The sequence below is a fragment of the Melospiza melodia genome, chromosome W, assembly GCF_035770615.1.
Source record: "Melospiza melodia melodia isolate bMelMel2 chromosome W, bMelMel2.pri, whole genome shotgun sequence".
NCBI classification, from domain to species: Eukaryota; Metazoa; Chordata; class Aves; order Passeriformes; family Passerellidae; genus Melospiza; species Melospiza melodia.
In genome coordinates this window covers 3787906-3930884 of record NC_086225.1, presented here as the reverse complement: position 1 = coordinate 3930884, position 142979 = coordinate 3787906, and the positions used below count along the sequence as shown (strand labels likewise).

Here is a 142979-nt window from a genome sequence, read left to right as displayed (position 1 = left end):
AAGGCTGACATCCTACTGGGAGTCTGTTATTGTCCACCCAACCAGGAAGAAGACACGGAAAACTTATTCTGTAAGCAGCTGGAGAATGTTTGAGGATCACCAGCCCTTTTTCTTGTAGGTGACTAACGTACCAGACATCTGCTAGGAACTTAATACAGCAGAAAAAAGACAATCCGAGAAGTTTTTAGAGTATGTGGAGGACAACTTTTTGTCACAGCTGGTGGGTGAGCCCACCAGGGGAGGGACTACACTAGAACTGTTGTTTGCAAATAGAGATGGGCTAGTGGGAGATGTGGTAGTTGGAGGCCACTTGGGGCACAGTGATCATGAAATTAGAGTTCTCAGTATTTGGTGAAATGAGGAGGAACATCAATAAGACTTTTACATTGGACTTCCGGAGGGCAGACTTTGGCCTATTTAGGAGACTTATTCAGAGAGTTCCTTGGGAAGCAGCCCTTAAAAACAAAGGAATTCAGGAAAGATGGGTGTGCTTCAAATCAGAGATCCTGAGGGCACAGGAACAGACTGTCCCTGTGTGCCGAAAGATGAGTTGACGAGGCAAATGTCCAGCCTGGATGGGCAAGGAGGTTTTGAAGAAACTTAGGAATAAAAAGAGGATGTATCGTCTTTGGAAGGAGGGTCAGGTCAGGAAGTATTTAAGGGGGTTGTTAGGGCGTGTAGGAAAAAAATTAGAGGCCAAAGCTCAGTTAGAACTTAATTGGGCAACATTTGTAAAGGAAAATAAAAAATGTTCTTACAAATATATTAACAGCAAAAGGAAGGGTAAGAGCAACTGTTTTTCTCTACTGAATGCAGGAGGGAACTTAGTAACTGCAGATGGGGAGAAGGCAGAAGTGTTTAATGCCTTCTTTGCCTCAGTCTTTAGTGGCTTGTCCTCAGGAAAAGTGTCCTCCTGGGTTGGTAGATGGTGTCAGGGAGCAGAATGGTCCCCCTGTTATCCAGGAGGAGGCAATCAGAGAACTGCTGAGCCACTTGGATGTTCATAAATCTATGGGACCAGATAGAATCCATCCCAGGGTAATGAGGAAGCTGGCAGATGAGCTTGTGGTGCCATTCTCCCTCATGTGCCAACAGTCCTGACTCACTGGTGATGTTCCAGATGACTGGAAGCTGGGCAAGGTGATGCCCACTCACAAGAAGGGTGGGAAGGAGGATCCTGGTAATTATAGGCTAGTTAGTCTGACATCAGTACCCGATAAGGTAATGGAACAGTTTTAATTGAGTGTAATCACTTGGCACTTGCAGGATTAGCAGGGTATCAGACCCAGCCAGCATGGGTTTAGGAGGGGTAGGTTGTGTTTGTCCAACCTGATCTCCTTTTATGATCAGGTGACCCAACTGGTGGATGCGGGAAAGGCTGTAGATGTGGTCTATTTGAATTTCAGCAAGGCCTTTGACACTGTCTCCCACAGCATACTCCTGGAAAAGCTGGTACCCCATGGTTTGGACAGGTGCACTCTCTGCTGGGTTCAGAACTGGCTGGATGGCCAGGCCCAAAGGGTGGCAGTGAATGGTGCTGCATCCAGCTGGTGGCCAGTCCCTCGTGGTGTCCCTCAGGGGTCTGTGCTGGGGCCAGTTCTGTTCAATATTTTTATTGAAAACATGGATGATGATATTGAGTCTTTCATAAGTAAATTTGTGGACAACAATAAGCTGGGAGCGTGTGTTGATCTGTTGGAAGGTAGGAGGGGTCTGCAAAGAGACGTGGAATGGTTAGATGGATGGGCAGAGTCCAATAAGATGAAGTTTAATAAGTCCATGTGATGAGTCCTGCATTTTGGCCACAATAATCCTCCGCAACGCTCTAGGCTGGGGATGATGTGGCTGGACAGTGTCCAGGTAGAAAGGGACCTGTGGATACTGGTTGACAGCTGACTGAACATGAGCCAGCAGTTTTCCCTGGTGGCCAAGAAGGCCAAGGGCATCCTGGCCTGTATCAAGAATAGTGTGGCCAGCAGAAACAGGGAGGTCATTCTTCCCCTGTACTTGGCGCTAGTGAGGCTGCACCTTGAGTATTGTGTACAGTTCTGGGCTTCTCAGTTTAGGGAGGACATTGAGACACTTGAATGTGTCCAGAGGAGGGCAACGAGGCTGGTGAGGGGCTTGGAACACAAGCTCTATGAGGAACGACTAAGGGAGCAGGGTTTGTTTATCCTGGAGAAAAGGATACTCAGAGGTGACCTTATCACTCTTTACACTCTCTACAACTTCCTGAAAGGTGACTGTAGTTGGGTGGGGGTTGGTCTCTTCCTCCAAGCAGCAACTGACAGAACCAGAGGACACAGTCTTAAGCTGTGCCAAGGGAAATATAGGTTGGATATTAGGAAAAAGTTTTTAATGGAAAGAGTGATAAAGTACTGGAATGGTCTGCCCAGGGAGGTGGTGGAGTCACCTGTGGGATCTCAGCACCTCAGGATGAAGGTGCAGAATGACCGAGACCACCCTTGGGGGGCTCGGGAGTCCTGGAATGTTGCCAGAAGTGTCTGGTGGCAGGACTTTGATCCTACACAGGAGATGACACCTGTATGAGGACTGGGAGGATTTCACTGGGGTGAATGGTGAAGGGATAAGTTAATTAAGGTGTAGAACACAGGGTTTAGGATTTCTGTACAGGGGGGTCTAAAGAAGTAAGATGGAGGAATTGGGGCGTGTCCTGTCCTTCTTCTTCTTCTTCTTGGCCTCCATCTTCTGTGGTGATGGTGGCACTTTGGGATTGGTCTTTACTAGAAGTGCACCGGTTAATAAGAGTAGAAGGTATTGGAGAAAAATTATAAATATTGTAGACGTAACTTCGGGTATAAAGATAAGTGACCGCCCCAGGGGCTGGGGAGTGTGCCCATGGCTGACTTGCTGTGCAGACCTCTGTCGGGCTGAAAGAAAATCTTTTAGATAAACAATTAATAAACACTGAGACCGAAACAAGATCAGAAGTCTCTCCTCGTCCTTTGAAGCGCGGGCTGCCCAAGGCCACTCTGGGCCTTTCCAGGTCTTTGAAACAGCCGAGAAACCGAGCAAGTGGCATCCCTGAAAATCTCCGGACATAAATCAGCCAGCAGGAGAAACAGAAAACCAACAAGCATAAATCAACCTAAATCAAGGAAAGAGAAACACTGAAAATCTACAGTCACCCTCCTTGGATGTGTTTAAAAAAAGATTGGATGTGGCGCTTGGTGCCATGGTTTAGTTGAGGTGTTAGGGCATGGGTTGGACTCTATGATCTTGAAGGTCTCTTCCAACCTAGTGATTCTGTGAGAATATGGTCTTCACAGGCAAAACATTGTTAGCACTAGTAGAGAGTTGAAGACAAAAAAAGGAAGGATAAATTAAGGAGAAAAGAGAAATAGGTCTCTCTCATAAGAGTAAAGCTCAGTTCTGTATGGATCCAGTCAGGGGATTGATTAGGCAGTTTAAAACTATTTTTATGCTATTGGATGAATTCTAAGTCACAACCACATCACAGTTTTATTTCCAAGATGCCCGAATGAAAAAAATAATAAGGGGTATGTACTGAACTTCAGTTCCTGTTATGTTTCTATGGAGGTGTTGCCCTCTAGATCAAGGCAGGCGACCTGGTTCTGAGGTACAGCTCGACAGCCCTCTCTCTAGGGCCGTTCGGGCCAATGACATACGCAGACACCAATGTGGTGGACGGTCAAAAGGCGTTTATTACTTCTTCTCATGGGGTCTTATAGTCTTAGGGGTCTCTACGTCAAAAGGGGTTTGTCCTTCTTACCTATGGTTAGTAGGGAATGGAAAAGTACTGGGTAAGGAGTGGAAAGTTACTGGCTTCAGTGGGGCAACATTCCTATTGTTAGTGGGGCCACATTCCTATGTTAATTTCTTATCTATGAGTAACTGAGGGTCTTATCTATGGGGAACCGAGGGTCCTGGCTTTCCGTGACATCGCGAGATCTTCCGCAGCGCCTCTTCCCTAGCTACCACAGGAGGTAATATGGATGTGTGTTTCTACATTTCAATACATATAATATTAAATGAGCATTGAAATAACCTTGTGTGATTAGCTGATTGAATGCACCAGCTATTGAAGTAATGATAAGTGTATGAACCAAACTGTGGAAAAGGCTTTTTTTATTTTGAACTCTCATCTTAACATGCATTAAATCAATAGATATCTATTTCATAGCCTTAATGAGCCTTAATTGTTCTTATCCTAAGGCAAGCTATGACAGCTCCAGAGCTCAGCCCCCAAGGGGACTGAGTGTCAGAGGCCAGCTCGCCCAGACCAAGGTCGTGGGTCAGCTGTTGGAGAATTTTGCTCAGACATGGCTTATAGAGTTTTGTTCAGACATGCCATAATCATATACAGCTGATTGAAAAGTAAAAGGCAGCTGTAAGCGGCAAAGTCTCAAAGCCTGTTCCTGTAAACAACAAAATTCTCAGGCACGTTTCTGTAAACAGCAGAAGTTCTCAGGTTGTTTTTTAATAACAAGCAAATATCTTGTCCTTGGATAAGTATGGGAGAGCAAAGTGACAAACATGGAGACCTTGAGAACTGTTCATAAGAGAATAAGAAAAACAAGTCTTAGTCTCAATAAAAAAGCACAGGTATTGAAAACAAAAGGAGGGGTTGCTGTGTAATCTGTAACCAATGATGAGCTTGGGTTTTGCAATATGTATGAACTTAATTAACACGGTTATAAAATGTGTATGTTGGATCAATAAATCGGAGTTCGATGCTGATCAGAGGATGGGTCGTCTCCCTTCACTTCTACAGTCAGCCCCTAGCAAGCAGGGAGATATTCAGCTCTTAGTGATAAGCCAGCTCTTATGATTTCAGCTTTGCTTGCTAGGTAGGTTGCCCTTGGCTTGAGGCTCCAGCAGACAGATAGAGAGAGAAGGAGAAGACGCCGGCTGTTCCACGAATATGGCTTTATTGGAGGGGTCCGTGAAAGGTCTCAGCTCTTCTTCTAAGTTAGTAGGGGTACAGTATGCTACTTTCATAGCCTTGGCCCGATTCCAATCTTGACCAATGGCAAGGGTTAGAGGGACCATAAGTGACCAATAGTAGGGTTAACAAGATATTGCCTTACATGGTTATAGGGATAGGTTATTGGGTAGATGTCCCTGGAGTCAGGAAGCTTCTTTGCTGCTGTGTCAGCATTTCTATTATTCAGATTCTCCACGGGGCCCTTGCTAAACCTGTGGGTTTTACTACATAGCCTAGAATCCTTTTTTAACCAAAAAGTTCGCCTCAAATATTCCAAGCTTAGACATGAAAGGAGAATTATATATTTTAAGAGTTGTTGCTTGTTATGGACCAGGAGCGCTTGTTTTTCAAATCAGGAAGTTGTTTTTCAAATATGACTGTATTTATAACAACTTAATAGATTGAAGGTTAAATCATGTGAATTTTCATAAAAGAAAAAAAGAGATGCCAGTGTTCTTTGGGTAGGGAGAGAAAGGTTGTGTGGTTATATGCATATGTGTGAAAAGTGATGCTTTTCTGTTTTGTTTGTAGCAGTGTGGGGTTAAAATAACAGTTTTCAATAAGCAGAAAGACTGGACATATGGTCTCGGCTGAGTTTTATTCACAGTATGCATCTGGAGTGCGTCTTTGTGCATCCTGAGTCTCTTAGAGAACAACTGCATACAGTCCCATTTAATTTTTAGAACAAAAGGGAAAATAACCCAGAGATGTCACATAGTTCCCTTTGGGGAGAACACATAATTATTCACAAGGGAATGCTTAATTCACTTTCCCCAGGCCCAAGTGGGCTGGTATTCCACACCAGGGCCCACAGGGGAAAACATCACACTGCTGCGCCAGTCCAGCTCAGGGTTCTAAGCCTGATTAAGGCAACCCTCAGAGATTTAGCTAAAATGAAGAAGGGAAAAGTTTTGAAAGGAAAAAGGCAGGTGATATCATCATGGCGGTACTGGGCTCCCTCAAGGAGAGATGCTGCTTGTGGTCAGTCTATTTTCTGACTGCTAAATCAACAGCTCAGGGTGAAAGGCCATGTGAATCTTTATGTTCTCCCCATGCAGTTAAATATGAAGAGCAGGTTCCAGCGACCTGTTTTTTGCTTTCTTGGTCTCCTCACAGCAAACCTTGGGGATCAAGATGATGCTCCATGCATATAGGCATCCCCTGCCTGGACAGATGGTGGGGTCCAAGCATGCCTACCATCCCTTGACTTTATTAAGAGGCAAACCTTGTTCAAAGGTACATGACAAGAAAACTGTTAGGCCACTTGTTTCTTCCATGTTTTATGCTGATTGTCTGTACAGTGTGTGGACAGGGTCTTCACCTGGAGTTGGTAGGCAAGATGGAAACTTACTGTCTTAGTCTGGAAATATGGGCATTCTATTCTTATCTGTTAGAGGTGGCGTAGTTATCTTCTGTTAATTGGGTGGTTTTCTTTATCTCTTCCACAACCAATCCTCCCTCTGGGAAGATAGCTTCTGTTAATGGGCCATTGAGTCTCACTGCATGACTCATAAAAATTACATCATCCCATTGTGAGATGCTCCGCCCAGAGGGAGGAGCCAAGCATTCCTACCTGGATATAATCTGAGATTTCAAACACCACAAGCAGCTTTTTCCCACTGGATTCCCAGAGGAAGACCAGGCCCATCTACACCACCACTGGATCTCCAGAGGAAAACTTCACCCTTCTACAGGATCACTGCTTCAACAGAACGACATCTGCCACTCCAGGAGGACTGCAGCCACCATTTCAATTGGACTGCTACCAACACCCTGACTAACAGGGTGTCAGGTTGAGTTCTGACTCTGTCAGTGTTGTTTTGTATTACTGCACTGTTTATTTTAATTTTATTTGCTTCCTTAGTAAAGAACTGTTATTCCTATTCCCATATCTTTGCCTGAGAGTGCCCCTTAATTTCAAAATTATAACAATTTCGGAGGGAGAGGGTTGACATTTTCCATTTCTGTCTTCCTTAGCAACATCTGTCTTTTCAAACCAAGACATAAATATATAATATAACATTGGCTTTTTGCAAATATTAAAATGGATACTATATCTATAATATTAAAATAACTTTGCTATAAAGATATAGGTTTTATTTCTGCTATTAACTAAATTTAGACATAGTAGTGAAATAGCTGATATAGTCATGCTTTTGATAATTGATCTGCCTGCTTGGTTGGGATAACATTCAATGAACGTATGATGAAGACCCCTGCAACTGACATGCCAACTATCAGCACCTACCGTCTGTAGAAAGTATGGACCAAAGCCCAAGCTGGAGGTGATAATAAGAACAGACTAAAACTACAGACAAGAAATGTGCATGTTCTAAAAAAGTGGACCCGAGGAGGAGCCATGCTAAACAGTTCTTGGAACATGTAAACTAGTTTGGGGAAAAGTTTAAATATGCATAATTGTTTATGAATATGCAATAGGCTGATGCAATAGAAAAGGTATGTAAAGGGGGTCTCTGAAATAGCAGGTGTGCTCTTGACTGAATGCTAAGCACCTGGCCATTAAACTTTGCTTTATTTTTGTATCCTATTTGTCCTTTATTAAACTTTCAAATTTTACCAGGAGCTAGCCCTGTCACTGAGTATGGACAGTGGAAGAGGAGGCAAGGGCCTTACCTACTTTCAGCTGCTCCCTTTCTTGCAGTGTTTCTGGCAAGGGCAGCATGCATGGTCACCCCAAGGAAACAGTCCTGTGCAGGGGATCTGTTGGAAAGTGGGTTTGTTTTGGTGGCCTCTTGGCACAAACACCGCTCTGTATGTAATAATTTGTCTTACTTACAGTAACTACTTCACCGGTCCCTGATAATATTGTATTTGACAGAAATAACAGAACTTATTATCATGGTCAAACACTCCTTGCACTGGAACTTGCTAACCAAAGCAGATCATTTTCAGCTTATTACTAGTGGCTCCCCCATCTGCAGTGAGGGTTTGTCTGCTCCCTTTTCCCTAGTGCAAGAATGGGCTAAACAGGAAGTAATTCAATGAGTATTCCATACCCCATAGTACCCCAAATCAAATGGAATGATGGAAAGAGCTAATGGCTTATTGAAAAGGAACCTTAAGCCACATGAGGCTGTTACAAATGGAGATGAGAGCTTAGACAAGTCCTGCCTTTGAATCAGTTTTCTGGTAGTAGCTCTGTTTGAGGCAGCCTGCACCCCAAATGGTTCTTGCTCCCAAGTTCTTAAGAATGGCCAATTAGATCTGTTACAAAATTAATTACTTATTGAATAGACACACAACAGACATAAGACTTTAAACAGACTACTTACTGCACAGGATAAATAAAAAAGAACTACTACTAGATAAAAAATCTAGTGCACAATAAAAGGTACCTATATTACAGCTAGCAAAGAAATAGTATAAATTAGGAGTCAATGTAGCTCACCACCAAATTAGTGATGGAGTAAACATAGAGTCCTTTTACTCAATTTCTGGAAAAGTAACCACAAAGATGCATCCAAACTTCGGGGAGAAGTCCTACACATTTCCTGGGTGTGTGTAGGAGACTACTAACTTAGTGAATATTTGTGTAGCTTTTATAGTTTGTAAAGTGAAGTGTTTGTCAGTCAAATTCCAGCAGCTTATCTCTGTACATATTTTTCTCAAGACAAAATTTTTATTGGCAACTGGGAGTTCCACCTCTGACTCCAGACAGAGATATAACTCACTAGCTAGAGATAACTCACTACCGGACACATCTGGCCTGGATTATTGTGAGAGACGGTCTGGAGTTCCCCTCATTTGCCTCACGACCGTCTCAAGGACAGAGATCAGGACCCTGAGGAACCTGATCAGAATTCTGGCCTGCCAGTGGTGGATGAATGCCAAATAATCCTGAGGCCCCTGAGCAGAGTTCTGGCCTGCCAAGCGATTGTTCGCAGCTGTGTCTACAATGACTGCTTCTGGCAGGGCCTGCCAAGGGGGTGACACGCCCTATATGCTGGCACCTGTTTTGCAACAAGAGCTTAAGAATTTCCCCACCTCTTGGCCTGGTTGGAGTTTTCTAGGGTAACCTTTGGTGGTCTGTCGGTTTCTCGGCTGTTTAGGTGGCCTTGGACAGCCTGCGCTTCAAAGGATGAGAAGAGACTTCTGATCTTTTCTCGGTGTTTATTAATTGTTTATCTAAAAGATTTTCTCTTGGCCCGACAGAGGTCTGCCCAGCATGTCAGCCATGAGCACACTGAGAGCCCCCGGGGCGGTCACCTATCTTTATACTCGAAGTTACGTATACAATATTCATACTTTTTCCCCAGTACCTTTTACCCTTATTAACCAGTGCACTTTTAGTAATAACCAATCCCAAAGTGCCAACATCACCACAGAAGATGGAGGCCAAGAAGAAGAAGAAGAAGAAGAAGAAGAACAGGACACGCCCCAATTCCTCCATCTTACTTCTTTAGACCCCCCTGTACAGAAATCCTAAACCCTGTGTCTTACACTCTAATTAACTTATCCCTTCACCATTCACCCAGTGAAATCCTCCCATCCTCATACAGGTGTCGTCTCCTGTGTAGGATCAAAGTCCAGCCACCAGACACTTCTGGCAACATTCCAGGACTCCCGAGCCCCCCCAAGGGTGGTCTCGGCCACTCTGCACCTCCGTCCTGAGGTGCTGAGATCCCACAGTGGTCCTGCTTCACAGAAGAGCCATCATCTGCTTTTCAATCACTGTGACAGACTGAGATGGGAGAAACCTCTCCCTCAAGGACTGAGACATGAAACCCCTAACACGGGAGAGGTGTGTGGGGGAGCCGACCTGACCAAAAGCAAGATGTTTGCCTGCAGGTGTGGCCATTGGACCAAGAAGTCAATGGTTCTCACCTACTGCTGAGAACATGGACTGTCTGTACCTTCTTTTCCTCTCAGTGATTTCAATAGACTCATTCTTCATTGTATCTGTTCCCCCTCAGTGATTTGAAGACCTGTTGCCTCCTCAGTAATGGACTATAATGGAACCTTGAGTTAACCAGTACCTTCCGAGATCTCCCCGACGTGACGGGTGGATTCCTTTGGCTGGACTACAAAGGACTTTGTCTCTATGTTTGGTAGCTATATTCCTCTCTCTCTCTTTCTCTCCCCTCTTTTCTATTCTTTTCCTTTCCCTAATTCCTTTAATGCATTTGCTGTGGTCATTCAATAAAGGTGCATTTGTTTTGATTTATACTGCAATCCCCTTTCTGTGTTGGTTTTTTGCACTCCGAGATCAGTAAAATGAGCGATCACGACTCCCCGCTCATAGAGTGGATCGTGACAATTATCTCATCAATTCATGTGAGGAGGAGAATGCCCGGAACTATTGAACCAGCTGATGGACAGATAAGCTCTTCTGTGGTAGGGGGAAACGTCCTGCCATAGAGGCTCAGTGGGATACTCGACTCTCCAAAATATTTCACCAATTGAATAATTGGTATGGGTCCACTGGGAGCCCAGTGAGTAGAGCATTCTTTGCAAAAGCCAAACGCATTGCTCCACCTTCGGATGAAAAAGAAATCCAACCATATTACTGCCAGGACAACCCATTTTGGTAAATTTACCACAAATTAAAACTGTGCTTATGACTCTAATGAAACCCTGTGGTCCAGTTACTTGAGAAGCTACTGATAGCAGTGGGGCAAAACACAGAATTAGTGCATGGTGGACTTTTCCTTCTTCTTAATGGGGTAACTTGTCCCGAAAAACCCCATCGAGACCAGTCTGATTTACCTTTTTGTCTTGCAGCCTCCTTTAAGATGAAAGTGTAATATATCACCCTGCTGCTGTGGAAGATATTGGTAACACTTGCTTACCCACAAATACCCATATGTCTCAGTCTAATTGTCAATCAGGAAATCAGCTGTGATTGGGTCAATACAGATAAGACAGCTATCTTAATTTTAATCAACTCTGACAGAAATGGGCCTAGTGAAACATGACCACCTGTTGAAGGAGATATATATATATATATATATATATATATATATATATATATATATATATATATATGTTATGATTATTCACAACAATTCTTATGTACCATATAGGGCATGCCGTAATATAAATTGTTGCTCATTACATGACATAGTATAGGGAAATTATATTAAAATATCGTGCATATGGAACACTAAGGGAGAACAACATAATACTAGGAACAGTACCTCAGAATCACTAAAACTTTCACAATGGTGTCAGCACCCATTTTGAATACTCCCCCAGTTTTATTAAGAAGTCTGACTGGAGAAAACCTAGAGTGGCCATGGTTTCATGCTTGTATTAAATACATCAGAACAATGGTAGCAGACTCTTAAGAGAAAGAACTTGAATCTCGCCACTGTGGTCATGCATGGAACAAAAGCATGCTTAGAAAATGAATGAAGATGGGGTAGAAGTGAAAGATATTCTCATAAAGTTTTCCAAAGTTTAATAGTAATAAATGGTTATAAAAATAGTAAAAATAGTAATACAAATTAGACCAATAAGAATTTGGACAATTAGAGTTAGGACAATAAAGAACAACAAAAGCAAAGAATACAAAAGTTCGGATGCTTTCTAAAAAAAACATGGCTTGCTAACAAAGGATTAACCCTTAAAAGCAATAGCCTGTTGCATATTCATATATCTCATACATGATGCATACATTCCTTTCAAACAAGGGATTTCTCTGGTTATTGTCAACTTGCCCCCCTTCATCTTGTAAATCATGGTCAGTCTCCATGGAGTCTGCAAGGAGACTAGTTCTTCATTGTGACCATGGTCACAGGGGTTCTTGGATGAAGGGAGAGATGAGAATGTTGACTCCATGATTAGAAGGCTTGATTTATTATTTTATGATATATATATATTACATTATAACTATACTAAAAAGAAATAAAAGGAAAGCTTCTCAGAAGGCTAAGCTAAGAATAGAATAGAGAAGAATGATAACAAAGGCAGCTCTCTCCAACTCTGTCTGAGATAGCTCCATCTTGATTGGCCATTAATTATAAACATTCAAGATGGCCCAATCAAAAATCCACCTGTTGCATTCCACAGCAGCAGAAAACCATTGTTTACATTCTTTTTCTGGGGCCTCAGCTTCCCAGAAGTGAAAATCCTAAAGAAAGGATTTTTAGTGAAAAAGATGTCTGCGACACTTCATGATAAGGAGGCAATTATTCTTTCTCTTTGTGATTTTAGTGTTTTATTGATGTTATCTCTGTGCAAAGAATTTCTTGATTATCTCATCTCTTTCTTGAGCTAGCTAAAAAGTATCTTACATACCATAGTTTCTATTTTAACATTATGTTATAACCTAAAACTATATTTAACACACTACTTAAGAGAATTAATGGAGCATAACTTTCTAACATAACACATATAATATTCATTTTAATATTTGCAAAAAGCCAATAATAAAATATGCACGGTTCACATCTACTTATTCTGTGAAGAGAGCTTACTATCCCCTAATATGAAGCCTAGACTTACACACTAAAGCAGAATAGAATATGAAAAATATAACAGCTAAAACCTGAGGCATCAGGAAAAGGTGTTTTAAGGGCTTCTTTTACTTCTCATTATCCTCCTTGTTATGAACAAAAATTCGGTTAATGTTTTTTTTATGAGAAAAAGTTTCAAAAAGGCAGCCAGACCACTGGCCCTGCCCAAGTTCTGTGTGTTTTGTTATTGGAATCACGGGTCGTTGAGGCTAATCGCTCCTTTTGTATCAGCAGAGCCTTGCCCGAGGCTAAGTTGTACCTTTCTCATAGTGAAGACACCTGAGAAGGTGGGGGGGGGGTTATGCAAAGTGACTCCAAGACCAATGCAACATGGTCCTCTACTGTACTGAGAAGACCCCAAAAACAACGAGCCAAATAAGAGTTGAGAGACTGGAGTGATGTCTGGATGTGAGGAGCGGGGCGCTGGGCCTGCAGAGATGCGGGAAACCTTCGTCGTTCCTCACCCTGTCCTCGAGATCCCCCGGGCCAGGACTGGGAGGTCTGGGAGAGCCGGACCGAGGCACCATCTTATGGGATCAGGAGACCCTGAAGGCTCCCAAGAGGAACTGATCCCCAGCTCTGCCCCTGGTGGACAGAGCTGTGCATATCCTCCTCCTCTGAGTCGCCTTGGGAGAGACGACGGACGCTGCAGACCCGTTGAGCTGCCCAATCCTGAGCTGATCACTTTTAATAAAGGCATTAAAAAGGAGAAGAAGTCTCCTTGGCCCTGTTTATTTCACTCCTCTTCTCCTGTTAGTAATAAATTCACTTTGCCACCTTAAGTTGAGCCTGTTTTCCCCTTGAGGTCTTTTCTCCTGGTCCTTAACCCATGACGTCTATCTTTTTCCTTTCCTCTGCCCCTCTGTGGCAGGGGAGGGTGAGTGAGAGACTCTCGTGGGTGCCTGGCATTGGGCCAGTGTCAAACCACAACAGCATCCTAATTTTACTAATTTATATTATGCTTGCTACTGAACATTTTTCTGTATGTTAAAGTGTATGGAACAGCTAGACTAGTTCACAGTTTTGCATAAACCTCCTTGTATATATAATGTCACTCAATTGCATTTGTCTGTTATAAACCAAAAAATCTGCTATTTTTTTTTTGCGAGAAAAAGGTTACAAAAACTAGTCAGACCAGGGTTGCTGCTAAAGTTCTACTTGTTTGTTATGATAATTACAAGTCGTTGTCGTTAATGTTTTTTTTTTCTATCAGTAAAGGCCCTGGCTGGGGCTGTTGATGGGTCTTCTCCCGAGACAGTAAAGGGAGGGGACTTCCCCAGACAGTGAAGAGAAGGGGCAAGAGGTAGGAGGGGGGCCATGCAAAATAACTTCAGGACCAGCATGCCATGAGGGGCTACTACTCCAAACGTGCTGAAAAGACCCTCAAAACAACGAGCCAATATAGAGTTGAGAAATTGGAGTGATGTCTGAATGTGAGGAATAAAGTGCTGAGCCTGCAGAGATGCTGAAAACCTTCATGGTCCCTCACCCTGAGCATGAAACTCATCCCGAAACTGGGACCAGGAGAGGAAAGGGGCGGTCATCAACATCTGGGTCACCATGCCCAACCTGCTCCCACGAGGACTGGACCCCCAGCTCTGCCCCTAGTGGACAAAGCTGCGCATATCCTCCTCCTGCGAGTCACCCTGGGAGAGACGACAGAGACTGCAGACCCGTCGAGCTGCCCAATCTTGGGCTGATCTCTTTTAATAAAGGCATTAAAAGGAGAAAGTCTCCTGCCCTGTTTATTTCATTGTCAACATCAGAATAATTAGGTAACCTACCCAAAATTTTCCCTCAAAATCTCAAATTACAATTGGAACATGATATTACTCTGTTTATAAGCTGTTCTGGGTTTGGTTTTTTCAGTGAATTTTCCTCCTATCTGCTACCTGGAAGGGCAATGTGTTGTGAGGGTGTTGCCTGGAGGACAAATGGGGCAATTAGGAAACAAAAGATGTAGCTGGGTGTCACAACATTTCCAACATTTTATTGAAATAACCCTGGCTGGGGGGGGGGAGAAGGGAGGGGGTGGTGGTGGTGGTTGTGGGTGATACCGTGAGAAGAAAAGTGAGGGGGACTACCCGAGGCTTGAATGGGGTTTGCTTTTTCTTATTTCTGAGTTAGGGGGCGAAGGAGCTATTTTGTCTATTTGCCTACCACCTCGGTGCTTGGAGCTCAGAACCAGAGCGTGTGGTGCCAAAACATCAGGACCATCTCCTGCTGGATCCTCTGCCTGCGTCATATTGACATGGCTAATCCTGCGTGTTGGACTCGGAGATCCTGGTCTGCTGCGGATTCCTGCACTGCGTGTCTACTTAAAATTTTTTTTCTTCCTGGCCATTTGGGTGGCTCCGGGGCCAACGTGTACCTGTATGAGCCACCTCTCTCTCACCCGGCAATCATGACCAGTTTCCGCCTGTGATCTCCCATCTCAGCCAAGCAGCCATTAACCATGTGGAGAGGTCTTCGAGCTCTCCATGAAGTGCCCGCTGCAGCCATGGGGGAATTATGGCACCAGTGCCCCTGCTGATTGTTGTTGTAACTACACCAAAGGGGAAATTTGCTTAAGGGGCAACAAGAGGCTCTTGGTTTTTCTGTTTTCTTTGCTATTGCTGTTGTTGTTATTGTTTGTCCATCCTATTTTATATATATATATATATATATATATATATATATATATGTTATACACAGGTAATGCAATGGTTGGCTCTCAGTTAAGGGATGAATATTATGTGTATGTTAAGAGAAGTTTTACTGATGTATAGATATGTTATTGTGATTTGTTCTCCTCATAGTCCCCTTTCCCCTCCCTGTTGTATTGTTGTCACTGGACGGCCTTGTTAGTCAGGGCATTTGGGGGAGGGCAGGCTTGTTATTAGGAGGTGTGACATGACAAAACCTGGCCTCCAATCAAGTTGCAAAGAAGTAGCTTCCACCAATGGACAGTGTAGAAGAGTTTACCGGCGGACTTTGGGAGGGGCTAGGGTTATCTGATGCAACACCAGGGGGTATAAAAGGCAGAGCAGCCATTTTGTATGTGAGCATGTGGTGGTTTAGTTCCATGCTCCCAGTGCTGCTCTTTCTCCTTATTCAGTCCTTTGTTGTATTTTTTAAGGTTTAATAAACCTTTGCAATTTTAAAGTGAGAGGTCATTTTCTCACTATATATATATATATTCTAGTAAAGAACTGTTATTCCTTTCCCCATACCTTTGCCTGAAAGCCCTGTTATTTCAAAGTTATAATAACTTGGAGGGAGTGAGTGATCTTATCCATTCCAGGAATGTTCCCTCCTTCCTTGGCAGACACCTGCCTTTAAAACCAAGACAGGCACAGAGGCAAGAGATGACCACACTACCACTCTGGGAGAGAAAAATTGCTTGATTTTAGTCACAGGGTAGATTGTGGTGGTGCATCCCCCTTCTCCCCTTCATTCTTTCTTAGGTACTTTATGTCTTGGAGTTCCTGTTAGCCCCTGAACTTTGTGCAGAGTTGGGTGGTGAAGCATCCCTTGACCTGACCACAAATATTTGTATAGATAAAGTGAGAATGGCACTGTGGGGAGAAAAGGGTTAAAAATGGAAGATTGGCAAGGAGAAAGAGTTGTTTTTAGGATTGATTTTGCTCAAAGAACAACCTTGCACCAGGGAGATGCTAAAAATAGTGTGGAAATTTCACATATTTCTGTTTGCTTTGTTTTCTGTTTGCTGAAAGACATGGAATTCTCTCACCAAAGATAACAGGATGTTGTTAAAGACTTAAAAGCATTTTTCTCATAGGCTTGGGTCTCCTCATAAGGGGGGAAGGGATATAAGAAGCTTGGAGGTTGTAAAACACAGCCTTGTAAAGCATTGCACCTGTGCCAGGGCTTTTTTGATATGTGAGGCCAGGCACAGCCAGAGCACTTTCTGTTCCTGTGTGCTGGGTAACCCAAAATGTTATTGTATTCCACAGTGTGATAGATGATTGACTCTCACCATTAAAAGGCAAATATCATGTATATATGTGTTACCGGGCTTGCAAGGGTTGCAGGGTGAAGAGGGAGGCGAGAATCTTGACCTCATGTTCAGAAGGCTGGATTTATTATTCTATGATATATATTACATTAAGACTATACTAAAAGGAATAGAAAGAAAAGATCTCAGAATGCTAGCAAGCTAAGAATAGAATAGGAATGAATAAACAAAGGAGCTGTCTCTGATTCTGTCCCAGAGAGAGCTCGGCCTTTAATTGGCCCTTAATTGTAAACATCCAACATGGGCCAATCACAGGTGCACCCGTTGCATTCTACAGCAGCAGATAACCATTGTTTACATTCTTTTTCTGGGGCCTCAGCTTCCCAGAAGGAAAAATCCTAAAGAAAGGATTTTTCACAAAAGATGTCTGTGACATATATGTTAAGAAAACTTTTATGGATTAACAGTTATGTTTTCCCCCCTGCGTTGTTATCAGGAGACTGCTTGGGTTTGGGACATTTGGGAGGGTTGGCTTGTCACTATGGCAACACCTGACCTCCAATCAAGATTTGAGGAAGTAAACTCCACCACTGGACAGAGAAGAAGGAGTCGATGGACAGAACTTTGAGAGGGGCAAAAGGGTGTCCTGGGGTGACGTTATGATGCTTGTATTCCCATTCATATGTTCTGTGCCTTTAAGACTGTCTCTGAAGAGTGAAAGTTTTGTTTGGGTTTCTCTTATCAGGGACGCAGAGACGGGCAGTACATAGGGCTGCTTTCACTTTTTGCTTTTGGCTTTCTGCTTTGCTCTCTCTCTCTCTGCTCTCGCTTCTGCTTGCTTTTGCTTCTGCTTATTAGCTAGTTCTAGCTAAACAGTCCAAATTCCTTCCTGGACTGTTTCTCCTCTCCTTTTTCTTCGACCATCTCGAACCTGCTCCGGACTGGGACCTGGGAACACCGAGGGTTTGAACCGTTTGGCCTGCAGCAGCTGCTCCAGCGCCGGAGGGACTAACAGAGCAACCACCCCCGAAAGAGACTTTCTGATTTTGTCATCTTTTTCAGAGCAGTGAAAGAGTGATGTCATCTGGTATTGTTCATTTTGTGTGCTGGGGGGTGCTGTGCCTGTTAAATAAACAGGTTCTTTCCACTTCTCTCTGAGGAATTCTTCCCGAACCGGTTGGGGGGAGGGGCTGTGTGGGTTTGCTTTCTGGAGGGGCTCTCCTTTGGAGATTCTCTACCAAATTTGCCCTAAACCAGGACAAGGGTTAAAAGGCAAAATCTCAATTGTGTGGGCGAGCACATGGTAGGAAAAATCCTTTGCTCCTGGCACCATAATATTTTGTCTATTCAGTCTTCTGTTGTATTTTTGATAAGGTTTAATAAACCCTTCTAAATTTTTGGAAGTGAGTAGCATCTCTCACAATATGGGTACTCATCCAGGATGTGCTGGTTTGACCAGGAAGAAGTGGGAATTCTGGGATGCTGTGGTCAAACCAATGGATGCTCAGATTTTGATATTGGCACCTGATGTGGCCAGTGGGGTTTGGACACACCTCTGAGAACACACAGGGGTTAAAAGCAGAGCTTCATCCCTGAGAGTCTCTTTTGGGACTTTGAGGCAAAGAGGTCAGATCTCCCTCCCCAGTCCAGCTGCTGCTGCTGGGCGGGGGAGGGGAAGCCATGTGTAGGCCTGGGTTTGGACAGAGATGGGAGTGAAGAGGCCCTTGAGGATGGAAGGGTGGAAGAGCACCAAGAGACATCGGGCAGCCACACCCCCCCCCAGGAGAGAAAGAGGGAGAGCTGGAGACGGAATGTGATAGCAGCCGGCCGAGGAGGAGAAGGGGGGAAGTGCGGCGAGAAGGTGCCCAGCCAGGGCAGCGTGGGAGTGCCAGCGTGGGAGTGCCGGAGCTCTGGGACAGGCAGAGACTGAAATTTTTAACCCTTTCCTTACATGATTGAGACCTTGCAAAAATGCTGATCCTCGTGGAGCTGAATAAGAAGAGAGATAAGAGATGAGATAACAAGGACTAGGCCCGAGGGAAGTGGAGAAGACTGGCTGAGTGGGGGGAGAGATGACGGAGTGGCCTTTTGGCTGGACTTTTCTTGTGTGGCCATAGACTGAACCATTTTTATTCCTGTGACACAGAGACTGCATTTAGGGGAAGGCAGTGCCTCAGAACCGGGAGGGTTCAGTGTGGGTACCCCTCGGTCCCAGGGGGTGGAAAAAATGGGGGGGGACAGATGTACCGAAGGAGAGACTGTGCCTTTTTTGGAGTGAGACAAGGCATCCTTAAAAGACAACCCTAAAAGCAGCTCTGGTCCATGCACAGTGGTGAGAGCACTGGGCATGGAAGGAAGATGTCACGATAGCAAAAGGACTTTCCAGGCGGTGCTGAGTGACATGGAAGCACACAAGGTTTCAGCGTGTTTCCAGGGGAAGCCTATGGTGCAAGAAGGACTCCTCTCCTCTTCATGAACTGAAGACTGAGTATTCTAAAGGGTGGTGCCGGACTGAGAGTTGGTGATTTGGGGAAATGTATTGCATTGGGAAATTTGGTGGGGGGGAGGAGGAAAGTGCTTTTTGTAAGGTTTTCAATTTTTCCCTTATAGTTTTTTTCCTTCTTTTCTTGTAGTTTAGTTAGTAAGGTTTTCTTTATTTCTAAGCTAGAGCAAGTAATTTGAAAGTAAAAGGTACCTTATAGTTGTCTTGTTGTCTTTGAGAGTGAGTGAGAAAGAAAAAGTGAGTAAATGTAGATGAATGAAAGTATATGTAATGTAGATTGTTTATTTTAAGCTTCAGTCCTTGGAGGGACGTTTATTGTATTGAATTGTATTGCAAGTAAAAGGGTTTTTTTTTTGCTTGTGTAGTGGGAAGAAGGTGGTGTTCAGGTTGCTAGAGAAAGTGGGAAACAAAGGCAGGGGACAAATAGATAAGATCTTGAAAAATGGGACAGAAAACCAGTCAGCTGGGTACAGGAAAGAAAAAAGGGAGTAAAAGGGTACCAGCAGAGATACCCCAAGATAGCCCTTTGGGAGTTATGTTAGCTAACAGGGATACAAATCCTTGTACAAGGAGAAAGAACAAGGTAAAGATGATTCAATTTCGTATGATAGAATGGGCAAAAAAGGAAATAAGTTCTGACCACATTTATTGGCCTAGATACGGCTCTTTTGAAGTTCGGATTTGTCAGGCTCTGAATTTATTTGTAAATTCAAAAGAACCATTCAATACAGAAGAAAGAGAATATGCCACATACTGGACGAGAGATTGTAGGACAATAAAAGTCTTTAAAATATCAGAAGCCCCAGAGCCAAAGCAAGAAAAGAAAAAGGGGAAAGGGCTGGGAACAAGAGGAAAAAAAGAAAGAAAAAGATTGGGATCCTTTGCAATATTGCCTCCTCAGTTCCTGCTTGCACCCCCGCCATTCGCAGATGAGCCGCTACCCTGGTCCCTTTCCTGGCTCCGGTCTCGCCATTCACACTTGCACCGCCGGTCCCCATCTCCATCCCAGCTCCGGTCTCGCCGCTCGATTCGGCCCCTGTGCCAGCTCTGGCGCCGCCAGTGAATTTGTCTGCCCCGGTCCCAGTCGCCTGGCCCGCAGCAGCTCTGCTGGCCGTGAGGAGGGTCCCTCCTGCTGCGTGGTCTGTGGTTGCCGCGCCAACTATGCCGGGGTTCCCATTTGTTCTGGCCATCACATCCCCAACCACTTCTCCTGTGGCTGTCCCCACTGCCCCATCCCCAGCTGCTTTGCCCATGCCAACTGCACTGGGCACCACCACTGCTGCCGCCCTCACCCCGCCTTTTTTGTCTATGTCGGTAGCTTCCCACCCAGCCACCATGAACCATGTGCGGGCCATCCACGCTCCGGTTTGGTTCCCACCGGAAGACCCCCCCCGTTTGCTGGTTCCAGCAGCAGATCCTGCCTATGGCCTCCCCTTGGAGGACCAAGTCCTGGTGCGAATCCCTCCCTTCACCCCCCTTCCTCCAACACTTCCATCCATCCCTGCTCCGGGCTCCCTTCCCTGGGTAACAACAGCTCCTGCTGTTCAGGAAAACTTTCTCCCTGAAGAAGATGCACCTTATCGAAACACAAGAAGCTCAGTTAAAAGACAGCCCTCTCCTGATCTTTCCACAAAACATGGGAGAAAGGTCATAGAGGATAAAGAACAAAAAGAGTGGGATGAAGAGATCGGTTTATTCCAACTAAGAGAGGTTCCAATAGGAGGGGATGAAGGGGGGTTTGTAATGCCCCTTTGACTTCTTCTGAAGTCAGAATCTTTAAAAAGGAAATAAAAGGAATTTTGGAAGATCCCATAGGCACAGCTGAGCAATTAGACTAATTCTTGGGTCCAAACATTTATACTTGGGAAGAGATGCAATCTATAATGAAAATAGTTTTTTCTCAGGAAGAAAGGCAAATGATAAGGGAGGCTGGAATAAAAATCTGGCAAAGGGAAAACCAGTAGGAGATCAGAAAAGTCCAACAGCACCTCCTGATTGGAGTCAAAATGATGAGGAGGGGAGGAAACACATGAATGATTATCATAATTTGATAATCAAGGGAATAAAAGAGGCGGCACCCCAAGGGCAAAATGCTAAAAAGGCTTTTGAGAGACAGCAGGGGAAAGAAGAAACCCCAACTGAATGGTTAGACAGACTTAGGAGAAATATGAAACAATATTCCGTAATAGACCCTGAGACTATTGTGGGACAAACTCTGTTAAGAGTTAATTTTGTCACTAATGCCTGGCCAGATATTAGAAAAAAAAAATAGAAAAAATTGAAGATTGGCATAATAGATCATTAGATGATTTAGTAAAGGAGGCTCAAAAGATTTGAGAGATGAAGAAAAAACTAAACTGAAAGCAAAAATTATGGTAACCACTATGCGAGAAAGTAATTTCCAGAGGAATCTAAAACACCCAGGCACCACTCCTAGACATGAAGGTTGTAGAGATAGGGGAAAGGAAAATTACAGAACCCCAGTACAAACCAAATCTCAGGAGCATTCTAGAAATGTCTGTTTTTACTATGGGGTCGAAGGATATTATAGAAGAAATTGTCCTAATCAAATAAAAGATCTGAAAATCTTCCGAGAGATAGAGACAGAGGAGGAATAGGGAAGCCATAGGCTTTATTTTCTCAGGGACAAATACCATATGGAGCCTGTGATAACTTTAAAAGTGGGTCCCCAAGAAGAAGAATTAGAATTTGTGGTAGACACAGGAGCAGAAAGAACCTGCCGGTAAATATTCCAAAAGGTTATAGTGTAAGCAAAGACACTGTAAAAGTAACAGGAGCAAAAGGAGACAGTTTCACAGTTCCTGTCATTAAAGATGTGGTAATTGAGGGAGAAACTAGAATTTGGATGGAGGATGTCTTATTAGTCCCTGGGGCAGGTAGCAACTTATTAAGAAGAGACTTACAGGTGAAACTTGGAATAGGGGGTATACCAGAAGAAGGGAAAATGACAGCTAGAGTTTTAAAACTTGACCAAGACAATGAGGAAAAAATTAACAAGGAAGTTTGGACTGGGGAAGGAAATCGGGGAGGATTAGATATTGATCCCATAAGGGTCACAATTGAGAGGGAAGATTGTCCCATATGTGTAAGTCAGTATCCTATATCATTAGAAGGATGGGAAGGTTTAAAGCCAGTAATAGAAGGACTAACAAAGGATTAGACATTAGAACCTTGTATGTCTCCTTATAATACCCCTATTCTCCCAGTAAAGAAGCCCGATGGGAACTATAGATCAGTACAAGATTTACAGGAGGTTAACAAAAGAACTCGAACCGGCTACCCAGTGGTACCAAATCCTTACACTCTTCTAAGTAAGGTGCCACCCCCGCATCAGTGGTTTAGTGTAGTGGATCTTAAAGATGCTTTTTGGGCTTGTCCACTAGCCAAGGAGAGCCAAAATATCTTTGCCTTTGAATGGGAGGATCCAAAAAGTGGGAGAAAGCCGCAACTAAGATGGACAAAGTAACCACAGGGGTTTACTGAATCACCAAACTTATTTGGGCAAGCTTTAGAAACAATACCGCAAGCTTTCCCCACTCCTTCTGGAATACAAATTATCCAATATGTGGATGATCTTTTATTATCTGGGGAGGCTGAAGTTGAGGTTAGAGAGGCTACTATAAACTTTTGAAATTTATCGGGAAAAAAGGATTAAGGGCATCAAAAGGGAAACTGGATTTTGTAGAACCAGAGGTTAAATATCTTGGACACAATAATTAAGGGTAACCGGAAGCTCAACCCCGAGAGAATTGCAGGAATTTTATCTTTTCTCCCACCCTTTTCAAAGAGAGAAATCAGAAAACTACTCGGATTATTGGGATATTGAAGATTATGGATAGACAGGTACACACAGGCAGTAAAATTTTTGTATGGCCAATCCATATATTTTATTAACTTGTCTAACACCTGAGCTAACCTGGTTTACCGGTTTAGATCTAAAAGATGCCTTCTTTTGCCTCCCCATCCACGAAGCCAGCCAGAAAATTTTTGCATTCGAATGGGAAAGCCCTAAAAGTGGGTGCAAAACCCAGCTCACATGGTCCAGATTGCCTCAGGGCTTCAAAAATTCCCCCACTCTGTTTGGGGAGAAACTTGCAAAAGATCTGGAGTCCTGGGAAGTTCCACAGGAAGAAGGAAGGCTTTTGCAGTATGTGGATGATCCTCTAGTGGCCACTCGGACGAGGGAAGCATGCATGGCCTGGACAGTAAGCCTTTTGAATTTCCTAGGACTCCAGGGATACAGAGTATCAAAGATAAAGGCACGGGTAGTGAAACAGAAAGTTATCTACCTGGGGTACGAGCTGAGTGCTGGGCAACGGACTTTAGGGCAGGCTCGCAAGGAAGCCATATGCCAAACCCCAAAACCCCAGACAATAAAAGAACTCCGAACCTTCTTAGGCATGGCAGGATGGTGCCAGCTGTGGGTTTATAATTATGGACTGCTCGTCAGACCCCTCTATGCTCTTATTGCTGATGGAAGCAGAGATCTCCAGTGGACAAAAGAAGCCACACAGGCCTTTCACCAGCTAAAGAATGCTCTCATGTTAGCTCCAGCTTTGGGACTTCCAGATGTAAGTAAACCATTCTTCCTATTTTCCCATGAAAGACAGGGAATTGCCCTGGGAATACTGTCTCAGGACTTGGGTCCATACCGAAGGGCAGTTGCTTACTTCTCTAAGCAACTAGATGCAACAGCCAAAGGATGGCCAGGTTGCCTCAGAGCTGTAGCAGCAGTCATGCTGAATATTCAAGAGGCACGCAAGTTTACCCTGGGACAAAAAATGACTGTGCTAGTGTCCCACACAGTGTCCGCAGCACTGGAAGTAAAGGGTGGCCACTGGCTTTCACCACAGAGGTTTCTGAAATACCAGGCCATCATGGTAGAGCAAGATGATGTAGAGATAGTGGTGACTAATATTGTCAATCCAGCTTCCTTTCTCAGTGGAAATCAAGGAGAAGCAGTACACCATGATTGCCTAGAGACCATTGAAGCTACCTACTCCAGCCGTCCAGACTTAAAGGACACTCCTTTGGACGATGCAGAGACCTGGTTCACTGACGGGAGCAGCTACGTTGCCAATGGGTAGCAGCATGCTGAGTATGCAGTGACCACCTGCAGAGAAGTAATAGAATCCGGACCCTTACCAACAGGTACCTCTGCGCAGAAGGCTGAGATAATTGCCCTGACCCATGCCTTGGAAATGCCAAAAGGAAAGAGAATAAACATCTACACAGGCTCGAGGTATGCATTCGGAGTTGTACATGCACATGAGGCCATCTGGAAAGAGGGGGGACTGCTGCCCTCACAGGGAAAGAACATCAAACACGCACAAGAGATAAACCAGCTGCTGGAAGCATTTCAGCTGCCTGAAAAGGTAGCAATTATGCACATTAAGGCACACCAAAGAGTGAGCTCAGAATTGGAAGAAGGAAATGAGCTGGCGGATAGAGAGGCAAAAGAAGCAGCAAAACGTGAGGTAGCTACTGAAGGAGTCCTAATTCCAGATGGACAAATTTCCCTTGAAGGTAAGCCAGAATATAATAAGAGAGATAGAAAATTAATTGAAAATCAAAGAGGGGCATATAACCAAGAAGGGTGGGCTACCATTGAAAAGAAGCTGGTAATCACTTCCCATTTATTGTGGTCACTAGTAAGGGAAGAACACCAGAAAACGCACTGGGGAATAGATGCCCTATACACATACCTGATTGAAAGAATTGTTGCTAGGAATTTATATGCCACTATTACTCAAGTGACCCGACAGTGCGATCTTTGCCTCCAGACTAACCCCAAAAATACCCCCAGACCGAAACTCAGTCGGATTGGGAGAGGCCATGGGCCTGGACAGCAGTGGCAAAGTGACTTTTAAGAACTCCCAAGGAAAGGGGGGCATCGGAATTTGCTGGTATTGACAGATACATTTTCAGGGTGGCCAGAAGCATTCCCCACCAGAACTGTCAAAGCTAGAGAAGTGACCAGGGTATTATTACAAGAAATAATACCACACTTTGGAGTTCCAGCAACAATATCCTTGGATAGAGGATCACATTTCATTTCCAAAATAGTGCAACAGATTAGCAGCCACCTGGGCATAGACTGGGAACTTCACACCCCATTCTGCCCCCAATCAAGCAGCCAGGTGGAGAAAATGAATCATTTGATTAAGCAGCAAATCATAAGACTGGGGCAGGAAGTTAATCTTCCCTGGCCCCAAGCTCTTCCACTAGCACTATTGCAAATTCGAACTAAACCTCGAGCTAAAGAAAATTTGAGCCCTTTTGAAATACTCTATGGAAGACCATATGGAATACAAAAGGGAATGTCCACCCACATAGGAGAGGTAACACTAGCCACCTACATGGTGGCCTTAAGCAAACAGCTCAGGGAAAATGAGAAACATGTGGCTGGAACTCGGAGCAGGGAGTTAGATGGACCAGTACATAACATACAACCTGGAGATTATGTATATGTTAAGTCTCTTACAGAGAAGACTTTGGAACCACAGTGGGAGAGACTGTTCCAAGTGCTTCTCACCACCTTCACTGCAATCAAAATCAAGGAGCAGAATGCCTGGATTCATCACTCTTGGGTGAAGAAGGCCCAGAAGCCCCTTGAGGAGTGACACCAGGAGACGATGAACTGAGACTAAAACTTACTCGGGCAAAATGAGTATATTGCGGTCGGGAGTAGTTCATACTTGGGTTCACAGAATTGTTGTATATGTAATTATAATTGAAGTTTTAGAACTAGAGAGTACCTCTATCCAAAGCAATGCTGAATGGCCTTGGTCCCAGGTGTTTAATCAGTATACTGGATCCATGGGAGAACCTTCTGAGATAAAAGATTTAAACCTATCCACTGTACCAAATCATGGGGATCAGGTATATGAGGAGCAGGAATGGCAGGAACAGGAACTGTGGACACTTCAAGGGATCAGAGGAAAAGAAATCAAGGTAGGGTGCCAGATGATCAATGGGACGACTTATGAGAGACCAGATGAAATTAGTGTTGTAACCTCACCTGGTGTATACAAACACCAGGAAGTTTGTGATAGCCTAAGTGAATCAGACTGTTGGTGTAATTTCACCTTGATGCAACCTGTAGAAGTGACTTGCCTTTGGGCTCAGGATGCTATTGGACTTTCATTTAAATTCAAAGTAGACACTGCACTTTTTACCACAGCAGGACCTTATACAACCCATACTAAGACTCAAATAGTTCAGATTCAACCCAAACTTGAACCTGAGGTGTATGAAATAGGCCCCTACATAGTGAGGAATGTGGGTGAACAAGAACTATTGTTCAATCCAGAATGGTGTCTCAAATGTGTGGAGTTGATAATGCAAATTAGCATCTCAAAAATCCAACCAGCCTGCTCCTCCTTCCTAAAAACATCCTTTGAGGGCTGGACAACGTGATTACAAAGACAGGCATATGTCAAGAGCAGAATAAGAAAGAATCTAACTGGCATATTAGAGACAAGATTAGGAGTTTTAAATAGAGTTGATTCAGAAATACTGATGAATAAACTGGCCACTGCAGCAGGTAGCCTAACAAAATTGACGCAGCCTTTACAGTCATCTCTATTGGCATTAGGAACTAGCCAGTGGCAGATTTCAAAAGTACTGCCAAAGTGGGAAACGGCCGGGGACCAAGACCACAAGTTAAAAGTGGAAGCACTTAGTACAGTTCAAGATAATGTGTCTTTAGCTTTTAGTTGTATTCAAGCACAGTTATGGGTACAGGCAACTGCAGCTCTGATCATACGGGAAGGGGGTGAAGGTAATTTTCCAGCTGAAATTCGGAAAATTGTGTGGGATAACGCAACTGATTTTGAAAGGACATTTCAATCATGGTGGACTATGGTGAATTTCACCTATGATCCTGCTTCTATTGTGGCCCCTGCCTTTGTGCTTACCATACGTAATGCCACTGTTTATGTTATCCATCCCATCATTGCCCTAGGATTAAACCATGAAAAAACAATACTCTACCCTTCACAACATAGAGTGTGGGCACGAAAGATGAATGAAAAGTGGCAGACAGTAAACTTAGAATCCTGCATTACTAGAGAACAGATGGGATTCATTTGTGAAAGCAATACTATTAATGCCCAAGATGTGTGCCTAGACACTGAAGAGAGTATTTGCCACTTTGAAATTCATCCAGTCACTGACCAGAAAACTGTGCTCGTATATACTGGAAAAGGGTGTGTATGCCTGAGAACGGCCTGTGCTGCTGTAAAAATTGATAGCAATGATGTTATTCTGTCTAGTAGAAATCATTCTAATTTCTGTATATGTAATTTTGCTAAGATTATCGGGTGTGATTTTTCGTATTCGGAGCCAGTGACATCTCACCAGTTGATCAAAGCCAATTATGCAATGTATCACAGACTACCACCTACCCCTATTGGGATGAAACTTACATTAGTGAAACAATTAATTAAGCACCAAGACCTATTGGAAATCTTGAAGGAAATCCAAGAAAGTGGAAAGAAAACCTTAATTACTGTCCAACATGATACAAAAGAAATAACCAGAGTTCTACAAAGAATAAAACAAAACGTGGATCATCACTAGTGGGATGTGATCTTTAGGTGGTCACCAAGTGCAAATGGAATCTTTAATAAGTTGTGTCATCCCATTGTAGTTTTGTTAGTATTAGTTGGGATAAGCTTAGGATTATCTATTATATTGTTAATTTGGAACTAGAGAATACTTCAACAAATAGCTGTATTAACCTCTTTATCAAACGTAAATGGTAAAGCATCGAGAGAATCTTATTGTCGTAAGGGTTTGCATTAAGTAAAAGCATTTACTTGTTTCCTAGGAAAGGGCGGAATGAGACAGAGTGAAAATCCCCCAGAGTAAAAATCCATTTTGAATAAGGTGAAGTGTCTAGGAGAGGTGAAAAGTCTGTAAGGCCAAAGCTGAAGGGAAAAACGGCAGGACAGAGAGAGTGAGGAGACAGACAAAAAAAACCAGAAACCGTTCCAAAGCCACTCTGACCTGCCCTAGGAATTCTTTTTGATAAAGAGGAAGTGGCAATAAATGTCACACGAAATGAATATGTATGAACCTATAGTGAAAATGTATGCATATATATTTGGAAGGGGAGATAAAAGGAGATCTGAAGTTCTCAGAGGTATGCATGACTTTCTGGGAGAGAAATCTCCGTATGCGTCCAGCACTGCAATAAACATACATACCACTTTACAATTGTTACGAAGTTGTGGAGTTTTCTTCCTTTCTCTGCAAAATATTCTCTCCCAGATCCAAGGTGGCACCAGTGCCAAGTTGGGCTGGTTTGACACTGTCAGGTGGCTTCTGCATTCTACCATCAAGAACCGGGGCAGGTGAGTTTTGTTTGTCAGGAAAAAGGAGCAAAGTTTTTATTTGAGGGCGTGTGGCCAGAGTGGCCGGCTTGCTCCTAAAATTCCGCAATACGCAGGATGGTTCCCAGACCCAAGCTGGCACCAGTGCTAAGTCAGGCTGGTTTGACAGTGCCAACTGGCTCCTGCAATCTGCCATCAAGAAACGGGGAAGGTGGGCTTTGTTAACCAGGAAAAAGGGTTAAGGTTTCTGATCGGGCCACTGTGCGTGGAATGGTCCGCTGGCTACGGAAATTCATCAATACGCAGGATGGTTCCCAGACCCAAGCTGGCACCAGTGCTAAGTCAGGCTGGTTTGACAGTTCCAACTGGCTCCTGAAATTCTGCCATCATGAACCGGAACCGATGAGTTTTGTTTGCCAGGGAAAAAGCTGAGGTTTTGTTCGGGGGCCTGTAGCCAGGGTAGCCGGCTGGCTGCTGAAATTCCACAATATGCAGCATGGTTCACAGACCCAAGATGGCACCAGTGCAAAGTCAGGCTGGTTTTACAGTACCAAGTGGCTCCTGCAAACTGCCATCAAGAAAAGGGGCACATGAATTTCGTTGGCCAAGGAAATAGCCGAGGTTTTTGTTCGGGGCCTATGGCTTGAGTGACCCGCTTGCTCCTGAAATTCTGCAATACGCAGGATGATTCTCAGACCCAAGCTGGCAGCAATGCCAAGTCCGACTTCTTTGACAGTGCCAACTGGCTCCTGCAGTCTGCCATCATGAACCGGAGCCGATGAGTTTTGTTTGCCCGGGAAAAAGCCAAGGGGCATGTTCGGGGGCCTGTAGCCAGAGTGGCCATCTGGCTCCTGAAATTCCACAATATGCAGCATGGTTCCCAGACCCAAGCTGGCACCAGTGCAAAATCAGGTTGATTTTACAGTACCAAGTGGCTTCTGCAATCTGCCATTATGAACTGGGGTGTTACATGACTTGTGAGGGTTTCTCAGGGTGAGAGAGATAGATTAGAATCTTGCATCATGATCAGAAGGCTGGATTTATTGATTTATGATATATAATACATCAAGACTATACTCATAGGAATAGAGAGGGAATTTCAGAAGCTGCTAAGCAAAGAATAGAATAGGAATCTAATAAACAATAAAGCTCTCTGTGAATCTGTCCCTGAGCTTGGTCCTGTCATTGGCCCTTAATTGTAAACATGGAACATGAGCCAATCACAAGTGCACCTATTGCATTCCACATCAGCAGATAATTATTGTTTACACTCTCTTTCTGGGGCCCCAGCTTCCCAGAAGAGGAAAAATCCTAAAAGAAAGGACTGTTATGAAAGAATGTCCGTGACATCTCACCTTTCCAAATTATATAAATTAAAAAGAAAAATGCTGATGTGAAATGAACAGGAAATTTCTTCACCTGCAGAACTTGCAATACTAACATATCACTAAAGCAATCTTAGAATATAAGAAAATGCAAAAAGCAATGCAAAGAAAATTCAAGTCCAAGCAGCTGAATTTCAGGAACAGTCCATGGGCTGAAGATGTTCTTCTTGGACATATCTGAAAGTCCTTCTTGGTCCTGAAACAGGCTTTCTGAAAAAAGTCCCATCAATAGTTATCCAAAACCATTGACAATCATCAAACAATTTCAAACAATTTCAAAAAATTTGAACAATTTTTGGAATGTCCTTTTCTGGCTCTTCAATGCTTCAATGCTTCAGAGCTGCTGCCAGCTACTTAAATCTTTTTTTATTTAATTTTTTTTTTTTTTTTTAATCCAAAAGAGCAGCAGCAGCAAAGCAGCCAGACCCAGAGAAAGAAAGGCCATGGGGGCCCTGGCTCATGACAGACCAGAAACCCCAAAGCTGGCCCACAAAAGGGGGGCCAGGACCAGTAGGAGAAACCACAACTCCCAAAGACATCAGGAGGCCAGGCAGTGGCCCTGGCACAGGAACTTCTTTAGCCCAACGGCCCAGACCAAACCCATGAAGCAGGCTCCGCATTCCCACAGGCCTACACTCTGCTGCCAGTACAATGGCAGCATGGTTGGTAAGACGTTTCCTTTTCCCTAAACCACTGAGGCATGACAGCAGCAGGGGAATAGAAGCCTTCCCCAGAAATCCCATCTAGGGTCTGGAGATGTTTGTTTCCCACAGCAAACAAGCCTGGTCTCCTCCAGCTGTGCCCTCTCCCTCTGCAATGCAAATGCATCTGGTGTGTCTCCCATCTGCTTCATGGCACCACTCCCACCCCCTCTGGGCTGGGAACCAAAGGCAGAACTCTTGGGACACACCTGCCCCCCGCCGCTAGGGCGCAAAAGATGAGGCAGGGATGGCAACCTCCACGGGGCAATCCTGAAAAAACACCCCCCAACCTGCCAAGAATGCTGATCTTGAAAGCAGGCAGGCGAGTTGCTCCCGCTGTCAGCTGGCGAGCACTCCCCGTTCCTCAGAAGGGGAGGGTGGCCGCCGAAACCGCTGCTGCAAAGGCAACCGGCCCCGGACGGTCCGAGCTCGAAAAAGCCGCCGATTCCAGGGCAGCCTCTGACGCAGACACGGACGACCCATTCCCCGATGGCGGCAGAACTGCCGGAGTGGCCGGTGGAGCCGGCGGAGGGGCCGGAGCCAGAGAGGAGTCCTCCTCTGCTGAGCCGGAAGCTGCAGACACGTCTTCATTGCCTAGAAATAGTGGCTCAGCAGGCAGCGAAGCTGCAAACGGCAGGACAGCCGGGAGGGGCGGCGGCGGGATGGCTCGCAGAGGCGGCTCCGAATCCCTGCTGTCGCCGAAGGCGTCTCCTAGAAACACGGGCGCAGGCGCAGGAAGCGCTGTTTCTGAATTCTCAGACGCAGGCGGGAAAGCCGGTGAAGCCCCGGCCGGGACCTCCCGGAGAGGCGGCCACACCGGCCCGCCAGGCAGGACCTCAGGGATCGGTACCACCCCCATCTCTGAGCGGGGCGGGGCCCAAGAGGCCAGCTGTGGCAGGCTCGTCCTCTCCCATCCCCCCAGCGAGGGACAAGGGGGGGAGAAGGACCGCTCCATCTGCGCAGACTCCGGAGAAAGAGTAAAAAAAGCTTCTTCGAGCCGTGAAGTTTCACCCCCCCCCCCCCACTGAGAAGCAGGGGGGGCTGGGAAGCAGCATCTCATCCCCCTCCAAATGGTCTTCTCCCGCTGGGGACGGTAGAAATGGAGCCAGTCCATTGCAGTTAGAAATCTAGGGAAAAACAGCTGCTCTCCGTTTCAAAACTGAGAAGAGCTTTCTAAATGCTGGGTAGATGCGGGGGCAACCGCACCCCTGATCCCAAATAAATCGGAAAAATGAGTCCATGCACTCCCACACAAAAACATCGAGAGCATACAGCACATCAGTAAAGAACCCAAAAAGCTTTGCCCATCGAAAAAACTCATAGAGATCTGTTTCTGACAAAAAAGTCCATCCTCTTCACCCCATTTTTGCCAGAGGGCAATAAGTTTCTCCTCTTAAGGAGAGAAACTAACCTCTTCCTCCAAAGGGGGCATTCCCCATATGAACAGCCACAAACTTCTCAGGGCTGAATCGTCAGGAAGGGAAAAGCCAACAGTACCTTTTGAAAGAGTCCAGCATGCTCTGGCCAGCTCCACGGTTCTTCTGCTCTTTTCAAACATCTTCCCGGAGGTGTTTCAGGTTCTCTTTGTGGTCAGCCTTGGCTGTGAACACTGTCCAAATCAGGATCTTCAGTTCTTCAGCTTCTGGCTTGAATCCACTTCTGTGGTCACTTCTAAAGCAACCATCAAATGCTACACATACAGGATTTTACCCAGTGCAGCAATTTGCTCCTCTTGTCTTATCAAATTGATTTTTGCTCTTCAGTCGGGTCACCAGATGTTACATGACTTGTGAGGGTTTCTCAGGGTGAGAGAGATAGACGAGAACCTTGCTTCATGATCAGAAGGCTGGATTTATTGATTTATGATATATAATACATCAAGACTATACTCATAGAAATAGAGACAGAAGTTCAGAAGCTGCAAAGCTAAGAATAGAATAGGAATCTAATAAACAATAAAGATCTCTGTGAATCTGTCCCCGAGCTTGGTCCTGTGACTGGGCCTTAATTGTAAACAAGGAACATGAGCCAATCACAGGTGCACCTATTGCATTCCACATCAGCAGATAATTATTGTTTACACTCTCTTTCTGGGGCCACAGCTTCCCAGAAGAGGAAAAATCCTAAAAGAAAGGATTTTTATGAAAGAATGTCCGTGACACCGGGGCAGGTGAGTTTTGCTTGCCAGGAAAAAGGAGCGAGGTTTCTGTTCGGGAGGCTCAGGCTGAGAGTGGCCGGCTGGCTACTGAAAATCCACAATACGCAGGATGGTTCCCAGACCCAAAGTGGCACCAGTGCCAAGTTGGGCAGATTTGACAGTGCCAAGGTGCTCCTCTGATCTGCCATGAAGAACTGGGGCAGGTGATTTTTGTTTGCCAGGATAATGGAGCGAGGTTTGTTTTCGGTGGCCTATTGCAGGAGTGGCCGGCTGGCTCCTGAAATTCCACAATACACAGGATGGTGCCCAGGCCCAAGCTGGCAGAAGTTCCAAGTCCGGCTGTTTTGACAGTGCCAACTGGCTCCTGCAATCTGCCATCATTAACCAGAGCCGATGAGTTTTGTTTGCCAGGGAAAAAGCCAAGGTTTGTATTCGGGGGCCTGTAGCCAAAGCCGCCGGCTGGCTCCTGAAATTCCGTAAAAGACAGGATGGTTCCCAGACCCAAGCTGGCACAAGTGCCAAGTCAGGCTGGTTTTACAGTACCAAGTGGCTTCTGAAATACGCCATTAATAACTGAGGCAGGTGAGTTCTGTTTGCCAGGAAAAAGGAGCGAGGTTTCTGTTCGGGGGCCTGTGGCAGAGAGTTGCGAGCAGGCTCCTGAAATTCCACAATAAGCAGGATGGTTCCCAGACGCAAGCTGGCAGCAGTGCCAAGTCGGGCTGGTTTGACAGTGCCAAGTGGCTCCTGCACTCTGCCATCATGAACCGGAGCCGATGAGTTTTGTTTGCCAGGGAAAAAGCCGAGGTTCGTGTTCGGGGACCTGTGACCAGAGGGTCCATCTGGGCCCTGAAATACCACAATACGCAGGTAGCTTCCCAGACCCAAGCAGGGCCCAGTGCCATTTCGGCCTGCTTTTACAGGGCCTAGTGACCCATGCAATCTACCATCGTGAACCCAGGCAGGTGAGTGTTGTTTGCCAGAAAACGGAAAGAAGTTTCTGTTTGGAGGCCTGTGGCGGAGAGTGGCCGGCTGGCTCCTGAAATTCCACGATCCGCAGGATGGTTCCCAGACCCATGCTGGCACCAGTGCCATGTCGGGCTGTTTTGACAGTTCCATCTGGCTCCTGCAATCTGCCATGAAGATCAGGGGCTGGTGACTTTTGTTTGCCAGGATAAAGGAGCAAGGTTTCTGTTCAGGGGGGCTGTGCCTGGTGTGGCGAGCTCGCTCCTGAAATTCCACAATAAGCAGGATTGTTCCCAGACCCAAGCTGGCACCAGTGCCAAGTTGGGCTGCTTTGACAGTTCCTACTGGCCCCTGCAATTTGACATCAAGAACGAGGGCAGGCAAGTTTTGTCTTCCAGGATAAAGAGGCGAGCTTTTGATCCGGAAGCCTGTCGCCAGAGTGGCCCGCTGGCTCCTTAAATTCCACAATACGCAGGATGGTTCCCAGACCCAAGCGGGCACCAGTGACAAGTCGGGCCGGTTTGACAGTGCCGAGTGGCTCCTGCATTCCATCATCAAGAACCGGGGAAGGTTAGTGTTGTTTGCCAGGAATATGTAGCGAGGTTTCTGTTCGTGGGCCTTGCACTGAGAGTGGCTGGCTGGCTCCTGAAATTCCACAATAAGCAGGATGGTTCCCAGACCCAAGCTGGCAACCGTGCCAAGTGGGGCTTGTTTGGCAGTGCCAAGCGGCTCCTGCAATCTGCCATCAAGAAGCGGGGCAGGTGAGTGTTGTTTGCCAGGAAAAAGGAGCAAAGTTTTTGTTCGGGGGCCTGTGGCCGGAGTGACCCACTGGGGCCTGAAATTCCGCAATACGCAGGATGGTTTCCAGACCCACGCTGGCACCAGTGCCAAGTTGGGCTGGTTTGACAGCACCAACTGGCTCCTGCAATCTTCCATCAAGTACCGTCCCAGGTGAGTTTTGTTTGGCAGAAAAAAGGGGCAAGTTTTTTATCTGAAAGGCTGTGACTGGTGTGGCCGGTGGCTCCTAAAATTCTGCATTACACAGGATGGTTCCAAAATCCAAGCCGGCACCAGTGCCAAGTCAGGCTCATTATACAGTGCCAAGTGGCTCCTGCAATCTGTGATCAAATACAGGGGCAGGTGAGTTTTGTTACCCAGGAAAAAGGAGCGAGGTTTCTGTTCAGGTGCCTGTGGCCGGAGTGACCTGCTGCATCCTGAAATTCCACAATAAGCAGGATGGTTCCCAGATGCAAGCTGGCAGCAGTGCCAAGTCGGCCTGGTTTGACAGGGCCAAGTGTCTCCTGCAATCTACCATCCATAACCTGGGAAGTTGGGTGCTGTGTGCCAGGAAAAAGGAGAGAGGTTTCTGATTGGGGGCCTGTGGCTGAGAGTGGCCGGCTGGCTCCTGAAATTCCACAATATGCAGGATGGTTCCCAGACCCAAGCTGGAACCATTGCCAAGTCGGGCTGCTTTGACCGTGCCAACTGGCTCCTGCAATCTGCCATCAAGAACTGGGGCAGGTGAGTGTTTTTTGCCAGGGAAACGGAGCAAGGGTTGTGTTCGGTGGCATATGGCTGGAGTGGCCGGCTGGGTCCTGAGGTTCCGCAATACACCGGAGGGTTCACAGACCCAAGCTGGCACCAGTGCCAAGTTGGGCTGCTTTGACCGTGCCAAGTGGCTTCTGCAATCTACCATCAAGAACCATCGCAGGTGAGTTTTGTTTGCCAGGAAAAAGGAGGTAGGTTTCTTTGAAGGGCCTGTGGCGAGAGTGGCCGTCTTGGTCCTGGAGTTCCGCAATACACCAGAGGGTTCCTAGACCCAAGCTGGCACCAGTGCCAAGTCGGGCTGCTTTGACAGTGCCAAGTGGCTTCTGCAATCTACCATCAAGAACCGTTGCAGGTGAGTTTGGTTTGCCAGGAAAACAGAGCGAGGTTTTGATTGAGGGCTTGTGCCTGGAGTGGTTGGCTGGCTCCTGAAATTCCACAATACGCAGGATGGTTCCCGGACCCAAGCTGGCATCAGTGCCAAGTCGGGCTGGTTTGACAGGGAGAAGTGGCTCCTGCAATCTGCCATCAGGAACCGGGGCAGGTGAGTGTTGTATACCAGGAAAAAGGGGAGAGCTTTTTATCCAAAACCTGTGACTGTTGTGGCCTGGTGGCTCTTAAAATTCTGCATTACACTGGATGGTTCCCAAATTCAAGCCGGCACCAGTGCCAAGTCAGTCTCATCATACAGTGCCAAGTGGCTCCTGCAATCTGCCATCATGAACCGGGGAAGGTGGGTGAGTTTTCTTTCCCAGGAAAAAGGAGCGACGATTTTATTCTGGGTGCCTCTTCCTGGTGTGGCCAGTTGGCTCCTTAAATTCCGCAATACACAGGATGGTTCCCAGACCCAAGCTGGCAGCAGTACCAAGTCATGCTTATTTGACAGTGCCAGGCGGCTCCTGCAATCTGCAATCAAGAAGCGGGACACGTGAGTGTGCTTTGCCAGAAAAACGGAGCGAGGTTTCTTTTGTGGGGCCGGTGGCCGGAGTGACTTGCTGGCTCCTGAAATTCCACAATATGCAGGATGGTTCCCAGACCCAAGCTGGAACCATTGCCAAGTCGGGCTGGTTTGACAGTTCCAAGTGGCTCCTGCCATCTGCCATCAAGAACCAGGACAGGTGAGTTTTGTTTGCCATGAAAATGGAGCGAGATTTTTATACAGAGGCCTGCTGCCGGAGTTCACCGCTGGCCCCTGAAATTCCGCAATCCTCAGGATGTTTCCCAAACCCAAGCTGACACCAGTGATAAGTCGTGCTGGTTTGACAGTACCAAGTGGCGCCGGCAGTCTGCCAGCAAGAACCGTGGCAGGAGAGTTTTTATTGCCAGGAAAATGGAGGGAGGTTTCTATTCAGGACCTGTATCCAGAGTGACCGGCTGACTCCTGAAATTCCGCAATACGCAGGATGGTTTCCAGACCCAAGCTGGCACCAGTGCCAAGTCAGGCTGGTTTGACAGTTCCAAGTGGCTCCTGCAATCTGCCATCAAGAACTGGGGCAGGTGAGTGTTTTTTGCCAGGAAAACAGAGCGACGTTTGTTTTCGTTGGCCTATGGCTGGAGTGGCCGGCTGGTTCCTGAAATTCCACATTATGCAGGATGGTTCCCAGACCTAAGTCGACACCAGTGACAAGTCGGACTGGTTCGACAGGGCCAAGAGGCCCCTGAAATCTACCATCAAGGACCAGGGCAGGTGGGTATTGTTTGCCAGGAAGAAGAAGCAAGGTTTGTGTTCGGGGGCCTGTAGCCAGAGTGGCTGGCTGGCGCCTGAAATTCCACCATATGCAGGATGGTTCCCAGACCCAAAATGGCACCAGTGTTAGGTCGAGCTTCTTTGACAGTGCCAACTGGCTCCTGAAATCTGCCATCATGAACCGGAGCCATTGGATTTTGTTTGCCAGGGAAAAGAGCCGAGATTTGTGTTTGGGGGCCTGGATCCAGAGTGGCCGGCTGGCTCCTGAAATTCCGCAATACGCAGTATGGTTCCCAGACCCGAGCTGGCACCAGTACAAAGTTGGCATGGTTTTACAGTGCCAACTTGCTCCTTCAATCTGCCATCAAGAAACGGGGTTGGTGAATTTCGTTTGCCAAGAAAAAAGAGGCGACGTTTTTGTTTGAGGGCCTGTGGCTGAGAGTGGCCAGCTGGCTCTTGAAATTCCACAACACACAGGATGGTTCCCAGACCACAGTTGGCACCACTTCCAAGTCGGGCTACTTTGTCATTGCCAACTGGCTCCTGCTATCTGCCATCAACAAACTGGGATGGTGAGTTTCGTCTGACAGGCATAAGAGACGAATTTTTTATTCGGGGCCTATGGCTGGAGTGGCCTGCTGGCTCCTGAAATTCCACAACACGCAGGACGGCTCCCAGACTTAAACTGGCACCAGTGCCAAGTCGGGCAGGTTTGACAGTAGCACATGGCTCCTGTAATATGCCATCAATAACTGGGGCAGGTGATTGTTGTTTGGCCGGATAAAGAAGCGTGGTTTTTATTCGGGGGCTTGTGACCAGAGCGGCCTGGCTGGCTCCTGAAATTCCACAACACGCAGGATGGTTCCCAGACCCAAGCGAGCACCAGTTTTAAGTTGGGCTGGTTTGACAGTGTTGAGTCGCTCCTGCAATGTGCCATCAAGAACCGGGGCAGGTGAATTTTGTGTGCCAGGAAATAGAGCGAGGTTTCTGTTCGGGGGACTGTGCCTGGTGTGGCGTGGTCGCTCCTGAAATTCCACAATACGCAGGATGGTTCCCAGACCCAAGCTGGCACGCGGGCCATGTCAGGCTATTTTCTCCGGGCCAAGTGCCCTCTTCAATCTACCATCAAGACCCGGGGCAGGTGACTGTTGTTTGCAAGGCAAAAAGAGTGAGGTTTTTATTCGGGAGCCAGGGCCGGAGAGTGGTTGGCTGGCTCCTGAAATTCCACAATACGCAAGATCGTTCCCAGACCCAAACTGCCACCAGTGCAAAGACGGGCTGATTTGACAGTGCCAACTGGCTCCTGCAATCTGCCGTTACGAACAGGGGCAGGTGACTTTTGTTTGCCATGATAAACGGGCCAGCTTTTTATCCAGAAGCCTGTTGCCGGAGTGGCCCGCTGGCTCCTAAAATTCCACAATACGCAGGATGCTTCCCAGACCCAAGCTGGCACCCGTGCCAAGTGGGGCTGGCTTGACAGTGCCGAGTGGCTTCTGCAATATGCCATCAAGAACCAGGGCAGGTGAGCTTTGTGTGCCAGGAAAAATGGGCGAGATTTTTATCCGAAAGCCTGTGACTGGAGTGGCCCTGTGGTTCCTAAAATTCCGCAATCCTCAGGATCGTTCCCAGACCCAAGTTGGCACAAGTGCAAAGCCGGGCTGCTTTGACAGTGACTACTGGCTCCTGCAATCTGCTGTCAAGAACAGGGGCGGGTGACTTTTGTGTTCCAGGAAAAAGAAGCGAGGTTTGTTTTTGGGCGCCTGTGATCAGAGTGGCTGGCTGGCTCCTGAAATTCCACAATACACAGGATGGTTCCCAGACCCAAGATGGCACCAGTGCCAAGTCGGGCTGGTTTGACAGTGCCAACTGGCTCCTGCAATTTGCCATCATGAACCGGAGCAGGTGAGCTTTGTGTGCCAGGAAAAAGGGGTGAGATTTTTATCCAAAAGTCTGTGACTGGAGTGGACCTGTGGCTCCTAAAATTCTGCATTACACAGGATGGTTCCCAGATTCAGGCTGGCACCAGTGCCAAGTCAGACTGGTTTGACTGTGCCAACTGGCTTCTGAAATCTGCCATCAGGAACTGGGGCAGGTAATGTTTTTGCCTGGAAAAAAGAGCTAGGTTTTTATTTGGAGGTCTGGGGCTGAGACTGGCCGGCTGGCTCCTGAAATTCCACAATACGCAGGATGGTTCCCAGACCCAAGGTGGCAACAGTGCCAAGTCAGGCTGGTTTGACAGTGCCAACTGGCTCCTTCAATCTGCCATCAAGAAACGGGGATGGTGACCTTCATTTGCCAGGGCAAAGAGCCGAGGTTTTTGCTCGGGGCCTATACCTGGAGTGGCCCGCTCGTTCCTGAGATTCCACAATACACAGGATGGTTCAAATACCCAAGCTGGCATCAGTGCAAAGTTGGGCTGGTTTGACAGTGCCGAGTGGCTCCTGCAACATGCCATAAAAAACCGGGGCAGGCGAGTTTCGTTTGCCAGGAAAAAGGAGCAAAGTTTCTGTTCGGGGGCCTGTGGCTGAGTTTTGCCAGCAGGCTCCTGAAACTCCACAATACGCTGGATGGTTCCCAGACCCAAGGTGGCAACAGTGCCAAGTCAGGCTGGTTTGACAGTGCCAAGTGGGTCCTACAATCTGCCATCAAGAACTGGCGCAGGTGATTGTTTTTTGCCAGGATAAAGGAGCGCAGTTTTTATTCAGGGGCCTGTTGCTGAGAGTGGCTGGCTAGCTCCTGAAATTCCACAATACACAAGATGGTTGCATGACCCAAGCAGGCACCAGTGCCAAGTCGGGCTGGTTTGACAGGGCCAAGTGGCCCATGCAATCTGCCATCAAGAACCGGGGCAGGTGATGTTTTTGGCAGGAAAAAGTGGCAAGGTTTTCATTTGGGGGCCTCGGGCTGTTAGTGCCTGGCTGGCTCCTGAAATACCACAATACACCCGATGGTTCCCTGACCCAAGCTGGCACAAGTGCCAAGTCGGGCTGGTTTGACAGTGCCAAGTATCTCCTGCATTCCACCATCAAGAACCGGGGCAGGGGGGATATACGGACCTCCAAGGCGCGCCCTAGGATTTTTTTCCTGGTGGGGCTCCGCTCGTCTCGACTTGCCACCTGCGAGGACAGACATTGAACTGCTGACCTGCGGAGGAGAATATGGTATGTACTGAGGGGCCCCCGGGGGAGGGAAAAGAGATCTAGGGAGTAAATCACTCAGAGACGTCTGAGTACAGCCGATGGAGCAGCTACAGCAGAGATGGGGTTCATCGTTCTGATAGAGCAGACCGCTAGTGACCCTGGGGGTGGGTCGGGTGAACCCATGTATGTGTGTATTGGGGGTTCATTGTTCTGATGGGGCAGAACTGCTGAACCCCTGTGTGTTTGGTTTGTGTGTGTGTGTGTGGTGTCTGGTGTTGCTGTATGGTTAATGCATTGTGTGGTCAGTGCACTCTGTTTGCAATCGTGCAAGTGTCTAAGTGTATGGCGTATAAAAGGGGATTTAGAGTTCTCCGTAACAAACAGAAAAGCCTGCCTTTGTGGGCAATTCCTCAGAGCCTTTGCTGCATGAAGAGGCTGGCACGCTGCGTGAGGTGACAGTGGCTGTCCCCTGAGCACAGGGACAGCTCTGGCTGCCCCGTCTCCCCAGGGAACACGGGAATGACCTGTGGGCAAAAGCCGGATGTGCAGGTATTATTGCAGTGCAGTGTTTGTTAGAAACTCTGGTATTGCTCTTCTAATAAGTGTCAGGGCACATGCCCCAGGTGTAAATTAAAGCTTTCTGATCAAGCTGATTCAGAACCTAAGATCTTAAGGTTCGTTTCGGTAGAAATCACATCTGATACCTGCCACCTGGAGCTGTGTGTGTAGGAGGAAAACTGAGAAACTACTGTGAAGGTCTGTGAAAAAGGTTTGAGTGGAAGCGAGATAGGGCAAGGAGAAAGAAATAATGAGAACTGACCAGAGCAAAGAGGTTCCTAAATTAGCCCCTTTTAGGAGGGGCTCACTGGAAGAAGGCTGCCAGTAGGAGCAGCTCATAAAATAAAAAGATTTATAATACTTCATTGCTGTTAGTGCTGTTTTAAAATAGGAAGAAATATGGGATAGAGTTTTTGTATGCTGAAATGTCTTTTTGTTTTCAGAAATCACCCAGAATGGCAAAGAGACTGTGAGATCAGACCGCCCTCTGGTCTTGGCCCTTGAAAAGGAAAACAAGGCAAAGAGAAAGCAAATCAAACGTGTTGTTCAGCATACAGCATAAGATAGCAATGTATGAAGTCAAACAAAGATTATCACGTTGAAATGCAAAGCAATCACAGTTCGCAAAATGAGTACATATGATTTGTTAAAGGCTCTTCCTAAGGTAAGGGAGGAAGGATAAAGATGACCTCACCAAAAGGGAAGAATTTTAGTCGACATAAGGGCCATATATGCAGTTTTAAATAAAGCTTTAGTACCTGTGGAGAATGTTTATGTTGTAGTGTGGGGAACAACTGGCCAGTCTGAGAAGGCATACTTTTGCAAAACTTTAAAGTAACATGTGTACTATGTGTACTTAGAAGCTTTTGTACAATTCACTCAATTTGCTAAACATTCTCAAATGAGAAAGGTTACTCTGGAGGCAAATGAAGATGTTAGGCTTAACATTAACAGGAACTGAAATTAAGAAAGACATTAGTAAGGAGATACTAGAATAAGTAAATAAGTGTTTTCAAGGGTATGGGCCTCTGCTGTACCAGGGAGAGTGAAAGATGCCCCCCCATGGCAATCAAGCTTAAGGAAAGAACACAACCAGTAAGAGTTGAGTAGTACCCTCAAAAGGAAGATAAGGAAGGAATCAGCCCAATAATTGATAGTACTGGATTAAGGGCTGTTAATAAGATGGCACAGAATTTATACCCTGTGGTAGCAAATCCATAGACTTTACTAACTTGTGTAACACCTGAGCTAACCTGGTTCGCTGTTTTAGGCCTAAGAGATGCCTGCTTTTGCCTCCCTATCCACGAAGCCAGCCAGAAAAATTTTTGCATTCAAACACAAGCTCACACAGTCCATGTGCCTGAAGGCTTCAAAATTCCCCACTCCAATTGGAGAACAGCTTGCAAAGACCCAGAGTCCCGGGAAGCTCCACAAGAGGAAAGGGGGCTGTTGCAGTACGTGGATGATCTTCCAGTAGCCACTCGGACAAGGGAAGCCTGGACAGTAAGCCTTTTGAATTTCCTAGGACTCCAAGGATACAGAGTCTCAAAGAAAAAGGCACAGGTAGTGAAACAGAAGGTAATCTACCTGGGGTAAAAAGTGAGTGCGGAGCAGCAGGCTTTAAGGCAGGGAAGCCATATGCCAAACCCCGAAACCCCAGACAACGAAGGAAATCCGAACCCTCTTAGGCATGGCAGGGTAGTGCCAGCTGTGGGTTTATAATTATGGACTGCTCATCAGACCCCTCTATGCTCTTATTGCCGATGGAAACAGAGATCTCCAGTGGACAAAAGATGCCACATGGGCCTTTCACAAGCTAGAGAGTGCCCTCATGTCGGCTCCAGCTTTGAAACTTCCAGATGTAAGTAAACCATTCTTTCTATTTTTCCACACAAGGAACTGCATGGGGAATATTGGCTCAGGACTTCGGTCCATACTGAAGGGCAGTTGCTTACTTGTCTAAGCAACTACATGCAACAGCCAAAGGATGGCCAGGTTGCCTCAGAGCTGTAGCAGCAGTTGTGCTGAATATTCAAGAAGCACCCAAGTCTACCCTAGGAAAAAAAAATGACTGTGCTAGTGTCCCACACAGTGTCCACAGTACTGGAAGTAAAGGGTGGCCGCTGGCTTTCACCACAGAGGTTTCTGAAATACCAGGCCATCATGGTAAAGCAAGATGTTGTAGAGATAGTGGTGACTAATATTGTCAACCCAGCTTCTTTTCTCAGTGGAATCAAGGAGAAGCAGTACACCATGATTGCCTAGAGACCATTGAAGCTACCTACTCCAGCCGCCCAGACTTAAAGGACACTTTTCTGGACGATGCAGAGACCTGGTTCACTGACAGGAGCAGCTACACTGCCAGTGGAAAGTGACATGCAAAGTACACAGTGACTACCTGTAGAGCGGTAATACTGTCTGGACCATTACCAACAGGTACCTCTGCACAGAAGGCTGAGATAAATTCATTGACCCATGCCTTAGAAACAGCAAAAGGCATTCAGAGTTGTGCATGCACATGGAGGCATCTGGAAGGAGAGAAGACTGCTGACCTCGCAGGGAAAGAAGAGACAATCCAGCTGCTGGAAGCAGTTCAGCTCCCTGAAACAGCATATTAAGGCACACCAGAGAGTGAGCTTAAAACTGGAGGAAAGAAATGAGCTGGCGGATGGAAAGGCAAAGAAAGCAGCAAAGGGTGAGGTACAGATTTTCCTCGAAGGTAAGCCATAATACAATAATACTAATCAAAAGAGACGTACAACTACATGGGGTGGGCTACCATTGAAAGAGAGCTAGCAATCCCTTCCCATTTTTGTGGTTACTAGTGAAGGAAGAGTACTGCCACTGCCTTTGTGCTTACCATAAGTAATGCCGCTTTTTATGTTATCCATCCCATCATTGCCCTAAGATTAAACCATGAAAAATAATACTCCATCCTTCAGAACATAGAGTGTGGGCACGAAAGATGAATGAAAAGTGGCAGACAGTAAACTTAGAATCCTGCATTACTAGAGAACAGATGGGATTCATATGTGAAAGCAATACTATTAATGCTCAGGATGTGTGTTTGGACACTGAGCAGAGTATTTGTCACTTTGAAATTCATCCAGTCACTGACCAGAAATCTGTGCTCGTATATACTGGGAAAGGGTGTGTATGCCTGAGAACGGCCTGTGCTGCTGTAAAAATTGATAGCAATGATGTTATTCTGTCTAGTAGAAATCATTCTAATTTCTGTATATGTAATTTTGCTAAGATTATCGGGTGTGATTTTTCGTATTCGGAGCCAGTGACATCTCACCAGCTGGTTAAAACCAATTACGCAATGTATCGCAGACTATCATCTACCCCAATTTGGATGAAACTTACATTAGTGAAACAATTAATTAAGCACCAAGACCTATTGGAAATCTTGAAGGAAATCCAAGAAAGTGGAAAGAAAACCTTAATTACGGTCCAACATGACACAAAAGAGATAACCAGAGTTCTACAAAGAATAAAACAAAATGTGGATCATCATTGGTGGGATGTGATCTTAGGGTGGTCACCAAGTGCAAATGGAATCTTTAATAAGTTGTGTCATCCCATTGTAGTTTTGTTAGTATTAGTTGGGATAAGCTTGGGATCATCTATTATATTGTTAATTTGGAACTAGAGAATACTACAACGAATAGCTGTATTAACCTTTTTGTCAAACGTACATGGTAAAGCATTAAAAGACACTTATTGTCATAAGGGTTTGCATAAAGTAAAAGAATTTACTTATTTCCTAGGAAAGGGGGGAATTAGACAGAGTAAAAATCCATTTTGGAAAAGGTGAAGTGTCTAGGAGAGGTGAAAAGTCTGTGAGGCCAAAGCTGAAGGGAAAAACTGCAGGGCAGAGATAGCGAGGAGACTGAAAAAAAAAAAACAGAATTGACCTCAAGGTCGATTTGCCCCTCACCTAGGAATTCTTTTGATAAAGAAGAACTGGCAATAAATGTCACGCGTAATGAATATGTATGAACCCATTGTGAAAATGTATGCATATGTATTTGGAAGAGGAGATAAAAGGAGACCTGAAATCCTCAGAGGTACGCATGCCTTTTGAGGAGAGTTTTCTCCCCATGTGTCTGGCGCAGTAATAAAACATACCGAGCTTTACAACTTTTATAAAGTCGTGAGGTTACTTTTTTTCTCTGCAAAACAGGTGAATTTTATTTGCCAGGAAAAAGGAGAGCAGTTTCTGTTCGGGGGCCTGTGGATGAGACTGGCCGGCAGGCTCCTGAAATTCCACAATACCCAGGATGGCTCCCAGACCCAAGCTGGCACCAGTGCCAAGTCAAGCTGGTTTGACAGTGCCAAGTGGCTCCTGCAATCTACCACCAAGAACCGAGGCAGGTGAATATTGTTTGCCAGGAAAACGGAGCCTGGTTTCTGTTTGGGGGCCTGTTCCTGCAGGCGTCGTCTGGATTCTGGAATTCCACAATACGAACGATGGTTCCCAGACCCAAGCTGGCACCAGTGCCAAGTTGGGCTGGTTTGACAGTACCAAGTGGCCCATGCAATCTACCATAATGAACGGGGGGGGGGGGTGAGTGTTAATGGCCAGAAAACGGAGCGAAGTTTTTTTTGGGGGGCCTGTGGCTGAGAGTGGCCAGCAGGTTCCTGAAATACCACAATACGCAGGATGGTTCCCTGACCCAAGCGGACATCAGTGCCAAGTAAGGCTGGTTTGACAGTTCCAAGTGCCTCCTGCAATCCGCCATCAAGAAGCAAGGCAGGTGAATTTTTTTGCCAGGTAAAAGGAGCGAGGTTTCTGTTTGGGGGCTTGTGACTGGTGGGGTCGGGAGGCTTCTGAAATTCCACAATACGCAGGATGGTTCCCGGACCCGAACTGGCACCAGTGCCAAGTTGGGTTGGTTATACAGTGCCAAGTGGGTCCTGCAATCTGCCATCAAGTACATTGGCAGGTGAGTTTTGTTTTCCAGGAAAATGAGCGAGGTTTGTGTTCGGGGGCTAGTGGCTGAAAGTGGCTTGCTGGCTCCTTAAATTCCACAATTCGCAGGATGGTTTCCAGACCAATGAAGGCACCATTGCCAAGTAAGTCTGGTTTGACAGTGCGAATTGGCTCCAGCACTCGACAATCAAGAAACGGCGCAGGTGATGTTGTTTGCCAGCAAAAGGAGCCTGGTTTCTGTTCGGGGGCATTTTCCTGGAGATGTCGGCTGGCTTCGGAAATACCATGATACCTGTTCGGGGGTGTGTGGCCAGAGTAGCTAGCCGGCTCCAGAAATTCCGTAATATGTAGGATGGTTCCCAGACCCAAGCAGGCACCAGTGCCAAGTCAGACTGGCTTGATTGGAGCAAGTGGCCCATGCAATCTGCCATCATGAACCGGGGCAGGTAAGTGTTTTTTGCCAGAAAAAAGGCGCAAGGTTTTTGTTCGGACGCCTCAGCCTGGTGTGGTTGGCTGGCTTCTTAAATTCCACAATACGCCGATGATTCCCTGACCAAAGCTGGCACCAGTGCCAAGTCAGGCTAATTACACAGTGCCTAGTGGTCCTGCAATCTGCCATCCAGAAAATGGGAAGGTGAGTTTTGTTTGCCAGGAAAAGGAGTGACGTTTTTGTTCGGGGGCCTGTGGCTGAGGGTGGCTCACTGGCTCCTGAAACTCCACAATATGCAGGACTGTTCCCAGACCCAAGCAGGCACCAGTGCCAAATCGGGCTTGTTTGACAGGACCAAGTGGCGCATGCAATCCACCATCAGGAACCAGGGCAAGTGAGTGCTTTTTGCCAGGAAAAAGCAGTGAGGCTTTTGTCAGGGGCCTGTGGCTGAGCGTGGCCGTCTGGCTCCTGAAATTCCACAATACGCAGGATGGTTCCCAGACCCAAGCGGGCACCAATGCCAAGTCGCACGGGTTTGACAGTGCCAAGTGGCTCCTGCAACCTGCCATGAAGAACAGGGGCAGGTGAGTTTTTTTTACCAGCAAAATGGTGAGAGGTTTCTGTCGGGGGCTTGTGCCTAGATTGGTCGGCTGGCTTCTGAAATTCCACAATACGCAGGATGGTTCCCAGACCCCAGCTGGCACCAGTGTCAAGTCGGGCTTGTTTGACAGGAACAAGTGGCCCATGCAATCTGCCATCAAGACCTGGAAAAGGTAAGTTTTGTTTCCCCGGAAAAAGGTGCATGGTTTTTGTTTGGGGGCCTGTTCCATGAGATGTCAGCTGGCTTCTGAAACACCACAATACGCAGGAAGGCTCCCAGGCCCAAGCTGGCACCAGCGCCAAGTCGGGCTCGTTTGACAGTGCCAAGTGGCTCCTGCAATCTACCATCAAGAACCGGGGCTGGTGATTGTTGTTTGCCAGGAAAAATGAGTGCGGTTTTTATTGGTTGCCGGTAGCAAGCGTGGTTGGCAGGCTTCTGAAATCCCACAATACACAGGATGGTTCCCAAACCCAATCTGGCACCAGTACCAAGTCGTGCTGGTTTGACAGTGCGAAGTGGATCCTGCAATCTGCCATCAAGACCTAGGGCAGGTGAGTTTTGTTTGCCAGGAGAAATGAGCGAGGTTTCTGTTCGGGGGCCTGTGCCTGGAGATGTCATCTGGCTTCTGACATAGCACAATACACAGGATGGTTCCTAGACCCAAGCTTGCACCAGTGCCAAGTGGAGCTCATTTGACAATCCCAAGTGGCTCCTGACAGCTGCCATCCAGAACAGAACAGGTGAGTTTTGTTTGCTAGGGAAATGAGCGAGGCTTCTGTTCGGGGCCTGTGGCCCGAGTGGCTCACTGGCTCCTGAAATTCCGCACGACGTAGAATGGTTCCCTGACCCAAACTGACATCAGTGCCAAGTCAGGCTGATACGACACTGCCAAGTGGCTCCTGCAATCTGCCATCAAGAACCGGGGCAGGTGATTGCTATTTGCCAGAAAAAGGAATGCGGTTTATATTGGGGGCCTGTAGCAAGCGTGGTCGGCTGGCTCCTGAAATTCCACAATAGGCTGGATGGTTCCCTGACCCGAGCTGGCACCAGTGCCAAGTCGGTCTGGTTTGACAGTTCCATGTGGCTCCTGCAATCTGCCATCAGGAACCGGGGCAGGTGAGTTTTGTTTGCCAGGAAAAATGAGTGAGGTTTCTGTTCGGAGGCCTGTAGCCAGAGTGGCCACCTGGCTTAGAAATTCCATAATACGCAGGATGGTTCCCAGACCCAAGCTGGCACCAGTGCCACGTCGGGCTTTTTCACAGGACCAAGTGGCTCCTGCAATCTACTGTCGAGAACCGGGGCAGGTGAGTTTTTTTTGCCAGGAAAAAGGAGCGAGGTTTTGGTTGGGGGCTTGTGCCTGGTGTGGTCGACTGGCTTCTGAAATTCCAAAATACGCAGGATGGCTCCCAGACCCAAGCTGGCAGAAGTGCCAAGACGGGCTGGTTTTACAGGACCAAGTGGCCTATGCAATCTACCATCAGGAACCGGGACCAGTGATGACGAAAGTGAAGGGAGACGACCACATCCGATTGATGAGCATCGATCTCAGATTTATTGATCCAGCTTACACACTTTTATAGTAGTGTTAATTAAGCTCATACATATTGCAAAACCTGTGCTCATCATTGGTTTTAGATTACACACCAACCCCTCCTTTGTTGTCAATACCTGTGGTTTCTTGTTGAGGCTAATACGTGTTTTTCTCATCCTGCTGTTTACTTGTTATTGAGCACCCTTTCAAGGACTCCATGTTTTTCAGCATGTTTTTCTCATCACTTAGCCAAGGACACGGTATTTACTGTTTAAGGAAAAAGCCTGAGAACTTGCTGCTTACAGCTGCCTTTTACTTTTTAACCAGCTGTATGTGATCATGGCCTTTTCCTATAAGCCATGTCTGAACAAAGGTCTCCACACTGCCCCTTTTTTTTTTTTTTTCGCGCAAGGAGGTTAGTCTGCCAAGTTCTTTCTATCCTTCTACTGATCATATTTTGAATACAATTAAAAATACAAGGTAAAATAAGCAAAAGCATTAAAAGCACACCTCATATCCCTATAGCATGTCACAAGGTTCCCCAGCCACGGTCCAAGCAATGGCTTTTACCCCAAAGGGTTAAAACCACCCCCAACTGAGCCATAATTTCCTGCCTTATCCGGCATTGCACGGAAGGTGGTAATTGGACTACTGAAAAAGAAAGCTGTTAGCTGTTTTTCATTAGTGTGAACCCAGAGAGGAGGTGAATAGCTAGGGTTAATAATGCTGGAATCTGCTCCAGTGTCAAACAAGCCTGAAAATGATCCTTTCTGTCCTTGAAATTCCACTTCCACCCTTTTATTGGGTCTCTCAGAAAGGTTCAAAGTCAGTAAGGTAAGTCCTCTGGGGAATTCAAAACCATTTTCCCCCCTCTCTTGTCCTTTTACAGTCTGTAATCCCTTAGTCATTTGGTTCAAGTGGCACTAGCTGAGCAATTCTCCGTCCTTTGTTAATTTGGAGTGGTGGGAAAGGGGTATGCACCATAACCATATAGTCCACACCAGTGATGCCAGGCAAAACAAATAATCCCAACAAAAATGCAGATCATCTTCCGAAAAGCAAAGCACCCAGCTTGACTCTGTAACAATAGGTCCATGAATCCCTGTCGGAATTTTCCGTGGGTGCAGGGTCATCAGCATAGCTTCTACGGCGGCTGCTGGTTCCAAGCCGAAGCTCCCTGTGGTATCGGGTTGGAGACAGGAGACGGTGCTGATGCTGCAGCGACGACTTCTGTTGGTGCGTGGTCACTGCGGTTCTGGCACCAACTAGGCGTTGGAGGCAGTGCTGTTGACGTTTGAAGAGGTGCAAGAGCAGCTAACACCTGATTTTGAGAGGTCTTTGCCTGTTCTTGTAAGCTTAGCCCTAATTGTTTGATTGCATCTACTACAAAGGCTTCTGCTCCTGTTGGCACCAAAGCCATCGTCTCTAATGCCGCCTATATAGTCCAATTGGCACCAAGAGTATTAAGCACTCTCCTAGTAGTAGAATTGCAGTTTTGGAGAGCGCACTTCTTGAGTAATGCCCCCCTAAGATATTCTGGCACCCCAGCTCTTTCGATTGCAGCAGCAGCAGCCTTATCAATAAATGACCCAAATTGCTCTTCCGGCCCTTGCTTAATTCCCATATACATGGGTATCCCTCCTGGCTCTTTTACCCTCTCTATAGCAAGCCTGACCAACCTCATAGCCTCCTGGCATTTCTCTTGCCCCAACAAAGCTTGTGCCTCTGTACGAAGAAAAGGTCCCAGGCCCATAAACTCATTACCAGTTATGCCATGGAGAGGGTCTCCAGGCTGCCTCTGGACCACCACACACTCGTTCACAAGCCCCTGCCAATGAGCATTAAATAACAACTGCTGATGTCGAGAAAAAATGAATTTAGCTAGTCCCCGACAATCATTCACCAGAAGGAGACTGGTATCAAAAATATAATCTAACATCTATTTGGCTGGCTCACTTTTCACTCCAAACTGGCTAACAGTAGACCTCAGTTGAGACAGCAATTTCCAATCTAGAGCTGTAATAGTAGCCTGCATGCCCCCTCCCTCCTGCGGATTGAATAAAACAGGACAAGCCAGCTGGGTAGCAGCGTTGATAACTTCCTCATCCCCCTTTTCCATAGCTTCTCTTGCAAGCGCAGCCCAGGCCAACCTCCGTTCCCTTGCAATAGTCTCCGCTAGGTCGTTTTCCGCCCCAGGGATCGGCTCATTGATTTTCGGGAGATTATCGGGTGGTCTCAGCCATGGCTGCTGTTGTTCAGGGGGTGTGGAAGCCTCAGAAGCGCACTGTCTAGCCTGGCTTGAAGCAGGAGAGGGCGGCGAAGCAGGTAATAAGACCGTCCTCATTGCAGGGGCTACTGGTAATCCCCTGTCCGGATCGCATCCCCTGTCCTGATCGTATCCTTTATTACACCCATGAGCAGAGTTAGCATGCTGGGCAGCCTCTTTTTCGGCCTGAAACTGCAGTAATTCCTTGCGAATGACCCGCCATAATTTACCTAACTTCTTTGCCGTTTTATCACCCTCTAAAGTAGCCTCCCATAATAAATCACCGAATTTACGCCACTCCGTTAACTCGTGAACTGTATGGGGATTAATATAAACTCCCCTATCGTAGCCCTAAGCCAAAAGCCCTGGTAAATCCTTTTGCAAATCTATCCCCTTAACCTGCCTTTTTTGTAAAAAGGCAGTAAATAAATCATATGCTGCTTGCCTTTCCGTACCTAAAATTGTCAGCGGCTGATTGCAGCTCTTCAAGGTCGTGGCAGCACTTTTCGGCCAGGCTCGTCTATACGACACCCAGGGCACGGCACGTCTCAGCTTCTTTTTGATCCGCTTTTTTCTCTGCTCTTACCTTCAGTTCCGGCTCCTTCGGAACCCGACCCGTGTCTTCACTCCTCCGTGGTGCATTGCCGTATCACGTTGGGGTCACCATTTGAGGAAGCGAAGGGAGTCAAACCATCCTAATTGATCAGCATCGAACTCCGATTTATTGATACAGTATGCACACTATTATAATAGTGCTAATTAAGTTCATACATATTGCAAAACCCAAGCTCATTATTGGCTACTGATTAAACACCAACCCCTCCTCTTGTTTTCAATACCTGTTGTTTCTTATTGAGACCAAAACTTGTTTTTCTCATCCTGTTATTGACTGTTCTCAAGGCCTCCATGTTTTTCACCCTGCTTTCCCATCACTATCCAAGGACAAGGTATTTACTTGTTGTTAAAAAACAAGCCTGAGAACTTGCTGCTTATAGGAACAAGCCTGAGAACTTGCTGCTTACAGCTGCCTTTTACTTTTTAACCAGCTGTATGTGATTATGGCATGTCTGAACAAAACTCTATAAGCCATGTCTGAACAAAATTCTCCAACATGCTTGTAATGTTTTTTTCTGCTTGGAATAACTTCCTCTACCTGCTGTTTAATCACAAGTGCTGTGTCAAACAGCTGAACTATGGCTGCCTGTCTTCCCTTGGTGTCCCAGGTGAAATCTTGCTCTGTGAATCTAATCTGTACTTAAAAGCAAACAAAAAACCCCCAACACTTCATCAGCACGTGAGAATTTCTCTTTTGCTTTCTTAGCTCGCAGAGGCAGATGAGGGATGAATTTGCATCCCCTGAGTGTGAAAGCTTCTCTGGGGAGTTTCAAGGTTAATAGCAGAGTTAATGGTTAAACAAGCTAGACAGACTTCACATTCCACTGAGCTCCCATAAAGGAGGACTTGAAGTTGTTCTGGACTCCTGCTGGGGTCTGTGTGTTGAATTAAAACAGCCCCTACCCTAAAGAACTTTCCAGTGTTCTCTTTTTTATCTTTATGTTTTCTTTTTACCATTGGGAAGAATGTTTGCCATAGTGTTTTAATCAGTATCTTTGTGTTTACATTGGCTGTTCTGTTACTGAGGTCTCTTCTGTTTTGTGAGTTATCAGAAATAAATTTATAAAATTTATCTTCCAGGATTTGGCCAACTTCATCCAAGAAAACTTTAAGAAGAGAGTATGTGCCTTTTTTACAAAAGACACCAAGTCCATGTAAGGAGATATATTTCTCTTGTTTTTCAAGAATGGGGGGCTGGTACATGAGGGGATTTCTGTCTGCAAAGGCAGGGAGAAAAGTTTTGGGGTTTTTTGTTCAGAGCCTGGATCTAGCAGTGCAATCTCACCTCAGTCTCCTTGTTAGAGTTACTCCACAAGTAACTTGATACAAAACTAGGGATCTCATCTTCCAGCAGCTCTGTCACAGGGTTTAATATCAAATTCCCTATTTGAAGCATACCCGGGGCAATGGGATGCTTGAAGGATGCAGCACTGATATTGGTGTATGACAAGGTGTATGCATCAGAGGTTTGCATAATTTAAATTTTCCTTTTAAACCCAAATCACAAATTTTGTGCACAAACCACGAAGTTTTTCTCAGGCTGATGTTCTCTTTAGACAGGGTATTAAACTGGCTCCATTTTCAGGCACAGGTACCAGTGCAGTGCTGCTTTGAGGACCATGATGTTGCTTTGTGGTTTTGGGGTGTTTTTTTTGTCTCAGGAGAAACGTGATCAAACTAATACAGCTGCAGAAATCCTGATATTGAGCTCTGAGGGCTCTCTGACACCACTCTTCTCTGAAGCTGGGAGGGAAATTAGTCTCATTTCAGAAAGTCTCACTCAGGGTCCTCCTCTACCACCAAAAATGGGATGTCTGGCAAGGCACCAACAACGGATGGAGGAGCTGGTTCTCATCAGCTTCTCTTCCTGCAAGCCCTCTGGGAGAGGATTACAGGACTTGCTGGGTTATTTTTGTCTAGATATTTTTAAGGTAAGCTGGTTTCTTTGCAAGGTACAGCAGAGTAAAAGGAACTTTTCTAAAGGAGACAAGCAGTTCCCCTTTCTCCATGTCCTGTGTGGAGGCAGGAATGTGAGCTGTGGAGAGAACCTTCAAAATCAAGTCAGCCCAGCACCACCACTAAAGCATGCCTTCGAGTGCTACGTCCATGTGATTTTGGAATACTTCTAGGGATGGTGGCTACACCACAACCATGGGCAGCCTGTACCAATGCCTGACACCCCTTTCCATGCAATTTTTTTTCCCCGTGATATCCAATCTGAACCTCCCCTGGCACAACTTGAGGCTTTTTCCTCTTGTCCTGTCATTTGTCACCTGGAAGAGGAGATGCAGTGAACTTGTCCTGTGTGGTTAAGGGCACAAAGAGGGGAAGAAACTCCTCAGCACAGCCTGGTTCCTGAGTTGGGTTCCACCTCCCAGTGCTGGGCAGAAGCAGGTTTGGGGGGAGGAAGCAGTGTCAGGTGCTGCTCTGCTTTGTCAGGTGCTAAATCCCAGTATAGTCCCACACACAACTGGTTGTGTAGCTACACCTGCTGCTTTCCTTGCTGGCAGAGCTCACTTTTCTGTGCACAGGGTTCCTCAGGGATATCTATTCCCTCTTCTTTCAGGGGTAACTTATGTAAATGTGGATACCCTGAAAATCAGCACATAGAGGGCACCCAGGTTAACACTACTGAGAAATGGAACTACAAGAAGCACACCAAGGAGCTTCCTACTGATGCCTTAGTGGACATTCAGTTTGAAAACTTGGGAAAAAGAGGAAAGGTAAGTGGAAATATCAAGGCTATTCATGAGGGCCCTGTGGAGTACCAGTGGAAGCTCCTCAAAAGCAAGGAAGGTGAAATGGGTTTTATTCTGATGGCAGGGGAGAAGCTACAAAGGACACAAGCTTGTTTTTAAAGCCCTGAAAATAGGTAACAAAGCATAATTCCTTCTGTGTTACTTGTTGGTTAGGCTGGTCATGGGAGTGAAAAGAAATTTTCTCTTTCCAGGCATGGCAGGAGAATGGGTGAATGAGAGTGAATGGATATAAAATAATCCCTGAATTATTTTATATCCACATAGACCAGGCTGCTCAGGCTTATAAACAATTGCATATTGATTACTTCCCAGGATGGAGAATTCTGGAGGGATGTTAAGATGTCTGTGGAACTTCAAAAGTTTTATTCCATTTATTGGGTTTTTTTCCTTGTGCCTTTGCTCTAAGCATGTGTTGAAAGCGAAGAAAGCCAACCCACCTTGTCGTTGATCAGCATTGACTTCGATTTATTGATTAAATCAGCCACTTTATATAACAGTGTTAATTAACTTCATGCATATTGCAAAATCTGAGCTCACGATAGGTTACAGAGAAAACTCTAACCCCTCCTTTTGTTTTACAATACCTGTGATTTGTTTATTGAAAACAGGACCAGCGTTCTCACTGTGATATGAAAAGTTCCCAAAACCTCCATATCTGTTCCCAGAGCAGCCAAGGACTGTTATGAGAAGACTGTCTGAGAACCTAGTTATTTACAAAATCAAGCCTGGAAACTGCTGCTTTACAGCTGCCCTTTACTTTCCCATCAGCTGTATACCTTCATGGCCTCTTTCTTTAAGCCATGCTTGAACCAGACTCTCCACAAGCATGGAGAGCAGAGATGTGGGAAGAAGAAAATACCTGCTGCTGTTGCTGTTCCTGGTAATTTATACTGATGTTTGTGAGGAGTCACATGTGGATGAGCTCATCTGCCTCCTCTAAATGGCTGATATTTAACACCAGTGCAGGTTGCTTGGGACAATCAAAATAAACGAGGAAAATCATAGCCTGCTATGCAAATGAATTTGGTTTGTTTTATGCAAAGTAGCAGAAATAAGAGGCACTTGAGTGGGAAATGAGACTGAAAATTTCAAATCAGGCTTAAACAGATCCATGTACTTCACATATTTTTTGATGTGCATGTTTTAGCTTTGTACTGCTTTGTTGTAAGCTGCTGTGTGACTGTAGTGGAACAAAAAGTGCTTTGCTCTGTTGCAATATTTCAGACTTCTCAAAGGTTAAATGTTCTTTCCTTAGATTGTGTCTTCCCCACTTCCAGCTTTGAGAATCAGTTCATGGGCCCTCAGTTGTTTCATGTGGACTGTCAAGGCCACTGTGCATATTTCAGAGCATTCTTTGTTCAAACACTGCACATAGGTCTCCTTGTCCATCCCATTAGAATGTTGGCTGGAATCACACCTTAATTCCCTGTTCTTATTCCCCACACAGCAAGGCACCTGCTGCTCCTGCAGATTGCCAAGTATTTTTGGTGGATGCACAGCAGGGAGGACTTCAAACTCAGGGTGACCTGAGAATTGCTGTCAGTTATCAGTGAGGGATGGGAAGTTTTAGACTCTGCATTGTGTTTTTTAGGACACGAGTCCTAAAAATTTCTGAGCAGAAATGAGATGTGAACAAACCCATAAAGAGGTTTGAGGATGGCTGGGAGAGCTGGGGGTGCTCACATGGAGAGGAGAAGGCTCCAGGGACACCTCAGAACCCCATCCAGGGTCTAAAGGGGCTCCAGGAGAGCTGGAGAGGGACTGGGGACAAGGGATGGAGGGACAGGACACAGGGAATGGCTCCCACTGCCAGAGGGCAGGGTTGGATGCGATATTGGGAAGAAATTCCTGACTGTGAGGGTGGGCAGGCCCTGGCACAGGGTGGCCAGAGAGGTTGTGGCTGCCCCGGATCCCTGGAAGTGCCCAGGACAGGTAGGATGGGGCTTGGAGCAACCTGGGATAGTGGAAGGTGCTCATGGCAGGGAGGGAACTAAATGATCTTTAAGCTCCCTTCCAGCCCAAACCACTCTGGGATTCTAAAATGTCACAGACATGTTTTATGAAAAATCCTTTCCTTAGGATTTTTTCTCCTGAGAAGCTGAGAGGCCTCAGAAACAAAATATAAACAATGGTTATCTGCTGCTGTGGAATGCAACAGATGGGTCTGTGATTGGTCTCATGTGGTTGTTTCTCATTAATGGCCAATCACAGTCCAGCTGTCCAAACTGTCTCAGTCAGTCACAAGCCTTTGTTATCATTCTTTTTCTGTTCTTAGCTAACCTTCTGATGAAATCCTTTCTTCTATTCTTGTAGTATAGTTTTAATGTAATATATATCATAAAATAATAAATCAAGCCTCCTGAAACATGGAGTCAGATCCTCGTCTCTTCCCTCATCCTGGGACCCCTGTGAATGCCACCACATTATAAAATCACACCCTCTTTAAGTCCAGCTTTTGAGCTCTTCATTTCTGCTGTGCTACTCAGACCCTGTAACATCCACGAGCATCTCAGTCGCTGCATTTACTGTTCTGGGAGCTCAGACCCCAGAAAGGCTTCCTGAATCGCAGCCCTGGTCTGGGAGCAGCATCCAGCAGCACCACGAGATGGCCTCCTTGGACTTTGGAGGAGAGAGGTGCTGAGCCCAGCAATTCAGTGGCTGCACTGGAGCTGACACCTTTGCTGTGGGCAGGGCTGACTCCAGGTATTTTTCCTGGTAGCTTCCCCCTCTCCTATAAGGGATCCCCTCCAGAAAAAGACCCAAAGCTTCATGAGACTGAGGCTTCTTAGGGCAGAAGCTGTGTGAGTCCCTTAGCTCTCCTGTGTAGCTGCTGGAGCCTGCTCAGCATCCTCTGTGATGCCCTGAATGCTTTAACTCCTTCTGGGAACCTGTCTTGGAGCACATGAATATTTTTATTCAAGTTCAGTGTCTCTTAGGTGGGGACATTTTCTTCTCAAAATAATCTTTTCATTTTGCTCTCCTGCAAGTACTGGGCAATCAGTATTAAATCCTCTATGATTCAGGTCCAAGCTCCTCCTTTTCATCTCTTGATTTAGCTTGTGCAGCCATGAATGTCTTCCAAAAGTGATGAACCTGTGAAGGGGCTTTTGAATAGCAAAGCAAGACAAGGCCAGAGAAGCGTTAACATAAATGGAGGCATGTTACGTCCACCTAAAGCCAGATTATCTCTCTTAGGTGCTTTTTGGCATCTTTGTAGAGTGTTCAAGCTTTGCTACAAATTTGATGTATTTGTTTTGTCTTGTACTTGAAGCACTGGAGTGGGTAAGTGTTGTGATAGGGACACCTCTCACACAGAGCCTGGAATTTATTTGAATAGTGTAATCAAAATACTGTCATTATTATTATTAGTTCACTTGCAACGATGCTGCCTCAGATTCATAATCCAAGCTTTAAATAGCACCACTGGAGGTAATTGCTGTAGTGGTGGTGTGTTCATCCTTGCAGAGCTCCTCTGAAGCCCAAGGTCACTGCTTATTGTATTTGCTGGGAAATGCCCCAACAAGGGCAGGAATGATGCATCTGACTCCATGCTCTCAGAAGGCTAATTTACTACTTTATTAACTATATTATATTAAAGAATACTATATTATACTAAAGAATACAGAAAGGACACTTACAGAATGCTAAAAAGATAATAATGAAAACTCCTGACTCTTTCCAGAGTCTGACACAGCTTGGCCCTGATTGGCCAAAGAGCCAAAACAACTCACAGCAGAACCCAATGGAACAATCACCTGTAGGTAAACAATCTCCAAACACATTCCACATGAACACAACACAGGAGAAGCAAATGAGATAAGAATCATTTTCCTTTTCTCTGAGGCTTCTCAGCTCCCAGGAAAAAAATCGTGGGTGAAGGGATTTATCAGGGAATGTGAATGCCACAACTGCTCTTGCCTTCTCTAGAGGAAGCTGGGTTGGGTGCCGGGTTATAGGGGAAGGATAAAGGATAAAGGTGCTTCAGGGGAAGAAACAAGGATTTTATCATCACCTTGCCTTTCATCTCCTGGCTGCTGGAAGGAGGCTGAGCAGCAGAGAAGAAAATGCAATTGCTGGGTTGTTCCCAGCCACCTTGATTTATCTCCTCTATGTTTGTTCTCCTGTTTTCTCTCCCCAAGTACATCCGCCTGTCGTGTGACACAGAATCTGAGACCCTCTACGACCTCGTGACCCAGCACTGGCACCTGAAGACCCTCAACCTCGTCATCTCCGTCACCGGCGGTGCCAAAAACTTCACGCTCAAGCCCCGCATGCGCAAGATCTTCAGCAGGCTGAGCTACATTGCCCAGTCCAAGGGTGAGCACCTGCTGCTGGGCCTCTGCCACTTCACTGCTGCACTGCAGGGGCAGCAGCTCCAAGGGTCTGGGGGTGAGCAAAGTGTTCATTTGGCTGCTGCACTTGTGATTTATTAAAAATATGGATATTGATCTAGTACTGATATCCAACTGTGACAGACAAAGACTCTCTAGCAGTTTAAAGTTAGAAAGTGTAAGTTTATTGTGGGATAGCTGCCAAATACACACCCCATTTTACAGGTGATTACAGAGTCCTTTTATCTATCCAAGTACTGAATACCCAAAATACAAATGCATATTCATAACTTTGGTACATCCCATTCCCCACTTCGTATGGTAATTAGTTCAAAAGCCATTAAGCATGCATAGTTTGTTCCTTGAAATGGGTCGGTGGTCCATTTCATGGGGAGGGGTCCCAAAATGAGGAAGTAAATGAAGTCTTCCTCATTCTGACCTTTCTGCCTTTTCAATGCAAATATGACAAATGAACTCTTGGTAGAACTCCCATTCCCCGTCTTCAATTGGTTTCAGAACAGAGAAGGCCTACAATTGTCTTATGTTCCTAAAAGCTATTTATCAGTTTCTGTCACAGACATCTTTTGTGAAAAATCCTTTCTTTAGGATTTTTCCTTCTGGGAAGCTGAGGCCCCAGAAAAAGAATGTAAACAATGGTTATCTGCTGCGGTGGAATGCAACAGGTGCACCTGTGATTGGCCCATGTTGGTTGTGTACAATTTGTTTATTCATTCCTTTTCTATTCTTAGTGTAGCAAGCTTCTGAGACCTTTTTCTCTCTATTCCTATTAGCATAGTAATAATGTAATATATAGCATAAAATAATAAATCAAGCCTTCTGAACATGAGGTCAAGATTCTCACCTCTCTCTTCACCCTGCAACCCTTGCAAGCCCGGTAACAAGTTTCTGTATTCTTCATTGTAAACCCAGCTAACCAAACATTATGTTGACAAGCAATCAATTATTAGTTAACTACTGGCTGATGGTGTGACGGTGTTCGCAGGCGTCCCAAGACCAGGGAAGAGATGAGAATCTTGACTCCATGTATCAGAAGACTTGATTTATTATTTTATGATATATATTACATTAAAACTATACTACAAGAATAGAAGAAAGGATTTCATCAGAAGGTTAGCTAAGAATAGAAAAAGAATGATAACAAAGGCTTGTGACTGACCGAGACAGTTTGGACAGCTGGACTGTGATTGGCCATTAATGACAAACAACCACATGAGACCAATCACAGACCCACCTGTTGCATTCCACAGCAGCAGATAACCATTGTTTACATTTTGTTTCTGAGGCCTCTCAGCTTCTCAGGAGGAAAAATCCTAAGGAAAGGATTTTTCATAAAACATATCTATGACATTTAACTTCATCAAGGCCTACTCATTTATTTTGATTAACTCAAACAAAGCTTATCTCTAACTAAAACCTCCGCTCCTCTAAAATCCCTAAATTCCTTAAAGTTTGTGTCTCACTTGGGACACGTGTGGCATTAATGGTTTGGAAGTAGCAGGAGTGGTATTTAGGGGAGTGGACTCAGGGGTGCCTGTGATTCCGGGGTGCCTGGAGTCAGGAGTGCCTGTGATAGCGTAAGGTGAGTTGTGTAGCATCTCTTTTTTGCTTAATTGAAGAGCCACCCCCCAATGTCACAAAAGGGTTTGGGTTAGGTTTTTGATGCCGTGGGAGGGTGAGTGTTTGGCTGTGCACCCCCAGGTGAGCGGGTGTTGTTCCAGGAGCCTGGATTTTCACCGGGGGAATGCACTACAGGCTGATGAAGTACATGTGGGAGGTGGTGAAGAACAACACCATCAGCCACAGCTCCGAGGAGAATATGGTGGCCATCAGCATCACTGCCTGGGGCATGATCTTTAACCGGGAATCACTCATCTGCACCGCCAGCAGCAACGTAAGGAGCAGGGCAGGGCGTGCTGGGAAGGGTGAAAGCTTGACAAGAAAGTCTCACAGATATATATATGCTTGGCAGAAAGATTTTTTTACATGTAGAATGTGAAGAAGAAATAGAAATGAAAGCAAGTTTTGATATAGAAGAAAAGAATTGCTGAGCCAGTCTTACTGTATAACCAAGGAGCCAAAGGGTCTGTTAGTTACAAGGGGTTTTTATGGCTTAGAGCAACGGATAAACCCACCTCAAACAAGAAGATGTCTTTACCAAGCAGAAAGATAGCACAGGCAAACAAGTCAGCAGATGTGGCAAGTAGAAAAACAATCTCAGAATTTTCCACTGTGAGACAGAGTAGACATCCATTCTGAATTAGGTGAAGTGTCTAGGAGAGGTGAAAAGTCTGTGAGGCCAAAGCTGAAGGAAAATCTGCATGACAGAGACAGCAAGGGGACAGAGAAAAAAAACCAGAAACGACCACAAAGTCAATTTGCCCCCCACCTAGGAATTCCTTTGATAAAGAAGAACTGGCAATAAATGTCACACGGAATGAATATGTATGAACCTATTGTGAAACTCTATGCATATGCATTTGGAAGGGGGATAAATAGAGACCTGAGGTCTCCAGGGGTACGCATGCCTTTTGAGGAGGATTTCCTCTGCATGCGTCCGACGCACGGGCTGTAATAAAAACATACCGAGCTTTACAACTTTTACAAAGTTGTGAGGTTTCTTCTTTTCTCCGCAAAACATTGTGGCGAGCCAGCCAGGGATTCTCTGTCCCTGCAGGGGCAGGGGGGATAGACAGACCTCCAAGGTGCGCCCTAGGAATTTTTTTCCTGGTGGGGCTCCGCTCATCTCGACTTGCCACCTGCGAGGACAGACAACGACCTGCTGGCCTGCGGAGGAAGATACGGTATGTACTGAGGGGCCCCGGGGGAGGGAAAGGAGAGCAAGGGAGTAAACCACCCCGAGACGTCTGGGTATAGCTGATGGAGCAGCTGTATTACAGACGGGGTTCATCGTTCTGATAGAGCGGAACCGCTAGTGGCTCTGGGGGTGAGCCGGGTGAACCCGTGTATGTGTGTATTGGGGGTTCATTGTTCTGATAGAGCAGAACTGCTGAACCCCTGTGTGTTTGGTTTGTGTGTGTGTGTGTGGTATCCGGACACTGTGTCGCTGTATGGTTAATGCATTGTGTGGTCAGTGCACTGTGTTTGTAATCGTGCAAGTGTATAAGTGTTTGGTATATAAAAGAGAGTAAATCTACAGTGCCCTACAGTGCGGGGGGGTCAGTACTACCCGTGTATGAAGCAGCCGAGTGAGGCCTGAGGTGCCGGCTGCAGCAGGCTGTGGGGGCAGGGAGAGAAGTGCCCCACGGAGAAGCGAGTGGAGGAATGTCAGTGATGGTATTTATTGTGTTTAAATGTAGTGATTTGTGTAGATTTGGTACATTTTAACTGTGAGTAGGAGCTCAGAGAGTTCCTTTGCCTTGGATGTTTGGACTTGATCTCTAGACTGTGTGCTGTTATTTTGATTGTGTCCAGGAAATTTGATGTGAGTAAATGCCGAATTATGGTATGCTGTGTTGTGTTGAGAAAAGTGAGCACTTTGAGAGATATGCCCTTTCCCAGTGATTTTGTGATTTTGTGTGGTGATTTTCTTCCGCTGCATTGTGGTAATTTGATTCTCAGATTGTATAGTGGCGTTTGTGGAGATTTTAAAGTTTTGTTTGCAACAAGAGTAGCATTTTACACAGGAGAACTATAGTATTGTGATTTATGCTTAACTACGATGAAGCGAGTTAAAGGAATTCCAAGAATTGTCCCCCTCACAGCAATTCAAGCCTTGACTCTAGTGAATTTGAGATAAAAGGGGGGGGGTACGTGTGTCTGTGTCTGTGGGCATATCAGAGTTTCGGCTGTGACAAGAACAGCCTTTTTGCAAGGCAGTAAAACAAGTGTAAGTAGACACAGGGCTTAATTAGATAGTGCAAGAAGAGAACTAGAAAAGATTGATATTTTGTAAAACAGAGTTTAGATAGAAGAGATGAATGAGATAAATTAGTTAATGAGACTTATGAGATTTATGAGACTTGAGCTGGTACTGCAGTAAGTCTGGACTGGAAACAATCTGCTGTAGGGATTTAAAGTTCTCTGTAACAAACAGAAGAGCCTGCCTTTGCGGGCACTTTCGGGGAACCTTTGGTGCATCAAGGGGCTGGCACGCTGCGTGAGGTGACAGTGGCTGTCCCCTGAGCACAGGGACAGCTCTGGCTGCCCCGTCTCCCCAGGGAACACGGGAACGGCCTGTGGGAAAAAGCTGGATGTGCAGGTATTATTGCAGTGTGGTGTTTATGAGAAACGCTGGTATTGCTGTTTTGCTGTTCGAATAAGTGTCAGGGCACATGCCCCGAGTGTAAATTAAAGCTTTCTGATCAAGCTGATTCAGAACCTAAGATCTTAAGGCTCGTGTGTTAGAAATCGCATCTGATACATGCCACCTGGAGCTGTGTGTGTAGGAGGAAGACTGAGAAACTGGAAGCGAGATAGGGCAAGGAGAAAGAGATAATGAGAACTGACCAGAAAAAAGAGGTTCCTAAATTAGCCCCTTTTTGGGAGGAGGGACTCACTGGGAGGAGGTTGCCAGTAAGAGCAGCTCAGAAAATAAAAAGATTTATAATAATTCATTGCAGTTAGTACTGTTTTAAAATAGGAAGAAATATGGGATAGAGTTTTTGTATGCTGAAATGTCTTTTTGTTTTCAGAAATCACCCAGAATGGCAAAGAGACTGTGAGATCAGACCTCCCTCTGGTCTTCGCCCTTGAAAAGGAAAACAAGTCAAAGAGAAAGAAAATCAAACATTTTGTTCCGCATACAGCATAAGATAGCAATGTCTGAAGTCAAGCAAAGATTATCATGCTGAAATTCAAAGCAATCACAGTTCGCAAAATGAGTACATATGATTTGTTAAAGGCTCCTCCCAAGGTAAGGGAGGGAGGTTAAGAATGACCTCCCCAAAAGGGAAGAATTTTAGTCGACATAAGGGCCATATATTCAGTTTTAAATAAAGCTTTAGTACCTGTGGAGAATGTTTGTGTTGTAGTGTGGGGAACAACTGAACAACTGGCCAGTCTGAGAAAGCATACTTTTGCAAACCTTTAAAGTAACATGTGTACTATGTGTACTTAGAAGCTTTTGTACAATTCGCTCAATTCACTAAACATTCTCAAATGAGAAAGGTTACTCTGGAGGCAAATTATATAAAGATGTTAGGGTTAACATTAACAGACACTGAAATTAAGAAAGACATTAGTAAGGAGATATTAGAATAAGTAAATAAGTGTTTTCAAGGGTATGGGCCTCTGCTGTACCAGGGAGAATGAAAGATGCCCCCCATGGTAATCAAGCTTAAGGAAAGAACACAACTAGTGAGAACTGAGTAGTACCCTCAAAAGGAAGATAGGGAAGGAATCAGCCCAATAACTGATAGTACTGGATTAAGGGCTGTTAATAAGATGGCACAGAATTTATACCCTGTGGTAGCAAATCCATATACTTTACTAACTTGTTTCACAGCTGAGCTAACCTAGTTCACTGTTTTAGGCCTAAGAGATGCCTTCTTTTGCCTCCCTATCCACGAAGCCAGCTAGAAAATTTTTGCATTCAAACACAAGCTCACATAGTTCATGTACCTGAAGGCTTCAAGGTTCCCCACTCCAATTAGAGAACAGCTTGCAAAGACCCAGAGTCCCGGGAAGCTCCACAAGAGGAAAGGAGGCTGTTGCAGTACGTGGACGATCTTCTAGTAGCCACTCGGATGAGGGAAGCAAGAGAAGCCTGGACGGTAAGCCTTTTGAATTTCCTAGGACTCCAAGGATACAGAGTCTCAAAGAAAAAGGCACAGGTAGTGAAACAGAAGGTAATCTACCTGGGGTAAGAAGTGAGTGCGGAGCAGCAGGCTTTAAGGCAGGGAAGCCATATGCCAAACCCTGAAACCCCAGACAACGAAGGAACTCCAAACGCTCTTAGGCATGGCAGGGTAGTGCCAGCTGTGGGTTTATAATTATGGACTTCTTGTCAGACCCCTCTATGCTCTTATTGCCAATGGAAACAGAGATCTCCAGTGGACCAAAGATGCCACACAGGCCTTTCGCCAGCTAGAGAGTGCCCTCATGTCGGCTCCAGCTTTGGGACTTCCAGATGTAAGTAAACCATTCTTTCTATTTTTCCATGCAAGGAATTGCCCTGGGAATACTGGCTCAGGACTTGGGTCCATACCAGAGGGTAGTTGCTTACTTGTCTAAGCAACTAGATGCAACAGCCAAAGGATGGCCAGGTTGCCTCAGAGGTGTAGCAGCAGTTGTGCTGAATATTCAAGAGGCACCCAAGTCTACCCTTGGACAAAAATGACTGTGCTAGTGTCCCACACAGTGTCCACAGTACTGGAAGTAAAGGGTGGCCACTGGCTCTCACCACAGAGGTTTCTGAAATACCAGGCCATCATGGTAGAGCAAGATGATGTAGAGATAGTAGTGACTAATATTTTCAACCCAGCTTCTTTTCTCAGTGGAATCAAGGAGAAGCAGTACACCATGATTGCCTAGAGACCATTGAAGCTACCTACTCCAGCCGCCCAGACTTAAAGGACACTTTTCTGGACGATGCAGAGACCTGGTTCACTGACAGGAGCAGCTACATTGCCAGTGGAAAGCGACATTGCAAAGTACACAGTGACTACCTGCAGAGAGGTAATAGAGTCTGGACCCTTACCAACAGGTACCTCTGCACAGAAGGCTGAGATAAATTCATTGACCCATGCCTTAGAAACAGCAAAAGGCATTCAGAGTTGTGCATGCACATGGAGCCATCTGGAAGGAGAGGGGACTGCTGACCTCACAGGGAAAGAAGAGACAATCCAGCTGCTGGAAGCAGATCAGCTACCTGAAACAGCATATTAAGGCACACCAGAGAGTGAGCTTAAAATTGGAGGAAAGAAATGAGCTGGCAGATGGAGAGGCAAAGAAAGCAGCAAAGGGTGAGGTACAGATTTTCCTCGAAGGTAAGCCATAATACAATAGTACTAATCAAAAGAGACGTACAACTGCAAGGGATGGGCTACCACTGAAAGAGAGCTAGTAATCCCTTCCCATTTTCGTGGTTACTAGTGAAGGAAGAGCACTAGAAAACACACTAGGGCCTAACTACTTAAAAGCCTTTTATAGTGTGTGGCTCCTTTCTCAAAATGACCAAGGCTGCCAGTGATACTGTGTGCATTGAAATGAAGTGTTGACTTTGAAGTAGTAATTTCTACAGGCTTTCTAGAACATACATCTGATTGAAAGAATCGTATCGTTGTCAGGAATTTATATGCCACTATCACTCAGGTAAGCCGACAATGTGATCCTTGCCTCCAGACTAACCCCAAAATACCCCCCAGCCGAAACTCGGTCAGACTGGGAGAGGCCATGGGCCTGTACAGCAGTAGCAAATTAACTTTTCACAACTCCCAAGGAAAGGGGGGTATCACTATTGGTATCAGAATTTACTGGTATTGGTAGATACGTTTTCAGGGTGGCCAGAAATATTCCCCACCAGAACTGTCAAAGCTCAAGATGTGACCAGATTATTTTTACAAGAAACAATACCACGCTTCTGAGTTCCAGCCACGATGTCCTCAGATAAAGAATCATATTTCATTTCCAAAGCAGTGCAACAGATTAGTGGCCACCTGGGCATAGATTAAGAACTTCACACTTCATACTGCCCCAATCAAGTAGCCAGGCGGAGAAAATGAATCATTTGATCAAGCAGCAGATTGTAAGACTGGGGCAAGAAGTTAATCTACCCTAGCCCAAGATCTTCCACTAGCACTATTGCAAATTTGAACTAAACCTTCAGCTAAAGGAATGCTGAATCCTTTTGGAATGCCTTATAGATGACCATATAGAATACCAAGGGAATTTCCAGAATGTCCACCTACATGGTGGCTTTAAGCAAACAGCTCAGAGAAATTGAGAAACATGTGGCTGGAACTCGGAGCAGGGAGTTAGATAGCCAGGGGATGATGTATATGTTAAGTCTCTTACAGAGAAGACTTTGGAACCACAGTGGGAGAGACCACTGCAAGTACTTCTCACCACCTTCACTGCGATCAAAATCAAGGAGCAGAATGCCTGGATCCATCACTCTGGAGTGAAGAAAGCCCTAGAAATCTCTTGGAGAGTGATACCAGAAGAGAATGAACTGAGACTAAAACTTACTTGGGCAAAATGAGTATATTGCAGTCGGGAGTAGTTCATACTTGGGTTCACAGAATTGTTGTATATGTAATTATAATTGAAGTTTCAGAACTAAAGAGTACCTTTATCCATAGCAATGCTGAATGGCCTTGGTCCCAGGCTTTTAATCAGTATACTGGATCCATGGGAAAACCTTCTGAGATAAAAGATTTAAACCTATCCACTGTAGTAATTCATGGGGTCAGGTATATGAGGAGCAGGAATGGCAGGAACAGGAACTGTGGACAATTCAAAGGATCAGAGGAGAAGAAATCAAGGTAGGGTGCCGGATGATAAATGGGATGGCTTATGAGAGACCAAATGAAATTAGTGTTGTAACCTCCCCTGGTGTATATGAACACCAGGAAGTTCGTGATAGCCTAAGTGAATCAGACTGTTGGTGTAATTTCACCTTGATACAGCCTGTAGAAGTGACCTGCCTTTGAGTTCGAGTTGCTATCAGACTTTCATTTAAATTCAAAGCAGACACTGCACTTTTTACAACAGCAGGGCCTTATGCAACCCATACTAGTTCAGACTCTACCCAAACTTGAACCTAAAGTGTATGAAATAGGCCCCTATGTAGTAAAGAATGTGAGTGAACAACAACTATTATTCAATCCAGAATGGTCTCTCAATCATGTGGAGTTGATAATGCAAATTAACATCTCAAAAATCCAACCAGCCTGCTCCTCCTTCCTAAAAACATCCTTCGGGGGCTGGACAACATGGTTACAAAGACAGGCATATCTCAGGAGCAGAACAAGAAAGGATCTAACTGGCATATTAGGGACAAGATTAGGAGTTTAAAATGGAATTGATTCAGAAATACTGATGAATAGAATGGCCATTGCAGCAGGTAGCCTAACAAAATTGACGCAGCCTTTATCGTTATCTCTATTGGCATTAGGAACTAGCCAGTGACAGATATCAAAAGTACTGCCAAAGTAAGGAAGTATGAAAAGGCCGGGGACCAAGACCACAAGTTAATAGTAGAAGCACTTAGTACAGTTCAAGATAATGTGTCTTTAGCTTTCAGTTGTATACAAGCACAGTTATAGATGCAAGCAACAGCAGCTCTGATCATACGGGAAGGGGGTGAAGGTAATTTTCCAGCTGAAATTCGGAAAATTGTGTGGGATAATGCAACTGATTTTGAAAGGAAGTTTCAATCCTGGTGGACTATGGTGAATTTCACCTATGATCCTGTTTCTAATGTGGCCACTGCCTTTGTGATAACCGTATGTAAGGCCACTGTTTATGTTATCCATCCCATCATTGCCCTAGGATTAAACCATGAAAAAACAATACTCTGTCCTTCAGAACATAGAGTGTGGGCACGAACGATGAATGAAAAGTGGCAGACAGTAAACTTAGAATCCTGCATTACTAGAGAACAGATGGGATTCATTTGTGAAAGCAATACTATTAATGCTCAGGATGTGTGTTTGGACACTGAACAGAGTATTTGTCACTTTGAAATTCATCCAGTCACTGACCAGAAAACTGTGCTCTTATATACTGGGAAAGGGTGTATGCTTGAGAACTGCTTGTGCTGCTGTAAAAATTGATAGCAACGGTTTTATTCTGTCTAGTAGAAATCATTCTAATTTATGTATATGTAATTTTGCTAAGATTATCGGGTGTGATTTTTCACATTCGGAACCAGTGACATCTCACCAGCTGATCAAAGCCAATTTTGCAATGTATCACAGACTATCACCTACCCGTATTGGGATGAAACTTACATTAGTGAAACAATTAATTAAGCACCAAGACCTATTGGAAATCTTGAAGGAAATCCAAGAAAGTGGAAAGAAAACCTTAATTACTGTCCAACATGATACAAAAGAGATTAGCAGAGTTCTACAAAGAATAAAACAAAATATGGATCATCACTGGTGTGATGTGATCTTTGAGTGGTCACCAAGTGCAAATGGAATCTTTAATAAGTTGTGCCACCCCATTGTAGTTTTGCTAATATTAGTTGGGATAAGCTTAGGATTATCTATTATATTGTCAATTTGGAACTGGAGAATACTACGACGAATATCTGTACTAACCTCTTTGTCAAACGTACATGGTGAAGCATTAAAAGACACTTATTGTCATGAGGGTTTTCATTAAGTAAAAGAATGTACTTTTTTCCTAGGAAAGAGGGGAATGAGACAGAGTAGACATCCATTCTGAATTAGATGAAGTGTCTAGGAGAGGTGAAAAGTCTGTGAGGCCAAAGCTGAAGGGAAAAACTGCAGGGCAGATATAGCGAGGAGACTGAAAAAAAAAAACCAGAAATGATCACAAGTTCGATCTGCCCCCCACCTAGGAATTCCTTTGATAAAAAAGAACTGGCGATAAATGTCACGCGGAATGAATATGTATGAACCCATTGTGAAACTCTATGCATATACATTTGGAAGGGGGATAAAAGGAGACCTGAGGTCTCCAGGGGTATGCATGCCTTTTGAGTATTTCCTCTGCATGTGTCCGACGTGCGCGCCGTAATAAAAACATACCGAGCTTTACAACTTTTATGAAGTTGTGAGGTTTCTTCTTTCTCTGCAAAACAACTGCAAGAAAACTGAAAAACAACTTCTAGCTTAAACTGTAATGTACTAACTTTGAGTGATTGGAGAATAGTAACATGAATATGGTAATTATAGTAGTTATGATAGGCTAGAGATAATAGTTAAGGTATAGATTGGTTCTATTCTATTAAGATGCTCAGCAAAGAAAAGTATAGAATGCATTGTAACCAAAAGAAAAGTATATAATGCAATGTAACATAAACTAAGGGTCTCCAGGCCTGTCTGCAGCTGGAGCTGACAGCTGTAGGCACAGGCTCCGTCACCCACAACCCTGGATTGTGTAACCTCTTGGATGGAGTAAACTGCATTTTGGAGAGCCGCCTGGAGTGCCACATCCCTCATTCAGGCTCTTACAATGGGGTTATTAATGAGCTTAAAATTAAGGTTGGACAAACTGAGACTTCTAAGAGTCCAGCTGTCAGCCTGTTGCTGCCACCATATTCACAGTTTAACCACATCCTCAAGTGCTGCATGGATGGGTTGGTGGGGAAAGAAAGAGAAGGCTTGGCCTCAAAACGTCAGGAGCTCTTCCCAGAACAGGAGGAAAGTAAAATGTTCTCATGCCCAAGTTCGTCCCACGCATCAGGCCTGGTGAGGAGAATTTCAGCTGTGCCAGGTTTTGGCATGTCTGTGTGGGAGTTCAGCTGCTCTAACTCTGTCTGGCATTGCTTTAGGGAATAACCCACTCCCATGGTTATTCCAGATCTGAATTCCCTGTGCACTCCCCCACAGCAGGGGTTCCCATGAGCTCAGGCACACGGTGGGTACCTGCTGCTGTTGTTTAGGATCTTCATTACAGAAAAATGAGGTTGGAAGAGACCTCTAAGGTCATCAAGTCCAACCTTTGCCCTGACACCTCACCTAGACTATAGCACCAAGTGCCATGTCCAGTCATTTTTTAAATACATCCAGAGATGGTGATTCTACCACCTTCCTGGGAAGAGCATTCCAGTACTTTATTATTCTTTGAATGAAAAATTTTTTCCTAATATCCAACCTATCCCTTCCTTGACGTAGCTTGAGACTGTGTCCTCACTGACACTGCCATCCTTCCCGTCAGAAGCTCTGGGGTAGCCCCCTTGTCTCTTGTCCACCAAACATGATAGAATGTGGGGGCCTGAATATATGTATTGTAAACATATGTATAAATGTAGTAGGAGTCCTTGTAAAATATATGTATTGTATAAGTGGCCTTGCCCCAGTCCTAGTTGTCCTAAATGAGCTACAGCTGTGATGTCCTTAATTGGGCAGCAGCTGTGACTAATGAGGATAACTGGGATATAAGGGGGTGGCCAGTCAGGGGGAGCCTTGGAGGAGCTCTGATGAAGCAGCAGGAATGACACTGCTGAGAAGAGCTGATCATGAGAAAAACCACCAAGAAGGCTTGGGACCCTAGAAATAATATAACAGCAATATGAATACAACAATATGATTACAACAATAGAACACCTCTAAAAAAATTGTCCCACCACATAAATAAGGTGTGTGTGTCCTTGAATCTTTGTCAAACGCTGTGTGTGCCCCCAGGGGAGCTACTTGGCCCACTACATCATGGATGACCTGAAGAGAGACCCCCTGTACTTCCTGGATAACAACCACACCCATCTGCTGCTGGTTGACAATGGCACCCACGGGCATCCCACCACAGAGGCCAAAGTGCGGAGCCAGCTGGAGAAGTACATTTCAGACAGGGTGTTGCCTTCTATGCCAAGGCAGGCGACCTGGTTCTGAGGTACAGCTCGACAGCCCTCTCTCTAGGGCCGTTCGGGCCAATGACATACGCAGACACCAATGTGGTGGACGGTCAAAAGGCGTTTATTACTTCTTCTCATGGGGTCTTATAGTCTTAGGGGTCTCTACGTCAAAAAAGGGGTTTGTCCTTCTTACCTAGGGTTAGTAGGGAATGGAAAAGTACTGGGTAAGGGATGGAAAGTTACTGGCTTCAGTGGGGCAACATTCCTATTGTTAGTGGGACCACATTCCTATGTTAATTTCTTATCTATGAGTACCTGAGGGTCTTATCTATGGGGAACCGAAGGTCCTAGCTTCCCGTGACATCGCGAAATCTTCCGCAGCGCCTCTTCCCTAGCTACCACATCTCCCCCTCCCTTTTCACAAATGAATGAGGTAGTCGTGTACGTAGATACTGAATTAAGGTATAAAGTTGTGACTTGACAAGGGAAAGGGATTTTGGGAAACCTGAGTAAGCTTTTGCCAGACAAGTTTTGAAAACCTTGTGACTGGCAGTGTTCTTTGGTTGAATTCCCTGGTTGAATTCACAGCAGTTGTCGTCGCCCTATGAACAGGATGTTGGTCCGTTCCAGGCGGCTCTGAACGAATGAGACCAGCTTGTTCAGCAGGCATGGTCCGAAGGTGACTGTTAGAAACAGCATCGCCAATGGACCCGTGCGGGTCTCTCGGGTGCTGCCTGACGGCTTGGTGGTCTGTCACTTTCGTCTGGAACCGGGATGTACGCGTCACGAGGGCGTCCCACGAGCAGGTCCTGTAAACAAAGACTCGCAATTCTCGTCAGTCTCATTCTGCTCGCTATGAAGGTCCGGTTTAATCGACTTAAGTGGACACCACCTGATTTTGCCGTCCTTTTTGACAGCTGCATACCCTCTCCCCGTGAGCATCAGCCTCCAACCCCGTTCCCACTCGCCTAGTTCGTTTCTGATCACTACCTGTGGGCCCTCTTCTAGCGCTCGAGTGGCCCAGTGTTTTTGGACGGGACTGTTTGTTTCGTCTCCCCTAGGGAATTGATTCAGTGCCAGCAAAGCGGTTGCCAGCATGCGTGCCTGATCTCCTGGGGGAATGGCATTGGCAAAGCCCTCTGCTTTTGCCAATACTTCTATCTTGGTTTTCAGGGTCTGGTTTGCTCTCTCAACTATGGCCTGCCCGGTACTGTTGTGTGGGATGCCTTGCACTAACGTGATGCCCCATTTTGCAGCGAATTCCTGTACTTGTTTAGAGATGAAATTGGAGCCATTGTCCGTTTTGATCTGCTTGGGGATACCAAGCCAAGCCATGGCTGTCAGCCAGTGCTGAATTGTGTTTTTGGAGTTGGTTTTGGGGTGCTGTGTAGCTATGATCGTCCCGCTATAAGTGTCTACTGTCACTGCAAGCCATGCTCGGGGCTTCATCAGTTCGCACCAGGTGAAGTCCGACTGCCAGATTTCTGAGGGCTTGAGACCTCTCGGGTTGACTCCGTAGGTCCAAAGGGGTGACTTCTGGCAGTAAGGGCAAGTGGCTACCACATGTTTCGCGTCCGCTGTCGGGATTCCGCATCTCTTCGCCAGTGCTTTGACTCCGATGTGGAGCGACTCGTGCAGCTGACGAGCTCTTTGCAGGGTCCAAACGCCTTTTGCTGCGGCGTCCGCTTTATCGTTGCCGGTCTGGAAGTAGCCTTTGACTGGGTCATGGCTGTTGATGTGGATGACTGACACGGTGCCCTGTCGCGAGGAAAGTGCTTCTTCCAGCATTAGGGCTGCTGCTGATGTCGACACTCCTGGTCCTGCCATGGACAGGCAGAGCCTTGCCACGAATATAGAGTCCGTTACGATGTTGAGGTGTTCGTCTTGGAAGAGTCCGCACGCCAAAACCACTGCTGCTGCCTCCAGCTGTTGCACCGACAGTGTGGGGTCACACGCTTTGACGCAGTGCCATTGCTCTCCTGCCTGCCACACTGCTGCTGCGGTTGAAGTCGTGGAGGAAGCGTCTGTGAAGACCGTTGGTCCTGGCTGCGGTCTGTCCTTGACCTTCGGTGGCACGTCCACGTCGACTACGGTCAGCAGCTTAGTCCAGGGTGGCTTGGAGGAGTAGGAGATTTCTCCTCCGAAGCCGGAGAGAGCAAGGGCCAGGTACTCCGATATTGTGGCTGACTCCGAGGTCGGCTGCTTGCGAAACGGAAGGTGGATGCTTGTCGGCTCTGTCCCTAGGTGTTTCAAGGCGAGTCTCCTGCCTTTCATGATGAGACTGGCGATGCATTCGATTCCTGGGGAAAATGCACGAGCGGGTCTTCCGAGGACCACCCATTGGATCGGTCGGGCCTTTTCAGCGAGTCCTTGAGCCAGTGCTCCCACTCCCCCCTTCGGTGTAAAGTGGACGTACAAGTCCAGTGGCATGGCTGGGTTCCACCTGGCAAGCGTGCCAGTGGACATCTGGTTTTCGATGAAGTCGAGGGAGCTCGTTGCTTGCGGTGTCAGCTCCTTGGGATCCCAGGGGTTCTTCCCTTTCAGGAGTTCGTACAGAGGGTCCATGACTTCGGGAGGAATCAGGACAACGTTGCGAAGCCACTGCAGCGATCCCACCAGGCGTTGCACGTCGTGGAGCGTCTTGATGTCTCGGTTGACCTTCATCTCGGGGGGTGTCACGTAGGAGCTTGTGATTCCTACTCCCAGGAAGGTCACGCAGGGTCCTCTCTTGATCTTTGCGCTCGCGATCTCGAAGCCGTTGGCTTGAAGGGTCTCTGTGATTGTGGTCACCAGGTCATCTACTTGGCTTGTTGATGGTGCTGCAACCAGGATGTCGTCCATGTACTGGATGATGGTTGCGGTGGGATTGGAGTGTCGGACCGGCGTCAGTGCTTTGTCCACGGTGATCTGGCATATGGTCGGGCTGTCGACTAGGCCTTGTGGAAGCACTCTCCATTGGAAGCGAAGGTTGGGCCGCTCGCCGTTTCGAAACGCCACGGAAAAGGCAAATCGTTCTCTGTCCTCAGGGTGCAGGGGTATTGAAAAGAAACAGTCCTTGATGTCCAGTACTGCGCACGGCTGCCCTTCGGGGATGGCTGAATTCGCGGGTAGCAGTGTCTGGACTGGACCCAGGGGTCGGATCGTCTTGTTCACCTCTCTCAGGTCGTGGACGAGACGATAGCCTTGTCCGGACCTCTTGGGGATCACGAATACAGGGGTGTTCCATGGGCTGGTGGAGGGTTCTATGTGACCCTTTTGCAGTTCGCGGTCGACCAGTTCCAGCAAGGCTGCCATTCGAGGCTCTGTCAGGGGCCACTGCTCAACCCATACAGGGTCTGATGATTTCCAAGTCAATTTGATTGGCAGCGCGGGGTGCACGGCAGTGGCCCTCAGGATAAATTTGTAATCCGAAATCCTAGCAAGGAAAGAACATCCCTTCCCAACAGGGGTGGAGAATTTTGCAAAATGTAGGGGTAAATTGCTACTGTCTGTTCTGGTCCCTTTTTCGTGTGAAGTGTTATAGCCACCAGCTGGGTGCTTTTCCATGCCCGGGACTGCCCCCCCACTCCATTCACTGGAGGGACTTCTTTGATTTGCCAATGTCCGGGCCAGTGTGCTTGGGGAATAATCGTGCAGTCTGATCCCGTGTCCGCCCAGAACTGGAACCCTATGACGTGTGGATCTTGACTACCATAAAGGCGGCATGTCCCCCACACCATCAGGGGTTCCTTCCCTATTTTCATGACCAAGGCCACCCAGGGATCCCGCTCTGGGACGTCCCCTGCTGTTCCTGTGACTCCGGCGCGGCTTGTGGCGGTGGGGGGTGCGAGGGTATTGAGGGCGGTGCCGCGCAACTCTGCCATTGTATTGCTGGGGGGGATGCAAAGTTGACTGCTCCCTGTGGGGCCATAGGGTATGAGGGTCCCCTGCCCCACTGGGGGTTGCTGTAGCTGGGCCGCTGCATATTCCAGGTGGGAGGGGGCTGGATACGGCCTTGCTGCCCCCTCCCTCTCCCGTTTCCCTGAAACCTGGATCTGCATTCCTTAGCTAAATGCCCCTTCCTTCCGCACACCCAGCACGGCCCCCTACCTCCCCCTTGGCGTGGTGGAGCATCTGCTGATAGGCGCCTTGGCTGTGGGCAGTTTACTGCCAAGTGGCCTGCCTGGCCGCACTTAAGGCACGCCATCACACTGGTTATTGCGGTGTGAACTGCTGCTTGAATGGGAACTAGATGTTCCTCCTTTGCAACGTGTCTGATCATGGCAGCTACATTGGACCCCTGCGGCAGTGACCTTAAAATGTCTTTGGTGGCTGAGTTACATTGCTGGCGTAGGCAGTCTGCTAGCACGGGACCCTTCGCCTCTGGGGGTAACGCAGAGGAATCTAATGCAGCCTGAAGTTTGTCCACAAACTGAGTGAAACTTTCACTCTCACCCTGTTTTATGAGAGACCACGGGGATGGTTTAGCTACCACTTTCGAAGTGTCACGGATGGCTTCTCGGGCAGCACGGGTGGTTGTCATGACCTCATGGGCACGCAAACCCTCAGCCTGTTGCTGAGGGGTGATCATAGTGGGGTCTGTGCCCATTAGCCTCTGTATGCTGGAGCCGTGCAGTGGGTGGTCTGCCCCCGTTACCAAGGCTAGCTGTTTGAGGCAATTATCCTCCCATTCTTGTTTAAAAACGATCATTCCCGCACCATCAAATATCATTCTACACGTCTGCTTAATATCAAAAGGAAGCATATCGTCCCCACCAAAAAGGCCGTCAATGAGAGTGCGAACCATGGCAGAATTAATTCCCTTATCCGCAATCGCTTTAACAATTGCCTGCACATCTTTTGGATTAACCGGTGAATAAATCCTTTGGTTTCCGCCTGCCCCCCCCACACGAACCGGGAACACCAAAGTGGCAGACGGAGCCCATTCCGCGCAAGCCATTTTTATTTTCCGCCAGTTTGTAAGCGGGGTTCGGTTTTTCTCTGGTAACCCCTTCACCCATGCAGGAGCGTTGTGGCTAGTGACCTTACATGCCGCTGCTCTCTCTCTGTTAGAGCTAGAATCTGAGCCGGAATCCTCCGACCCTGTCTCGGGCTCCGAGCTCGCGTCTGAGTCCGAGCCGGAAGTCGAGTAAAGAGACGCTTCCGGGCTGCTCTGCCTTTTCCTCGGGCTCCGACCCCGCCCCTTCTTGCGGGGGTCGGGCCGTTCCCTCCCCCTGGGGTCCCCCCGCCTCCTGCTGGGGGAGGTCCTTGCCCTACAAGGACTTAATTTGAATAAAGCGCTCTGATTGGTCTTACGCGCCTCCGCGGGGGCCGCCCCGTCCCCCCGCTCGCCCGCGCATGCGTTGTTCAGCGGGCTGACTGCGTTTCCGCCCCCCGCCTCCTCCTTTCCGCCCTGACCATGCGGTCCGGCGCCATTTTCAAACGCATATGGTGGGGGGGCGTTTCTATCGGTCCCTATGGGGTCCGACATTCTGGCCGCGTTCCGCGCCTCTTCCGCGAGCCCCCGCCAGAACACCCGCGTGTGCTCCCCCCCCTCCGATGGTGAGTCCGCTCCCTGAGGGGGATCCGGCGTTCGCGCCTCCGCGCGCCCGCCCGGGTCAAGCACCTCCGCGGTTTGTGTCGCCGCGCCCACCCCCAACTGCGGCACGGCTAATAAACAAGCTCGCGCGGCTTTCCAGGTTTCTTGCTCTTGTCGAGCTTTTTTCAGAGCCTGGACAACTCTGCCCCACGATTTTAGGGCTTTCCCTGAGCCCAAGGACATAGCGTCCTCCGCCAGGGCTTTTGTACAGTTATCCCACACGTCCGAATGTAGGACGTCCACGGGGCTTTCAATAGCCCCAAGATTAATCAATCTCGTCAATGCGAGAGTTAAATCCTTAAGTTTACATTCTATACCCCATTGCGCATGCATCTCTGTTACGACCTTCGCTATGGCTTCCATCGTCCAAGCTGGTCCGGGAGCGTCCCCCCCGCTGTGATTCAGTCCCGCTGTCGCAGCCGCCGTCCTCGTTCCAGGAGTGTTCCCGTTTCCCAGGCGCAAGCCGCTGTCCCGGGTTCCGGCACCAGATGTTGCCTTCTATGCCAAGGCAGGCGACCTGGTTCTGAGGTACAGCTCGACAGCCCTCTCTCTAGGGCCGTTCGGGCCAATGACATACGCAGACACCAATGTGGTGGACGGTCAAAAGGCGTTTATTACTTCTTCTCATGGGGTCTTATAGTCTTAGGGGTCTCTACGTCAAAAAAGGGGTTTGTCCTTCTTACCTAGGGTTAGTAGGGAATGGAAAAGTACTGGGTAAGGGATGGAAAGTTACTGGCTTCAGTGGGGCAACATTCCTATTGTTAGTGGGACCACATTCCTATGTTAATTTCTTATCTATGAGTACCTGAGGGTCTTATCTATGGGGAACCGAAGGTCCTAGCTTCCCGTGACATCGCGAAATCTTCCGCAGCGCCTCTTCCCTAGCTACCACAGACAGGGTCATCCCAGGTATCCTCCTCCTCCTGCTGCCTCTGCATGCTTTGGGGCTGAGCCACGGTGATTTCCTTGGAATCAGAAAGCACTGGCAGCATCCTGTGGCTGCTGAGCTGGAAGGCACCATGTGTGTGAACTGCAATGCATCTGGAGCTCTTTCAGGAGCAGCACATTCCCTCATCTTCTTTTCTGTGTGTCGTTTATGTCACAGCAAAGCTTCATTTCAGCCACACAGCACTTCCCTCCCTTCCTCTTAGAAGCTGGTCCTTCTATATCCATTCCCTGTCACTGAATTCCAGGTAGATGGAGCGCAGTTACACAGGAGCTGAAGTTAAGCTTTTCCCAAAATATTTATTTATCAGGGTGATTGAGCCGCCTGCAACCTGCTGCTAAATAATTTCTTTTTCACCCACTTCTTTACCAAACGTAAAAGAGAAATCAAAGGTCTTAGCAGGAAATTCTTAAAAAGCTTTTGGGTGTGTTGTTGTTTGGGTTTGGTTGTTTTGGGTGTTTTTTTTTTTTTTTTGGAATGTCTCAGACACTAGCAGCTAGAGTTAGAGAATTCTTACCTTTCTTTTATGATAGAAATGTGAACTCAGAGGTTCTGTATCTTGAGTTTGTGATAAGAACCTTTCTCTGAGACTCAGAATAGTCAAAGGACCGAATAAATACAATAAAATTCAATTTTAAGGACTTCAGAGATAGTAAAAATTAGGATTTCTAGAACAGAAAGCTTCTGTTGGAGAAGGGTGTCTAAATGTTAGGTAAAACTGAGCTTTTGTTTAAAACAGCTGTTAGTAACTCTGCAAAATCAACAGCAAATTAATATTTGCATGAATGGCATAGAAATTCTTTCATTGTACTCAGGGAAAAAAAAGTTCTATCTGCATTAATTGATTTAATCTTTTTCCTTCTTTTTTCTTTTGGCATATTTCACAGAATCTAATTATGGTGGGAAGACCCCAATTGTGTGTTTTGCCCAAGGTGGTGGAAAGGAGACTTTGAAAGTAAGTTTGTTTCTTTTATTTATTTCCAGGAATGACCATAGGGACATTGCTCTGATATTAAAGACTGATTGCTCCAAAAGAAACTTGATGAAATAGACAGCGCTGTTATTTACAGAAGCTTGCCTAGCACTTGCTACAGAAGGACCTTGTTTGCAATTTAAGCTTTTGAAGTTTGTTTCTGTTAAAGTTTTTCTGCCTTGGGCTGACATCCTGGAAAAGTATTGGCTGGGACAGTTCAGTTGTCTCAGTTCTTCCACACCCCAGAATGTGAAGGGACATTAAAGACCACCCAATTCCATGGGCAGGGATACCTTCCACTATCCCAGATTGCTGCAGTCCCCATCCAGCCCAGCTTTGGGCACTTGCAGGGATCCAGGAGCAGCCACAGCTTCTCTGGGCACCCTGTGCCAGGGCCGGCCCACCCTCATAGTCAATAATTTCCTCCTAATGTAAATATAAATTTCTCCCCTTGTAGTTTAAAACCATACCCTCTTGTCCTATCACTATCTACCCATGTAAAAAGTTTCTCTCCCTGTTTCTTATAAGTGCATTTTAAATACATTTGGAGTCTAGTTTAGATCTAGACCTGGTTTAAGTCTTGGCAGCTGAGCAGGGCAGGAGGGCTCTGCTGACTCTGACCTCTACAAGGAGAAGAACCAGGCATCACCTTCAAACAGAGGACAGGCAGCAGGAGGCTGAACAGAGCAAAGAAATTCCTTGAAACAGGATGTGTAAGTGACTCTGAGGGGAGGGGGAAAGGGAGATCCCTTCCAAATCTCTCTCGGGGTTAAAACCCAGGGTTGGTACTTGCCCATCCACCTTGCCAGAGTGAGGATGAATGGCCTGAGGGAGCAAAGGGACCTGCCCAGGGCTTTCAGAGTGAGGGGATGTGGAGTCAGGCTGTGTGGGAAGGGAACAGGAACAGTGAGGACAAGCTCTGACCAGCTGCAGGAAGAGCTGGTTTAGCCTGTACAGAGAGCTGGATAGTGCAAGAGAGTAGGATGCAGCAAAAATAAGTTGAAGTAGTGTTATATGAATGATTTTGTTTTTGTAGGTGTTATCTTGGTACTTCCTGTTCTCACCGGAGCTGTGCTGTTACTGTCAAGGTTGATCAAACTTGGCTTGTCAGGAGGATAAACAATGTGATTTCAGAGCATGATCTCTGCTACCACTGTTGCTGGTGTTAATCAGTTGGTCTGAATCAGTGTGTGAAACTCCAGATTGCTATCCCAGCCTCCCTGTGTGTTACCTGAGAGTTTGGTTCCCTTCACTTGATGAATTTTGTCTTTGCTCAGTTGTAGATGAATGCAGATGCAGTGTTAATCAGACGTCCTGAGATGAAATGAAGCATCCAGTCAGGTTTTAGAGGAAAACTGTGCTCAGAGGTTGTGTCCATTTCCTTTTAGCTCCAAATTGATGGTGTTTGAGAAAGGATTTGGCCATCACTGAAGGAGCTGACTGGCTGCCAGGTGCTGTAGCTGTGCAGACTTATGATTTCACATTTTTTGGAGAGACCTCAAACCCACTGTTGAGCAGTGACACATAACATAGACTTAGTAGCTGCCTAACCAGAATGAGTAAAAGCCTTGTGAAATCAAATGCATAATTCCTGGCAAGAGTTTCCTCTGGGAAGTACCTGGATGATGGTTCAGTTCAGGGTTTATGCCTCTCTCTTGGCTATTTCATAGAATCATGATGACACTGAGGTTGGAAAAGACCTCTAAGATCCTGTGGTCAATCTAGCACCACTATCATGTTCACCACCAAACCATGTTCTCTGGTGCTACATCCACACATTTTTTGAACACTTCAGGATGGTGACTTCCTTAAGCAGCTTGTTCCAATCCTTGATAACTATTGGAATATGAATCCAAATATTACCAGGTAGATTGTGCCTGGGCTAGTCTCACCCTTGCTGCTAGGCCAAAGGCGGCAACTGTGGTATTTCACCTCAGAGACACTTTTGGCTGGCTGGAGGTTGCAGCTGGGCACTGAAACAAGTCTAGGCTTGTAGAAACTCAGTTTACCTCAGGTGGGAAGGCTTCAGGCGATGGTGGAGAGGAAAAGAGAGTGGATTCTGTCGGAGGGTTTATATCCAGAGTTTTATTCCATGGTCACAGACGTCTGAATCTTTAGGTAACAGCTCCAACAGAATCCCGACCGCATGGTCCTGGCTGAATTTAAGCCCAGGGACAGGGAGACGGGAAGGGACAGGTGAGCCACCAACCAGGTGGGAGGAGGAGGGTCTCAATGGACGAGGGACACCTAGACAGGCCTATTACAGCGCCCTGCATGGGGTCGCTGAGGGTGAGAGATGGACGAGAATCTTGTTTCTTGATCAGAAGGCTGGATTTATTGATATATGATATATAATACATTATGACTATGCTAAATAGAATAAAGAGAGAAGTTTGGAGAGGCTTCCTAAGCTAAGAATACAAAGAAAGAATCTATAACAAAGATGTGTCCAGGGACTCTGTCCCTAGCTTGCACTTGTGATTGGCCCTTAATTATAAACATGAGAACATGAACCAATCACCAATCAAAATAGGTGCATCCTATTGCATTCCACAGCAGCTGATAACAATTGTTTACATTCTCTTCTGAGGCCTCTGCCTTCCAGAAGACGCAGAAATCTGAAAGAAAGGATTTCTGTGAAAAAATGTCTGTGACATCTCACCTTTCTAAATTGTATAAATTAAAAGAAAAATGCTGATGTGAAATGAACAGGAAATTTCTTCACCTGTAAAATATACAATACTAACAAATCACTAAAACAATGCTACAATCTAGAAAAATGCAAAAACAATGCAAAGAGAATTCAAGTCCAAGCAGCTGAGTTTCAGAAACAGTCCATCAGCTGAAGTTGTTTCTTTTGGACATCTGAGAGTCCTTTTTGGTCCTGAAACAGACTTCTGCAAAAGTCCCATCAATAGTTATCACAAACCATTGACAGTCTTACAACAATCTCAAACAATTTTGGAATGTCCTTTTCTGGCCCTTCAATGTTTCAGTGCTACATAGCTGCTGCCCGCTCTTTTCAATCTTTTTTATTTAATTTTAAATTTTTTTTTTTTTTTTTTTGATCCAAAAGCAAAAGAGCAGCAGCCGAGCAGAGCAGTGCCAGAGAAGGAAAGGCCCTGGGGGCCCTGGCCCATGATGGACCAGGAACCCCAAAACTGGCCCACAAAGGGGGACCAGGACCGGTAGGACAAACCAGAATTCCCAGAAACATCAGGAGGCCACGCAGTGGGCCCGGCCCAGGAACTTCCTGAGCCCAACAGCCCAGGCCAAACCCACGAAGCAGGCTCTGCATTCCCACAGGCCTGCACCCTGCTGCCAGCACAATGGCAGCACGGGTAGTGAGATGCTTCCTTTCCCCAAAACCACTGAGGCATGCCAGCAGCAGGAAAATAGAAGCCTTCCCCAGAAATCCCATCTGGGGTCTGGAGATGTTTGTTTCCCACAGCAAACCAGCTATGGTCTCCTCCAGCTGTGCCCTCTCCCTCTGCAATGCATCGGGTTTGTCTCTCATCCTCCGGGCTGGGGACAAGAGGCAGGGCTCTCGGGATGCACCTGCCCCCCCCATGCCACTAGGACGCAGGAGAGGCGGTGGCCTCCATGGGACCATCCCCGAAAAACCACCCCCCAAATCGCCGAGAATGCTGATCTTAAAAACAGGCAGCTGGACTGCTGCAACAGTCAGCTGGCAGGCAGCCCCTGCTCCACGGAAGGAGAGACCCCCCGCCGGGGCGGTTGCTACAGCAGCCAGTCCGGGATGGTTCGAGTTCGAACAAGCCGCCGGTTCCAGGGCAGTCTCTGACGCCGACACGGAGGGCAGAGCCTCCAACAACGGCAGAGCCGCTGAGATGGCCAGTGGAAGCAGCGGGGGGGAAGCCGGAACCGGGGAGGGAATCACGCTGAGTGTAGGAACAGCCACGGGCTGCCCCGAGGTTCCCGCGGATTCGGGACCGTCTCCAACACCGTCCTGAACAGGGACTGTCTCGGCTTGAGGCGGCAAGGAGGCCGATGGAAGCGGCGGAGGGGCCGAAGGAATCTCCTCCTCTGCTGAGCCGGAAGCTGGAGACGCATCCTCGTTGCCTAGCAACTCAGGAGGGACCGGAAGTGCTGTCTCTGCAGTCTCCGACGCAGGCGCTGGCAGGGGCGGGGAGGCCAGTGAAGCCATGGGCGGGACCGCCTGGAGAGGCGGAGACGGGATCGCCTGGAGTGATGGAGCTGGCAGAGGTGGAGAAACCTCAGAGACTGGTGCCGCCCCCATGTCTGAAGGAGGCGGAGTCTGAGAGACCGGCTGTGGCAGCACCGCCTCCTCCCATCCCCCCGGAGAGAGAGAAGGGGGGGGAGGAGAAAATCCCATCTGCGCAGGCTCAGGAGAAAAAGTAAAAAAAACTTCTTCACGCGGCAAAGCAAGGGGGGCTGGGAAGCAGAATCTCATCCCCCACCGGGTCTTCTCCCAGGGACGGTGGAAATGGAGCCTGCCCATAGCAGTTAGAAATCCATTGAAAGGTAGCTGCTCTGCGTTTCAAAACTGGGAAGAACTTTATAAATGCTGGGTAGATAGAAGGAAGGACACGTCCCTGGCTCCAGACGAACTGGAGAATGGAGTCCATGCACTCCCAGACAAAAACATCCAAAGCGTACAGGACATCAGTAAAGAACCCAAAAAGCTTTGCCCATCGAAAGAACTCATAGAGATCTGTTGCTGACAGAAAACAACCATCTTCTCTACACCAGTGTTGCCAGAGGGCAATAAGATTCTCCTCTGAAGGGGAGAACTGAACCTCTTCCGGCAAGGCATGTGTCTGCCATATGAAAAGCCACAAGCTACGAAGGGCTGGTTCATCAGGAAGGGAAAAGCAAACAGTACCTTTTGAAAGAGTCCAGCTTGCTCTGGCCAGCTCCATGGGTCTGCTGCTCTTTCCGAACATCTTCCTGAAGGTTTTCCAGAAGAAGGTTCTCTTTGTGGTCAGCCTTGGCTGTGAACTCTGTCCAAATCAGGATCTTCAGTTCTTCAGCTCCTGGCTTGAATCCACTTCTGTGGTCACTTCAAAGCAACCATCAAATGCTACACATACAGGTTTTTTACCCAGTGCAGCAATTTTGCTCCTCTGGTCTTATCAAATTAATTTCTGCTCTGACACGAGGGGTCACCAGATATTACAGCGCCCTGCATGGGGTCGCTGAGGGTGAGAGATGGACGAGAATCTTGTTTCTTGATCAGAAGGCTGGATTTATTGATATATGATATATAATACATTATGACTATACTAAATAGAATAAAGAGAGAAGTTTGGAGAGGCTTCCTAAGCTAAGAATACAAAGAAAGAATCTATAACAAAGATGTGTCCAGGGACTCTGTCCCTAGCTTGCACTTGTGATTGGCCCTTAATTATAAACATGAGAACATGAACCAATCACCAATCAAAATAGGTGCATCCTATTGCATTCCACAGCAGCTGATAACAATTGTTTACATTCTCTTCTGAGGCCTCTGCCTTCCAGAAGACGCAGAAATCTGAAAGAAAGGATTTCTGTGAAAAAATGTCTGTGACATCTCACCTTTCTAAATTGTATAAATTAAAAGAAAAATGCTGATGTGAAATGAACAGGAAATTTCTTCACCTGTAAAATATACAATACTAACAAATCACTAAAACAATGCTACAATCTAGAAAAATGCAAAAACAATGCAAAGAGAATTCAAGTCCAAGCAGCTGAGTTTCAGAAACAGTCCATCAGCTGAAGTTGTTTCTTTTGGACATCTGAGAGTCCTTTTTGGTCCTGAAACAGACTTCTGCAAAAGTCCCATCAATAGTTATCACAAACCATTGACAGTCTTACAACAATCTCAAACAATTTTGGAATGTCCTTTTCTGGCCCTTCAATGTTTCAGTGCTACATAGCTGCTGCCCGCTCTTTTCAATCTTTTTTATTTAATTTTAAATTTTTTTTTTTTTTTTTTTGATCCAAAAGCAAAAGAGCAGCAGCCGAGCAGAGCAGTGCCAGAGAAGGAAAGGCCCTGGGGGCCCTGGCCCATGATGGACCAGGAACCCCAAAACTGGCCCACAAAGGGGGACCAGGACCGGTAGGACAAACCAGAATTCCCAGAAACATCAGGAGGCCACGCAGTGGGCCCGGCCCAGGAACTTCCTGAGCCCAACAGCCCAGGCCAAACCCACGAAGCAGGCTCTGCATTCCCACAGGCCTGCACCCTGCTGCCAGCACAATGGCAGCACGGGTAGTGAGATGCTTCCTTTCCCCAAAACCACTGAGGCATGCCAGCAGCAGGAAAATAGAAGCCTTCCCCAGAAATCCCATCTGGGGTCTGGAGATGTTTGTTTCCCACAGCAAACCAGCTATGGTCTCCTCCAGCTGTGCCCTCTCCCTCTGCAATGCATCGGGTTTGTCTCTCATCCTCCGGGCTGGGGACAAGAGGCAGGGCTCTCGGGATGCACCTGCCCCCCCCATGCCACTAGGACGCAGGAGAGGCGGTGGCCTCCATGGGACCATCCCCGAAAAACCACCCCCCAAATCGCCGAGAATGCTGATCTTAAAAACAGGCAGCTGGACTGCTGCAACAGTCAGCTGGCAGGCAGCCCCTGCTCCACGGAAGGAGAGACCCCCCGCCGGGGCGGTTGCTACAGCAGCCAGTCCGGGATGGTTCGAGTTCGAACAAGCCGCCGGTTCCAGGGCAGTCTCTGACGCCGACACGGAGGGCAGAGCCTCCAACAACGGCAGAGCCGCTGAGATGGCCAGTGGAAGCAGCGGGGGGGAAGCCGGAACCGGGGAGGGAATCACGCTGAGTGTAGGAACAGCCACGGGCTGCCCCGAGGTTCCCGCGGATTCGGGACCGTCTCCAACACCGTCCTGAACAGGGACTGTCTCGGCTTGAGGCGGCAAGGAGGCCGATGGAAGCGGCGGAGGGGCCGAAGGAATCTCCTCCTCTGCTGAGCCGGAAGCTGGAGACGCATCCTCGTTGCCTAGCAACTCAGGAGGGACCGGAAGTGCTGTCTCTGCAGTCTCCGACGCAGGCGCTGGCAGGGGCGGGGAGGCCAGTGAAGCCATGGGCGGGACCGCCTGGAGAGGCGGAGACGGGATCGCCTGGAGTGATGGAGCTGGCAGAGGTGGAGAAACCTCAGAGACTGGTGCCGCCCCCATGTCTGAAGGAGGCGGAGTCTGAGAGACCGGCTGTGGCAGCACCGCCTCCTCCCATCCCCCCGGAGAGAGAGAAGGGGGGGGAGGAGAAAATCCCATCTGCGCAGGCTCAGGAGAAAAAGTAAAAAAAACTTCTTCACGCGGCAAAGCAAGGGGGGCTGGGAAGCAGAATCTCATCCCCCACCGGGTCTTCTCCCAGGGACGGTGGAAATGGAGCCTGCCCATAGCAGTTAGAAATCCATTGAAAGGTAGCTGCTCTGCGTTTCAAAACTGGGAAGAACTTTATAAATGCTGGGTAGATAGAAGGAAGGACACGTCCCTGGCTCCAGACGAACTGGAGAATGGAGTCCATGCACTCCCAGACAAAAACATCCAAAGCGTACAGGACATCAGTAAAGAACCCAAAAAGCTTTGCCCATCGAAAGAACTCATAGAGATCTGTTGCTGACAGAAAACAACCATCTTCTCTACACCAGTGTTGCCAGAGGGCAATAAGATTCTCCTCTGAAGGGGAGAACTGAACCTCTTCCGGCAAGGCATGTGTCTGCCATATGAAAAGCCACAAGCTACGAAGGGCTGGTTCATCAGGAAGGGAAAAGCAAACAGTACCTTTTGAAAGAGTCCAGCTTGCTCTGGCCAGCTCCATGGGTCTGCTGCTCTTTCCGAACATCTTCCTGAAGGTTTTCCAGAAGAAGGTTCTCTTTGTGGTCAGCCTTGGCTGTGAACTCTGTCCAAATCAGGATCTTCAGTTCTTCAGCTCCTGGCTTGAATCCACTTCTGTGGTCACTTCAAAGCAACCATCAAATGCTACACATACAGGTTTTTTACCCAGTGCAGCAATTTTGCTCCTCTGGTCTTATCAAATTAATTTCTGCTCTGACACGAGGGGTCACCAGATATTACAGCGCCCTGCATGGGGTCGCTGAGGGTGAGAGATGGACGAGAATCTTGTTTCTTGATCAGAAGGCTGGATTTATTGATATATGATATATAATACATTATGACTATACTAAATAGAATAAAGAGAGAAGTTTGGAGAGGCTTCCTAAGCTAAGAATACAAAGAAAGAATCTATAACAAAGATGTGTCCAGGGACTCTGTCCCTAGCTTGCACTTGTGATTGGCCCTTAATTATAAACATGAGAACATGAACCAATCACCAATCAAAATAGGTGCATCCTATTGCATTCCACAGCAGCTGATAACAATTGTTTACATTCTCTTCTGAGGCCTCTGCCTTCCAGAAGACGCAGAAATCTGAAAGAAAGGATTTCTGTGAAAAAATGTCTGTGACATCTCACCTTTCTAAATTGTATAAATTAAAAGAAAAATGCTGATGTGAAATGAACAGGAAATTTCTTCACCTGTAAAATATACAATACTAACAAATCACTAAAACAATGCTACAATCTAGAAAAATGCAAAAACAATGCAAAGAGAATTCAAGTCCAAGCAGCTGAGTTTCAGAAACAGTCCATCAGCTGAAGTTGTTTCTTTTGGACATCTGAGAGTCCTTTTTGGTCCTGAAACAGACTTCTGCAAAAGTCCCATCAATAGTTATCACAAACCATTGACAGTCTTACAACAATCTCAAACAATTTTGGAATGTCCTTTTCTGGCCCTTCAATGTTTCAGTGCTACATAGCTGCTGCCCGCTCTTTTCAATCTTTTTTATTTAATTTTAAATTTTTTTTTTTTTTTTTTTGATCCAAAAGCAAAAGAGCAGCAGCCGAGCAGAGCAGTGCCAGAGAAGGAAAGGCCCTGGGGGCCCTGGCCCATGATGGACCAGGAACCCCAAAACTGGCCCACAAAGGGGGACCAGGACCGGTAGGACAAACCAGAATTCCCAGAAACATCAGGAGGCCACGCAGTGGGCCCGGCCCAGGAACTTCCTGAGCCCAACAGCCCAGGCCAAACCCACGAAGCAGGCTCTGCATTCCCACAGGCCTGCACCCTGCTGCCAGCACAATGGCAGCACGGGTAGTGAGATGCTTCCTTTCCCCAAAACCACTGAGGCATGCCAGCAGCAGGAAAATAGAAGCCTTCCCCAGAAATCCCATCTGGGGTCTGGAGATGTTTGTTTCCCACAGCAAACCAGCTATGGTCTCCTCCAGCTGTGCCCTCTCCCTCTGCAATGCATCGGGTTTGTCTCTCATCCTCCGGGCTGGGGACAAGAGGCAGGGCTCTCGGGATGCACCTGCCCCCCCCATGCCACTAGGACGCAGGAGAGGCGGTGGCCTCCATGGGACCATCCCCGAAAAACCACCCCCCAAATCGCCGAGAATGCTGATCTTAAAAACAGGCAGCTGGACTGCTGCAACAGTCAGCTGGCAGGCAGCCCCTGCTCCACGGAAGGAGAGACCCCCCGCCGGGGCGGTTGCTACAGCAGCCAGTCCGGGATGGTTCGAGTTCGAACAAGCCGCCGGTTCCAGGGCAGTCTCTGACGCCGACACGGAGGGCAGAGCCTCCAACAACGGCAGAGCCGCTGAGATGGCCAGTGGAAGCAGCGGGGGGGAAGCCGGAACCGGGGAGGGAATCACGCTGAGTGTAGGAACAGCCACGGGCTGCCCCGAGGTTCCCGCGGATTCGGGACCGTCTCCAACACCGTCCTGAACAGGGACTGTCTCGGCTTGAGGCGGCAAGGAGGCCGATGGAAGCGGCGGAGGGGCCGAAGGAATCTCCTCCTCTGCTGAGCCGGAAGCTGGAGACGCATCCTCGTTGCCTAGCAACTCAGGAGGGACCGGAAGTGCTGTCTCTGCAGTCTCCGACGCAGGCGCTGGCAGGGGCGGGGAGGCCAGTGAAGCCATGGGCGGGACCGCCTGGAGAGGCGGAGACGGGATCGCCTGGAGTGATGGAGCTGGCAGAGGTGGAGAAACCTCAGAGACTGGTGCCGCCCCCATGTCTGAAGGAGGCGGAGTCTGAGAGACCGGCTGTGGCAGCACCGCCTCCTCCCATCCCCCCGGAGAGAGAGAAGGGGGGGGAGGAGAAAATCCCATCTGCGCAGGCTCAGGAGAAAAAGTAAAAAAAACTTCTTCACGCGGCAAAGCAAGGGGGGCTGGGAAGCAGAATCTCATCCCCCACCGGGTCTTCTCCCAGGGACGGTGGAAATGGAGCCTGCCCATAGCAGTTAGAAATCCATTGAAAGGTAGCTGCTCTGCGTTTCAAAACTGGGAAGAACTTTATAAATGCTGGGTAGATAGAAGGAAGGACACGTCCCTGGCTCCAGACGAACTGGAGAATGGAGTCCATGCACTCCCAGACAAAAACATCCAAAGCGTACAGGACATCAGTAAAGAACCCAAAAAGCTTTGCCCATCGAAAGAACTCATAGAGATCTGTTGCTGACAGAAAACAACCATCTTCTCTACACCAGTGTTGCCAGAGGGCAATAAGATTCTCCTCTGAAGGGGAGAACTGAACCTCTTCCGGCAAGGCATGTGTCTGCCATATGAAAAGCCACAAGCTACGAAGGGCTGGTTCATCAGGAAGGGAAAAGCAAACAGTACCTTTTGAAAGAGTCCAGCTTGCTCTGGCCAGCTCCATGGGTCTGCTGCTCTTTCCGAACATCTTCCTGAAGGTTTTCCAGAAGAAGGTTCTCTTTGTGGTCAGCCTTGGCTGTGAACTCTGTCCAAATCAGGATCTTCAGTTCTTCAGCTCCTGGCTTGAATCCACTTCTGTGGTCACTTCAAAGCAACCATCAAATGCTACACATACAGGTTTTTTACCCAGTGCAGCAATTTTGCTCCTCTGGTCTTATCAAATTAATTTCTGCTCTGACACGAGGGGTCACCAGATATTACAGCGCCCTGCATGGGGTCGCTGAGGGTGAGAGATGGACGAGAATCTTGTTTCTTGATCAGAAGGCTGGATTTATTGATATATGATATATAATACATTATGACTATACTAAATAGAATAAAGAGAGAAGTTTGGAGAGGCTTCCTAAGCTAAGAATACAAAGAAAGAATCTATAACAAAGATGTGTCCAGGGACTCTGTCCCTAGCTTGCACTTGTGATTGGCCCTTAATTATAAACATGAGAACATGAACCAATCACCAATCAAAATAGGTGCATCCTATTGCATTCCACAGCAGCTGATAACAATTGTTTACATTCTCTTCTGAGGCCTCTGCCTTCCAGAAGACGCAGAAATCTGAAAGAAAGGATTTCTGTGAAAAAATGTCTGTGACATCTCACCTTTCTAAATTGTATAAATTAAAAGAAAAATGCTGATGTGAAATGAACAGGAAATTTCTTCACCTGTAAAATATACAATACTAACAAATCACTAAAACAATGCTACAATCTAGAAAAATGCAAAAACAATGCAAAGAGAATTCAAGTCCAAGCAGCTGAGTTTCAGAAACAGTCCATCAGCTGAAGTTGTTTCTTTTGGACATCTGAGAGTCCTTTTTGGTCCTGAAACAGACTTCTGCAAAAGTCCCATCAATAGTTATCACAAACCATTGACAGTCTTACAACAATCTCAAACAATTTTGGAATGTCCTTTTCTGGCCCTTCAATGTTTCAGTGCTACATAGCTGCTGCCCGCTCTTTTCAATCTTTTTTATTTAATTTTAAATTTTTTTTTTTTTTTTTTTGATCCAAAAGCAAAAGAGCAGCAGCCGAGCAGAGCAGTGCCAGAGAAGGAAAGGCCCTGGGGGCCCTGGCCCATGATGGACCAGGAACCCCAAAACTGGCCCACAAAGGGGGACCAGGACCGGTAGGACAAACCAGAATTCCCAGAAACATCAGGAGGCCACGCAGTGGGCCCGGCCCAGGAACTTCCTGAGCCCAACAGCCCAGGCCAAACCCACGAAGCAGGCTCTGCATTCCCACAGGCCTGCACCCTGCTGCCAGCACAATGGCAGCACGGGTAGTGAGATGCTTCCTTTCCCCAAAACCACTGAGGCATGCCAGCAGCAGGAAAATAGAAGCCTTCCCCAGAAATCCCATCTGGGGTCTGGAGATGTTTGTTTCCCACAGCAAACCAGCTATGGTCTCCTCCAGCTGTGCCCTCTCCCTCTGCAATGCATCGGGTTTGTCTCTCATCCTCCGGGCTGGGGACAAGAGGCAGGGCTCTCGGGATGCACCTGCCCCCCCCATGCCACTAGGACGCAGGAGAGGCGGTGGCCTCCATGGGACCATCCCCGAAAAACCACCCCCCAAATCGCCGAGAATGCTGATCTTAAAAACAGGCAGCTGGACTGCTGCAACAGTCAGCTGGCAGGCAGCCCCTGCTCCACGGAAGGAGAGACCCCCCGCCGGGGCGGTTGCTACAGCAGCCAGTCCGGGATGGTTCGAGTTCGAACAAGCCGCCGGTTCCAGGGCAGTCTCTGACGCCGACACGGAGGGCAGAGCCTCCAACAACGGCAGAGCCGCTGAGATGGCCAGTGGAAGCAGCGGGGGGGAAGCCGGAACCGGGGAGGGAATCACGCTGAGTGTAGGAACAGCCACGGGCTGCCCCGAGGTTCCCGCGGATTCGGGACCGTCTCCAACACCGTCCTGAACAGGGACTGTCTCGGCTTGAGGCGGCAAGGAGGCCGATGGAAGCGGCGGAGGGGCCGAAGGAATCTCCTCCTCTGCTGAGCCGGAAGCTGGAGACGCATCCTCGTTGCCTAGCAACTCAGGAGGGACCGGAAGTGCTGTCTCTGCAGTCTCCGACGCAGGCGCTGGCAGGGGCGGGGAGGCCAGTGAAGCCATGGGCGGGACCGCCTGGAGAGGCGGAGACGGGATCGCCTGGAGTGATGGAGCTGGCAGAGGTGGAGAAACCTCAGAGACTGGTGCCGCCCCCATGTCTGAAGGAGGCGGAGTCTGAGAGACCGGCTGTGGCAGCACCGCCTCCTCCCATCCCCCCGGAGAGAGAGAAGGGGGGGGAGGAGAAAATCCCATCTGCGCAGGCTCAGGAGAAAAAGTAAAAAAAACTTCTTCACGCGGCAAAGCAAGGGGGGCTGGGAAGCAGAATCTCATCCCCCACCGGGTCTTCTCCCAGGGACGGTGGAAATGGAGCCTGCCCATAGCAGTTAGAAATCCATTGAAAGGTAGCTGCTCTGCGTTTCAAAACTGGGAAGAACTTTATAAATGCTGGGTAGATAGAAGGAAGGACACGTCCCTGGCTCCAGACGAACTGGAGAATGGAGTCCATGCACTCCCAGACAAAAACATCCAAAGCGTACAGGACATCAGTAAAGAACCCAAAAAGCTTTGCCCATCGAAAGAACTCATAGAGATCTGTTGCTGACAGAAAACAACCATCTTCTCTACACCAGTGTTGCCAGAGGGCAATAAGATTCTCCTCTGAAGGGGAGAACTGAACCTCTTCCGGCAAGGCATGTGTCTGCCATATGAAAAGCCACAAGCTACGAAGGGCTGGTTCATCAGGAAGGGAAAAGCAAACAGTACCTTTTGAAAGAGTCCAGCTTGCTCTGGCCAGCTCCATGGGTCTGCTGCTCTTTCCGAACATCTTCCTGAAGGTTTTCCAGAAGAAGGTTCTCTTTGTGGTCAGCCTTGGCTGTGAACTCTGTCCAAATCAGGATCTTCAGTTCTTCAGCTCCTGGCTTGAATCCACTTCTGTGGTCACTTCAAAGCAACCATCAAATGCTACACATACAGGTTTTTTACCCAGTGCAGCAATTTTGCTCCTCTGGTCTTATCAAATTAATTTCTGCTCTGACACGAGGGGTCACCAGATATTACAGCGCCCTGCATGGGGTCGCTGAGGGTGAGAGATGGACGAGAATCTTGTTTCTTGATCAGAAGGCTGGATTTATTGATATATGATATATAATACATTATGACTATACTAAATAGAATAAAGAGAGAAGTTTGGAGAGGCTTCCTAAGCTAAGAATACAAAGAAAGAATCTATAACAAAGATGTGTCCAGGGACTCTGTCCCTAGCTTGCACTTGTGATTGGCCCTTAATTATAAACATGAGAACATGAACCAATCACCAATCAAAATAGGTGCATCCTATTGCATTCCACAGCAGCTGATAACAATTGTTTACATTCTCTTCTGAGGCCTCTGCCTTCCAGAAGACGCAGAAATCTGAAAGAAAGGATTTCTGTGAAAAAATGTCTGTGACATCTCACCTTTCTAAATTGTATAAATTAAAAGAAAAATGCTGATGTGAAATGAACAGGAAATTTCTTCACCTGTAAAATATACAATACTAACAAATCACTAAAACAATGCTACAATCTAGAAAAATGCAAAAACAATGCAAAGAGAATTCAAGTCCAAGCAGCTGAGTTTCAGAAACAGTCCATCAGCTGAAGTTGTTTCTTTTGGACATCTGAGAGTCCTTTTTGGTCCTGAAACAGACTTCTGCAAAAGTCCCATCAATAGTTATCACAAACCATTGACAGTCTTACAACAATCTCAAACAATTTTGGAATGTCCTTTTCTGGCCCTTCAATGTTTCAGTGCTACATAGCTGCTGCCCGCTCTTTTCAATCTTTTTTATTTAATTTTAATTTTTTTTTTTTTTTTTTTTTGATCCAAAAGCAAAAGAGCAGCAGCCGAGCAGAGCAGTGCCAGAGAAGGAAAGGCCCTGGGGGCCCTGGCCCATGATGGACCAGGAACCCCAAAACTGGCCCACAAAGGGGGACCAGGACCGGTAGGACAAACCAGAATTCCCAGAAACATCAGGAGGCCACGCAGTGGGCCCGGCCCAGGAACTTCCTGAGCCCAACAGCCCAGGCCAAACCCACGAAGCAGGCTCTGCATTCCCACAGGCCTGCACCCTGCTGCCAGCACAATGGCAGCACGGGTAGTGAGATGCTTCCTTTCCCCAAAACCACTGAGGCATGCCAGCAGCAGGAAAATAGAAGCCTTCCCCAGAAATCCCATCTGGGGTCTGGAGATGTTTGTTTCCCACAGCAAACCAGCTATGGTCTCCTCCAGCTGTGCCCTCTCCCTCTGCAATGCATCGGGTTTGTCTCTCATCCTCCGGGCTGGGGACAAGAGGCAGGGCTCTCGGGATGCACCTGCCCCCCCCATGCCACTAGGACGCAGGAGAGGCGGTGGCCTCCATGGGACCATCCCCGAAAAACCACCCCCCAAATCGCCGAGAATGCTGATCTTAAAAACAGGCAGCTGGACTGCTGCAACAGTCAGCTGGCAGGCAGCCCCTGCTCCACGGAAGGAGAGACCCCCCGCCGGGGCAGTTGCTACAGCAGCCAGTCCGGGATGGTTCGAGTTCGAACAAGCCGCCGGTTCCAGGGCAGTCTCTGACGCCGACACGGAGGGCAGAGCCTCCAACAACGGCAGAGCCGCTGAGATGGCCAGTGGAAGCAGCGGGGGGGAAGCCGGAACCGGGGAGGGAATCACGCTGAGTGTAGGAACAGCCACGGGCTGCCCCGAGGTTCCCGCGGATTCGGGACCGTCTCCAACACCGTCCTGAACAGGGACTGTCTCGGCTTGAGGCGGCAAGGAGGCCGATGGAAGCGGCGGAGGGGCCGAAGGAATCTCCTCCTCTGCTGAGCCGGAAGCTGGAGACGCATCCTCGTTGCCTAGCAACTCAGGAGGGACCGGAAGTGCTGTCTCTGCAGTCTCCGACGCAGGCGCTGGCAGGGGCGGGGAGGCCAGTGAAGCCATGGGCGGGACCGCCTGGAGAGGCGGAGACGGGATCGCCTGGAGTGATGGAGCTGGCAGAGGTGGAGAAACCTCAGAGACTGGTGCCGCCCCCATGTCTGAAGGAGGCGGAGTCTGAGAGACCGGCTGTGGCAGCACCGCCTCCTCCCATCCCCCCGGAGAGAGAGAAGGGGGGGGAGGAGAAAATCCCATCTGCGCAGGCTCAGGAGAAAAAGTAAAAAAAACTTCTTCACGCGGCAAAGCAAGGGGGGCTGGGAAGCAGAATCTCATCCCCCACCGGGTCTTCTCCCAGGGACGGTGGAAATGGAGCCTGCCCATAGCAGTTAGAAATCCATTGAAAGGTAGCTGCTCTGCGTTTCAAAACTGGGAAGAACTTTATAAATGCTGGGTAGATAGAAGGAAGGACACGTCCCTGGCTCCAGACGAACTGGAGAATGGAGTCCATGCACTCCCAGACAAAAACATCCAAAGCGTACAGGACATCAGTAAAGAACCCAAAAAGCTTTGCCCATCGAAAGAACTCATAGAGATCTGTTGCTGACAGAAAACAACCATCTTCTCTACACCAGTGTTGCCAGAGGGCAATAAGATTCTCCTCTGAAGGGGAGAACTGAACCTCTTCCGGCAAGGCATGTGTCTGCCATATGAAAAGCCACAAGCTACGAAGGGCTGGTTCATCAGGAAGGGAAAAGCAAACAGTACCTTTTGAAAGAGTCCAGCTTGCTCTGGCCAGCTCCATGGGTCTGCTGCTCTTTCCGAACATCTTCCTGAAGGTTTTCCAGAAGAAGGTTCTCTTTGTGGTCAGCCTTGGCTGTGAACTCTGTCCAAATCAGGATCTTCAGTTCTTCAGCTCCTGGCTTGAATCCACTTCTGTGGTCACTTCAAAGCAACCATCAAATGCTACACATACAGGTTTTTTACCCAGTGCAGCAATTTTGCTCCTCTGGTCTTATCAAATTAATTTCTGCTCTGACACGAGGGGTCACCAGATATTACAGCGCCCTGCATGGGGTCGCTGAGGGTGAGAGATGGACGAGAATCTTGTTTCTTGATCAGAAGGCTGGATTTATTGATATATGATATATAATACATTATGACTATACTAAATAGAATAAAGAGAGAAGTTTGGAGAGGCTTCCTAAGCTAAGAATACAAAGAAAGAATCTATAACAAAGATGTGTCCAGGGACTCTGTCCCTAGCTTGCACTTGTGATTGGCCCTTAATTATAAACATGGGAACATGAACCAATCACCAATCAAAATAGGTGCATCCTATTGCATTCCACAGCAGCTGATAACAATTGTTTACATTCTCTTCTGAGGCCTCTGCCTTCCAGAAGACGCAGAAATCTGAAAGAAAGGATTTCTGTGAAAAAATGTCTGTGACATCTCACCTTTCTAAATTGTATAAATTAAAAGAAAAATGCTGATGTGAAATGAACAGGAAATTTCTTCACCTGTAAAATATACAATACTAACAAATCACTAAAACAATGCTACAATCTAGAAAAATGCAAAAACAATGCAAAGAGAATTCAAGTCCAAGCAGCTGAGTTTCAGAAACAGTCCATCAGCTGAAGTTGTTTCTTTTGGACATCTGAGAGTCCTTTTTGGTCCTGAAACAGACTTCTGCAAAAGTCCCATCAATAGTTATCACAAACCATTGACAGTCTTACAACAATCTCAAACAATTTTGGAATGTCCTTTTCTGGCCCTTCAATGTTTCAGTGCTACATAGCTGCTGCCCGCTCTTTTCAATCTTTTTTATTTAATTTTAAATTTTTTTTTTTTTTTTTTGATCCAAAAGCAAAAGAGCAGCAGCCGAGCAGAGCAGTGCCAGAGAAGGAAAGGCCCTGGGGGCCCTGGCCCATGATGGACCAGGAACCCCAAAACTGGCCCACAAAGGGGGACCAGGACCGGTAGGACAAACCAGAATTCCCAGAAACATCAGGAGGCCACGCAGTGGGCCCGGCCCAGGAACTTCCTGAGCCCAACAGCCCAGGCCAAACCCACGAAGCAGGCTCTGCATTCCCACAGGCCTGCACCCTGCTGCCAGCACAATGGCAGCACGGGTAGTGAGATGCTTCCTTTCCCCAAAACCACTGAGGCATGCCAGCAGCAGGAAAATAGAAGCCTTCCCCAGAAATCCCATCTGGGGTCTGGAGATGTTTGTTTCCCACAGCAAACCAGCTATGGTCTCCTCCAGCTGTGCCCTCTCCCTCTGCAATGCATCGGGTTTGTCTCTCATCCTCCGGGCTGGGGACAAGAGGCAGGGCTCTCGGGATGCACCTGCCCCCCCCATGCCACTAGGACGCAGGAGAGGCGGTGGCCTCCATGGGACCATCCCCGAAAAACCACCCCCCAAATCGCCGAGAATGCTGATCTTAAAAACAGGCAGCTGGACTGCTGCAACAGTCAGCTGGCAGGCAGCCCCTGCTCCACGGAAGGAGAGACCCCCCGCCGGGGCGGTTGCTACAGCAGCCAGTCCGGGATGGTTCGAGTTCGAACAAGCCGCCGGTTCCAGGGCAGTCTCTGACGCCGACACGGAGGGCAGAGCCTCCAACAACGGCAGAGCCGCTGAGATGGCCAGTGGAAGCAGCGGGGGGGAAGCCGGAACCGGGGAGGGAATCACGCTGAGTGTAGGAACAGCCACGGGCTGCCCCGAGGTTCCCGCGGATTCGGGACCGTCTCCAACACCGTCCTGAACAGGGACTGTCTCGGCTTGAGGCGGCAAGGAGGCCGATGGAAGCGGCGGAGGGGCCGAAGGAATCTCCTCCTCTGCTGAGCCGGAAGCTGGAGACGCATCCTCGTTGCCTAGCAACTCAGGAGGGACCGGAAGTGCTGTCTCTGCAGTCTCCGACGCAGGCGCTGGCAGGGGCGGGGAGGCCAGTGAAGCCATGGGCGGGACCGCCTGGAGAGGCGGAGACGGGATCGCCTGGAGTGATGGAGCTGGCAGAGGTGGAGAAACCTCAGAGACTGGTGCCGCCCCCATGTCTGAAGGAGGCGGAGTCTGAGAGACCGGCTGTGGCAGCACCGCCTCCTCCCATCCCCCTGGAGAGAGAGAAGGGGGGGGAGGAGAAAATCCCATCTGCGCAGGCTCAGGAGAAAAAGTAAAAAAAACTTCTTCACGCGGCAAAGCAAGGGGGGCTGGGAAGCAGAATCTCATCCCCCACCGGGTCTTCTCCCAGGGACGGTGGAAATGGAGCCTGCCCATAGCAGTTAGAAATCCATTGAAAGGTAGCTGCTCTGCGTTTCAAAACTGGGAAGAACTTTATAAATGCTGGGTAGATAGAAGGAAGGACACGTCCCTGGCTCCAGACGAACTGGAGAATGGAGTCCATGCACTCCCAGACAAAAACATCCAAAGCGTACAGGACATCAGTAAAGAACCCAAAAAGCTTTGCCCATCGAAAGAACTCATAGAGATCTGTTGCTGACAGAAAACAACCATCTTCTCTACACCAGTGTTGCCAGAGGGCAATAAGATTCTCCTCTGAAGGGGAGAACTGAACCTCTTCCGGCAAGGCATGTGTCTGCCATATGAAAAGCCACAAGCTACGAAGGGCTGGTTCATCAGGAAGGGAAAAGCAAACAGTACCTTTTGAAAGAGTCCAGCTTGCTCTGGCCAGCTCCATGGGTCTGCTGCTCTTTCCGAACATCTTCCTGAAGGTTTTCCAGAAGAAGGTTCTCTTTGTGGTCAGCCTTGGCTGTGAACTCTGTCCAAATCAGGATCTTCAGTTCTTCAGCTCCTGGCTTGAATCCACTTCTGTGGTCACTTCAAAGCAACCATCAAATGCTACACATACAGGTTTTTTACCCAGTGCAGCAATTTTGCTCCTCTGGTCTTATCAAATTAATTTCTGCTCTGACACGAGGGGTCACCAGATATTACAGCGCCCTGCATGGGGTCGCTGAGGGTGAGAGATGGACGAGAATCTTGTTTCTTGATCAGAAGGCTGGATTTATTGATATATGATATATAATACATTATGACTATACTAAATAGAATAAAGAGAGAAGTTTGGAGAGGCTTCCTAAGCTAAGAATACAAAGAAAGAATCTATAACAAAGATGTGTCCAGGGACTCTGTCCCTAGCTTGCACTTGTGATTGGCCCTTAATTATAAACATGAGAACATGAACCAATCACCAATCAAAATAGGTGCATCCTATTGCATTCCACAGCAGCTGATAACAATTGTTTACATTCTCTTCTGAGGCCTCTGCCTTCCAGAAGACGCAGAAATCTGAAAGAAAGGATTTCTGTGAAAAAATGTCTGTGACATCTCACCTTTCTAAATTGTATAAATTAAAAGAAAAATGCTGATGTGAAATGAACAGGAAATTTCTTCACCTGTAAAATATACAATACTAACAAATCACTAAAACAATGCTACAATCTAGAAAAATGCAAAAACAATGCAAAGAGAATTCAAGTCCAAGCAGCTGAGTTTCAGAAACAGTCCATCAGCTGAAGTTGTTTCTTTTGGACATCTGAGAGTCCTTTTTGGTCCTGAAACAGACTTCTGCAAAAGTCCCATCAATAGTTATCACAAACCATTGACAGTCTTACAACAATCTCAAACAATTTTGGAATGTCCTTTTCTGGCCCTTCAATGTTTCAGTGCTACATAGCTGCTGCCCGCTCTTTTCAATCTTTTTTATTTAATTTTAATTTTTTTTTTTTTTTTTTTGATCCAAAAGCAAAAGAGCAGCAGCCGAGCAGAGCAGTGCCAGAGAAGGAAAGGCCCTGGGGGCCCTGGCCCATGATGGACCAGGAACCCCAAAACTGGCCCACAAAGGGGGACCAGGACCGGTAGGACAAACCAGAATTCCCAGAAACATCAGGAGGCCACGCAGTGGGCCCGGCCCAGGAACTTCCTGAGCCCAACAGCCCAGGCCAAACCCACGAAGCAGGCTCTGCATTCCCACAGGCCTGCACCCTGCTGCCAGCACAATGGCAGCACGGGTAGTGAGATGCTTCCTTTCCCCAAAACCACTGAGGCATGCCAGCAGCAGGAAAATAGAAGCCTTCCCCAGAAATCCCATCTGGGGTCTGGAGATGTTTGTTTCCCACAGCAAACCAGCTATGGTCTCCTCCAGCTGTGCCCTCTCCCTCTGCAATGCATCGGGTTTGTCTCTCATCCTCCGGGCTGGGGACAAGAGGCAGGGCTCTCGGGATGCACCTGCCCCCCCCATGCCACTAGGACGCAGGAGAGGCGGTGGCCTCCATGGGACCATCCCCGAAAAACCACCCCCCAAATCGCCGAGAATGCTGATCTTAAAAACAGGCAGCTGGACTGCTGCAACAGTCAGCTGGCAGGCAGCCCCTGCTCCACGGAAGGAGAGACCCCCCGCCGGGGCAGTTGCTACAGCAGCCAGTCCGGGATGGTTCGAGTTCGAACAAGCCGCCGGTTCCAGGGCAGTCTCTGACGCCGACACGGAGGGCAGAGCCTCCAACAACGGCAGAGCCGCTGAGATGGCCAGTGGAAGCAGCGGGGGGGAAGCCGGAACCGGGGAGGGAATCACGCTGAGTGTAGGAACAGCCACGGGCTGCCCCGAGGTTCCCGCGGATTCGGGACCGTCTCCAACACCGTCCTGAACAGGGACTGTCTCGGCTTGAGGCGGCAAGGAGGCCGATGGAAGTGGCGGAGGGGCCGAAGGAATCTCCTCCTCTGCTGAGCCGGAAGCTGGAGACGCATCCTCGTTGCCTAGCAACTCAGGAGGGACCGGAAGTGCTGTCTCTGCAGTCTCCGACGCAGGCGCTGGCAGGGGCGGGGAGGCCAGTGAAGCCATGGGCGGGACCGCCTGGAGAGGCGGAGACGGGATCGCCTGGAGTGATGGAGCTGGCAGAGGTGGAGAAACCTCAGAGACTGGTGCCGCCCCCATGTCTGAAGGAGGCGGAGTCTGAGAGACCGGCTGTGGCAGCACCGCCTCCTCCCATCCCCCCGGAGAGAGAGAAGGGGGGGGAGGAGAAAATCCCATCTGCGCAGGCTCAGGAGAAAAAGTAAAAAAAACTTCTTCACGCGGCAAAGCAAGGGGGGCTGGGAAGCAGAATCTCATCCCCCACCGGGTCTTCTCCCAGGGACGGTGGAAATGGAGCCTGCCCATAGCAGTTAGAAATCCATTGAAAGGTAGCTGCTCTGCGTTTCAAAACTGGGAAGAACTTTATAAATGCTGGGTAGATAGAAGGAAGGACACGTCCCTGGCTCCAGACGAACTGGAGAATGGAGTCCATGCACTCCCAGACAAAAACATCCAAAGCGTACAGGACATCAGTAAAGAACCCAAAAAGCTTTGCCCATCGAAAGAACTCATAGAGATCTGTTGCTGACAGAAAACAACCATCTTCTCTACACCAGTGTTGCCAGAGGGCAATAAGATTCTCCTCTGAAGGGGAGAACTGAACCTCTTCCGGCAAGGCATGTGTCTGCCATATGAAAAGCCACAAGCTACGAAGGGCTGGTTCATCAGGAAGGGAAAAGCAAACAGTACCTTTTGAAAGAGTCCAGCTTGCTCTGGCCAGCTCCATGGGTCTGCTGCTCTTTCCGAACATCTTCCTGAAGGTTTTCCAGAAGAAGGTTCTCTTTGTGGTCAGCCTTGGCTGTGAACTCTGTCCAAATCAGGATCTTCAGTTCTTCAGCTCCTGGCTTGAATCCACTTCTGTGGTCACTTCAAAGCAACCATCAAATGCTACACATACAGGTTTTTTACCCAGTGCAGCAATTTTGCTCCTCTGGTCTTATCAAATTAATTTCTGCTCTGACACGAGGGGTCACCAGATATTACAGCGCCCTGCATGGGGTCGCTGAGGGTGAGAGATGGACGAGAATCTTGTTTCTTGATCAGAAGGCTGGATTTATTGATATATGATATATAATACATTATGACTATACTAAATAGAATAAAGAGAGAAGTTTGGAGAGGCTTCCTAAGCTAAGAATACAAAGAAAGAATCTATAACAAAGATGTGTCCAGGGACTCTGTCCCTAGCTTGCACTTGTGATTGGCCCTTAATTATAAACATGGGAACATGAACCAATCACCAATCAAAATAGGTGCATCCTATTGCATTCCACAGCAGCTGATAACAATTGTTTACATTGTCTTCTGAGTCCTCTGCCTTCCAGAAGACGCAGAAATCTGAAAGAAAGGATTTCTGTGAAAAAATGTCTGCGACACAGGCCAATGACCTCTGGGCATAGGGGCATCTTTGAACCTGACCAACCACGCAATGGCCTTGCTGGAATGTTCAGCCTGATTGACAAAACTCACTCAGCAAGGGAGCGAGGGGGAAGGGAGAGGGGTATTGCCACACCTGGGAAGTGACTAGGAAGTAAAACAGGAAGTTGCAACACACTGCAACAGATAACCCTTTCAGTGAAGAATTTTCTGTGATATCCAACCTAAACCTCTCCTGGTGCAACCTGAGGCTGGTTTATGCCATGCCAAGTTATTTCTCATTGTTGGTGTGCACTGAGCTATTCTGAGGTGAAGCCTTTTTTCAAGGAGTAAACTGAGTCTCTGACCAGCCCAGGTGACTCAGCAGAGTTCATGCTGTGGATATCTGTCCTTGCCATGCCTTGGTCCTGGCAATGCTGGCCAGGAAAGGCTCCCCCTTCCTCAGCTTCTGTGGCTGGTGCTTGATGACAAGAATCAGCATTGGTGAGGGAGAGGTAAAACTGCTCCAAGCTTCTGTTTGAAATTTCCCTGTGATGTAAAACATGCACTTTAGCTGAACCCTTCTTTAGTAAACCCCTTTTATCTAGCTGATAAGAAAAGCCTCCTTGCCTTTGTCAGAGATCTGCTCCAGTTTACAGGAGGAATATGTGCACGGTTTTGATGACTGAGTTGATTTTTTGTCACAGACATCTTTTGTGAAAAATCCTTTCTTTAGGATTTTTCCTTCTGGGAAGCTGAGGCCCCAGAAAAAGAATGTAAACAATGGTTATCTGCTGCTGTGGAATGCAACAGGTGCACCTGTGATTGGCCCATGTTGGTTGTATACAATTAAGGGCCAATCAAAGACTGAGCTCTCTTTGGGACAGAATCAGAGAGAGCTCCTTTGTTGATTCATTCCTTTTCTATTCTTAGCATAGCAAGCTTCTGAACTTTTCTCTCTATTCCTTTTAGTATAGTCTTAATGTATTATATATCTTAAAATAATAAATTCAGCCTTCTGATCATGGAGTCAAGATTCTCATCTCTCTCTTCACCCCTGAAGAACCCTTGCAAGCCCCGTAACAATTTTTTTTTTTTTTTTATGTTCTCAAGAAACTCTCTTAACTAATAGCTGTTCTGTCTTTCCAGTGCTTGGTGATAACTTGCATTGCCTCCCTTTGTGCAATTTGCTGGCAGCCAGCTCATGCTGTGACTCTTTTCTCAGTGTAGGGATGCAAATGAAACCAGTGTCTCCTATGGTCTTTGCTTAATGGGTTAATGGTCCTTCCAGCATGATTCCAGCAGATTTTTGTCTGGCTATTAGTCCATGTACAATATTGCTGTGTGAGAAATCATGTCAGTGGCTAGTTGGAGACTTTCAGTAACATTAGAGTTTGGTGGTCTTGTGATAATACAGTAGTGATCTCTCTGTAAAACACTGCAGCTGCTGCCTCCAGCAAATAAATCCAGAGCCCTTGTTCCCCGCTGAGCAATGCTGAGCCATAAAGCAGCAGTGGCTATGGCTGGGTGTAGGATTGTTGGGGGGGTCACACGGTCAGGACGAAGAGAGAGCAGAGATCTTTGAAGCTAGGTTGTGGAACTTGTGGTTTATTGCAGAGGGCCTGGGTCCAGGGCCCTTCTGGGAGCTGCCAGCCACAGCTCGGAGCAGGCCCGAGAGAAGAGAGGGGGAGAGAGGATGAGAGGGTAAGAGAGTAAAAGGGTAAGAGAGCAAAAGGGGTAAGAGCATAAAAGGCAAGAGCTAAGAGACAAGAGGTAAGAGTAAGAGCTAAAAGGCAAGAAGTAAGAGTGCCAAGTTCCCATTACAATACAATAAATCATATTCTGTGTTAAATATTCTAATTCTCACTAACCAATCTAGTACAATATACAAATCCTATAGCGTTCCCATACAGCCTATAAGAATCATTACATTACCATACTGTGCTACATTTTAAACCCTAAAAACTCCTCTTTGGGCCCTTCTGCCAAGCTGGCAGGGTCTGCTCTGACCCTTGGACCTGCCTGCAAGCAGAGGGTATTGTTTTATCAAAAGGGGATTACCTTCAGCTGGCCACACCATTGTTTTACAGTTGTTCATAACTAAGGGATCTCAAAGCTTGCTTTCATTTCAATCTCACTTCTAGTTTCCATATTCTCAAAATCTTTTTCCAGACAATCATATTTATAATGCTTTCCTGTTTCATCTTCCCCAACAGCTGGGCAGCACTGGTGTGTGACCTGAATGCCATTTCCCCTTGGCTGTTGTCCTGATCTGCTGATCCACTCTCAAGCTGAGCAGCTTGGCCTAGTGGAAGGTGTCCCTGCCCATGGCAGGGGGTGGAACAAGATGTGCTTTGAGGGCCCTCCCAACACAAATTGTTCTGTGATTCTGTGAAAGTTTGGCAGATGGTGATTTGTGACCTTCAGTCTCTCTGGGGCTCCCACAGCCCTCTCTCATCAGATGATGGTGCTTCAAAGAGTTGTCACTGGTAAAGTATCAGCGGATAACAATAAAAATACTACTGTGGACAGTGGGTTTCTGTTGTTCTCCAGGCTTCCTTACTCAATAGCAGGCTCCAGCAGCAGTCATGCTCAAGTGCTCTCCTCCTCTCCCTGTGTGTCCCCAGTCCATCAACGTGGCCATCAAGAGCAAGATCCTGTGTGTGGTGGTGGAGGGCTCGGGGCGCATCACTGATGTCATTGCCAGCCTGCTGGAGGCCGAGGGCACTCTGGCCTCCTCCTGTGTCAAGGAGAGCCTGCTCAGGTTCCTGCCCCGCACCATCTCCAGGCTCTCCGAGGAGGAGACGGAGAGCTGGATCAAGTGGGTGAGTTGATGCTGTGGGAGAAGGCTGCAGGGAGCAGCTGGGGCTTCCAAGGCAGGGGAGTTGCTGTCTGGGGATACCTATGGGGTGTGCAGGGCTCCTGGTCATGTTACATCTGTGCAGATTTAAAAAAGGAAAATTCTCCATCTACAGGGATTGGAACAAAGGCATTGTGGGGGCTGCAATCAGGTCAGCAGGTGTCTGGTCATAGGAAAGCTGAGAAGGTTCCAGAAGGATCCTGTGGAGTGTAGACTCCACTCCTGTGGAGTGTAGACCTGTGTTTGTTCCCTGTCTGGCCACACTCCTCACAGCTTCTGCTGGGCTGCCTTGGAGCGCACCTCCTCCTGCATCAGAAACGGCCAAGATTATTTGTCTTCTGTGTGCTAAAATGAAATTAACTCTACAAAGCTTCATTATAGGAGAAATTATCTGGTTGTGACAAAGCACATGGAGCTAGAGACTGTTCTCTAACAAGCTGCTTGACATAAGTTGAAACTTGTGCTGTCACAATCTTTTCTACTTTAAGAGTAATTTCTAATTACTGAGATTATATCTTCTTGTTAAAGATGATCTGCATAGGGGAATCACAGTTATTTGCTGTATGTTCAGAGGATAATTAATGTTGTCCTTTGGTGACTTGAAAATCAAGCTCATTATCTACTTCTATTTGGGTTTGTTTAAATTTGTTAAAACCCAGGACTGATGAGAAGCAGCTTTGCTATGATGTGGTGACAAATTTCTTTTTAACAGAAGATCTGCTACTAAACAGCCTTGATAGCTTTGAAACACAACTTTTTTTTTTTTTTTTTTCGTAGATCAAAGAAGTCCTTGAGAGCCCTCATTTACTGACAGTGATAAAAATAGAAGAAGCTGGAGATGAAATTGTGAGCAATGCCATTTCCTTTGCCCTGTACAAAGGCAAGTAATTGTTTTTCTGAGTTTGTTTGGGGATTTAAAAACAAATGGGAAAATTATGGCTGTTTATTCTTTAGAAAAGTTTCCTTAGAGCAGTGCCACCTCTCTAGAGCTAAGCTCCTGCCACAGTGTGGAGCCTGCTTTCCTCTGAAGGGGTGGGGCAGGCTGCAGCAGCAGTATGGGATCTCTCAGGGTGGGAAAGATACAAACCAGGTAATTGGGAAGGCATTTTGGAAGCCCTGGGGATGCTGACAGGGCCCCTTTGGGAATCCTGCAGGATCTCTCCTGTGTAGAGAGTGCAGGACTCTGAGGAGCCTAAAGGAAGTGTTGTGCTGACCTTGGTTATGAGGTGCTCCTGGCAGCTCCTTTGTGGCCTGCCTTGGACCATAAATACATCCCTGAGCCTCCAGCATCCTGCAGCTCCCAGCTGGGAAGATGTGCATGAGTGTGGGGAAAGCCCCTTGGAAGGAGTCTTGTCCTGGTAGTGTGTCACTGCCACATTTTGTGAACAATCCCTTCACCCAGGATTTTCTCCTGGGAAGCTGAGAAGCATCAGAGAGAAAGGAAAACCAATTCTTATCTCATTTGCTTCTCCTGTGTTGTGCTCACATGTGGAAAGTGGTTGGAGATTGTTTATCCAACTGGTGATTGTTTCATTGGTTTCATGTGAATTGTTTTGACTTATTGGCCAGCCTGCGTCAAGCTGTGTCGGGACTCTGAAAAGAGTCAGGAGTTTTCATTATTATCTTTTTAACCTTCTGTAAGTATCCTTTCTGTATTCTTTAGTATAGTTTAGTTTAGTATTTTTGAATATAGTGTGATAAAATAATAAATTAGCCTTCTGAGAACATGGAGTCAGATTCATCATTCCCTTCTTCGTCTGGGAACCCCACAAATACAACAGCAGTGTGAGAAGCAGAGATGATGAATATGCCTGGCCTTGACCAGAGGTTGTTCCTGCTCTGCAGCTTTCAGCACCAACGAGCACGACAGGGACAACTGGAACGGGCAGCTGAAGCTGCTGCTGGAGTGGAACCAGCTGGACCTGGCCAGTGATGAGATCTTCACCAATGACCAAAACTGGGAGGTACAGCCCCTTCTGAGTGAGTGCAGAGGCTCTGGGGAGGGACACAGCCCAACAGGAGCCCCCTGTCCCAGCACCTCAGCCTCTGTGCTCAGAGTGCCTCCTGCTCCTGCACTGACACATCCATTCAGCCTGGAGAAGAGGAGGTCAGACCTCCTTGGGAGCTGCTGCTTCCTCACGAGGGGCAGCTCCTATCTCTCCTGTGACAGGGAGCAGCTGGAGCTGTGTCAGGGGAGGCTCAGGCTGGATATTCTTCCCCCAGAGGGTGCTGGGCACTGCCCAGGCTCCCCAGGGAATGGGCACAGCCCCAAGGCTGCCAGAGCCCAATAAGCATTTGAAAAATGGTCCCAGGGATGCACAGGGTGGGGTTGTTGGTCTCTCTGCCTGGCCAGGGGTGTCAGACTTGATGATCCTTGCAAGTCCTTTCCAACTCGGGGTATTCCATATCCATGAATGATAGTTTTGGATCATTCCAAAATGATCCGTTGTCGCCCTGTTTTTTTAAGTTCTTCTAAGCCTTCTGATGTTTACATTCTAGTAATGAACTTTCTCACACACTTTCTGTAAATAACCTATTGTTTTGCATTCTTTTATGGAGGAGGAGGAGGAATTTGACGGACTGTTGGTTTGTCCAGTGTCATTGGAGAGGTGGCACTGTCACCCTCCAATCCACTGTAACTTTTGGAAATTGATAAATCTTAGAGTCAGAAAATAAAAAGGCCTTTTTACCTTGGAAAGAGCAGCAAGTCCACATCGTGTTGTTTTGTGTCCTATAGTGACAATCCATCATTCCATGATGATCCATTGTATCATCAGTGGTTGCAAAGGTGATGTGTCCATGCCAGAAATGCTCTGGGCCATCCAGCCAAGGCAACTGTGTACAGAAAAAAACCTGATTGTGATGAAAACATGACAGTGACTGTGTGTCAAGCCTTAGATAAGGTGTACATGTCTCACATGATCCCCAATATTTGCTCTTCCATTCCTCCCTAGTCTGCAGACCTGCAGGATGTGATGTTCACAGCCCTGGTGAAAGACAGGCCCAAATTTGTCCGGCTCTTCCTGGAGAACAGCTTGAATCTGCGCAAGTTCCTGACCACAGAGGTCCTGAGGGAGCTCTACACCAACAACTTCAGCAGCCTGGTGTTCAACAACCTGCAGATTGCCAAGAACTCCTACAACAATGCCCTCCTCACCTTTGTGTGGAAGATGGTGGAGGATTTCCACAGAGGTTTCAAAAGATATTACAAGAACAGCAAGGATGAGATGGAGATACAGCTCTCAGTGAGTGATGAGCACTTTAATCCTGCTCTGAGTGAGATTATCTGGCTGCAGTGGTTAAAGCAGCAAGGGCCTTTTACACAAATATTCTTTAGTACCAGCTTCAGGAAAATCAGGGAGGCTGACTGTTCCTTGTCAAATACAAAGCTTTAATAGAAACATCAAATACAGCCTAACTCACAGTAGTGTGTGACAAGTGGCAGATAGCTGAGAGAGGAAATTGGTGAGGTGGCTGTGAAACAAAGAAAATACAAAAACAGGAGAGTCCATGCTCAGATTTGTTCCAGTTGAAACCATTTGGTGAGCTCAGGCCTGAATTCTTGCTCTCTCTTTCAGGAGGAGTGTCCTATCACAAGGCACCCATTGCAAGCTCTGTTTATTTGGTCAGTTCTTCAGAACAAGAAAGAGTTGTCCAAAGTCATTTGGGAACAAGTAAGTTGAGTTCTCCTTTATTTCTCTCTGCAGGCAGTACACTGGGGTTGTGTGTCTTTGGTTTATTGGCCTTTGAAGGCTCCACATCCAGCTTCAAACACAAGACCACAAGAGATGATTGCTAGATGACTCTCAGTAGGTTTTATATTGCCCATTTTGTGTCTGGGTGTGGACTCGATACTTTGATTTCCTAAGGTTGTGTGTGAGTCAGCAGTGCACATCCACTGTCTGTTGTCACCTGTGCCTAAGCTGAGTTCCCACCCGTTCCACAGCATGGATGGGTTCTGATTCCGGGGGTTTGATTGAAATCCAACTTCTAATTTGGATTAGACAGTAATTTAATGGTTGTAGAATCAAATAGATCATTCTGGACTGGGAACTGAGAAGGTGCAAAAGGGAGGAGAATTTTTAAAGGATTCCACCTGGTGTAGTGGAAGGTGTTCCTGCCTGTGGAGGGGGGTTGGGATGAGATAAACTTTAAGGTCCTTTCCAACCCAAATCATTGTGGTTTCAGGGCTCTATGATCATGTTCCCTTCTCAGAGGGATGTGCATGACTTCACTCTCTCTCCACAGATGAGAGGCTGCACTTTGGCAGCCCTGGGGGCCAGTAAGCTCCTGAAAAGCATGGCCAAGGTGAAGAATGATATAAATGCTGCTGGTGAGTCCGAGGAACTGGCTAACGAGTATGAGACAAGAGCAGTAGGTAAGTGCCTGCTCTGTGAGTCCTTTAGAAATTTAGTGGGAAGGGTCAGAGAGCAGGGAATTAAAAACTAGATATCCCACATTAAATACATTTTTCTTTTATGTCAGCATGTGATTTTACTGCTTGGAAATTCCTTCCACACCATTTGTTCCCAGTAGAAATTTTGTGTCCTGACTTAAGAGCTTGGCTTCAAAAGGTGAGTGTTGTGAAGTGGGTTTTTTTTTTGGGGTGGAGAATTTCTTTCATGGGGAAGAAAAGCTACTTAGCTCCACTGGCAAGACTTAAGAAGGATGCCCACAAACAGGAAGAAGAATATGGAAAAGGGGAAACTTTCCTAATGAATACTGGTAGTATTCAGGTTGGGAAAAAACACCCTTCAGATTTGTGGGAGTACTTCTGGGGAGTGAGAACAAGTTGCAGGTGAAAAGTAGATTGATGGTTCTGTGACTTTACAAGGACCAGCTCAAGGCCATGCTGGAAATATTTTGCTTGTTTCCAGAGATTTCTCTTATTCCACAAAGCAAAAACTGCTTAAATAGACTTTTTCAAAGGTATCTACATCCCTCAGGCCTGATGATTTAGCAGGATACTAAGGAGTGAACAGTGCATTTCCCAGTGAAAAAGCATCAGATTCTGACTATTTCAACCCTACTGTTAATTTTGGACTGACTATAATTCATCAGATCAGTGCCAAACAGAATTTAGGAAAAATTGATGAAGCAAGTAGATTTACTGAGTCATTTACAGAGAAATTCATATTTTTTTACTCAATTTTTTTAGTGCAGAACGAAATGCTCTCTGTGTGATTTAGTGTTACAGTTTTCCATCCAGGTTCAAACTCTGTATCAAAAGTTGAAGATGTGCAAGTAGGATTGTAAAGGGATTTCAGCACAGTCATTCTGCAGTGCTGAAAATGTGATATCACAAACATTACACTAAAGATATTTGCACCCAAGTTGGTGGGAAATTGAAGTTGGAGCTGATTTTTCCTTCCAGAACTGTTCACCGAGTGCTACAGCAACGATGAAGAGCTGGCAGAGCAGCTGCTGACTTATTCCTGTGTAGCCTGGGGAGGCAGCAACTGTCTGGAGCTATCAGTGGAGGCCAGGGACCAGCAGTTTATTGCCCAGCCAGGTGTGCAGGTAATGGCTGTGAGGGAAAGGCGTGCAGGTCACTGTGGCTCTTGTGCTCTAACAGGGGCTGTTGGCTCCTCTACCCACAAATGTAAATCAGGAGGGGAAAAAAATCTTGGCTTCTGTGGTAGATAGGAAAAGGCGCTCCGGAAGATCTCGCGATGTCACGGAAAGGCAGGACCCCCTGTTCCTCTAAGATAAGAGATTACCCTAGGGGTGTGGCCCCACTAACAGTAGTGCTAGTAACTCTCCATTCCTTACCCAGTACTTTTCCATTCCTAACTAACCATAGATAAGAAGGACAAACCCCCTTTTGACGTAGAGAACCCCTAAGACTATAAGACCCCACGAGAAGAAGTAATAAATGCCTTTAGACCGTCCACCATATTGGTGTCTGCGTGTGTCATTGGCCCGAGCGACCCTGGAGACTTTGGGTCGCTGTGCTGAACCTCAGAACCAGGTCGCCTGCCTTGATCCAGAAGGCAACATCTGGTGCCCGAAACCCGAGAGCCGATCTGCGCCTGGGGAACGGGGATTCTCCTGGAAAGAGGACAGCGGCTGTGGCAGCAGGCCTGACCACAGTGGGAGGGACGCCTCCGGACCAGCGTGGACCATGGAATCCACAGCGAAGGTCGTAAGTCAGGCTCATGAGCAATGGGGAATTAAAGGTGAGCTCAGGAACTCTAATCTTGCTATTGCAAGGCTGCTAAGGCTGGGGACGATCGAACGTCCGGTAAATATATTATATTCGGAAGCACGGGCGAAGTGCACTGCCGCCTCAGCGGAGGACTCTAAGTCCGCAGGCAGTGGTAAAAACCTCAAAGCGTGGGGGAAAGTAGAAGAGGCCCTACACAAGACATTAGAAGAACAGGACACGCGGGAAGCCGCGCGTATACGTTTATTAGCTACACCAAAGCTGGGGGTGGGGGCCGCGACACAAACCGCCTCTGAGAGCGATTGGATTGAAGGCGGGAATATGCGGGGGCCGGGCGCGTTCCATCCCTTCCTGAGCCCAGACCCCCCGGAGCCCCCAAGAGACCCCCCGACCTTCCCGCGGAGCCCGCCAGGTCCTAGCTCCCCCACGGAACCGTCTGAAAAATCCGTGGTTTCTCTATCCGTCTCTTCCCCGCTGGTCGCCGATCCGGCGCAAGAAGCAGAGCAGCGCGCGCGATGCTTCTGGCAGGGACTCGCGGAGGAGGCGCGGAACGAGGCCGGATTGTCGGACCCCGCCGGGATCAGTAAAAACTCGCCCCCGCCATGTGCGTTTAAAAATGGCGCCGAACCACATGGCGATGGTGGAAGGGAGGAGGCGGGGGGCAGAAATGCAGTCAGCCTGCTTAACAACGCATGTGCGGGCGAGCGGGGAGACAGGGCGGCCCCCGCGGAGGCACATAAAACCAACCAGAGCGCTCTATTCAAATTAGGTCCTTATAGGGTAAGGACCTCCCCCGGCAGGAGGCGGGGGGACCCCAGGGGAAGGGAGCGGCACCACCCCCAAAGGGAGGAGCGAGGTCGAAGCCACACAAAACGGCACGGAGCGCCGGAAGTGTACCGGCAGTCAGCTTCCGGCTCAGAGTCAAGTAACAGCTGCTCAGACAGCTCGGAAGAGCCGACCGAGTCCGGCTGGGACTCGGAAACCGAGAGAGCAGAATTAATGCGGTTTCGAGCGAAACCGAATAAAGCTTTAAACAATATCGGGAAAAAATCGCAACACAAACTCACTGATTGGGGAAAAATAAAAGCAGCCTGTGGGGACCGGGCACCGGCAGCCTCCATGCACGCTTTCCCGGGGGGGTTGCCGGAGCGCGGGGGAACCAACAAAGGGCATATACCTCAGTTAACCCAAAAGAAGCCAAAGCGATTTCAGAAATAGGGATCAACTCAGCTGTAGTACCCACTCTTGAGGACGACCTTTCTAGCAATAACGATCTGCTCACTTTTGATATTACGCAAATAAGCCGCATGCTTTTTCATGGGGCGGGGCGGATTGTATTTAAGCAGAAATGGCAGGACGACCGCGTTAGCCCAGGCTTCCAGGGAAGGGCAGCAACTCAGCAAGCTGTCCCCAGCTGGCACAGCTTTCCCTGGCAGCACCCTCACTCCAAGCATCCCGGCCCCGGGGAAACGGGACGTCCTTTTCATGCTCGGACTTCGGATTACAAATTTATCATGAGGGCCACTGCCGTACACCCCCTGCTGCCAATCAAATTGACTTGGAAATCATCAGACCCTGTATGGGTTGAGCAGTGGCCCCTGACAGAACCTCGAATGGCAGCTTTGCTGGAACTGGTCAACCGCGAACTGCAAAAGGGTCATGTAGAACCCTCCACCAGCCTATGGAACACCGCTGTATTTGTGATCCCCAAAAGGTCCGGAGAAGGCTATTGCCTCGTCCACGACCTGAGAGAAGTGAACAGGACGATCCGACCCATGGGTCCAGTCCAGACACTGCTACCCGCGAACTCAGCCATCCCCGCAGGGCAGCCGTGCGCAGTACTGGATATCAAGGACTGTTTCTTTTCAATACCCCTGCACCCTGAGGACAGAGAACTATTCGCCTTTTCCGTGGCATTTCGGAGTGGCGAGCGGCCCAACCTTCGCTTCCAATGGAGAGTACTTCCACAAGGCCTCGTCGACAGCACGACCATATGCCAAATCACTGTGGACAAAGCACTAATGCCAGTCTGACACTCCTACCCCACCGCAACCATCATCCAGTACATGGACGACATCCTGGTCGCAGCACCATCAACAAGCCAAATAGATCACCTGGTGTCCACAATCACGGAGACCCTTGAGGCCAACGGCTTCGAGATCGCGAGCGCAAAGATCAAGAGAGGACCCTGCGTGACCTTCCTGGGAGTGGGAATTACAAGCTCCTATGTGACACCCCCCGAGATGAAGGTCAACCGAGACGTCGAGATGCTCCACGATGTGCAACGCCTGGTGGGATCGCTGCAGTGGCTTCGCAACATTGTCCTGATTTCTCCCGAGGTCATGGACCCTCTGTACGACCTCCGAAAAGGAAAGCACCCCTGGGAACCCAAGGAGCTGACACCGCAAGCAACGAGCTCCCTCGACTTCATCGAAAACCAGATGACCACTGGCACACTTGCCAGGTGGAACCCAGCCGTGCCACTGGACCTGTACGTCCACTTTACACCGAAGGGGGGAGTGGGAGCACTGGCCCAAGGACCTTCTGAAAAGGCCCGGCTGATCCAATGGGTGGTCCTCGGAAGACCCGCTCGTGCATTTTCCCCAGGAATCAAATGCATCGCCAGCCTCATCATGAAAGACAGGAGACTCGCCTTGAAACACCTAGGGATCGAGCCGACAAGCATCCACCTTCCGTTTCGCAAGCAGCCGACCTCGGAGTCAGCCACAATATCGGAGTACCTAGCCCTTGCTCTCTCCGGCTTCGGAGGAAAAATCTCCTACTCCTCCAGACCACCCTGGACTCAGCTGCTGACCGTAGTCGACATGGACATGCCACCGAAGGTCAAGGACAGACCGCAACCAGGACCAACGGTCTTCACAGACGCTTCCTCCACGACTTCGACCGCAGCAGCAGTGTGGCAGGCAGGAGAGCAATGGCACTGCATCAAAGCGTGTGACCCCACACTGTCAGTGCAACAACTGGAGGCAGCAGCAGTGGTTTTGGCGTGCAGACTCTTCCAAGACGAACACCTCAACATTGTAATGGACTCTATATTCGTGGCAAGGCTCTGCCTAGCCATGGCAGGACCAGGTGTGTCAACATCAGCAGCAGCCCTAATGCTGGAAGAAGCACTCTCCTCGCGACAGGGTACCGTGTCAGTCATTCACATCAACAGCCATGACCCAGTCAAAGGTTACTTCCAGATCGGCACCGACAAAGCGGACGCCGCAGCAAAAGACGTATGGACGTTGCAGGAAGCTCATCAACTGCACGAGTCGCTCCACATCGGAGTAAAAGCACTGGCGAAGAGATGCGAAATCTCGACAGCGGATGCAAAACATGTGGTAGCCACCTGCCCTCATTGCCAGAAGTCACCCCTTTGGACCTGCGGGGTCAACCCGAGAGGTCTCAAGCCCTCAGAAATCTGCCAGTCGGACTTCACCTTATGTCAACTGCTGAAGCCCCGAGCATGGCTTGCAGTGACAGTGGACACTTATAGCGGAACGATCATAGCCACACAGCACCCCAAAACTAACTCCAAAGCCACAATTCAGCACTGGCTGACAGCCATGGCTTGGCTTGGTATCCCCAAGCAGATCAAAACAGACAATGGCTCCAATTTCACCTCCAAACCAGTACAGGAATTCGCCTCAAAATGGGGCATCACGTTAGTGCAAGGCATCCCATATAACAGTACCGGGCAGGCCATAGTTGAGAGAGCAAACCAGACCCTGAAAACCAAGCTAGAAGTGTTGGCGAAAGCAGAGGGCTTTGCCAATGCCATTCCCCCAGGAGATCAGGCCCGTATGCTGGCAACCGCTTTGCTGGCACTGAATCAATTCCCTAGGGGAGATGAAACAAACAGTCCCATCCAAAAACACTGGGTCACTCGAACGCTAGAAGAGGGCCCACAGGTGGTAATTAGAAACGAGCTAGGCGAGTGGGAACGGGGTTGGAGGCTGATGCTCACGGGGAGAGGGTATGCAGCTGTCAAAAAGGACAGCAAAATCAGGTGGTGTCCACTTAAGTCGATTAAACCGGACCTTCATAGCGAGCAGAATGAGACTGACGAGAATTGCGAGTCTTTGTTTACAGGACATGCTCGTGGGACGTCCTCGTGACGTGTACATCCCGGTTCCAGACGAAAGTGACAGACCACCAAGCCGTCAGGCAGCGCCCGAGAGACCCGCATGGGTGAGACCCAAGCACCAAGGGTGTTTCTGTGTGATTTTGCTGTTGGGGCTTGTCGCCAGAGGGCAAGCCAGCCCAGACCACTACCCCCATCGGCCCTTCAGGTGGGTCATGCGACACCTTAGTAGTGGCAAAGTACTCAGAGAAACCACCACACCAAACACCCCATCCTTCGTGCTCCGCATCACCGACCTGTTTCTAGGACAGCCAAGGGTAAACCCTTATTCCCCACACGTCACACACTCGTACCTATCCTACTGGTGCCCAGCTTCAAACCCTGGGAAAAGCTACTGCAATCACCCAGGGTGGGGATATTGTGGGCACTGGGGTTGCGAAACCATAGTTACAGACGCCAGACCATCGGGGCCTGGGTGGGATCCACAAGAGCCAGACAAACTCTTACAGTTCACCTGGGCACCCATCGGCTGCAAAACACCCTTCTTCTCTCACGGAAACTTCCATCGAAACTGACATAAAATCCCTAGATTTCGGGCATGCACTGATTACAACATGACGGTCTTGCAGCCAGATCACCCTAGCTGGGCGACAGGCAAAACGTGGACTGTGGTCCTTCAAGGGTCAAAAGAGAGGGTGAACGTGCAAATTATCAGGCTCCAACCGTCGGCACCCCGAGCAGTCAGACCCAACAAAGCGATTAAAAGCATGCCGAAAGGGAGAAACGTAACCTACCTCAAAACCTTACCCACAGGGGTCAGCAATGTCCTGACCGGTCAAGCGGAAACCTTTCAGATGAGTCGCTTAACCGAGTCAGACTCAGACCCAATCCTTCGTATGTTAGAAGCTACCTTTGTATCCCTGAACGAATCCAACCCTAACCTAACCGAATCCTGCTGGCTTTGTTATGATGTCAAACCCCCTTTTACGAAGGAGTCGCTCTAAACACTCCCTTCAGTTATTCCTCAGCCGACGCCCCTCACCAGTGCAGATGGGATACCCCTCGCAAGGGAATCACCCTGAGTCAAGTCACAGGCCGAGGCAGATGCTTTGGCAATGCAACCCTAGCTAGGCAGAAAGGCAACGTCTGCACCAAAATTGTCAAGCCTAACAGGAAAAACAATAAGTGGGCAGTCCCATCCGCATCTGGGATGTGGGTTTGCCAGCGATCCGGAGTGAGTCCTTGTGTGTTCCTTCCCAAATTCAATGACTCTACCGACTTCTGTGTCCAAGTTCTGATTGTCCCTAGGGTCCTGTATCACTCAGACGAAGAAATGTACCATCTTCTTGAGGGACCCAGCCGGATCCACAAAAGAGAAATAATGACAGATATAACTATCGCAATGCTGCTCGGCCTGGGAGCAGCCGGAACGGCCACGGGTGTCTCAGCCCTAGCAACCCAGCACCAAGGACTGTCCCAGCTGCAACAGACCATTGATGAGGACCTGCAAAGGATCGAGAAATCCATCTCCTTTCTAGAGAAGTTGGTCTCCTCACTCTCAGAAGTAGTCCTGCAGAACAGGCGAGGCCTGGACCTCCTGTTCATGCAGCAAGGGGGCCTGTGTGCCGCCTTGAAAGAAGAGTGTGGTTTCTATGCAGACCACACGGGAGTAGTGAGAGACTCCATGGCAGAACTCCTGAACCGACTGGCTCAGAGACAGAAAGACAGGGAAGCCCAACAGGGCTGGTACGAGTCCTGGTTCAATCAATCACCTTGGCTAACCACTCTGATTTCTGCCCTGATAGGTCCATTGGCGATGCTGTTTCTAACAGTTACCTTCGGACCATGCCTGCTGAACAAGCTGGTCTCGTTCGTTCAGAGCCGCCTGGAACGGACCAACATCCTGTTCTTAGGCCGACGACAGTTGCTGTGAATTCAACCAGGGAACACTGCCAGTCACAAGATTTTCCGAACTTGTCTGGCAAAAGCTTACTCAGGTTTTCCAAAACCCCTTTCCCTTGTCAAGTTACAACCTTATACCTCATTTTAGTACCTATGTATATGACTACCTCATTCATTTGTGAAAAAGTGGGGGGAAATGTGGTAGATAGGTAAAGGCGCTCCGGAAGATCTCGCGATGTCACGGAAAGGCAGGACCCCCTGTTCCTCTAAGATAAGAGATTACCCTAGGGGTGTGGCCCCACTAACAGTAGTGCTAGTAACTTTCCATTCCTTACCCAGTACTTTTCCATTCCTTACTAACCATAGATAAGAAGGACAAACCCCCTTTTGACGTAGAGAACCCCTAAGACTATAAGACCCCACGAGAAGAAGTAATAAATGCCTTTAGACCGTCCACCATATTGGTGTCTGCGTGTGTCATTGGCCCGAGCGACCCTGGAGAGAGTGGGTCGCCGTGCTGAACCTCAGAACCAGGTCGCCTGCCTTGATCCAGAAGGCAACAGGCTTGGGGCTATAAATCCTAATGAACTGGATAATAAAGGCTGCCTGAAGTGATTTCTGCTCTTGGTTTGCAGTGTGGATGTAATGCCCAGCATGGATGAGTGTTTTATCAATCAGGTCAAGTCCTGCTCAGCCTCATTTTTGACTCCTCATCACATAGATGGAGCATAGCTGCCCTAAGGAGCCAGCATTGCTGAGACCTTTCTGGTTTGTTGCAACAGAAATCTCTAGTATTTTGACTGAAATCTCAAAGTTTGGGGTTTATTTTTACCAAATCAAATGTTCTGAATAGCATTCCTAGGTAATTTTGTTGCTGTTAGCACAAATGAGGGTGTTTCCTTCTTCCCTGCATGTCGCAGACATTTCTCCACAGAAATCCTTTCTTTCAGATTTCTGCGTCTTCGGGAGGCCAGAGGCCCCTGAAGAGAAGGTAAACAATTATTATCAGCTGCTGTGGAATGCAACAGGGACACCTTGATTGGCTCATTTCCTATGTTTATAATTAAGGGCCAATCACCAGTGCAAGCCAGGGGACTGAGTCCCTGGACACAACTTTGTTTGGGATTCTTTTCTATCTATTCTTAGCTTAGCTAGCAGCTCTGCAAACCTCTCTCTATGTTCTATTTAGTATAGTCATAATGTATTATATATCATATCTTAATAAATAAGCCTTCTGATCAAGATACAAGATTCACCGTCTCTCTATCACCAGCCGCGCCCACTCAGGTCGCTGTAATATCTGGTGACCCCTCGTGTCAGAGCAAAAATTAATTTGATAAGACCAGAGGAGCAAAATTGCTGCACTGGGTAAAAATCCTGTATGTGTGGCATTTGATGGTTGCTTTGAAGTGGATTCAAGCCAGGAGCTGAAGAACTGAAGATCCTGATATGGACAGAGTTCACAGCCAAGGCTGACCACAAGAGAACCACCTTCTTCTGAAAAACCTTCAGGAAACATGGTAGACGAGAGCAGCATACCTGCAGAGCTGGCCAGAGCAAGCTGGACTCTTTCAAAAGGTACTGTTCATTTTTCTATCCCTGAGGGTTCAGCCGCGAGAAAATTATGGCTGTTTATATGGGGGAGATACCCTTTGAAGTACGTGGTTCATTTTACTCCTTCAGAGAAGAAATCATGGCCCTCTGGAAATATTGGTGCAGGGAAGACGGTTTCCTTTTGTCAGAAACAGATATCTATGAATTCTTTAGATGGGCAAAGCTTTTTGGGTTCTTTGCTGATGTCTTATATGCTTTAGATGTTTTTGTCTGGGAGTGCATGGACTCGATTATCCAGCGCGTCTACATTGAGGGACGCGTGTTGCCTTCCATCTACCCAGCATTTATAAAGCTTTTCCCAGTTCTGAAACGCAAAGCAGCTCTTTTTCCATGGATTTCTAACTGTTATGGCCAAGCTCCGTTTCCACCACCCTTGGCAGAAGACCCCGTGGGTGATGTTTTTGGGCTTTTTTTCCCCCCCTGCTTCGCGGTGGGGGGGGCTGAAACTTTGCGGCGCGAAGAAGTTTTTTTTACTCTTGCTCCGGAGCATGCTCAGATGGAGTCGTCTCCTTCCCCCCCTTCTCTCTCCCCGGGGGGATGGGAGTGGCCGCTCAAGCCAGCGCCGGCCTCTCAGACTCCACCTTCAGACATGGGGGCGGCACCGGTCTCTGAGGCTTCCTCCAAGGCCCTGCCAGAGCCGTCACTCCAGGAGATCCCGCCCGCGGTTTCACCGGCATCCCCGCCCCTGCCAGCGCCTGTGTCGGAGAAGGCGGAAGAGACAACACCTTCGGCGATTGACCTGTTGCTAAGCAACGGCGACGCTCCGCCGCTTCTCCAGGCTCCGCTGATGCCCGTGCCGTGCCCGCCGCCGCTCTCAGAGCCAAGGGACGCAGCAACAGCGTGTTCCCGCGCGTCCCCGCCTGCTCCAGCCGACACGGTTCCTGTTCAGGATGGGGCTGAAAACGGCCTTGAGCCCGCGGGACCCTCGGAGCAGCCCGCGGCGGATCCCACGGTTCCCTCCCCAGTTCCGGCTCCCTCCCCGCTGCTTCCACCGGACGTCCCAGCAGTCGCCCCGGCGGGGGGTCTCTCCTTCCGTGGAGCGGGGGCTGCCCGCCAACTCACTGTTGTGGCAGTCCAGCTGCCTGTTTTTAAGATCAGCATTCTCGGCGGTTTGGGGGGTGGTTTTTCGGGGATTGTCCCATGGAGGCCGCCGCCTCTCTTGTGCCCTAGTGGCATGGGGGGGCAGGTGCATCCAGAGAGTTCTGCCTTTGATCCCCAGCCCGGAGGGGATGGAGATGATGCCACGGGGCGGATGAGAGACAAACCCGATGCATTGCCGAGGGAGAGGGCACAATTGGAGGAGACCATAGCTGGTTTGCTGCGGGGAGCAAACGTCTCCAGACCCCAGATGGGATTGCTGGGGAAGGCTTCTATTTCCCTGCTGCTGGCATGCCTCAGTGGTTTAGGGGAAAGGAAGCGTCTCACTACCCGTGCTGCCATTGTGCTTGCAGCAAGGTTCAGGCCTGCGGGAATGCAGAGCCTTCCTTATGAGTTTGGCCTGGGCCGTTGGGCTCAGGAGGTTCCTGGGCCAGGGCCATCATTTGGCCTCTTGATGATTTTGGGAATTCTGGTTTGTCCTACCGGTCTGGGTCCACCTGTGTGAGCCAGTTTTGGGGTTCTTGGTCCAGCATGGGCCAGGGCCTTTCCTTCTCTGGCACTGCTCTGCCTGGCTGCTGCTCTTTTGCTTTTCGATTAAAAAAAAAAAAAAAAAAAAAAAAAAAAAATTAAATAAAAAAGATTGAAAATACTGGGCAGCAGCTCTGAAGCGCTGAAGCATTGAAGGGCCAGAAAGGACATTCCAAAATTGTTCAAGTTGTTTCAAATCGTTTCAAATTGTATTAAGACTGTCAATGGTTTTTGATAACTATTGATGGAACTCTTTTGCAGAAGTGTGTTTCAGGACCAAAAGGACTCTCAGATATTCCAAGGGAAACACCTTCAGCTCTTGGACTGTTCCTGAAATTCATCTGCATGGACTCAAATTTTCTTTACATTGTATTTTGCATTTTTCTTATATTATAGCATTGTTTTAGTGATTTGTTAGTTATTGTATATTCTATAGGTGAAGAAATTTCCTGTTTATTCCACATCAGCATTTTTCTTTTATTTTATACAATTTAGAAAGGTGAGATGTCGCAGACATTTCTCCACAGAAATCCTTTCTTTCGGATTTCTGCGTCTTCGGGAGGCCAGAGGCCCCCGAAGAGAAGGTAAACAATTATTATCAGCTGCTGTGGAATGCAACAGGGACACCTTGATTGGCTCATTTCCTATGTTTATAATTAAGGGCCAATCACCAGTGCAAGCCAGGGGACTGAGTCCCTGGACACAACTTTGTTTGGGATTCTTTTCTATCTATTCTTAGCTTAGCTAGCAGCTCTGCAAACCTCTCTCTATGTTCTATTTAGTATAGTCATAATGTATTATATATCATATCTTAATAAATAAGCCTTCTGATCAAGATACAAGATTCACCGTCTCTCTATCACCAGCCGCGCCCACTCAGGTCGCTGTAATACCTGCAGAATTTCCTCTCCAAACAGTGGTATGGAGAGATTTCAAGAGACACTAAGAACTGGAAGATTATACTGTGCCTGTTCTTTTTCCCTTTAATAGGCTGTGGTTTCATCTCATTCAGGTAATCAACTGACTTTTCATCAGTGGGAAATTTTTCAGAGGGAAAGCAAGTTAATTAATTGTAGAATCTTAGGGCAAGTCAGGCTGGGTGGAGATCACCCAGTCCAACCCTGTGCTCAGACAGGGTCAGCTGGAGCAGGTTGTCCAGGACTGTGCCCAGTTTTGGACCTCTCCAAGGGTGGAGACTCCACAGCCACTCTGGGGAAGCTGTTCAGTGTTTGGGCAGTCTTAGATGAAGGTATTAAAAAGCCAAATGAGCTTTTGATAGTTTGTGTTTCACTCTGATCTTGGATATAAGATCACAGAATCACAGGATGGTTTGGGTGGGAAGGGACCTTAAAGCTTATCTTGTTCCAATCCCTGCCATGAGCAGGGGACACCTTCCACTATCCCAGGTGACTCCAAGCCCCATCCAAGCTGGAAGATTTACCAGTTTGCTGGAGTGCCTGAGGGCAGTGGGTGCAGGATGTCTTTACCTCTGAAGTAACATTCTGAGCTTTGCACCCTTTTTTCTTTTGCTTTTAAGAACACAGATGTTTCCAGGCATTAAAAGCTATGCTTTGAGACCTTTTCCCTCTTTTAATTCCTCAGGAAAAAGCCTGTGGGGAAGAGTAAGAAACTCTTCTTATATTATGTGTCTTTCTTCACGTCCCCCTTTGTGGTCTTCTCCTGGAACGTCATCTTCTGCATTGCTTTCCTGCTACTCTTTGCCTACGTGCTGCTGATGGATTTCCAGAAGGAACCCACGGCCCTGGAGATCATCCTCTACGTGCTGGTCTTCATTCTGCTTTGTGATGAAGTGAGACAAGTAGGCAGCTCCTGCAACCCCAGAGAGTTCAGTGTTAGAGCCACAGCCCTGTGGCTTTTCCCCTCCAATGGCTCAGGGGAGCCATTTCCTAGCAGGGCTGCTCAGGGCTCAGTGAGGGGTTTTTTCCTCTGGTGTGTAGTCCCTGCCTGTGCCCCTGTAGCTGCAGTGTCTGTGCACCAAGAGGATAATGATGCCAGTGCAGATGTTCCCCAGGAATGCCTGGCTTGCCAAGGTAGTTGGTAATAAAGGGTTAGATTTGGCACATTTATCTTGGTGCAGAGCTTTAGATTAATCATTTAGATTAGCTTTAGATTAAGTCATGCCTGCCTCTCTTCCCTACATTCCACCCCTTTTATTTTTTCATTTTGCCAGTAAGCTGCATACCTTTATGCACTTCTGTTTAGCTTTTAAACATCTGTTCAGTTTTTGGTGGCTCAGTGCAGACTCAAGGACCAGCTGTGATGTGGGAACAGCATGTGGGGCTGCCTTTATAGCCAGCCACTTTCCTAGTATCTTCTCCTCACTTCACATGGAATCTGGTGGGTTTAGGGCAAGCTGCTCTCTGCCAGTGCATAGCCAGAGCAGTGGGAGGATTCTGGGGCAGTCGGAAGAGCAAAGAGCAGTGGGTGTGTGGGTTTGGTGCTGCTTTCTGACTCTGCTGTAAGGCCTGAGTCCCCTCGTGAGTGTTTGTGGGTGATCTGCTGGATCATCCCACCCTGCAATAATGTTTTTATACTTGAGCTCAGATGACATTTCTGATGCTGCTGTTACTGTGGTGTTTTTCCTTTTTAATAGTAAAGATGGAACCCTGTTTATGGCAACTTTACTTGCTAAGAAAATGGGAGAAAAGTAAAAGACTTTTTTTTTTTTTTGCCATGAAAACACTAATGGAGTGTTTGTTTCTGCTGATTTAGGTTCTGGTGTCTCTGGACGTGTCCTTGCACATCCTGTGTGTACCCAGCAAAAGTCCTGGGGAAAACCTTAGGGATAGCAACCTTATTTTCCTATCACTTGAAATAAACAGGGCCAGGAGACTTCTTCTCCTTTTTAATGCCTTTATTAAAAGTGATCAGCTCAGGATAGGGCGGCTCGACGGGTCTGCAGCGTCCGTCGTCTCCCAGGGCGACTCAGAGGAGGAGGATATGCGCAGCTTTGTCCACCAGGGGCAGAGCTGGGGATCAGATCCTCTTGGGAGCCTTCAGGGCTTGATCCCATAAGATGTTCCCGTCAGATGTTGCACCTCCTACTCAGTCGGCCTGGTCTCACCGCCGGGGTCACCTCCCTTGGTCAGGGCGAGAGGGTCCGAAGGTGTTCCGCGTCTCTGCAGGCTCAGCACTCGGTTCCTCACGTCCAGACATCACTCCAGTCTCTCAACTCTTAGGTGGCTCGTTGTTTTTGGGGTTTCTCCATGAGTTTGGAGATGGGGGTCCCACAAAGCATTCTGGTCTTGCGAGTCACTTTGCATAACCCCCCCCACCTTCTCAGGTGTCTTCCCTATTCTGAGAAAGGTAAAACAGCTTCGGGCAAGGTCCCCACCCAGGAGAAGGGCCATTACCTCGCCCCAGCCAGGGCTTTTACTAATACAAAAACAACCATTAACGACAACGACCCGTGATTACAATAACAAAACACACAGAACTTGGGCAGGGCCAGTGGTCTGGCTGCCTTTTTGAAACTTTTTCTCATAAAAAAATATTAACCGAGTTTTTGTTCATAACATCAATGTCTCTTTTTCTTACTACCCTGAGCAGGTAGAACTGCTGCAATTCCCTTTAATAACTGGTAGCCAGACTGTACCAATTTGGCAGTGGAGGCAGCTAAATTTGAAGATTTCAAGTTACCTGCAGACAGTGTTCTGGCTGCAAAGCTGGTTTCCTGAGGAGGAGAAATGGAGCAGAAAAGCAGAGCAGTCTCCCAATCCTCTAAACTTCTTGGGGAAATTCCTCCCTGGCTTCCCCTGAGATAGACCATGTGTGCATGGCTCTAACTCTGCATCAAAATTGCGTCTGTGTCCTTTGTATTTAAAGAAATAAAAGAGAGGGGTATCTCAGATTGTGTTTTTACATCCATGGCAAGTAAGAGCAGCTTGCCTGGGGTCCCATGTAGCTGCTTCAGTCAGATACCCAGTCCTGGAGAGAAATCAGCCCTTGGTGTGGAACAGTCTCTGATCTTTTAGGCACTGGCTCTGCCCTGCTTTCACTTCTGGTGGTCCCAGGGATTTGTAAGTAGCTGGAGCTCTCCCAGTCCTGTTTAGAGCCCTAGGGAAATTGGAGAGGCCTTTTCCCTGCTGTCTCCTTGGCCCCATGGAGGTAGCCTCCAGCCAGGTGAGTGAGTGCACTGGTGGGGTGTGAAGGAGAGCCCTGTTTTTTCCTGTGGAGCAGGAATCTGGACAGAACCTCTGTGCACTTCACCTCTCAGCAGTAGGAACTGCTTGGAATTTGGAGAACTGCACCTCAGTCCCAGATGTTTTGTTTGATTTAGGGAGCTCCTGGGCAGAGACAGCACCTAGGAGAATACTCCCTTTGTTGCCCGATTGATAAATGACACAAAACTCGGATAAGTTTTGTGGGTGCTTTATTAAGGGCCCGGGGAACTGGGGGACTCACGTCCCTAAAGTCCGAGCCCCCCGAATTCACGTATGGGTGCTTCCCTCTTATACATGCGATTCACAACAAAGTCTCCAAGGAACAGTTCCCCGTTCCCCTTGCCTAGCCTCCAAGGAACAGTTTCCCCGTTCCCCTTGCCTGGTCACAGACCCCTTGTGATACATTCCTTGGTTCACAAACAAGATCATTAATCCTCTGCTTATCTTATTCTAAGAGCATTGTATGCTGCCTCTAGACAGGTTAGCATTCTTACTTTCTTGCACTAGTTTAATTATTTATTAAATCCCTAAGACTACCTGCTAGGTTACACACAAAACTCAACACACTTTTCAACGGCTACAAAACTGCTTTTTAACAAACCAGTTCACACACAACTCACTATAATTAAATATTTTGCTAAATTTCATTTCTTTTCCAACACTTTGATTCCTGTTTGTTTCCCATAGAAGCACTAAGGGCAGAATTGCCTTCCTTGGATATGCCAGTTAGAGATTCACTGAGCAGTACTCTCCAAAACTTTGATTATTTCAGTGAAAATTGAAATTCAAAAGAATTATGATTGGGGATGCAGTTTATTTTTCCAGGCCTGGCAGAGGTTTGTCCTGGTGAAGCTTCTTGTCCTCATGAGTCACCTCTGAATTGACTCCTGAGGTTGGTTCTTGCACAGATCCAGGATCTGTGGGGATCCAGGCTGCTGTGCCAGTCAATCTGGGAATGAGCAGGGATTCTCACTAGACTTGCAATTCAGAAATAGACAGCTCTGTAGTTAAAAAAATAAATTAAATCTGCATCTTGGATCCAAAGCATGTGCATGTAGCTGGGGGCAGATCAGTGAATGATCTCTGTGAAGGGAGAGAAGCCAGGATGCATCAGCTACCCCTAAACTGTGACCCCCCCCTCCCCTCTGCAGTGCTTCCTGGGCAACACCAAGACCCAAAAAACCAGCTTGCCAGTAACTTGTGGCATTGCTGGATACACTAAACACCTCTTTCTGGGGAAATTGAAAGCCATCTGAACTCTGGTGTTATCTGTTGTTTGACAAAAAGCTAATTGGGCAAGGAAACTGTGCTGTGTGGAGGTTACTTTCTGTTCTTTTTCCTTCCCAGTGGTACATGAACGGCAGCAAGTATTTCTCAGACCTGTGGAATGTTATGGATACCCTTGCAATCTTCTACTTCATAGCAGGGATTGTGTTCAGGTGAATAGTGCCTTATCTTGTGGCCATGTTACAGCATTGCTTCCCTCCCTTAAGGTGGGGTTTTACTACAACCTGCAATGAAATTTTGGGGAGCAGTGTGTTCATGAAATTCCCTTTATGAAGGCCCCAAATACTGACAAAAAAAAAAAAAAAAAAAAAAAAAAAAAAAAAAAAAAGTCAGGGGATCTTTAGGATTTTCTGTGGCTCCTGTTACTGACTATTTAGTATGACCACCTGGGCTTTGTGTTCTATTTAAGAGGACTGTGATTGTCCCTACAGCAGCCTAACAATGTCATTACCTCCCAGAAGCTGTTCTACATGATGGGGTCAGTTAAAAGCCATGGCAAAGAAATGACGGAAACACATTTTCCAAAGGTATTGTTCAGTCAGCTGTAACTTAGTCCTTGTTGCCTCAGGGCAGTGGGGCAGTTGTTGAACTGTAGTGGTTTCACAGGGCTGTGGGAGTAGCTCCAGGTACAGATTTCTGTGCTGGTAATGGCTTTAAGAGAAAAAATGAGCAGGGATATGATGCATGTCAGAAGGAAGGGTGTAAATGGAGTGTGCATTAACTATCTCTGTCACCTGTCATTAGATGGGGGAGGCCATGGGGCCCTGCATAGCTATGCTCTGCTTTCCAATTACTCACCTTCCACTCTCCATTTCAATGTTTCTGTGTGGTTTTACCTGATTTCTGCATGATTCACCCAAGGCTTCTCTTTGTTTTCTTCTGCTGTCTCCATCAAGCTTCACTCTGATGAAAGCTCTTGGTATTCCAGGAGAGTAATTTTCTGTTTGGACTACATAGTTTTTACCCTGAGGCTCATCCACATTTTCACAGTTAGCAGGAATCTAGGACTGTTATGAACAAAAATTCGGGTAATATTTTTTTGTGAGAAAAAGTTACAAAAAGGCAGCCAGATCACTGTAGCTGCCGAAGTTCTTCGTGTTTTGTTATTGTAATCACGGGTCGTTGTGGCTAATCGCTCCTTTTGTATTAGCAGAGCCTTGCCCGAGGCTAAGGTGTACTTTTCCCTGAAGGGTGAAGAGACCTGAGAGGGTGGGGGGGGCTATGCAAAGTGACTCCAAGGACCAGCATGCTGTGGGACCTCTACTCCAAACGTGCAGGAACCCCAAAAACAACGAGCCAAATAAGAGTTGAGAGACTGGAGTGATGTCTGGACGTGAGGAGCCGAGTGCTGGGCCTGCAAGAGATGCTGGAAACCTTCATCGTTCCTCACCCTGTTTTCGAGATCCCCTGGGCCAGGTCTGGGAGGGGAGCGAGACTCGGACCGAACTAACATCTGACAGGGACATCATGCCCTAAAGGCTCCCACGAGGACCGGATCCCCCAGCCCTGCCCCTAGTGGACAGAGCTATGCATATCCTCCTCCTGTGAGTCGCCCTAGGAGAGACGACAGACGCTGCAGACCCGTCGAGCCGCCCTATCCTGAGCTGATCACTTTTAATAAAGGCATTAAAAAGGAGAAGAAGTCTCCTGGCCCTGTTTATTTCAAGGACCAAAAATTGTTATGCTGCAGAGGATGGTAAAATTCTGGCAGCTATTCAAGGGAGTCTAAATAAATGATGTGACACTTTTTTTATCCCCTTCCCTCTTAAGAGCGAAATCACTATGTTCTGATGATGGCAGCAAGTTAAATCTGCTAAACAGGATGAATTAAGATTTATATGGGATCTAATTAAGAGCAGGACATTTTTCTGTGTCAAGAGAGAGAATAAGGATCAGGCTGAAGAACAGAAGAGGAAATTTGCTTCCTGGTAGCTTTTGTCTTCCATACCACAAAGGTTTCAGTGGTATTTCTGCTGCTCCCATGAGTATTCCCCAAACAAGACAGTGATGATAGAGGGTACAGGGGGAGGATTTTGGTCCTCCACTGCATCCATCACACAAGTACCTGAGAAAGAGAGTGATGAGGATCCTCTCACACAGTGCTAGAAATTCATGAGACCATTGGCCAGAGTGCCTGTGCTGTAAATGCTGATTGGAAGCCATCCAGAGTGGCATTTCCAGAAGCTTTCATCTCACAAGGATAAGGTGAGCCACAGTCCTTTTTACCTGGTTCTGGCTTTTGTGGAGCCTGTCTTAATGCCAGGGGGATATCCTATATTCCCAAACATGCCTTGCTTTTGTGGTTGCATAAATATGTTTGAAGTTCTCTGAATGGGAGTGGTCAGTTGTTACCATGTGTGTTGGTGAAACGAGGAGCAAAAAGTCATCCATGTGTGGCCTGCAACAAACCTGCAGTGGGGCACTGATTGATGCCTGTTGTCCCTTTTTCAGATGATAGATGTCTTCTTCTTCCTCTTCCTCTTTGCTGTGTGGATGGTGGCCTTTGGTGTGGCCAGGCAAGGCATCCTGAGGAAGAACGAGCACCGCTGGGAGTGGATCTTCCGGTCGGTCATCTACGAGCCCTACCTGGCCATGTTTGGCCAGTACCCTGATGATATTGATGGTATTTATCTTCTGGGGGTCTCTCCTGGCTGGGTCAAAGGTTCTGTACTCCTAAAGGTTGTCCAGACTGTGCTGGTCCCTTGCCTCCAAGTTTAAAGGGAGCAGGGATGAGGGCAGGAGCTGGGGCTGGGCCCTTGTCTGGGTTTGGAAAGCCAGGTGTCTGCTAAGGAAGGCAGGAGCCTCCCCTGAAATGGAAAATGTAAAACCGCCCCTCCCTTTTCTGAATTGCTATAAATTTTGAATTAAGGGACTCTCAGGCAAAAAATATGGGAGCAGAGAATAACAGTTCTTTAATAGGGAAGAAAATAAAAAGATAAAAAATGCAGTAAACTAAAACACTGACAGAGTCAGAACACAACCTGACACTCTGTGGGTCAGGGTGTTGGCAGCAGTCCCATTGAAATTGTGGCTGCAGTCCTCCTGGAGTGTCAGGTGTGGTTCTGTTGGAGCAGGGATCCTGTAGAAAGGTGCAGTCTTCCTCTGAAGATCCAGGGGAAGAGAGCAGCTGTTACTCTGGGAAATCCAGTAGAGAAAAGCCCCGCTGATGTTCCAGAATCTCCACATTATGTCGGGGTAGAATGCTTGGCTCTCCCCTCTGGGCTCACATCTCCCAGTGGGATGCTGTAGTTCTTATCAGCCATGCAGTGACATTCAATGGCCTCTTATCAGCAGGTGTCTCCCCAGACAGCTGCCATACAGATGGCAAACAGAACACAATTTGCTTGGCAATCCAGGACAGCCCAGCAGAACAGGAGCTCACTGTTTGGTCTCCCCTCTCTCTCTGAGGTACCACCTACAACTTTGACCACTGCGCCTTTTCTGGGAACGAGTCCAAGCCCCTGTGCATGGAGCTGGATGCCAACAACCAGCCCCGCTTCCCCGAGTGGATCACCATTCCCCAGTGTGCATCTACATGCTCTCCACCAACATCCTCCTGGTCAACCTGCTTGTGGCCATGTTCGGGTGCGTACCCCAGGAGCCTTCCCGGGCATCCCAGCACTGGCATTTCCCTGGGAAAGGGAATGCACTGCTGGAAAACAGCAGGAAGCCACCCCTTGCCTCTGCATCTGTCCCAGCAGCCTGGGGGAGCTGGTGCAGTGTCCTAGGGAGGGATTGCTGCCTGTCCTTGGCCTCCATCTCTGAGCATCCTCTGCGCTGTGGGCGTGGTGTGAACCCCTGTGGGTCACACAGGGGGTGATACTGGGTCAGGGCCTTGCCAAGTGTGAGCTGCTGCCCCAGTGACCTTGCTAGAGTGAGTAAATGAGTTGTTCTCACTCTTCAGGACACTGGTTTTATTAACCTGAACGTGCTCCTCTGGTTGTTGCCTTGCTGGGTTTATACAGTGCTTTGTGCCATGGATTTGATCCATGCCTGGAGTGTCTTTAATACCTCTGCTACAAATCTTAGGAGCTTTTAAATTTCTTGTTAGTGTTCTAGTTTTAGATTTGGGGTTTTTTGGTTGTTTTTTTTTTTTTTTTTTTCCTAAGAAGGGAGTTATCTGCTCAGTTAATGACACAGTATCTTGTGAAGAAGCATCCTGTTCTCATGTGTCTAGGCTAGAAGAAGATTGCTTAGAGCTGAGGTAGTAAAAGTACATGGAGCATTTTCTTCCTATTCAGATTTTTTCCAGTTTATTTGTAAATTCAAGGTTTTGGTTTTTTTTTTTCCTACTGTCTTAGTTCCACCCATTTGCAAATTACTAAGAAGGAGAACAAGCTAAATAACCTCCTAGTCAATAAATGAGTGATTGTGGCCCCTAACATCAGAAGCTGCTGGGATGAGTCCAGAGGAGATTTTCCAAGGGCTGGAGCCCCTCTGTTCTGGAGCCAGCCTGGGAGAGCTGGGGGTGCTCACCTGGAGAGGAGAAGGCTCCAGGGACACCTCAGAGCCCCTTCCAGGCCCTAAAGGTCTCCAGGAGAGCTGGAGAGGGACTGGGGACAAGGGATGGAGGGACAGGACACAGGGAATGGCTCCCAGTGCCAGAGGGCAGAGGGCAGGGATGGATGGGAGATTGGGAATTAGGAATTGTTCCCTGCGAGGATGGGGAGGCTCTGGCACAAGGTGCCCAGAGCAGCTGTGGCTGCCCCTGGCAGTGTCCCAGGCCAGGATGGACAGGGCTTGGAGCAACCTGGGATGGTGGAAGGTATCCCTGCCCATGGCAGGGGTAGATTGGCATGAGCTTTAAGGTCACTCTCAAGCCAAACCACTCTGGGATTCTGTGGCCTGGTACAGTAGAGGATTGCTCTGTTCTTGGCTCTGCTGCAGCTCTTTGGTGAATAACTCATGCTGGGTGTGTTCTCTCTTTCCCATCAGCTACACAGTTGGATCAGTGCAGGAGAACAATGACCAGGTGTGGAAGTTCCAGCATTTTTTCCTGGTGCAGGAATATTGCAGTTGCCTGACCATCCCCTTCCCCTTGTCATTTTTGCCTACATAGACATGGTGCTGAGGAAATGCTTCAAGTGCTGCTGTAACAAGGAAAGCAAAGAGCCATCCATCTGTTGTGAGTTAGATTTTTCCTTGTTGCCCAAGGAACCTTGGATTTTGCCCTTGTTGACCAATGCAGCAGGTGCATTGCAGATCCTCCATGGCATCCTGTGCTTATTCAAGACATTTTATGCTGTGCTGGGAAATTTCCAAGGGCCATGTAAACCTCTGTCGTGCAAATCCACTGTGCTGCTGGAAATCTCTTCAGTAAGATTCAAGTTTTCAAGTGAGATTTAGCCAGTGCTCTCTTGTCCAAGCCATTTTGATGTAGAATTGCCTTGTGTGTGTAAATCATTAAAACTTCAGATTAATCCTAACTCTTTAGGGCTGCCTGTGCTGTTTCCCTGCCTTGCAAGGTTTTTTGTAATTCATTCTTGCTAGGGAGTGACTGAAAGAGAATAAAGAATTTCCATGTAGCCAAATGAACAAACCACCTCAAAAATGGCAAGTCGGTTCTTGAGCTATTTCTCCTTTAATTTCTCTGTCAGAGGACACAAATAGGAATTGTTTTAACAAGCTTTCCCCCCACCTCTCCAGCAAATGTAGTGTTTTCTCAGCTGAGAGAGCATAAGTTGAGTTAATTGACAGGCTGTTCCCATCCATCAGCAACCTGCCTGTTGCCCTGCAGCAGAAGCTGGATTTGTTACCAGTTTAGGAGGAAGAGCCTGCTTTGGCTATAAAATTGCTTAGCACTAATTTTGGCTGTCCAAATTGCTGTGTGAATTCCTTGCTGGGGAAGCTGTTGGATGGCAGAAATTCCTGCTCAAATGATGCACAGTGGATGCTGCAGCTCTGAAAGAATGGGAGAGTTAATTAGAGCCAGAAAATGATTGTGGTTTTGCTGATGATAGGAACTGAGAAATATGTGGAGGAAGCACATTGATGTGTTGACTGTTGTAAAATCCTGCCTTCCCCATTTAACTCTTATGGAAATGGTTGGGATTTGGGTGCTTAAATACTTGTTGGAATGTGGGAGAACAGCTGAGGGGTGTGTGAGCTCAGAGGAGCACTGGATGGAAGAAAGGGACTTCAGCCCTGGGCTTCTTTTGTCTCAGTTAATTTTACTGTTTTATTTAAGCCCCTGTGGTTTATGCTGTCCTCCTAGAACATGATAAAATGCTGAAGTATTACCCTGGAGGGCTTTGATGCCTCAAAGTGGGCTCATCTGTATCAACTCTTGAATTTTACAGAACCACCACAAAATGCTTCTTAGAGAAGACAATTCTTCATCATTCTGGAGAGTTTCAGTTCAATGAAAAATCCTACACTGTGGTTCTTAGAAGTGTTACTCTTAATGATCCAATATGGGATAATGTAGAAAAAAATGGAAAGCTCAAACCCAGATGGGAACTTGCTAGAATGTCCTGTACCTGCTGAAGCAGAGGCACCTGCATTAACCAAGACTCAAAGAAGTCCAGAAAGACTTTTGGAGCTTGTAAGGTTGGTGAGGTGGGTGGTGTTTTATGTTTGTTTGGCTGGTTTGGGGTTTTATGTTTGCTCATATTTTGTATTTTTAAGTGACTCTGGTTGCCAGGAGCATTCAGTGCAAGGTGTTGGTGTCACATCTGTCAGGGGTGGGCAGTGGGGCTGTGAGTGCTCAGGATGTGGAGAAGGGAATCATTAACCTCAGAATGCACACACTGATCCAGCCTTTTTGCACCTTGGCTTTGGAAAGACAAATTAAGCATTTTTTCTTCAAATACATTTCCCAGGCTCAAGAAATGAGGACAATGAAATCCTGGCATGGGAAGCTGTCATGAAGGAAAATTACCTCATCAAAATCAATACAAAAGCAAATGATTCATCAGAAGAGTAAGCCTGCCCATCTTTGTCTTCATTCTCTTAATTTTCTCTTGAACATTGCTAGTGAAGGCAAGTTTTCAGCAGATCTAAATGTTTACAAACTAATGAGTAAGTAAGCAAACTCAGCATAAACATGCTTTTTATTTCTAAAGTGAAATGGTGCTTTTTAGTCTGCTGAAGAGAAGAAAATGTCTTCCCATGGTGTTTTGAGATCTCATCATGGGAAGCAGTGCCACAGCTGACTCTTGCTGTAGGATTAGTTTAGGTTGGATATTAGGAAAAAGTTCTTTGTGGAAAGGGTTGTCCAGCCCTGGAACAGACTGCCCAGGGCAGTGGTGGCACTCCCACCTTGGGTTGGGATTTAAAAGCTGTGTGGATGTGGCACTTGGGGACACGAGTTAGTGGTGGAATTGGTTGGACTCAATCTTTTCCAACCCAGATAATTCTATGGTTATACATTTATTATTTCATTATATAATATACAATTATAATTATATAATATTTTGTCATTATTTTATTATATATTTTTATTATATATTCTTAGCAGATAATTTTTACCATTGGATCTGGAATCTCTGACATTCCCACAGCAGTAATCCAGATGGAGACGTGTACTCAGTAGTGTTTTGCGGAGAAAAGAAGAAACCTCACAACTTTATAAAAGTTGTAAAGCTCGGTATGTTTATTTACGGCGCCGGACGCATGCAGAGAAAATTCTCCTCAAAAGGCATGCGTACCCCTGAAGATCTCAGGTCTCCTTTTATCCCCCTTCCAAATGCATATGCATACAGTTTCAAAATAGGTTCATACATATTCATTCCGTGTGACATTTATCGCCAGTTCTTCTTTATCAAAGGAATTCCTAGGTCGGGGGCAAATTGACCTCGTGGTCTTTTCTGTTTTTCTTTCTCTGTCTCCTTGCTGTCTCGGCATGCGAGTTTTTCCTTCAGCTTTGGCCTCATAGACTTTTCACCTCTCCTAGACACTTCACCTAATTCAGAATGGATCTCTACTCTGTCTCAGTAGCATGAGTAGGGAAGACTTCTGAGGAGGGAAGATGATCTTTAGAATCATGGTATTTGGGGCTTGGACACTTAGACTCTGATGTTTCTTTGACTGCCAGCTCATGGAAACATTATCTTTGGGATCTGTCTCACTGTTTTCAGAGTAATAGTATAAGAGAAAAAAGAAACAGAAAGAAAGCAAGAAAACAGAGCACTACTAGAGAGCAAAACCTGCTCTGTTAAGATTGCTTAACTTTGCTAACTTCTGGCAGCCTGAGTATTTCCCTTAATCAGAGAGAGTTGATGGGAATGGGCAAGAAAAACCTGACCCTTCCATATCCGTGGGCATGAACACTGCTGTCCCCAAATAAGTGTTTAGATTAACACTACCCAGAGACACACAGCATTGGATAAGAAGCCAAACAAATTCCAAAACCATCTCCTTAGTACTGGAAGCAAAAGTGTCTTGAGAAGGAAAATGGAATAGCATCCTGCTAATAATAATTTGCATGTTATTTCATTTACTTGTACTAAAAATGATGCCAGTCATGTGCAGCCCTGCCTCCCTGGGAGGATGGAGCCCTAGGGGGGGTGGGGTGTGGTAATTGGCCAAGTTTTCCTTGGTATCCAGACTGATCCCTTTGCTCCGTGTTCTCCTTCTGGTTTCTAGGATGGTGAATCGATTCAGAGAGCTGGATGCAAAGGTACTTCTGTCCCAGACTGCTCTGGAGAATGTGATTCTCTCTGGTGAAGCAGAGGGTGTGCCATGGCAAGAAAAATGAGCCTCCCAGAGTCATGTGCAGTCTTTGTCACTGTCACCAGGACCCCATTTTAATTGGGCTTTTTTATCTTGCTGTTTTGATTCCATGGACAGGAGTGTGTAGGGAGTGTAGTGATTTGCAGTATCCGTGGATCTCTGGGCTTATACGAGTCCAAACCTGGCTCACTCAGGACCCAAGCCAACACAGAACCACATGAACGAGATAAAAGATGAGAAGCGCTCCCTGCCACGTGGGTCAAAGTGTCCAGTTTATTCGTGTGGGACAGATCACCTCTGGCACAGGCGACCACCCAAGCAGCAAAGAGGGTGTGTCTCACCTGCGGTGGGGTTTTATGCCCCAGGTGGTGGGGGCGGGGAAAGAGGACCACATCCAGGAGGGGTGAGGAGAGGGACCATCCGTGGGACAGACCACAAGGCATACAGAACCAGGGGGTTATGTGAGGGGAACCCATGTGAAAGGGGGAACATGCCATTCACGTGACCCAATAACGTTTTTCCCCAACACCCAGTGTAACCAACTAAATATCTAGTGCAATACAACAGTGATTAGGACAAGAGGGAATGGTTTTGAACACAGAGCAGGATTAGATGGGATAATGGGAAGAAATTCTTGGCTGTGAGGGTGGGCAGGCCCTGGCACAGGGTGCCCAGAGAAGCTGTGGCTGCCCCTGCATCCCTGGAAGTGTCCAAGGCCAGGTTGGATGGGTTAGAGCAGCCTGTGTCCCTGCCCACAGCAGGGGTGGAACACAATGAGCTGTCAGGTCCCTTCCAAGCCACAAGAGCTTCATATTGTGCAGGAAAATGAAACAGAAAAACACTTGCTCAGTGCTGGAGGAGTGTTTCTCAGTATTCCTTGTGGGATGGAATAAAATAGAAGTAATTTCCACCTTAAACTGCAGCATTCAGCTGTGTAACAGGCCCATGAAGCACCAATGGGAAGAAGGGGTGTCACACAGCTGACATGTCCCCTTCCCAAGGTGTCAAGTTTAGCTTCTGGTGCTGTGTGCATGGGGTAACTAAGCACTAGAAAGCTACCAATCTACCAGAGAGCACATTATGTGAATTGCCCTACAAATAATCTTTTTATGACTGTGATGCTGAAAAGACCTTCACAGTGGGTGTTTTCTGAGGCTTGACTGAATTATCTGTCTGGCCTCTGAAGTGGGGAGTGGCTTTGGTATGAAGCACAGACTTCTGAGAAGCTCACAGGTGAAAAGAGCCACATATACATATTTTGGTTGCTGTCAAGTAATTTAGATTACAAAATGATAGTTTGCTTCCTAGACTGAAAGGGAAGTGGTGAGCCAGTCTGTGGCTAGTGATGCTGCTCTTGAAACTGAAAGGAGATCCTCCTAACCTTAATTCTCTCCTGAAAAGAAATACCCATCTCTTGCTTCTCTCTTCTGGTAACTGCTGGTTAACTCACTGAAATACAGAGGCATCAGGGCTTGCTGCATTAATTGCCCTGATGAACACTGCAATTGGGAGTGTCTTCTTGAGCACTCTTGCATTTGGTGCAATACTTTCTCATTAGCATTGCTTTCCTTCAGCTACATAGACTTTACCAAAATAACCTCCTTCTTTTTTTTAAAGCTCTCTGATTTGAAAGGCCTTCTGAAAGACATTTCCAGTAAAATTAAATGAGTGCAGCTGAAATCCAAGAGCAGCTACTGGAGCAGGGTAACCCTCTTTAAATCCATTCTCTGCCTTGAAAAAGTTTACCAGCATTTATGGTGTTCAATTGGTGTGTCTTTGGAAGAAGAGCTAGAATTAATTGTTGATGCTTGTATTCATATTGTCTGATACTGGGAAAGAAAGGAAACCAGAATTCTGTTCCTCATTTGTGTTTTTCTTTCTGAAAAATACAGATTTCCATCTGGGGTTTCTATCAATTTTTGGCACTGTTTAAAATACCTTGTTTGCTCACTTGCCTTTGAAAAACTATGACTAACCCAAGGTTATTTTAGTTGTCTTTGTGTTGGAGGGCCTCTAGAAAATTCAGGGCAGCTGTGCTGGATCCTCTACCCTTGGTACCTTTCAACTCTGAAGAGCAGGCAACCCAAATAGAAAAGACAAGTGAGGGCAGGAGTAAGGTTTATTTTTCCATTATCAAAGTGGGGCATTAGGCTGGATCCCTGTAGCCTTCCTGTGTCCTGTACAATAAGCTGCAGTGTGAGGAGCTGACCCAAAGCCTCCAGTCCATTTGAGTGTCTGGTCATCAGCCTTGTGTACTTTCACCTCCAGTTTTAAGGAAGAATTGGCTTGGATCCCACAGTGGGATGTGAAAGAACACTGATGGATGCAGAGAACACTGTCATCTTTAGAGACAGCAGGTTAAGAAATGTAACTGTTGAATGGGATAATCTGGAACAACTTGATCAGCCTGGACATGAGGGCCTGGCTCCTCCTTCCACAGAGTGGTTTTGTCCAGGAGAACTTAAACCCGTGCCAAGCATTCCCCAGTCAGCAGCTCACGTTTTCCTGGGACAACTGAATATTAACTTGACCCAAGTTCCATTTAGTCACGGATGACTTGCAACCACCTAATAAAATCTACAAGGATCACCAGTTCCTGGGCTGGTTGTAGGAGGTGCTGGACTCCAAGTTGCCTAAAAACCAGGCTGTAGAATAGTGAAACTCCTGAGGCCATTTAGGCCAGCACAGATCAAAGGGAGCTGCAGTGTGGCTGGGAAACAGGCTGTAATTAGATACAGTGGGGCAGCCTGGGACAAGGCTCAGCAGCTTATGATGGAGCTTGTGGAAAGGGATCTCTCATTACAGATGATAGTGCCTTCAGAAGAATCCTAGAATCCCAGAATGGCTTGGGTTGGAAGGGACCTTAAAGCTCATCCAGTTCCACCCTCTGCCATGGGCAGGGACACTCTCCCCTGGACAAGGCATCCAAATCACCTGAGCTGATGTGGAGAGGATGAAAGCAAAGCATTGAGGTAGGCTGGGAGCTCTACTCTCCAATTCTTTCTGTTGCTCACACAGGTACCAATTAATGAAGAATAATTGCTCGGAGCTGTCAGTAACCCCAGGCAGATGGCAAGAGAGACACCAGACTATCAATGTCTCAGCAGGAGTGAGCAGGATTTTCTTGCTATTTTTATTTTTGTTGATCAAACATCCCTTTCTGCTTGTTACAAGGTTCTGGGGAAACAGGAGACGACTGCTTATCTCCTGACATGATTCCTGCATTACCCAAACTCTTCTCATCTGCCCTAATGTCCAGTGGCAGCAATTACTCCTTGTAAGCTGCTGTTGCAAAGCACTCATATTTCCAAGAGTTCTGCTACTGTTGCCAAAATCCCTTTGCTTTTCCATTTCACACAAAGGGACCTGTGCATGGGTTTCCTTCAAGCACTAATTGCTTGTCTGAATGAATCCATCTCCCTTCCCATTCCATCCACTAGTAGCTAGATCTTGCTTGTTGCTTGCACGGGCTGTCTGTCAGACCTGCTGGGGTCTGGAATGCTGGCATGCCAGAATGCAATGGATATTGGCATCATCCCCCTGAGGAAAGCCTTTGGTCCAAACCTGCATCCCTATTTCAGACTGTACAAGAAAACTGTGGACTTGTTCCCACTCTACCTGAAACCTTTCAGCACTGCAGATGTTCAGTTGTTACAGCCCTGCATAGAAGAGACTTTAATTCATCTAGGAAGTGATTCCAAAGGCTTTGTGGGCAATCCTTGCTTGGTTTCATTAGTGAAAATTTGCATCCTGGGAATGTTGGAACTCATTTGACTTTTCCAACGTGTGTTTGCTGATGTTTGCATCTGGAAATGGAGAAGAGATTGTTGGAACCTTTAAATAGAGCAATGCTCGATATGGTGAGGTGGCGCTTTGTGCTTTCTGTCTAAAATAGCAGCTGAATTCTGTCCCATTTGTTTGGTACAACTGAGAGCACAGCCAACTGAAGGCACTACAAAGACCATTTATTTACATGGCAAAGCATTGTATCAATCCTCCTTCCCAGGGTCTAGGAATCATGAAATCATAGACTCACCAGAGGAAAGGACCTGCAAGAATCATGGAGTCCAACCCTTGGCCCTGCACAGACACCCCAACAATCCCACCCTGTGCATCCCTGGGACCATTGTTCAAATGTTCCTTGGGTTCTGGCAGCCTGGGGCTGTGCCCATTCCCTGAGGAGCCTGGGCAGTGCCCAGCACCCTCTGGGGAAAGAACCTTTTCCTCATCTCCCACCTGACCCTGCCCTGACACAGCTCCAGCCATTCCATCAGGTGCTGTCCCTGTCACAGAGAGCAGAGATTGGAGCTGTCCCTCAGGAGGAAGCTGCCAGCCATGCTGAGACCTCCTCCCTCTCTCTCCTCCTCCTCCTCTCCAAGCTGAACAAGCCAATTGACCTCAGCTGTTCATCATACAGCTTCCCCTCCTGTTTCCTCATCATCTTCATGCCCTTCTTTGGATACTCTCTGCTAGCTTTATATCCTTATGATACCTTCAGAGAGGTTGCTGCTCTTCTCTCCCTGCATCTCCTGACCCAGCTGTACTGTATGCTGTGCATGACACCATCCTGGGGGATCCAGCACTAACAATAGCACTGGTATCTGTTTACATGGGGAAATACTTCCTGCTGAAAAGTAAAGGAGCCAGGCTTTCCCTGATTCACATGGCAGTTAGCTTGCATCATAAATTCTTGAGATAAGGTTCTTTTCTGTAAATTATTTTCCTCATATTATTTGTCTACCCTGGATGTGAAAAATGTGGTTTTTGTTCACTCCCTTCCTATGTAAAACCTGTGGAATCCTTTGAACCCTTCAGGGAAATCTCAAGGGCCTTGCCTTGGAAGAATATACAATAGAGTCTCCACCTAGGCTGAAAGAGAAGACTTCTGCCATGGAGCCTTGCAACACTATGATCCACTCCTGTTCCTTCCCCCATATGTCCCAAATTCTCAGGGTTTCTGCTTTCTGTGTTTCCTCATTGGTTGTGGTACCCCTGGTGGCCAGCCCTGTCTTCCCTGAAAGCCAATCCCCTTTGTACTGCCCTTTATGCTGCCCCATTTGCCCACTGACCCCTATTTAACCTGGTGCAGAGCATATGTCCAGGTCTTTCTCCCTGATCCCTTTGGCATGGTGGATGTAATAAACCTTTGCTGGAATACATCATACAAAGACCCTTCCTGTCTTTCCTCTGCTGAGCTATCTGTGCTGTGTTGTATGTGTGTGTGTGTGTGCATGGACTTGAAATGGCTGCTCTTGTGGCCTTGCTCCAAGCGGCTTCTGAAGGAGATGCTTCGAAGAAAGCTGCAGCATTTCTGCCACGCTGCCACGTGGAAACAAAAGCCTGCTGTGTGATTGCCCGAAGCTCTGGAGATCTGTTTTTGTGGGAATGCAACTGTGAAGCCATGTTCTGTCAGGTCTGAATTCTGGAGGCAGTCCAGGTCTAGTGCTGCACCCAGGGGCGCCAGTCTGTGCCGCACACGCCACTCCCTTCCCAGAGGACGCGCGGGCTCTTCTCCAGGCTCCCGTGGGCCCGAGCCGGGTGCCCATGGAGCCCCGGCCCAGCAGGGCTGCGGGGCGGCACCGCAGCTCCCCGGGCAGCAGATGGCCCCCTGCCCTCGGGAGCCCGGCGCCGGCGGCTGCCGGCCGCGCTTCAGGGCTGTGCGGCCAGGGGAGGCTGGGGCTGGGCGCAGGCAACGCCCGGCCCAGGGGCTGAGCCCGCGCCAACCCTTCCCTCCTGCCGCTCTCTGCAGCTGGCAGAGGACAGGAGCAGAGCGGCCGAGCACCTGCACCGGGCCCTGCACTACCTGGAAAGCCCACAGGAGCCCCTGCGAGAGGCGGCCATCAGGTTCATGGGTGAGCCACGAGCCAGGGCTCCCTCCTCGGCCCGGCCCGCCGCAGCTCGGCCCCAGCCCCGCCTGCTGCCCCGGCAGCGCCAGCCGGGTCCGGCGTCGTAGAGCCCTGACCCCCCAGTGCCCAGTATTTGGTGTCAGCACCTTCACGGAGGGCACAGGGCCCTCCAGGGGCTGCTGTATGGGTGCTGCTGATAAGGGGCAGTGTGGGATCTCAGCACCTCAGGATGAAGGTGCAGAGTGACCGAGACCACCCTTGGGGGGCTCGGGAGTCCTGGAATGTTGCCAGAAGTGTCTGGTGGCTGGACTTTGATCCTACACAGGAGATGACACCTGTATGAGGACTGGGAGGATTTCACTGGGTGAATGGTGAAGGGATAAGTTAGTTAGAGTATAAAACACAGGGTTTAGGATTTCTGTACAGGGGGGTCTAGAGAAGTAAGATGGAGGAATTGGGGCGTGTCCTGTCCTTCTTCTTCTTCTTCTTGGCCTCCATCTTCTGTGGTGATGGTGGCACTTTGGGATTGGTCTTCACTAGAAGTGAACCGGTTAATAAGAGTAGAAGGTATTGGGGAAAAATTATAAATATTGTAGACGTAACTTCGGGTATAAAGATAAGTGACCGCCCCAGGGGTTGTGGAGTGTGCCCATGGCTGACTTGCTGTGCAGACCTCTGTCGGGCTGAAAGAAAATCTTTTAGATAAACAATTAATAAACACCGAGACCGAAACAAGATCAGAAGTCTCTCCTCGTCCTTTCAAGCGCGGGCTGTCCAAGGCCACTCTGGGCCTTTCCAGGTCTTTGAAACAGCCGAGAAACCGAGCAAGTGGCATCCCTGAGCTATCTCCGGACATAAATCAGCCAGCAGGAGAAACAGAAAACCGACAAGCATAAATCAGCAAAGAGAAACAATGAAAATCGACAGGGCAGGGGGCAGAGGCAGGGCTGGAGTCCAGCCCGGGCCCTGGCGGCTGCCCAGGCCATGTTGCCGTGACCGAGGCCCCCCTGACCCAGAGCTCTGGGCCCGCAGAGCTGCTGCCACCATGGGCAGGGAGGCCATGTCTCCTCCAGCAGGGCTGCGGAGTTGCTGCTGCCCCAGCAGCTCTGGACCCCACAGAAACAGCACCAGAGCGGGCTCAGGAACGAGCACAAGAACAGCAAGTCTACTTTCAGCACTTGCATTGGCTGCTCCTTTAGGGTGCTTGCACCATACTCAGAGACACAGAACACCTTCTCTTTCTCCTCTGAGAGTTATCTCTGTCTTCTGCACTTTCCCAATACACAGGATATTGGGTGCTGGCCTCAGACACACAAACAATGCTGCGAGAAACTTTAAACTCGACTTTTTTTATTCCAGAAGGCATGAAAAATGTGCAGAAAAGTCCAAAGAGACATGACTGTGTCTCTGTAGAGTCTCTCTGTCCTGTGAAATGCAGTAGCTGTTGGTGCTTTTGTGCAGCTGCTAATCCCTCCTATGGAAAAATACATTTCAGGAAGGAGCAACATCATCTGACAGTGACCAAGTGTGCCAGCAGTTACTCCAGGTGCTCCAGCCATCAGCCCCTGCAGGAAGGAGCACAGCCCCCAATGCACATGGGCTTTGGCTCCCTGTGGCACAGAAGCCCCTGGGGGCACAGGTCTCTGGGGCAGGACACAGGCACCAGTGCTGCCAGGGCTCAGGGCGTGGCAGGTCTGCTTGGGTGGGGACTCTGCCACAGGTGCTGATGTCAGCGCTCCCCGGGCCCCAGGCCTCAGAGCAGCATTCGTGCCCAGGCCCACCCGTTCCCTGTGTGTGTCACACTCGCAGGTTTAGGATGGCCACCGGCCAGGATGTGTCTCAAGGAGGCCGTGCCAGCTTCCCTGGAAGACCCCGTGCCCTTCCCAGCGCGGCTGCGTCAGCAGCCCTGGGGGCTCCTTCTGCTGCCCTGAGCCTGCAGAGCAGGGCAGCATTTGCTGATGCTCTGAGCCCTTCCTAAAGATCCTGTCGGGCTTCCTTAGACACCTGAGGCCAGGCATTCCTTCCAGCCTGGGCCACTTTGGCTGGGCTGAGGGCGGCCCCAGGGCAGGTGGCAGTGTGTGCAAGGGCCCTTTGTGACACAGTGCAGCACGGTCACCGTGCCATGGAACAGAACTGGGTGTCCAAGGGCCCTTTGTGACACGCAGGAAATAGAAGCTTGCCCGGGTGCTTGGAACACACAACAGGGCACAACGGGACAGAGCGGTGCCGTGAGGAGCCCCCGCACAGCGCACTCGTTCTTGTTCCTCTCGGAGCTTTTCCGAGGCGTTGTTCCTTTAGCTGAGCTCAAGGCCAGACCACAGGACTTGCTGACCTGTGGTCTCCCTGAGGCTTCTCTTCTGCAGCTGCCCTCAAGGGAAGAGCATGGGACTTGGTGCCCTGGACCTTTTCCAAGACATCTCTCCTGCAAGTAGCTCCAGTCACTGACAAGGAGCACAGAAACCCAAGAGTGCTCAAGATGACCTGGGTGGAGGAGGAGGAAGAAGGCCCTGGAGCTGCCCCAGCTCAGCCAGCCAAGAAGGTGGTGCCATTCCAGCCACCGCAGGAGGGTGAGTGGCAGAGCTGGGCTGCAGGAATGCTGCCTGCAGCCGGCTTGGCTCCATGCCATGCCATGCCATGCCATGCCATGCCATGCCATGCCATGCCATGCCATGCCCTGGGGACATGCCCTGGGGACATGCCCACAGACAGGACGGAAGAGGGTCAGGGCAGACACCCCGCAGTGGCTGTGCTCCATCCCCTGGAGCATCCCGGGGCTCTCCCTGCCTGGGGAGCGCAGGGCTGGGCCCCTCAGCTTTGGCTGCACTCGCTCTTTGCCAGATGCAGCCCTGGAGCGCACACAATAGCAGGAACCTGGCCATGGCCGCTTCCGCAGCACAGCGCAGGTACCTGCAGCCACCCCCACCTGGGCTGGGCCTGCTGTCCCTGCTCAGCCCAGCACCGTGTGTGCAGCACTCCATTCAACATCCCCGGCTTCCTGCCCTTCTCCTACAGTTCATCTGCAAATTCCTCAAGAGAATGCAGGAGGAAGAGACCATCGCCATGGGCACTGGGCTCAGACCCTACTCGCCCACCTTCCAAACCAAGACCAGCGCTGCCCTCCTGTCTATGCTTATAGAGGAACATTTTTACTATCCAAATCAAGTAAGCAGCCTGTGGCAGGGTTTGATCCTCCTAGGAATTGCTTGGCCTCCCAAGCCAGGCATACTGGTTGCTGTGAGCCTTTGAGGCCACATGGCAGTGCAGTGGGAAGGGAAGCACTTCTCTGGGGAAGCTGGGAACATTGCTCCCTCTGGCAGCTTTCCAAGTCACCCCGTGCCTTCTCCAGATGCCCGCCATGGTGAGGTTCATCCACCAGTGGCTCATGGCCAATGATTGTGCTGAGCACAGGCTGGACGAGGCCCTGCTGGATCTCACTGAAGCATAGCCAGATGACACAGTGATGACACTCCTGCGTGTGGCCCCGTCCTGTGACAGGTATGGGGCCCACCTGCCCAGAGGGCTCAGGCCTCCCCAGCCCATCACCCTGTACCACCTGTCCCAGGTTTCTGACCAACAGAGACTTCCAGGGCCCTCTGGCTGCTGCCTTTCCCAGCCCTGAGCCTGCTGCCATGCTGCCTCCCTGCCCCTCAGGGCTCTGTCCCCACAGGGCTGGGCTGCCTGGCTGCTGCTGGCGAGGGCCAGTGGGCAAAGGCAGAACTGGCAGCCAGCTCAGCTCCCCCGGTGCTGTGTCTGAGACCCCCCTGAGACAGAGCTCTGACCCCACAGAGCTGCCATGGCCATGTGGAAGACCATCATGAGCTCAGCCAGGGCTGCGGAGCTGGCACAACTGATCCTCCTGGATGTTCTGGGGAGCTGGCCAGAGCACAGCACGTGCACCTCCGATGGGGACATAACGTGTGTCTTTGCCCTGGCTGTGAGTTTCTGCAAGTGGCCTTTGCTGGCCCCAAGGCCGCC

The 142979-nt window shown here is 47.8% G+C and overlaps 1 protein-coding gene across 1 annotated transcript; it reads left to right on the top strand.

Annotated features, from left to right (window-relative positions):
* Nucleotides 1–43961: 43961 nt before the first annotated feature.
* Nucleotides 43962–134826, top strand: LOC134431422 (transient receptor potential cation channel subfamily M member 8-like). Its single transcript, XM_063179435.1, is given in 28 exon segments — nt 43962–43980; nt 46661–46692; nt 51867–51940; nt 53353–53509; nt 57685–57862; nt 59616–59788; nt 70179–70350; nt 77754–77824; nt 103384–103581; nt 104394–104496; nt 105462–105580; nt 106571–106861; nt 107195–107290; nt 107865–107994; nt 108991–109136; nt 119914–120026; nt 120617–120833; nt 124546–124644; nt 125382–125488; nt 126151–126181; nt 126937–127108; nt 127894–128004; nt 128007–128070; nt 129421–129521; nt 129524–129610; nt 131307–131406; nt 133072–133105; nt 134776–134826. Coding segments are annotated over 28 exon segments (3246 nt in total).
* The last annotated feature ends 8153 nt before the right edge of the window (nt 134827–142979 follow it).